Below are 144,179 nucleotides of genomic sequence, written 5' to 3' on the forward strand. Positions count from 1 at the left end.
AATACTTGTGTGTTCAAGTATTGAACTATCTCCTGTGCGGCCGTATATGTATGTATAATCTGAAAGATGGTAGTCTTTGGCTTCAGCCCCCACGCACATGGTGCGGGGGTGTTTGCCAAAAAGAAAAACGCTTTTTCACACTTAATCCAATGTCTTGGTCCTTTTAAGGAGGTGATAGCATAGCAAACTAGGCAACCAGACTATAATGCTTTATCACTTTCACTTAGCCATAGGAGCTCGAATGTGGGGCTACTATATAGCCCCTGATGGCACCGCGCTTCTCCGAACTTGGGGTGCGTATGTGCCTGACCGGGAAGCGGTCCTTCGTCAAAGCGGAGGAATTCTAAACATTCCAATGGTCGATCGAGTGGTTGACCAGTCTCTCGCTATATCATGACAGTCAGTTTTCGGCTTTCTCTACTGAGGTGCTCTCCCGGCCGAACCGGGGCACAATCGCAGTAGTTCTCCTGGTGCCGCGTTAGCCGATGATACAGAACGTAAGGTAGCAAAACACAGGAGCCGGGTAAACCCAACATTTGACCAAAGACATGATTCGGAGTTGATGCATATAAGGCCTAACTCGAGACGCCGAACACTCCCTCAGGTGTTCGGTCTTTATGATATCGTGCAGAATAAAGCCCTAAGCCCCTAGTGTCCAGGTACAGGCGGGAACTTCTGATGCGGCCAATTCCAAAATGCTAGCCTCCTCCTCGGCTCTGGTAGGGAACCGGGGGATGTGTATCAACAAGAGACAGTGAGAAAGGTTTACGCAGGGTCTTAATCTGAAAAGAATCCTTGCAACGGGTCCCCACTGCACGTCTGCGCCTGTGTCTCCGTTGTGCTGTGTCCTGGACGGGTGTAGCACGTGCTTCATCTGTAAAAGAGAAGGACTTAGTTTCTAAGAAATATCGTGCAAAAAGTGTATCAAAATAAAGTATAATTTGGAAGATGAAGAAAGTTGAGCTTTATTAGCTTTCATCATTTATGTGCGCGGCCCCCTAAAAAAAGGGGTATGCGGCTGGGAAGCCCCTTGTTGAGTTACGCCGGACTCGTCTAACCATGTCCGAGGTCTAAATGACCTGTTTTTGGGGCTTTGACCTGCAAGGTCGGAATAATGTGTGGCTGTCTAGGCAGCCGCACATTCTCCGTGGTCGAGAGACACCTGGAGTTTTAAGAATATGCCACGTGGACCGTGCATTTTTAAGCGTAAGAGACGCGTAATGTGGTATTGCATTAAAGCGGGCGAAAGCTGCACGCCCCAGTAGTGCTTAAGGGCTACTGCTAAATGGGGCGATGGAGGGTGAGCTTTTTGCGATGGAGGTTGTCGGATGAACCGAACACGACCTCTAGTGGTACACAGCCTGTAAAATTGGCTGAAAAGGCCTGGCGTCACTCCTTTGAAGGAAGTGCTTGCTATAGCGAATTTTGGTGGGTTCTATCCCCAGTCTGCGGACGGTGTCCTGGTATAGCAGGGGCCGCGCTGCGTGTTATCACGTGAAGTGAGTTCACTGTTTTGACTTCTAATGGGAAAGTATTTTCGTTTCCGGAGCGCTGCTTATGGGTTTCGTCACTTTCACTTGGTGTGTCAAGCCCTTTGTTTTCGGCGTTAAGTCGGCCGGACTGCTTGAAGACCCAACAATCTCTGTGGATATGGTTTGCACGCTTCCTGGAGGTACCGTGTATTTGACACAGTCTATCCAGGATCTTGTTGAGGTTGGATAGCTCGTCACTGTTATCCTTTAAGGGCAGTGTTTTGTTGTTTGGCCGAGAGCTTTTGAATCCGGCGTTGACCGCCGTACTATTTGGGCCATTCTCCTTATTCCGGCGCTGATCTTTTTTGCGTCGTGATTTCCCATTTCCATCCCTGATTTCGGATGTACTCGGGTCGCTGGTGCTGCATCTAGCCAACCAGCTGTCTTCCCCTGCGCAAAAGAGGGTCATGAGACTTGTTAGTGCGACCATTATTCTTGGTTTTTCCTGGCCGAGGTGTCTGGCGAGGCATTCGTCTCGGACGTTGTGTTTGAAGGCTGTTAAGGCTTCAGCGTCCGGACAGTCGACTATTGGCTTCTTTTTAGTGAGGAACCTGTTCTAGAATTTGCGTGTTGATTCTCCGGGCTGTTGAGTTATGTGACTTAAATCATCTGCATCCGGAGGCCGGAGATAAGTCCCCTGAAAATTTGCTCGAAACGCATCCTCAAGCTCTTCCCAAATCTCAATCGTATTTTCTGGGAGGCTTTTAAGCCAATGCCGTGTCGGCCCTTTGAGCTTGAGGGGAAGGTATTTTATGGCATGGAGATCGTCTCCTCTTGCCATGTGTATGTGTAGGATATAATCCTCAATCCAGACTCCGGGGTCTGTTGTTCCGTCGTATGCCTCTATGTTTATGGGTTTAAATCCCGCTGGAAATCCATGATCCAGTACCTCGTCGGTAAAACATAGTGGGTGTGCGGCGCCCCTGTATTTGGGTGTGCCGTTGTCTTCAAATGCTCGGTTCGTTGTGTTACTTCCTGGAGTCTTATTTTTTGGCCCATAGATAGACCTGGCCGGGTTATCCTTTTTCTGAAGATCTTTATGCTGATCATGTGCCGGCTTGTGTGTGGCGCCCCGTGTTGCTCTTTGCCGGTCATCTGGTCGTCTATCCGGCCAAGCGGCCCCTTTCTTTTTTGAGTGCGGGGGCTCGAAGGCCTCCTCATCAAATTCGGGCAATAGCTTGCGCTTCGGGTAGCTCTTTGTCTGGTGACTAGTGCCATATTTGTCTACGGTGTTGAGTACTTTGCTCCATCTCATTCTGAGTGTGTCTTCCGCTGTTTTGAGCTTCCGCTTTTGCTTCTTCAAACTTATTGCAGTGGCGACGAGCCTGTTATGGAGATTCATATGCTCTGCTGATGTGATATCATCTTCACCGGGGATGGGTTGCTTGTCCGGTTCATGTCCGGCTGGCTACATGTTGAGGTGTGCGTCGTCCACTACTTCGCCCTACTCTAGGGTCGGGTCCATATGGGTACCGTTTTTGTCGATGCCGGTCTTCGGGCGGCGCTTGCGTCGCTGCTTTGTTTGTCTGTTGGGGGAGTTGTCCTTCGCCACGTCCCATTTTTCCTTATTGTCGCTTCCTTTTGGTGTGTCCACCATGCATACATTGTGGGATGGGGTGGCTTTCCTGCGCCTGTTAGCCGCTGGTTCTTGGTCATCCCCGGCATCGTCGTCCATACCGTCGATGTCCTCGGAGTCGTAGTCTAGCCTGTCAGTTAAATCGTCGATAGCGGCTACCAAGTGGGTGGTGGGTGGGCCTTGAATTTCTTCGTCGTCCGCATCCCAGCCGTCCTGAGCACAATCTGGCCAGGTCTCTCCTGATAACGAGAGGTATTTTAGCGAACTCAAGATGTCGCCGAAAGGTGAGTGTTGAGAGACGTCCGCTGCGGTGAACTCCATGATCGGCGCCCAGTCGGATTCAATCGGGGCGGGCGCGGGAGGTTCGGAGTCCGGCGAGGAGTCCGGCACCTTGGAGTCAGGAGCTTTATGAGGGACGAAGTCAGTGTTCGGCTCTATCGCCGTAGAGGTTGCAGCCCCCGAGGCGGTGTCTAGGCATCCATCCTCGATCTGCGGAGCTGGCTCCGAATTGAAGATCGAAGTGGTTTCGAGTGCGGCCTCCATGGTACTGTCTGGCGGCAGAGCTAAATCATGCCCGACGTGACAACGCGGCACGCTCGGCTGTGGCTTGAATCCGTCGAAGATCAAGTCCCCGCGGATGTCAGCCGTGAAGTCCAAACTTCCAAATCTGACCTGACGGCCCGGGGCGTAACTTTTGATCTGCTCTAGATGGCCCAGCGAATTGGCCCGCAGTGCAAAGCCACCAAATACGAAGATCTGTTCGGGGAGGAAGGTCTCACCCTGAACGGCGTCATTGATGATGATCGAAGAAGCCATCGAGCCTATCGGTGACGACACAGAGGAACTCTCAATGAAAGCACCAATGTCGGTGTCAAAACCGGCGGATCTTGGGTAGGGGGTCCCGAACTGTGCGTCTAGGCGGATGGTAACAGGAGACGAGGGACACGATGTTTTTACCTAGGTTCGGGCCCTCTTGATGGAGGTAAAACCCTACATCCTGCTTGATTAATATTGATGATGTGGGTTACAAGAGTAGATCTACCACGAGATCAAGGAGGCTAAACCCTAGAAGCTAGCCTATGGTATGATTGTTGTTCGTCCTATGGACTAAAGCCATCCGGTTTATATAGACACCGGAGAGGGCTAGGGTTACAAGAGTTGGTTACAATGGTAGGAGATCTACATATCCATATCGCCAAGCTTGCCTTCCACGCCAAGGAAAGTCCCATCCGGACACGGGACGAAGTCTTCAATCTTGTATCTTCATAGTCTTGGAGTCCGGCCGATGATGATAGTTCGGCTATCCGGACACCCCCTAGTCCGGGACTCCCTCAGCCGTGGTGGGCGTAACTCCGTGAGAGGCATCGCGCTCCATCTGAGCGGCCTCCAGGCGGCGCTTGGTGGCGGCCAGCGTCTCGGACAGGTACATCATCTGCTGGCTCCGATCCTCGAGCTGGGTTCGGGCTTCGGCGACATTGGTGGAGTCGATGTCGGTGCCGATGGGGATGCGGAGGCTCTGCATCACAGTGCGCATCGGGTCGGACGGCTCGGTCCGTTCTACGGTGGTCCTGGCCTCCAAGCCCTTCTCATTTTGCTTGACGAGGAAGAGGCGCCATCGCCCGTGGTGTAAACCTCCACGTGAACGTCCATCCCCCCGATGGCAACGCTACCGCCGAGGGAAAGGGGAGAGTCGAAGTAGCTGAGCACCTCGCTGGGGTACTCGTCGGCCGCGAGCGCATCGGAGAAGTGGAGCGTGGCGAAGGAGGTGGCGAGCGCGCCAACGACGTCGTCCACCAGTGCGACGGACTCGTCGGTGTAGGAGAAGGGCCCTGTCTGAAGCATGCTCCCGGCCAGCTCCTCGAGCTGCCCCACGATGGGCGCCAACTGTTGTGGTGGGCGCACGGCAGATGCCAAGGGATGGCTAAAGAGAGGAGGAGGCTCGAGGGCGCTGGTGGGCTCCAGAGGCGAGGTTGGCATGTGCGGGCGCGGGACGCCGGACATACCCAGGTTCGGGGCTCTCCGGAGAGATAACTCTCCAACTCCTGCCGAGTTTGGTTAGATGATTGATAGTAAAATGTTGCTCCTGGAGCTGTATGGAGGAGGAAGGAAGCTGTCGAAGGCTTGGGCTGCTCCTTCTCTCCAGTACTGCTGTTGGGTGGCTAGTCATATGCTCCTGCTTCTTGCTTTTCATCTCTGTGTGTTGTATGGTGATGTCTATACGATGGTGCGATGCCCCTGTGGGCGTTGGTCCCTGGGGGGTTTTATAGATCAACCCACCCAGGGTTAGAATGGTAATATGCCGAGTCGGTGGGTCCGTATTGTCGGTGCCCGGGACTCCGAGCTGGGTCCCGCTTGCAGGCTTGTGGTTCGCCGGGTTCACCTAGGCGCGGGCCCCGCGTGCCTAGGGGACTTAGCGCCATCTTGTCGATCGTCAGGTCGTGGCCGAGTCGAGTCGTGTACAGTGCTCTCCGTCAGGCCGCCGCTTGCTGTCGTGAGCAGGGAGGGCGGGAGCACTGTAGCCATGCCAGCCTTGGTCAGCGGGTAGGTGAGTGGCACTGTTGCCACGCCCCGGCTAACCACAGGCATGGTGAGAACACTGTTGCCTTGGTCATCAGTGGCTTTGGTCTCGTCCCATCATACGTCCTGGATGGGACGGGAGCTGACCCACGGCTGGGTTGCCGTGGGCGCCACTGGTGGTGTTGGCTTGCCGTGGAAGCCTTGGTCGAGTTGCCTTGCACCAGTTGCTTTGGCCAGGTTGACATACCTTGCCGTGTCGGAGAGTTTGGCCAGGTTGCGGGCCCTGCCGGGTCGAGCGACCCGGCTAAGCGCATGCCGGCTTGCGGGGCGATGCGGGCCCCACTATTTTTTAAGAGGATCCAGGTTCCGTTGCCTGCCCGAGGTTCATCCCCCCGACAGGGAGCCACAGAGGGCTTCTCCCAATGCACCGCCCCCATCGACCACGCCGCCGCGAGGGGCGTCCCCACCAAGGGCACCAAGCACCGAGCCCATGCACACGGAGGAGGAGGAAGAGAACGCGGGCACCGGTGGTTTCGCCTCGACGCTGAACCTTGGCAGAGAGGGGACTTCTGCTTCTCAGCTTGGCACGGGTAAGCCACTCGCTTTTTGTTTCTGCTTGCATTCTTTCTTTCTTCTTTTTTTACTGGCTTTTGATCTTGGCCCCGACCTATCCCCTTCTTGGCATTTAGACCTCCCCACAATGGACCTAGAGGATGTTGATACCGTCATCGAGGATGTCGCTAAGGACGCCGCAGCGCAGGCCGAGAAGATCACTGCCTAGGAGAGCGCCAAGGGCGCTGCTGAGGATGCTATCAAGGGGCCCGCCGGGGAGCCCGGCAAGGGGCCTGCCAGGGAGGCCGGCAAGGCCGCTGCCCCGGAGGAGGTGGTTCATGACCATCCCTCCTCCTCCGCCGCCTCCGGCTTCGACAGGAACCTGAGGGTGGGTGACGACTTGTTCGTCCACCTCCTAGGCGCGTCGAGCACCGGGACACCCGTCGAGGGAGAGGTGCTTGACGATGAAGTGCTTGCCGCTGCCGGGCAGGAGGAGCGGCTGCTCCAGGCCATGGGCGCTAGCTTCCGAAAGCTCGAGGCGCTCCACCATGCTCGTTTGGACAAGGCCAAGTCCAGGATGGCGGTGGTGGAGAAGGCGGAGGCAGACTTCCAGGAGCGCGTCGCCGAGACACAGGACTGGTTCCGCCAGGCTCAAGACGAGCTGAAGGCGGCCCAGGGCAAGCTGGCCAAGCGTGACGTGGAGCTCACCATGAAGCTGGCCTACGTCGAGAAGGCCCAAGAGACGGCGAGGAACTTGGCCTCCATCGTTGAAGCCGCCCGACCCCAGCACAAAGCCGCACTAAACTCCCAGGAGGAGGACCTTGCCGCGCGCGAGGAGAAGCTCGCCGCCACGCTCCGCGGCAAGGATGAAGAGGTGGACAAGCTTGCCGCACAGCAGACCTGAGAGCTGGAGCAGAGGCACAGGGAGGCACTCGATGCCCAGGCTCTGGTTCACGCTGGGAAGGTGAAGGAGCTGGAGGTGGAGTGGGATGAGCTGAAGGAGCAAACTCTGAAGCTGTCCAAGGAGAAGGACACGCTCAACAGCGCCCTGGCGGAGGCGCATGGCGCAGCCGTCAATAGGGACGGAGAGCTCTCCGAGGCCAACAACTCCATCAAAGACCTCAGGCTGAAGCTGGAGGGTCTCGAGAAGATGCTGTCGGAGGCCAAGGCCCGAGAGGGGAGCCTAACCAAGGACTTGGACACTGAGAAGCAGCTGTGGAGGAACGAGGTCGCCAACCTTAACGACCACGTGGAGGGCGAGAAGCGTTGGCTCGGACGCCTCCCCGTCGTTGCAAACTCGGCCACCATGCAGCTGGCCACCATGGAGATGTCGGACGTGAGGTATGCCCCAGAGACGATCATGTGCCCCAACGCCAACCTCACCCTGTTCTTTGAGAGGGTTGCCGGCGCCCTGGAGTGGCTTTACTCCAACCGGGCGGCCTCCCTGGCCGGGGAGTCCCGGATGCTCTGCCGGGGTGCCATGACCAAGGTGCTTGCGAAGATAGCGCACTGGCATCCCGACCTCGACTTTGAATCTGCTGTGAAGAGCTTGCTGGAGGATGCAGACATCGCGGCGCTCAAGGAGCGTACCAAGCCCATCATCAACCGCATTGACAGAATCAAGAGGTTGGAGGGCCAGCGCCGGGACTAGGCACCCCGTTTCTTCTTGCCATTGCACGTCCATGACCAAGACAATTGCTATCTTTAGTTAGAACTACGGCGGCAATTTTGTAATATGACTCTGCAGTAGTTCTGACATTATGCATGCTATTTTCCTATTCGATTTTCCTTTGTATGTCCACCCTATGTTAACTGGGTAGGCTTGCCGGCGCGTAAACTCAGGGTGGCGTGTTGAGGACGGATCCCCATTGGCCTGCCAGGTGTGCTTGCTGCCTGGCGAACCACCTTACCGCCCTTAATGCGGCCGCTCGAACTGTCGAGCTTGACTCGAGTCAGAGTCGAGAGCGTTGCTAATTGCGGAAGGCTACCCTGCCGCTCTCGACGTGGCCGCTTGAGCTTTTGAGTGGACTCGAAACAGAGCAAGGGCGTTACCAATTGCAGGGGGGCCTCTTTGCGTACAAGTTTTCCATACATAGGCAGAATCTCCGAGGACGATAACCTTGTATTAAGGAGGAAAGTTTAAAGTTTGGCATGACTTAGCTTTTTCGTCGCCGCCCAGACATCCTTCGTGCTCGCAGGCAGCGCCGCTCTCTTGGTCACCTTCTCGTCCGGCGACCACAGCCACGAGAAACCACTAGGTCAGCTATTATACCAGATTCTCACAATTGTGTTCCCCTACCTGGCGCGCCAGAGATGTCTGTGGGAAACGACACATATGGGATCTCAAGGATCCCTTCTGCGGTTGTGGGGCGCGGGGTTGTGAGAAGAGAAGGATTAGCAATCAGCAGAAGGATTGTTTACCCAGGTTCGGGCTGTGAGGAATGCGTAAAACCCTAGTCCTACTTTGGTGGGTGTATTGAATGCTCCTTGAGCTCTCGAACTAGCTACGGTGGCTGCGTGGTTCAAAAGAGCTGAAACCCTCTCCAGTACGCCATGGGCCTCCTTTTATATTCGAAAGGGGCTGCCACAGTGGCACACAAGAGGTGGAAAGGCCAAGACGCATTTAATGCGTAGCTTAGGTGTCGTCTTGCTTTATCGGGGACGGGAGCGAGGCCCGTCCCGCCCGTCACCACTCCTCCTCGCTTCGATATGCGCCCTGGCCAGCGATGCATGTGGCGCCATGTAGGTAGGGAAGCAGCTGATGTGGTGCAGTGGTGGAGCCTTCACGAAGATCTGCATGCCGCCATGCAGGCGTGTGCTGAGCTGGCCTGGAAGCTGCATGCTGCCATGCAGGTGCCTGCCCAGCTGGTTGGGTTAGCAGCTGCAAGTGAACGGTGGTGGAGACTTGGTTGGTGTGGGCCTGACAGTGGCCCCGCTGACGCCCTTGGCAAGGGCCTTGCTAGGTGTCCCGGCAAGGGTCTTGCCGTTGCGTGCTGTCATCCCCGGCAAGGATCTTGCCGTGGGTCTTGTGGGTTTCCTCAGCAAGAATCTTTTCGAGGATCGTTGCCCTCCAATCCTCATCTGATCTTGAATATTCTTTGTCTTCACAAAGATCTGCATGCCACCATGGAGGTGCCTCCCGAGCCCTGGCCCAATCGTAGTAGATGGTGTTGGAGCCGCCCTGGCAAGGGGCTTGCCGGTGCTGCTGAGGCTGCCCCGGCAAGACCTGCTTCGTCCATCTGCTCTCTGTGGTCTCGGTCTCTGGCGTTGCGCTGATTGTTTCTGTGGCTTCGACTCCTCCCTTTTGCCCTGCTAAGTGTGGCTTCGGCCCGTGGCTCTGACTGCCGCGCACAAGTAAGGGGTACGAAGGAGTGCCCCTACATTAGTACACCGACAAGAAGCAACTGCGGAAGGACGATGCCGCCACCCACGAGGATTTCCTGAAGGCCGAGAACCTTTGGATCAGCTGCCTTGTCGACATCGCCAACAGGCCCACCGAGAAGCTGGTTGACATGGGGATGCCGGACGCGATGTATTGGATCCGAACGTCATCCCCAATGCCAGGCTGACCCTATTCTTCGAGGAGGTTCTTGGAGCCTTGGAGAGGTTTCGCTCTAACAGAGCGAGCTCGCTGGCCAATGAGGCCTGGCAGCTTTGCCGGGATGGCTTGACCAAGGTCCTCACCAAGCTGGTGTACTGGTACCCCAACCTGGACTTTGAAGCTACGCTGGAGAGCTATTTCGAAGGACATGGACCTCGTGCCGCTCAAGGAGCGTATCAAGACCGTCATCAGCCGCGTCGACAGAATCGAGAGGATCGAAGGCCAGCGCCAGGATTAGGCACCCCGTTCCTTGTTGCCACTGCAGGTTCACGACCAAGACAATTCATATCTTTAGTTATAACCGCAGCAACAACTGACGTAATATAACCCTGCAGTACTTTTGAAATGATGCATGTTATTTTCCAGTTTGATCTTTCTTTGTATGTTCACCCTACGTTAATTGGGTAGGCTTGCTGGTGCGTAAACCCATGTCGCGGCGCATCAAGGACGGATCCCCAACAGCCTGCCGGGTGTGCGTGCGGACAGGCAAACCACCTTGCCGCCCTCGGCGTGGCTGCTCGAGCTGTCGAGCAGACTCGAGACAAAACGAGAATGTTGCCAATAGTGGAAGGCTAGCCTACACTACTAGGGAAAAGCCTATACACAGAATCTTATCAGCAGCGTGCTTTAAAATAAGGCGCTGCTGCTAATTAGCAGTAGCGTGCTCAGGAGTAACTCACTACTGAAACAAATATAACAGTAGCGCGCCCGCTCAAAGACGCGCTACTGCTATAATTCTCACGAGGCTGCCGCGAGGCTAGTTATAGCAGCAACGCGTTATAGCGACGGGCGCTACTGCTACGTAGCATAGTAGCAGCGCATTTCTCCAATAAGCGCGACTGCTAAGTTTACTACAAAAATTTAGTCCCACCTCGCTCCGTGAAGAGAGTTTCTACCACCTTAAATATGTTACTTCTCAAACTTTGACAAGCACTTGGTCTTCATTGAACTCTATGTGTAGAATTTGTGGCGGCAATATGAGTCTTCACCTGTTCCTAAACCGGTGAGGACTCATATTCACAAATCAGATTGTACACAAAATGATCGTTGATGATCAATGTATTTTTGATATATTGAACAAAGTCTATTTTTACATGCTGACACATAGCAGTAGCGCTTTATTGTGAAAGGCGCTGCTGCTAGATAGCTTAGCACTAGCGTCTTTTCCTATAGCGCGCTACTGCTAAGCCATTCATCTCCCACCCCCATCTCCTCTATCCGATCCACTCACACAGTCACACACTCACTGGATCCCCTCTAAATCCCCCGCGCCGGTCCACCCCCATCGCCCCTCCTCCGTCTGCGCTGCCGTCACCTCCTCCTCCTTGCTGGACTCAGTACCCGCCTCCTCCTCCGTCCTCCCTCTCCACTCGCCGCTGGCCGACCCCTCCTCGCTCCGCCTTCCTCCTCCGTCCTCCCTCCACTGGCCGCGCCGGTCGGCCCCTCCTCGCTCCGCCTTCCCCCTCCATCCTACTCTCTTCTCCCTCCTCTAGTTGCCCCTCCTTCTCCCTCCTGCCCGCTACATTTTGATTTAGTAGGCTAGTTCATATGCAACATTTTGATTTAGTTCATATGATTTAGTTGATTTAGAAGGCTAGTTGATTTAGTTGACTTAGAACATTTTGATTTAGTTCATTTAGTAGGCTAGTTCATTTAGTTGATTTAGTTGACTTAGAACATTTTGATTTAGTTGATTTAGTAGGCTAGTTGATTTAGTTGATTTAGAACATTTTGATTTAGTTGATTTAGTAGGCTAGTTGATTTAGTTGACTTAGAACATATTGATTTAGTTGATTTAGTAGGTTAGTTCATATGCAACATTTTGATTTAGTTGATATGATTTAGTTGATTTAGTAGGCTAGTTGATTTAGTTGACTTAGAACATTTTGATTTAGTTGATTTAGTAGGCTAGCTAGTTGATTTAGTTGATTTAGAACATTTTGATTTAGTTGATTTAGTAGGCTAGTTGATTTAGTTGATCGTTAATCCTTTGCTCATATTGCTTTAGGAAAAATGGCGCCACCACCACCACCACTATGTCGACTGTACAAGTCAAGATGCGCCAGTAGCCTTGCAACTGGCAAGCTATTCGGCATCTACTTCCAGCCGAGTTTTAATCATGCGGCGGTAAGAAATTAGATGAAATGTAATAACTATTTTATTTTTAGTGTTGGCATTACTGCATTGTGTCATTTTGCTTATTTTACATAGATCGTCCCATGCAATGTGAGATTGAAATTCAACAAGCTGACAAGAGACACTGTGACATTTGAGGCTCCTGGGGGCGTACACTAAGGAGGTTGAGAAAGGACGCAATATGTCGCAGATTGGAGGAGATGGATGGGCCCGTTTCATCGCTCGCATGCGTCTTACTGGTGGTGAGTTGATCAGCTTCTCCTTCCCAGCAGAAAGACCCAAGCTAGCTGTCATTTATCTCAACCTGGTGGAAAATGATGAAGATGACGAAGATGATGAAGATGATGAAGATAATGAGGACCCACTCGATGAACACGATGAGGACCCACTTCATGAAGCCATCGTAGCTCAAAGAACAAGGCTTAGTGAGGAGGAGGTGTCCAACCTGTGGGACATAATTCTGCCACGTGCTGACTTTGTCGGGGTGCCATTCGTGACCCGCTTGACAAATACCATGGTTGATCAACATGATATGGTATGTTATACTTACAAATGCAAATTATCCGATGAATTACTTAGTGTACAGTCCAATGATATGGTATGTTGTGTGGAATCTAGTCGATGATATGTTTTAGTGTAGAGTTCGATCACTTGCTTATTAGTGTAGAATCTAAGGAGACTATTAATAGTGTAGATAATCGATATGTACTTATTTGCAAGGCTATTTATTAATTGATATGTTGTTCTTATTCAGAGATTGGCAAAGAGCATATCTATGAGTTATGGTATCGAGCCTGATGAAGAAGGCTCGGCTGGACTACGCCTTACTGCAAGGGGCTCTGTCACAACCTGTACTTACCGCGTGGACACAGACGGTCGCACACACTTAAACTCGGTTGGGTGAAAGAAATTCCTTGATGGCAAGAATCTTCATGTTGGATAGGCCATCCTAATTACTATCAGGAACACCAACCGCCCAGGCTTGAGGATCATGATTGTCTTCGATATCATCTAGAACTACATATGTGTGTGTGGCTATATCATCTAGAACTACATATGTGTGTGTGGCTATATCATCTAGAACTACATATGATGATCATCGTTGATATCATCTAGAACTACATATGATGATGGCCGTTGATATGACCTTGTACTGCTTGAGGATGCATGTTGACTATGCATGAAATTGTTATCTAGTACTCTCCCTTCGTTCCAAATTACTCGTCGTGGTTTGAACTAAAACCACGACGAGTAATTTGGAACGAAGGGAGTACTACCTAGTAATGGTTTATGAATTTGATATCTACTAGCAGTACCTAGTATCTAGTATCTAAAAGGGAAACTGAAACGGAAAGGGGTACTGGGAAAATGATGAAAAATATAGCAGTAGCGAGGGACGACTAAATCGCTACAGCTAGGTAATAGTAGCACGTTCTTAAAAAGCGTTGTTGGTATCGCCAAATAGTAGTAGTGCAGGTAAGGGCCGCGCTACTACTATGAGTTAGCTATAGCGCCTTATTAGTAGCGCGGCCACCCGCGCTGCTGCTAGCCTCAAAACCCGCGCTACTACTAGGGTTTTCCCTAGTAGTGCTATCATTCTCAGCGCAGCCGCTCGAACTGTTGTGCAGACTCGAAATAGGACGAGGGCGTTTCCGATAGTGGAAGGGCCCCATCACGTGCAGGTTTCGTATACAGAGGGGAAGATCTCCAGGGAGAATAACCTTATACAGAAAGAATTGTCCAAAGTTTTCGTGTGACTTAACTTCCCAGCAGCCACGCGAGCGTTTGCAGTATCCATGGATCATGCCGCCCGTTGGATCGCGTCCCTTCTTGTAAACCATGGCGACGAAGAGCCAGTGGACCAGCTGCTAAACCGGATTCGCACGACTGTGCCCCCTACCTAGCGCGCCAAAGATGTCGGTGGGAATGACACCTATGGGATCACAAGAATCCCTATTGTGCTCGACGGGCGCGGGGTCGCGTGAAGAGTGGGTTTAAGAGCTAGCACGAAGGTCGTTTACCCAGGTTTGGGCCACGGGGCTTGCGTCATACCCTAGTCCTGCTTTGGTGTATATATCAGTGTTCTTGAACTAGCTATCGAGCGTGATTTGCCCCAAAGAGTCGAATCCCTCTCCAGTATGCCTTGGGCCTCCTTTTATAGTCGAAGGAGGCACTACAGTGGCACACAGGAGGTGGAAAGGGGTACAGTGCACAAGCTTATCGCTAGCTATTAAGGGACAAAACGCATTAAAAGCGCCCCTGAGGTGTCCCTCTTGCTTTATCGCTGCCTCGCCCTGCTTCGACACGCGCCCGGGCCAGCGAGGTGGTCAGCACCATGTAGGCTAGCTGGCTGCTGAGGTGGCGTGGTGGCGACATCTTCACGAAGATCTGCATGCCACCATGCAGGTGCTTGCTGAGTTGGCCTCGGGATCGCGCGTCGCCACACAGGTGCCCGTCTGGCTGGCTAGGCTGGCAGCTGCATGGGAACGGCGGTGGGGTCTTGGCATGCGCGGGCCTTGCCGCGGCCTTGTTGATGTCCTCGGCAAGGGTCTTGCCAGGGGCCCCGGCAAGGGTCATGCCACGGCACCGTGGTCATCTCTGGCAAGGATGTTGCCAGAGGTCTCGTCTTCTGGTCCTCATCTGATATTCATGTGTGTTAATGATCTTCACAAAGATCTGCATGCCATCATGGAGGCGCCTCCCGAGCCTTGGTTCCAATGTGGTTGTTGGTATTGGAAGCCTTGGGCTCGAGGGTGGTGCGCTCCGTCGGGGTTGGGCAAGCTGCCCCGGCAAGGTCCTTGTCGGGGCCGTGGAGGCCTCCCCGGCAAGGGTCTTGTCGGGGGAGCCCACCTCGCCCCCTTGCTCTTTGTGTCTCTGTCTTAGCGTTGCTTTGACCGTCTTTTGGTCTCGGCTTCCCATACCTGCCTTGCTAAGTGTGGCCGTGGCCGTGGCCCTGACTGCCCGTGCACATGTAAAGGTGTACGAGGTAGAACCCCTACATCTGTACACCGGCAGTTTGGCCCACATGCAAAGAGGTGGTGGTTGTCCTCTCGCACCCACTTAAGAGGTTATCAGCGATATCGATGCTTTCCATCCGTGGGCCCGCTTGGTCCATCACTTCTTTTTGCCTGACAACAAGAGAGGTTAATTTGACTTAGGATGGGATTATTATTTTTGCTCTGGGATGACATGCATGATACACTTTGAGCACACACACATGCATGTGTACGCATGAATCCCTCCCATTGAGTCGAAGTGGCTAGTACAACGACAACATGATGAACTGATCTCGCTCTATGTGGGGAGCTAGTGTACTATTTTTGACACACGCGCCAGATCAATGTTGTCTATCACTACTAGGGAAAAGCCTATACACAGAATCTTACCAGCAGCGCTCCTCAAAATACCACGCTACTGCTATTTAGCAGCAGCGCGTTTAACCAAAATGCGCTGCTGACAGGAAAATAGCAGTAGCGCGTCCAGCACAAACCGCGCTACTGCTATAATTGCCATGACCTCGCCCCCCTGCTAGTTATAGCAGTAGCGCGCTGCATTGAACAGCGATGTTGCTATAGAAGTTAGCAGCAGCGCGCTTCTAGGAAAACTGCTACTGCTAAGATCAGCCAACAAGTTTAGTCCCACCTCGCTCCATGAACGGGGTGTTTACCACCTTAAATATGTTATTTCTGAAACTACCACAACCAGTTGTTCTTCACTGAACTCTATGTGTAAAATTTGTGGCCGCAATATGAGTCCTCTCCGGTTCCTACCGGAGGGGACTCATATTGACAATTCAGATTGTACACAAAAAGATCATTGATGGCCAATGTATTTTTGCATTCACGTATTTTTTGTATAGTTACACTTAGCGGTAGCGGTTTACATTCAAAGTGCTAAGCTATTCAGATTAGCTGTAGCGCGTTTTGGCAAACGCGCTACAACTATCCCTACCTTATCCCCACGCACACGACCGGCCCTCACTCACACTCTCACTCTCGCCCGCGTGCCGATAACCGTCGTCGTGCGTCGTCGTCGCCGCCGCCGCCTTCGTCCGTCCGCCGCCGAGGTACTCCCCTCCTTTCATCCCTCCACCCTCCTCCTCCCTCCTCCCTCCGCCTGCGGCCGCCCCTCCCTCCTCCGCCGCCGCCCTCCTCCCTCCGCCTGTGGCCGCCCCTCCTCCCTCCTCCGCCGGCAGCCCTCCTCCCACCGCCCTTGACCTCGCCGCCCCTAGCTACCTCACCATCGCCCGCCACCTCCTGCCACTAGTTAGTACTAGATTTAGTAGTAGTAGATGTTAATTTAGGGTTCATATCTAGTACTAGATGTTGCTTAGTTAGTACTAGATTTTTAGTAGTAGTAGTTGTAGTTGAACTACTTTAGTTGTAGTTGAACTAGTTTAGTAAGTAAATTAATAAACTAGTTGAACTAGTTGAATTAATAGAACTAATGTATTTTTAGTAAGATAATTAATATAACTAGTTGAACTACTTTATTTTTAGAAAGAACTAGTTTTTTTTCTATTTATAGTAAGTCTATATTTAGTAAGAACTAGTTGAATTAATAAAACTAGTTGAACATGTCATATTTGTTGTTATTTTTTAGTTTAAGCAATTATTCGGGATGTATTAGTGATAACTTATATGGTTTCAGGTGACCACCGTCGTCCCCGTCTCCGACCCCCTCCTACATCCCCGCCGTCGTCCCAGTCACTGACCCCCTCCGACATCGAGGTGAGACCAGCCAAATATCCTTGTATATCTTGTGTTGTTGCTCAAATAGGATATGTGGTTGCCCAACTGGTCGTTCATGTTCAGTTTACATCTCCGAGTGGCCTATGTTTTGCCGGAGTGTTGATTAATTTCCGTTCCGGCAAATTTCAGGCGCTCGATATGTCCTTTTTTAGCAAAGGTCATGCCGGATTTTTTCGTGAATTCTGGCATGACTTGTGCTAGAATATGTACAAGTTTAATCTTTGAATTATGAATGTAGGAAATGTCGTACTCGGACGACGACAGTCTCCCGGGGAGTGTAGCTGGTGCCACGACGATCGAGGTATGTGCGACAGGTTCGTTCGGCTGGACGAAGATCGGTGCTTCACCATTAAGCTCGAGGAGACCTTCGATTGTGAAACTGTACGCAACAACGACAAGTGTTTTTTCGTAATTAAGCATGACTTCAACTATTTCAACGTCTAATTTTCATATTTTATAATTCAACTAGCTTATCCCATGCCATGCAAGAAGCTGTGTCTTGGAGAGGATGGGTTTTGAAGACCATGAAAATTTCAAAACAAAGAAAATACACCTAAGGACCCATCATGATATGGATTTTGAAGTAAATCTGTGCAATGCTCAGAGCGTAACCCATTTTGGTTGCCAAAATTGGGAAGCACTTTGCAAAATGTATGGTTTTTATGAGGGTATGATTGTCACCATGGATCTTGGTGATCCTGACATCGAGCAAGACAATATGGACATTTGGGTCCTTGTTGATACGCTTCCGATTATACTGCTATGTGAGTTTCTCAAACATAGTTATTAACTAATTTATATTGTTTATTTCAAAATAGTTGATAGCTTATTTCCATTGACAACTTATTTTGATTCTTCAAAGACTGTGCGGAAGATGGTAGATAAAACCCACTACACCGATGGCACCGAATTAACGTATATGGAGAAAAATCATCTGATCGCATTTTGTACTCTTCTTGAGAATTACATTAACTATTATCGAACTCCTCCAAATTATGGTGAATACATGCCACTAGTGCATGCGTTGAACCATGGTAACTTCTCTGGAGATACCCTGGTAAGATTTTTTACTATTACGACATCCGTCCATCTTTTGCATACTTCTAAAACTAGTACATCATTGCTAACTACGAAGTTATTATTATGTTTTTCAACAGAAACTCCCGATGGATTGTGTGCCTCATCTGATGTCTCTGCATGGTCGCCTCTCAGTTCTGACCATACTGCCAGGTAAATCTACGGAGCTCACCTGTGCATATCGGATTTCTAAAACCCGTGAACACATGTTCATCAAAGAATGGAAGAAATGTATGGACATTCGCAAGGAGGTTCTTGGAAGTAACATTCAGCGAAAGGCAAGAATTGGAGACAGGCTAATCTCCATTCTCCATAATGGAGAGTCAGGGGCTATCTAGTTTTTTGCTATTTTACCTTAGAAAATGTAGTAGGTCTTAATCGAATGTAATAGGTCCTATGAGGTACAATATGTTTATTATGTGGTAATGTGTTAGAGTTGATAATGAGGAGTACTTGTGATTACGACTAGTGACCAATTTGCTATGTGATGTCATTGATGAAAACGATGATCTTGAGGAGGTGTTACTAATCCGCTTGAAACTAATCCGCGGTTCTTTCACGCAATGATATAATAATATCATCATCATATCATATCATTAACAACTTATCATCATAATACATCATTGTCATATAACACCTCCTCAAGATCATCGTTTTCATCAATGACATCACATAGCAAATTGGTCACTAGTCGTAATCACAAGTACTCCTCATTATCAACTCTAACACATTACCACATAATAAACATATTGTACCTCATAGGACCTATTACATTCGATTAAGACCTACTACATTTTCTAAGGTAAAATAGCAAAAAACAAGATAGCCCCTGACTCTCCACTATGGAGAATGGAGATTAGCCTGTCTCCAATTCTTGCCTTTTGCTGAATGTTACTTCCAAGAACCTCCTTGCGAATGTCCATACATTTCTTCCATTCTTTGATGAACATGTGTTCACGGGTTTTAGAAATCCGATATGCACAGGTGAGCTCCGTAGATTTACCTGGCAGTATGTTCAGAACTGAGAGGCGACCATGCAGAGACATCAGATGAGGCACACAATCCATCGGGAGTTTCAGTTGAAAAACATAATAATAACTTCGTAGTTAGCAATGATGTACTAGTTTTAGAAGTATGCAAAAGATGCACGGATGTCGTAATAGTAAAAAATCTTACCAGGGTATCTCCAGAGAAGTTACCATGGTTCAACACATGCACTAGTGGCATGTATTCACCATAATTTGGAGGAGTTCGATAATAGTTATTGTAATTCTCAAGAAGAGTACAAAATGCGATCAGATGATTTTCTCCATATACGTTAATTCGGTGCCATCGGTGTAGTGGGTTTTATCTACCATCTTCTGCATAGTCTTTGAAGAATCAAAATAAGCTGTCAATGGAAATAAGCTATCAACTATTTTGAAATAAACAATATAAATTAGTTAATAACTATGTTTGAGAAACTCACATAGCGGTACGATCGGAAGCGTATCAACAAGGACCCAAATGTCCATATTGTCTTGCTCGATGTCAGGATCACCAAGATCCATGGTGATAATCATACCCTCATAAAAACCATACATTTCACAAAGTGCTTCCCAATTTTGGCAACCAAAATGGGTTACGCTCTGAGCATTGCACAGATTTACTTCAAAATCCATATCATGATGGGTCCTTAGGTGTATTTTCTTTGTTTAGAAATTTTCATGGTCTTCAAAACCCATCCTCTCCAAGACACAGCTTCTTGCATGGCATGGGATAAGCTAGTCGAATTATAAAATATGAAAATTAGACGTTGAAATAGTTGAAGTCATGCTTAATTACGAAAAAAACACTTGTCGTTGTTGCGTACAGTTTCACAATCGAATGTCTCCTCGAGCTTAATGGTGAAGCACCGATCTTCGTCCAGCCGAACGAACCTGTCGCACATACCTCGATCGTTGTGGCACCAGCTACACTCCCCGGGAGACTGTCGTCGTCCGAGTACGACATTTCCTACATTCATAATTCAAAGATTAAACTTGTACATATTCTAGCACAAGTCATGCCAGAATTCACGAAAAAATCCGGCATGACCTTTGCTAAAAAGGACATATCGAGCGCCTGAAATTTTCCGGAACGGAAATTAATCAACACTCCGGCAAAACATAGGCCACTCGGAGATGTAAACTGAACATGAACGACCACTTGGGCAACCACATATCCTATTTGAGCAACAACACAAGATATACAAGGATATTTGGCTGGTCTCACCTCGATGTCGGAGGGGGTCGGTGACTGGGACGACGGCGGGGATGTCGGAGGGGGTCGGTGACGGGGACGACGGTGGTCACCTGAAACCATATAAGTTATCACTAATACATCCCGAATAATTGCTTAAACTAAAAAATAACAACAAATATGACATGTTCAACTAGTTTTATTAATTCAACTAGTTCTTACTAAATATAGACTTACTATAAATAGAAAAAAAACTAGTTCTTTCTAAAAATAAAGTAGTTCAACTAGTTATATTAATTATCTTACTAAAAATACATTAGTTCTATTAATTCAACTAGTTCAACTAGTTTATTAATTTACTTACTAAACTAGTTCAACTACAACTAAAGTAGTTCAACTACAACTACTACTACTAAAAATCTAGTACTAACTAAGCAACATCTAGTACTAGATATGAACCCTAAATTAACAACTACTACTACTAAATCTAGTACTAACTAGTGGTAGGAGTGGGGGGCGATGGAGAGGTAGCTAGGGGCGGCAAGGTCGAGGGCGGTGGGAGGAGGGCTGCCGGCGGAGGAGGGAGGAGGGGCGGCCACAGGCGGAGGGAGGAGGGCGGCGGCGGAGGAGGGAGGGGTGGCCGTAGGCCGAGGGAGGAGGGAGGAGGAGGGAGGAGGGACGAAAGGAGGGGAGTACCTCGGCGGCGGACGGACGAAGTCGGCGGCGGCGGCGATGACGCACGACGACGGTTATCGGCACGCGGGCGAGAGTGAGAGTGTGAGTGAGGGCCGGTCATGCGCGTGGGGATAAGGTAGGGATAGTTGTAGCGCGTTTGCCAAAACGTGCTACAGCTAATCTGAATAGCAGTAGCACTTTGAATGTAAACCGCTACTGCTAAGTGTAACTATATAAAAAATACGTGAATGCAAAAATACATTGGCCATCAATGATCTTTTTGTGTACAATCTGAATTGTCAATATGAGTCCCCTCCGGTAGGAACCGGAGAGGACTCATATTGCGGCCACAAATTTTACACATAGAGTTCAGTGAAGAACAACTGGTTGTGGTAGTTTCAGAAATAACATATTTAAGGTGGTAAACACCCTGTTCACGGAGCGAGGTGGGACTAAACTTGTTGGCTGATCTTAGCAGTAGCGGTTTTCCTAGAAGCGCGCTGGTGCTAACTTCTATAGCAGCAGCGCTGTTCAGTGCAGCGCGCTACTGCTATAACTAGCAGGGGGCGAGGTCATGGCAATTATAGCAGTAGCACGGTTTGTGGTGGACGCGCTAATGCTATTTTCCTGTCAGCAACGCATTTTGGTTAAACGCGTTGCTGCTAAATAGCAGTAGCGTGGTATTTTGAGGAGCGCTGCTGGTAAGATTCTGTGTATAGGCTTTTCCCTAGTAGTGTGTTAGGACCCCGACTCGATGTCACATCGATCTAGCCTGTAACACCTCATATCACTTTGCGGCCTCACGCACGGTATCCCCACGGGTGTCACCTTACCTTTGCCCGGGACCGTTTGCGCCTTTTGGCTCACGTATATGATAGTGTCTCTAGCATACGTATGATAAGGAGCCCGGGCTGACATGACTAGTCATAAACCCAAAGTGGCACAGACTTACAGGGACAGGCATCTATGACCCAGCTTCGAACGTGTCGGTCATCAGCAAGTGGGTCCGGGCTGTAGCACTGGGCTAACAGGACTCCGGTAAACCGGGCTGTAGCGGGCTAACAGGACTCCGGTACCCAATGCGTGACATTTCCCCGAAGGGACAGACACAGGAACGAAGAAGGACACATGCCGACCAGCCTAAGTGTTCCGGAGCAGTAGCAAGCTACCATGGCTCGGTGGAAACACTAGGAGACATTTCCCGGTAAGAGAGACTACTAAGGATAAACAACTAGATAGTCAGATCCCACACGTACCAAGCATTTCAATCATACACACAATATGCTCGATATGTGCAAATACAACAAGGCATCACAGCATGACTCTACGACACAAGCACTTTATTTAAGGCTCGGGGAGCCATACATAACATACACATAGGTACGGGTCACACGACCCAACTTTCAAGTCATACAATCATACAAACCAGCAGCATAAGTAACTTGTCTGAGTACAGACAACTAGTAAAATAAAGGAGGCTTGGAAAGCCTAGCTATACTACGTGGTCCTTCACAAGCTCAGGATCACCACCTGGGCCTTAGCCTACTCATTGATGTCAATGTCTACGAAGAACCCATCAGAAGGGGTTGCAGCGTCTTCTGTAAAAATGTAGATTATAGCAACATGAGTACAAAGGTACTCAGCAAGACTTACATCAGATCCTACATACATGCATATTATCAAGAAGGGTTGGTGGAGTTGTTGCAGCAAGCCAGCTTTGACTCTTGGCTAGGCTATCCTACGAGACTCCAACTTGAAATGGTTTTGCGCACACGAGTCCACTACTCACCACTTCAATACACTACCGAGGATCCACCTCCGTCTTCCTACGGAAGAGCCATCCTCGGCACTCACACTTATCTTGAGGCTTTTAGTAGTTTCCATTTACTTGTCTATGAACTGTATAGGCAACCAAGTAGTCCTTTACCGTGGATGCGGCTATTCGAATAGATCATGATAACCCTGCAGGGGTGTGCTTCTTCATACATGTTTCCACCACTTAGCGTCTGCACACGACATGTGCTCGGCAGACTTCAAGCGAAAGCCGACGTGGGTGTAGACCACGACCTACCTAAACACCTAAGTCTCTAGTCCAGGTTTATCGCCTATTCAGGTTCCATCCATGAGGAGATCCGGCCGAGGTTTCGCTCACAGCCCCAAACGATGTGAACAGGGTTCCCGAGATACCTAACGGGTATTCGGTACGCCGTGCCACGTACCTACCGCATCACAGCCCACCCCTACGGTCAGCGCTGTCCACGGCCTCCAGTAGGCTACAAACACCAGAAACTACTTGCAACTCCTGGACAGAGAACTAGGGTGAATAAGAAGTCGAGCGGGGTCATATTTCAGGGCCCAATGCATGGTAGTAGTTGTATCTTAAATCACACATACAGATCTCAGTGCTTAAGGTCGGCTTCAATGAAACAACCCACCATGTACTCCTACATGGCCTCTCATCGATACCTTTACCAAATCGTGTTCACCACACCACTCTCATTACCGACATAACCATTTCACTCTAGCCCATCACCCAGATGAACCAGACCTGACACGACTCTAAGCATAGCAGGCATAGCAAGGTAGGAACAACACATACATATGGCTCAATCAACTCCTACACATGCTAGTGGGTTTCATCTAGTTACTGTGGCAATGACAGGTCATGCAGAGGAAGTGGGTTCAACTACCGTAGCACACAGCAGTTTGAAACGCGTTGTCTTAATGCAGTAAAAGAGAGCAGGAGCGAGAACATGGGATTGTATCGATATGATCAAATGGTTGGTTGCTTGCCTGATGGTTCGATGCACTGATATGGTTCTTCGCTAGGGTAATCACGGTACTCCTCGGAGGCAGAACCTGCCGCAAAGAACACCGATACACAACCATCACCAAACAATGTGCGACAATATGATGCATGCATGAAACATGGCAATATGAGTGTGTTGGGCTAATGCAACTAAGACCAGAAGGGTTTGAACCAATTTGAACCAAAGATTCAAATTTCAAACTCATACATGGCCCTTTAAAGTGTTTTACCTTGTTCTGCATTAAACATCAAGTTAACTTGTTTAATCATGCATGAAAATAGTACAGATGGATAGATTGGATTTTTCTGATCATTTTTCATATATAATTTGTCTGATTTGGAGCTACAGATTAAAAGTTATGAATTTTTGAAGTTTAAACTATATTCTGGAATTTCCTATATTAGAATAAATCCAGAAAATCAATTACTGCGTCAGCCTGACGTCAGTGTGACATCAGCGGGTCAACGTGACACGGTCCGGTCAAACCTGACAGTGGGTCCCGCGTGTCAGTGTGATTAGTTTAGTTAAATTTTAATTAAAACTAAACCTATTTAATTAACAGGGCTGGGCCCCACCTGTCATTGACTCATCGGAGTCAACCAGGGCCCACCCGCGGTCAAACCCAGGTCGGCTGCGCCGGCGTTTAGCCGCCGGCGAGCCCGACGCGGCGGCGGAAGTGGTTTTGGCCGTTCCGGCAACCAAACGAGTCGCGGAGGCCATCGGAGTGGAGCTGGGGAGGAGCCGCAGCTCTTGGTGGAGTCCGTTGGGGTCGGGGTGGCCGGAGTTGGCGCCGGCGATGACTTTGGCGGCCACCGGAGTTCGGCCGAAGGCGAACTTGATGCTAGAGGGGTCGGTGAGGTGCGGGGAGTAGCTGGTTAGGTGCTACGTAACGTGGTGAGCATGATGGACACCAGTTTGTGGCCGGAGGGTGACCGGGAGCACGTCGGCGACGAGCTCCGCGGCGGTGGGTGCGGTTGTGCTCCGGGAGGTCACTAAACAGCTCGGGAGCAAGAAAAGAAGGGAGGGGAAGATGGCTGAGCTCACGGGGAGTTCGACGAAGCACTTGGTGCGGCCGGGGACGGGCCGGAGCGACGACGGCGTTGAAGGGGATCTCCAGAGACGGCGGTTCGGTCGAGGTCGATGCGGTGGGCTCGGGCCTTGTGAGCGCTCGGGGCTCGGCTTGCTCGAAGGAGAGGAGGGTGGCGGAGCTCCTGGACACGGCGGCACAGCGTGGGGTTGACGGAGGGCGTGGCTACGGCGAGGGGGTGGCGGCGATGGCGTCGGCCATGGCGGGGAAGCGCGAGAGAGAGGAGTTGGGGGAGAATGGAGGTGTCCCGGAGGTTCACGGCGCGGCGTGGAGTTCATCCATCCAGCCCCGAGGCGAGGAGGTGAAGCAGGGCGACGGCCAGCTGCGTGGCGTGCGCTGCGGTCGCCGTCGGGCACCTGCCTGCCTGCCTGGCCGGCAAGCAGCTCGCTGGAGCGGCGCTGGGCTGGGCCGGCAGGTGGGCCGGGTGCTGGGCGCCAGGTAAGTTTCCCTGTTACCCCCTGTTTTCTGTTTTTTTAATACTTCTGCAACTTTGTTGAATTATTAAAAATACTTAGGCAACTCCTAAAATCACCAAACTACTCCTGGTCCATAGTTGGATTATTTCCAACATGAAACATTTTAGTTTGGAGATATTTGAGCATCTGAATATTTTATATAATTTTAAATGCCCAAATTCAAATATTTATGATTTAATTCAAAGACCCTAAGATGACCTAGGAAAATGTGCATCACTTTTGGCAGAGGTTCTTAACCAAGACAAAAATGATGGGCATTTTAGAAGGGCATTTCAGGTTCATTGAAAAAGTTTTTAGTAAACCCTAGTTGGTTTCAGAGGGGGCTGGGGGTTCTGTCATCCCCATTTCAGGTTTCTGATGAAAGAATAGACTTGATGCAACACTCTAATGCATGAACTAGCTAGGGTGTGACATAGTGATAGACAACATTGATCTGGCGCGTGTGTCAAAAATAGTACACTAGCTCCCCACACAGAGCGAGATCAGTTCATGATGTTGTCGTTGTACTAGCCACTTCGACTCAATGGGAGGGATTCATGCGTACACATGCATGTGTGTGTGCTCAAAGTGTATCATGCATGTCATCCCAGAGCAAAAATAATAATCCCCTCCTAAGTCAAATTAACCTGTCTTGTTGTCAGGCAAAAAGAAGTGATGGACCAAGCGGGCCCACGGATGGAAAGCATGGATATCGCTGATAACCGCTTAAGTGGGTGCGAGAGGACAACCACCACCTCTTTGCATGTGGGCCAAACTGCCGGTGTATAGATGTAGGGGTTCTACCTCGTACCCCTTTACATGTGCACGGGCAGTCAGGGCCACGGCCACGGCCACACTTAGCAAGGCAGGTATGGGAAGCCGAGACCAAAAGACGGTCAGCAACGCTAAGACAGAGACACAAAGAGCAAGGGGGCGAGGTGGGCTCCCCCGACAAGACCCTTGCCGGGGAGGCCTCCACGGCCCCGACAAGGACCTTGCCGGGGCAGCTTGCCCAACCCCGACGGAGCGCACCACCCTCGAGCCCAAGGCTTCCAATACCAACAACCACATTGGAACCAAGGCTCGGGAGGCGCCTCCATGATGGCATGCAGATCTTTGTGAAGATCATTAACACACATGAATATCAGATGAGGACCAGAAGACGAGACCTCTGGCAACATCCTTGCTGGAGACGACCACGGTGCCGTGGCATGACCCTTGCCGGGGCCCCTGGCAAGACCCTTGCCGAGGACATCAACAAGGCCGCGGCAAGGCCCGCGCATGCCAAGACCCCACTGCCGTTCCCATGCAGCTACCAGCCTAGCCAGCCAGATGGGCACCTGTGTGGCGACGCGCGATCCCGAGGCCAACTCAGCAAGCACCTGCATGGTGGCATGCAGATCTTCGTGAAGATGTCGCCACCACGCCACCTCAGCAGCCAGCTAGCCTACATGGTGCTGACCACCTCGCTGGCCCGGGCGCGTGTCGAAGCAGGGCGAGGCAGCGATAAAGCAAGAGGGACACCTCAGGGGCGCTTTTAATGCGTTTTGTCCCTTAATAGCTAGCGATAAGCTTGTGCACTGTACCCCTTTCCACCTCCTGTGTGCCACTGTAGTGCCTCCTTCGACTATAAAAGGAGGCCCAAGGCATACTGGAGAGGGATTCGACTCTTTGGGGCAAATCACGCTCGATAGCTAGTTCAAGAACACTGATATATACACCAAAGAAGGACTAGGGTGTGACGCAATCCCCGTGGCCCAAACCTGGGTAAACGACCTTCGTGCTAGCTCTTAAACCCGCTCTTCACGCGACCCCGCGCCCACCGACCACAGTAGGGATTCTTGTGATCCCATAGGTGTCATTCCCACCGACATCTTTGGCGCGCTAGGTAGGGGGCGCAGTCATGCGAATCCGGTTTAGCAGCTGGTCCACTAGCTCTTCGTCGCCATGGTTTGCAAGAAGGGACGCGATCCAACGGGCGGCATCATCCATGGATACTGCAAACGCTCGCGTGGCTGCTGGGAAGTTAAGTCACACGAAAACTTTGGACAATTCTTTCTGTATAAGGTTATTCTCCCTGGAGATCTTCCCCTCTATATACGAAACCTGCACGTGATGGGGCCCTTCCACTATCGGAAACGCCCTCATCCTATTTCGAGTCTGCTCAACAGTTCGAGCGGCTGCGCTGAGAATGGTAGCACTACTAGGGAAAACCCTAGTAGTAGCGCGGGTTTTGAGGCTAGCAGCAGCGCGGGTGGCCGCGCTACTAATAAGGTGCTATACCTAACTCATAGTAGTAGCGCGGCCCTTACCCGCACTACTACTATTGACGATACCAACAACGCTTTTTAAGAACGTGCTACTATTACCTAGCTGTAGCGATTTCGTCGTCCCTCGCTACTGCTATATCTTTCATCATTTTCCCAGTACCCCTTTGCCTTTCAGTTTCCCTTTCAGATACTAGATACTAGGTACTGCTAGTAGATATCAAATTCATAAACCATTACTAGGTAGTACTCCCTTCGTTCCAAATTACTCGTCGTGGTTTTAGTTCAAACCACGACGAGTAATTTGGAATGAAGGGAGAGTACTAGATAACAATTTCATGCATAGTCAACATGCATCCTCAAGCAGTACAAGGTCATATCAACGGCCATCATCATATGTAGTTCTAGATGATATCGACGACGATCATCATATGTAGTTCTAGATGATATAGCCACACACACATATGTAGTTCTAGATGATATAGCCACACACACATATGTAGTTCTAGATGATATCGAAGACAATCATGATCCTCAAGCCTGGGCGGTTGGTGTTCCTGATAGTAATTAGGATGGCCTGTCCAACATGAAGATTCTTGCCATCGAGGAATTTCTTTCACCCAATCGAGTTTAAGTGTGTGCGACCGTCCGTGTCCACGCGGTAAGTACAGGTTGTGACAGAGCCCCTTGCAGTAAGGCGTAGTCCAGCCGAGCCTTCTTCATCAGGCTCGATACCATAACTCATAGATATGCTCTTTGCCAACATCTGAATAAGAACAACATATCAATTAATAAATAGCCTTGCAAATAAGTACATATCGATTATCTACACTATTAATATTCTCCTTAGATTCTACACTAATAAGCAAGTGATCGAACTCTACACTAAAACATATCATCGACTAGATTCCACACAACATACCATATCATTGGACTGTACACTAAGTAATTCATCGGATAATTTGCATTTGTAAGTATAACATACCATATCATGTCGATCAACCATGGTATTTGTCAAGCGGGTCATGAATGGCACCCCGACAAAGTCAGCACGTGGCGGAATTATGTCCCACAGGTTGGACACCTCCTCCTCACTCAGCCTTGTTCTTTGAGCTATGATGGCTTCATGAAGTGGGTCCTCATCGTCTTCATCGAGTGGGTCCTCATTATCTTCATCATCTTCATCATCTTCGTCATCTTCATCATCTTCCACCAGGTTGAGATAAATGACAGCTAGCTTGGGTCTTTCTGCTGGGAAGGAGAAGCTGATCAACTCACCACCAGTAAGACGCATGCGAGCGACGAAACGGGCCCATCCATCTCCTCCAATCTGCGACATATTGCGTCCTTTCTCGACCTCCATAGTGTACGCCCCCCAGGAGCCTCAAATGTCACAGTGTCTCCTGTCAGCTTGTTGAATTTCAACCTCGCATTGCATGGGACGATCTATGTAAAATAAGCAAAATGACACAATGCAGTAATGCCAACACTAAAAATAAAATAGTTATTACATTTCATCTAATTTCTTACCGCCGCATGACGAAAACTCAGATGGAAGTAGATGCCGAATAGCTTGCCAGTTGCAAGGCTGCTGCCGCATCTTGACTTGTACAGTCGACATAGTGGTGGTGGTGGTGGCGCCATTTTTCCTAAAGCAATATGAGCAAAGGATTAACGATCAACTAAATCAACTAGCCTACTGAATCAACTAAATCAAAATGTTCTAAATCAACTAAATCAACTAGCTAGCCTACTAAATCAACTAAATCAAAATGTTCTAAGTCAACTAAATCAACTAGCCTACTAAATCAACTAAATCATATCAACTAAATCAAAATGTTGCATATGAACTAACCTACTAAATCAACTAAATCAATATGTTCTAAGTCAACTAAATCAACTAGCCTACTAAATCAACTAAATCAAAATGTTCTAAATCAACTAAATCAACTAGCCTACTAAATCAACTAAATCAAAATGTTCTAAGTCAACTAAATCAACTAAATGAACTAGCCTACCAAATGAACTAAATCAAAATGTTCTAAGTCAACTAAATCAACTAGCCTACTAAATCAACTAAATCATATGAACTAAATCAAAATGTTGCATATGAACTAGCCTACTAAATCAAAATGTAGCGGGCAGGAGGGAGAAGGAGGGGCGACTAAAGGAGGGAGAAGAGAGTAGGATGGAGGAGGAAGGCGGAGCGAGGAGGGGCCGACCGGCGCGGCCAGTGGAGGGAGGACGGAGGAGGAGGCGGGTACTGAGTCCAGCAAGGAGGAGGAGGTGACGGCGGCGCAGACGGAGGAGGGGCGACGGGGGTGGACCGGCGCGGGGGATTTAGAGGGGATCCAGTGAGTGTGTGACTGTGTGAGTGGATCGGATAGAGGAGATGTGGGTGGGAGATGAATGGCTTAGCAGTAGCGCGCTATAGGAAAAGACGCTACTGCTAAGCTATCTAGCAGCAGCGCCTTTCACAATAAAGCGCTACTGCTATGTGTCAGCATGTAAAAAAAGACTTTGTTCAATATATCAAAAATACATTGATCATCAACGATCTTTTGGTGTACAATCTGATTTGTGAATATGAGTCCTCACGGGTTTAGGAACAGGTGAAGACTCATATTGCCGCCACAAATTCTACATATAGAGTTCAATTAAGACCAAGTGCTTGTCAAAGTTTGAGAAGTAACATATTTAAGGTGGTAGAAACTCTCTTCACGGAGCGAGGTGGGACTAAATTTTTGTAGTAAACTTAGCAGTCGCGCTTATTGGAGAAATGCGCTGCTACTATGCTACGTAGCAGTAGCGTCCGTCATTATAACGCGTTGCTGCTATAACTAGACTCGCGACAGCCTCGTGAGAATTATAGCAGTAGCGCGTCTTTGAGCGGGCGCGCTACTGTTATATTTGTTTCAGTAGCGAGTTACTCCTGAGCACGCTACTGCTAATTAGCAGCAGCGCCTAATTTTAAAGCGCGCTGCGGATAAGATTCTGTGATAGGCTTTTCCCTAGTAGTGTAGGGTAGCCTTCCACTATTGGCAACATTCTCGTTCTGTCTCGAGTCCACTCGACAGCTCGAGCGGCCACGCCGAGGGCGGCAAGGTGGTTTGCCTGTCCGCACGCACACCCGGCAGGCTGTTGGGGATCCGTCCTTGATGCGCCGCGACATGGGTTTACGCGCCGGCAAGCCTACCCGATTAACGTAGGGTGAACATACAAAGAAAGATCAAACTGGAAAATAACATGCATCATTTCAAAAGTACTGCAGGGTTATATTACATCAGTAGTTGCTGCGGTTCTAACTAAAGATATGAATTGTCTTGGTCGTGAACCTGCAGTGGCAACAAGGAACGGGGTGCCTAATCCCGGCACTGGCCTTCGATCCTCTCGATTCTGTCGACGCGGCTGATGACGGTCTTGATACGCTCCTTGAGCGGCGCGAGGTCCACTTCCTTCGAAAAGCTCTCCAGCGTAGTGTCAAAGTACAGGTTGGGGTACCAGTACACCAGCTTGGTGAGGACCTTGGTCAAGCCATCCCGGCAAAGCTGCCAGGCCTCATTGGCTAGCGAGCTCGCTCTGTTAGAGCGAAACCGCTCCAAGGCTCCAAGAACCTCCTCGAAGAACAGGGTCAGCCTGGCATTGGGGATGACGTTCGGATCCAATACATCGCGTCCGGCATCCCCATGTCAACTAGCTTCTCGGTGGGCCTGTTGGCGACGTCGACGAGGCGGTTGATCCAAAGGTTCTCGGCCTTCAGGAAATCCTCGTGGGTGGCGGCATCGTCCTTCCGCAGTTGCTTCTTGTCGGTGTACTAATGTAGGGGCACTCCTTCGTACCCCTTACTTGTGCGCGGCAGTCAGAGCCACGGGCCGAAGCCACACTTAGCAGGGCAAAAGGGAGGAGTCAAAGCCACAGAAACAATCAGCGCAACGCCAGAGACCGAAACCACAGAGAGCAGATGGACAAAGCAGGTCTTGCCGGGGCAGCCTCAGTAGCACCGGCAAGCCCCTTGCCAGGGCGGCTCGCCCACACCAGCGGAGTGAGCCACCCTCGAACCCACGATCTCCAACACCATCTACTACGATTGGGCCAGGGCTCGGGAGGCACCTCCATGGTGGCATGCAGATCTTTGTGAAGACAAAGAATATTCAAGATCAGATGAGGATTGGAGGCAACGATCCTCGACAAGATTCTTGCCGAGGAAACCCACAAGACCCACGGCAAGATCCTTGCCGGGGATGACAGCACGCAACGGCAAGATCCTTGCCGGGACACCTAGCAAGGCCCTTGCCAAGGGCGTCAGCGGGGCCACTGTCAGGCCCACACCAACCAAGTCTCCACCACCATTCACTTGCAGCTGCTAACCCAACCAGCTGGGCAGGCACCTGCGTGGCAACATGTAGCTTCCAGGCCAGCTCAGCACACGCCTGCATGGCGGCATGCAGATCTTCGTGAAGGCTCCACCACTACACCACATCAGCTGCTTCCCTACCTACATGGTGCCACATGAAATAAAAAAGAAATAAAATACTAAATAATAGTAGTAGAGCGGGAAAGGAGAAGCGCTACTACTAATTAACAGTAGCGCTGTTCTAAAGAAGCGCTACTACTAAGTCAATTTAGCAGTAGCGTGGGTCTAGGCGCGCTATTGCTAATCATTAGCTGTAGTGCCTTATCAGTAGCTCTCCTTCCCGCGCTACTGATAGGCCTAAAACCCGCGCTGCTGCTAGGCTTTTCCCTAGTAGTGTATTCAAACATACATGCACCCAACACCTCCATACATATGCACGTAGTGTTTGCCCTCAAACGATACACTCCCTCGTGTGGTTATCGGTGACAAGCCAATATATTCGTGGGCCCGCATGGACATCCATGATCACCTTGACCAACAACAAGATAGGTTACCATGGCGGATTCTTCATTTGGTTCGTGTTATCGTAGTATAGGTCATGGTGAGATTCAGACCTAATTAAATTCGAGCGCATATATTATGCACGCATGCACGCATATATGAATCCTATCATTGGCTTGAAGTGTGGTGTAACATACATGTCGGTGGAAACGACACCTATGGGATCACGGGAATCCCTACTACAGTTGCGTGGCGTGTGGTCGTGAGAAGAGCACTATAGGAAACTGGTAATTTGCCGTCTGTGAATCCCAGACGGCAAAGACCTTCATCCAGACGGCAAAGATTTTGCCGTCAGGAAGCAGACGGCAAACTCAGACGGCAAAGATAAGTCGGCAAAGAATACTTTGTCGTCAGCTTTTCATAGGGAAGACGGCAAAGACTTTGCCGTCAGCCAACTTTCTCTTTGCCATCTCGCCTAGTAGTAGCAGACAGCAAAAACATCATATTTGCCGTAAGCTAGACTATGCCTTTGTCGTCAGCCTCATACATCCCAGACGGCAAATAATTTTTTATTATTTAATAAAAAATATAGGTAACAATAGTACAGGTACAGTGGCCCTAAGGTACAGTGGCCCTAGATGGTCGAAGGCGTAGGATCTTTTTGCTCATTATAAAAACAGCTAATAACAAGGCGTAGGCAAAATCTACACTTGCGTTTTTGCGTTTTACTAGTAGCTTCACAATCAATCATTCAATAGTCTAACAATCATCTATGAAGACAAAAAAATCAGATTACACAGGGCTGCCAAGTTCACCCTGAAGCTTGCATGACCACCTTCCGAGTACGACGGGCAGAAGCCGATGCGGCCAGCGGTGGCCGCTGGAGCGAGGCGGTTAACACGTCCAGAGCATCTCGTCCAGAGCTCGCTGGAGCAGAGGTCGACCTCGCTGGAGCAGAGCTGCTGGCCACGCCCGACCTCGTCCTGAGAAAAGGATCTCGCGGGCCGCTGCTGGAGGGAGTTCACGCGATGGAGGGAGAGGAGGAGGCCACACCGGAGTTAGGTGGTGCCAGATGGAGGAGGCGCTGGAGGGAGGTGGCCGCACCGCCCGCGATGCTCGCCCGAGTGAGGAGGCGCCGAAGGGACGAGGCTGCGCTCCTCACCGGCACGTGCCGCGCCGCCCGCGCTGCTCGCCGGAGTGAGGAGGCGCCTAAGGGATGAGACCGCGCTGCTCACCGGCCCGTGTCGTGCCGCCCGTGCTGCTCGCCGGAGTAGGAGGCGCCGGAGGGCGGAGACATCAGAGGGAGGAGGCAGCGCCGCGCTGCTCACCGGCCCGTTCCGTGCCACCCGCGCTGCTTGCCGGAGTGGGGGAGGCTCCAGAAGGAGGAGGAGTCAGAGGGAGGAGGCCGCACCGCGCTGCTCGCCCGAGTGAGGAGGCGTCGGAGGGAGGAGTCCGCGTCGTGCTGCTCGCCGGAGTGACGAGGCGTCGAAGGGAGGAGGCGCCAGAGCTCACTGGCCGGTGCCGTGCCGCCCGCATCTCCTTCTCTCCTCGCCTGCACCGCTTGATCTTGACGCTGTAGTGTGCCTGTAAGAGAGAGAGATGGGTACGTGGGAGACCAAGTCACGTGGGAGAGAGAGATCGTGGGATAAGGGAGAGAGAGATCGGTGGGTTGGGCTGCCCATCGTGGGAGTGCACACTGGGTGGACCAGATCAGGCCATGTCATCGATCCGTGGGATCGATCCGCGTGGTGTGCTTCTTCTTTGCCGTCTGCGTTTTATATTACAGACGGCAAAGAGCTCTCTTTGCCGTCTGTAATAAAAAATGCAGACGGCAAAGATTTTTGCCCTCTGTGTTTTTTCCTACAGACAGCAAAGTGAGCTCTTTACCGTATGTAATAAATTACGCAGACGGCAAAGATCTTTTCCGTTTGTGTTTCTTTTTTTAATGGCAAAGTGAGTTCTTTGCCGTCTGTATTTTTTTCGCTGACGGCAAAGTATATTTTACCGTTAGTTTTTCTTTGTCGTCTGCAGATGATGGCAAACCCTTTCTTTGCCATCTGCCCGACGAAAAGCTGACGGCAAAGATGCCCCCTGACGGCAAATTAGTTGTTTCCCGTAGTGGAGCGGGATCAGCAATCAGCATAAGCACACGGGTTGTTTACCCAGGTGCGGGCCACGAGGATGTGTAATACCCTAGTCCTGCTTTTGTGCCTATTTGAGTGTTCTTGGAGTTCTTGAGCTAGCTACGATGAGTGTAACTTGTCCAAGGGTCTGAATCCTTCTCCTGGATGCCTCGGGCCTCCTTTTATAGTCAAGGGGATTGCCACAGTGGCACACAGGAGGTGGCATCGATGTACACTGGCTGAGCTTATCGCTTAGCCATTACGGGACAAGATGCATTTAATGCGCCCCTTAGGTGTCCCTCTCACTTTATCGGGGACGGAAACCAGCCCATGTCCCGTCCGCCGCCGCCCCACCTAGCTCCAACACGCGTCCAGGCCAGCGGTGCGCATGGTGCCATGTAGGCTGGCAAGCTGCTGAGGTGGCGCGGTGGTAGGGCCTTCACGAAGATTTGCTTGCCACCACGTAGACACGCGCTGAGTTGGCCTCAAAGCCTCATGTCGACACGCACGTGCCTGCCTAGCTAGTGGGCTGGTAGCTGCATGAGAGTGGCGGTGGAACCTTGGTGGGTGTGGGCCAGGCTGTGGCTCCGCCGATGTCCTATGCAAGGGCCTTGCCAGGGCCCCAGCAAGGGCCTTGCCGCGGCACCGTGGTTGTCCCCGGCAAGGATCCTGCCGGAGGTCTCGTGGATGCCCTCGACAAGGGTTTTGCCGACGCTCGTTGTCTTCTAATCCTTGTCCAACTCTATGGGCTTCTTGTCTTCACAAAGATCTGCATGCCAATGTGGAGGTGCCTCCCGAGCCTTGGTTCCAATGTGGTTGTCGGAAACCTTGGGCTCGACGGTGGCGTGCTCCGCTGGAATCGGTTAAGCTGCCCCGGCAAGGTTGTTGCGGGGGCAGTGCAGGCTGCCCTGGCAAGGGTCCTGCCGGGGGAGCCTGCCCTGCCCTCTTGGTCCTTGTGTATTCGGCCTTGGCGTTGCTTTGACCATCCTGCGGCCTTGACCCCTCCCTCTGCCCTGCTAAGTGTGGCCGCGGGCGCGGCTCTGACTGCCCGTGCACAAGTAAGGGCTACAAAGGATAGTACACCGACAGGAGCCCCCGGTCCTGGGCCACATATAAGCTAGGCCCAGAACGGTATGCGGGTAGGTAGGGCGGTTTTTACTGTAGTTACTTTTTCTGCCGCTGCGCTTCCCCATGACCCGAGTTGAATGCAGGACGTGGGGGTCGTGTGTGATGTGGGGCGCATGCGTGGGGCGGTCGCTGCAGGCATGCGTCATGTCATAATAAATGGAAAACAGGAAGCCCACACCTTCCCCATAAAAAGGAATAACCGTGGGCGCGCGGCTCATTTACCCTCTGCGCTTTCCCCAATCTTGGCATCGCTGTCTCCATCTTCTTCTTCCTCAAGCTTTCAATCCTGCTCGCTGCTGCTGCGCCCCCCACTGCTTTCGACCCCTCGTCCTCTTCCCAACCACCATGGCGCCTAAATCTGGCAAGGGCGAGGGCGTAGCCAAGGACACAAAGGAGAAGGAGATGCCGCAGAGCGAGGCGGTGGCGCGGCGGGCGCAGTTTGCCTACTTCATCCCATCGTCAATCGACGTTTTCGACATCAAGAACTACTTTAGGCCTTTGTAGGGGGCAGAGACGGCGGGACATCCTTCCACGCGCGTCATCCCCGCTGATTGCAATAAGGGCGGCACAAAACGGTATCCATTGTTTGTCGACTTCTTCTTCTGCGGGCTCTGCCCCACTTTCTCCGTTTTCTTCAATGATGTCATGCGCACGTTTGGCTTCCATCTGTTGGATCTCATGCCGAATGCCGTGGCGGGCTTGGCGGGCTTTGCCCACCTCTGTGAGGGCTTCGCCGGGGTGTTTCCCAGCATGACGCTTTTCCACAACTACTTCTCCCCTCACATCCAACCTGGGAGCGCCCTTACTGGGAGCGTCGCCTGGATCCCGAGGGCCCTGGGGAAAGGAGCATACCCAGAGGGTGCCGTAAAGGAGAGGTGGGAGGAGTGGCGGGGCCGATGGTGCTGGATCGTGGAGGAGAACCCACCGGAGTTCTGCCGGGGTGTTCGTCGGGAGCCGCTGACCCGTAGCGTGGACTGGAGCAACCTCGACTCCGATGACAAGAAGTTTTCGATCGCAAACACAAGGATTCGACACCTCACCGAGGCCGGGCTCACCCTCGAGATGATTGGGGCGGATTTCATCCGCCGCCGAATCGCTTCGCTGCACAACAAGGGGAGGCCGGCTGGGATTTCAGGAATGTGGCCGACATCATGAGGCTCCGCACCGGCCTGAAGCACAACCTCACGGTGATGGGGAACTCCTGGTATTGCTGGAGGCTCTTCCAGCTCAATGTGTTCGCTCACGGCAGGGTGGAGAGGACTGGCAAGGCCGCGAAATCCGGCAAGGCCATCAAGGGGCCCTTGTTCGGGCTGCCGCCGGGAGTGGTCCCACTGAGCAACAACTCCCGGCAGGCCGACATCCTCGCCATGATGCCGGTCTTCAATGCGCAAGGTGTTGACCCAGTCTGGGTCGATCCCTCGGCACGCAAGGTACAGGAGTTCTTCGACAACTTGGTCGAAGTTCTCGATCATGATGAGGCGCTTCTCATCCAGGGCACCACCCAGGAGGAGCTGAACAACATCACCGCCAGGGTGGCGGAGGCGGAGTTTGCCAGGGCGGCCGGCGACGCCGGCGGCTTGAAGAACGAGGCCGCCATGGCCGCAGAAGAGAAGGAGCTCACCCAGTGGGCGAAGTCTGCCAGGGAGGCTGGCATCAGCACCGAGGCCCCCCTTGTCAAGGACGTGGTCGACGAATCATCCGAGGAGGAGGCCGAGGCCGATGCCCCCACGGCTATGAAGAAAGGATGCATCCTACGTCGGGCCAGCTCTGGCGATCCGGTCCGGTCCGGCAGGGCCAAGTCGTGGCAAGGGGCTCACGGGGAAACCGCGTGCGTGACGAGGGCCGTGGTGGCGAAGAAGAAGGTCGTGGTGGCGAAGAAGGAGGCAACCCACTCTTCTTCATCCAAACGCTACCGGACTCCATCGCCTTCCCCTCCTCCCACAAACGGCGGCACGGGGGTCGCCTTCAACTTTTCGTCCCTCGGCCTGAGGGGAAGAGGAAGGTAGCAGAAAAGAGGAGGTGGAGGACGAGTAAGCATTCCGCCCCTCATCGTTCCCGTCCTCTCCAATCGTGCCGCCTTCCTTGATTAGTTTTTGTCTTCACAGGGAAATGGATACACTGGCCCAGCAGGCGGCGAAGAAGGCCAAGACCTCGACAGGTAGCCAGCCCCTGGCGGGTACCTCAAAGGCGCCATTGGTGGTGGTGAGCAGCCCGGATAGCAGCCCGCGGAGCAGCCCCCGGCTTAGCACCCAGCGTGCGTTCACCACCTACTTCCCGTCAACGTGCGCTGGGGTGTGACTTTTTGGTACTGACCTTAACGTGGCGGCCGGAGGAGGGCGGCAGCATAAGGAGCCACCAAGGGCCACCCCCACTACGCCACCTCTATCGACCACGCCGCCCCGATGGGTGTCCCCGGCAAGGGCGCCAGACATCAAGCTCATGCGCACAGAGGGGGAGGAGGTAGACTTGGGCACTAGTGGCCCTGTCCCGGCAACAGGTGTTGGCGGGGAGGGGGCCAGTTCTTCTCAGCCCGGCATTGGTGAGTCATTTGATTTTCCTTACTCTTCTTTTTTTTAACCTTGATCTTGGCCTTGCCTCATCCTCCCTTCTGGCATCTAGATCCTCCCTTGGCGGACAAAGGAGACATCGACACCATGATCACGGAGGTCTCCAAGGACGCCGAGGTTGAGGCCAACATGATCGCCGCCGAGGAGGCTGCCAAGACCACGGCCGAGGATGCTGCCAAGGGGCTTGCCGGAGAGACCAGCGAGGCCGCCGCCGAGGAGCCCGGCAAGGGCGCTGCCGACAAGGCCGGCAAGGGTGCTGCCGGGGAGGCCGGCAAGGCCGCTGCCGAGGAGGAGGTGGTTGATGACCAACCCTCCTCGTCCACTGCCTCTGGCTCAGGCAAGTATCTGAAGGTGGGCGGCGACTTGTTCGTCCACCTCCCAGGGACGGCGAGAACCAGGGCAACGGCCGAGGGGGAGGTGTTCGATGACAAAGCGCTCGCCGCCGCCAGGCTCAAGGTCGTCAAGGAATTGAGCATTGGTGGCGGTGGCACCCAGGAGGAGCAGCTCCTTTGGGCCAAGGGCGCCAGCTTCTGGAAGCTGCAGATGCTCCACCGCGCCCGCCTAGATACGGTAAAGTCCAGGGAGGCGGTGGCGGGCAAGGCGGAGGCAGACCTCGGGGAGCGCGTCGCCGAGGCGCAGGCCTGGTTCCACCAGACCCACAAGGAGCTGAAGGCCGCCCAAGGCCAGCTGACGGAGCACAAGCTGGAGCTTCTCCTGAAGCAGGCCGATGATACGTCTCCAATGTATCTATAATTTTTGATTGTTCCATGCTATTATATTACCCGTTTTGGATGCTTATGGGCTTTAGTTTGCACATTTATATCATTTTTGGGACTAACCTACTAACAGGAGGCCCAACCCGTATTGCTATTTTTTTTGCCTATTTCAGTGTTTCGAAGAAAAGGAATATCAAACAAAGTCCAAACAGGATGAAACCATCGGGAGTGTGATTTTTGGAACGAATGTGATCCAGAGGACTTGGAGTGCAAGTCAAGAAGAAACCGAGGCGGCCACGAGGGTGGAGGGCGTGCCCACCCCTACAGGGAGCGCCCCCCTATCTCGTGGGCCCCTCGGGCGGCCACTGACCTAGTTCTTCCTCCTATATATACCCACGTACCCCGAGAACATTAGAAGCACCCATGAAAACCTAATTCCACCGCCGCAACCTTCTGTATCCGCGAGATCCCATCTTGGAGCCCTTGTCGGCGCTCCGCCGGAGGGGGAATCGACCATGGAGGGCTTCTACATCAACACCATAGCCCCTCCGATGAGTTGTGAGTAGTTTACCACGGACCTTTGGGTCCATAGTTATTAGCTAGATTGCTTCTTCTCTCTTTTTGGATCTCAATACCATGTTCTCCTCGATCTTCTTGGAGATCTATTCGATGTAACTCTTTTTGCGGTGTGCTTGTCAAGATCCGATGAATTGTGGGTTCATGATCAAGTTTATCTATGAGAAATATTTGAATCTTCTCTAAATTCTTTTATGTATGATTGAGTTATCTTTGCAAGTCTCTTCAAATTATCAGTTTGGTTTGGCCTACTAGATTGATCTTTCTTGCAATGGGAGAAGTGCTTAGCTTTGGGTTCAATCTTGCGATGTCCTTTCCCAGTGATAATAGGGGCAGCAAGGCACGGATTGTATTGTTGCCACCGAGGATAAAAAGATGGGGTTTGTATCATATTGCATGAGTTTATCCCTCTACATCATGTCATCTTTCTTAATGCGTTACTCTGTTCTTTATGGACTTAATACTCTAGATGCATGCTGGATAGCTGTCAATGTGTGGAGTAATAGTAGTAGATGCAGGAAGGAGTCGGTCTACTTATCACGAACGTGATGCCTATATACATGATCATGCCTAGATAATCTCATAATTAATCGCTTTTCTATCAATTGCTCCACAGTAATTTGTTCACCCACCGTAATACTTATGCTATCTTGAGAGAAGCCACTAGTGAAACCTATGGCCCCCGGGTCTATCTTTTATCATATAAGCTTTCCATCTACTTTTATTTGCATCTTTACTTTTCCAATCTATATTATAAAATACCAAAAATATATTTATCTTATCATACTATCTCTATCAGATCTCACTTTTGCAAGTGGCCGTGAAGGGATTGACAACCCCTTTATTGCGTTGGTTGCGAGTTCTTAGTTTTTTTGTGTAGGTGCATGGGAGGTTTGAGGAGCCTCCTACTGGATTGATACCTTGGTTCTCAAAAAATGAGGGAAATACTTATGCTATACTATTGCTGCATCACCCATTCCTCTTCAAGGAAAACCAACGCAAGCTCAAGATGTAGCAAGCAGGATTTCTGGCGCCGTTGCCGGGGAGGTCTTCTCTCAAGTCAAGACATACCAAGTACCCATCACAAACTGATCTCCCTCGCATTTACATTATTTGCCATTTGCCTCTCGTTTTCCTCTCCCCCACTTCACCCTTGCCGTTTTATTTGCCCTCTCTTTCCCAATCTCCTCTCTCTTTTTGCTTGTCCTTTTTGCATGTCCACTTGCCCCTATGGCTTTGCCTAAGAACACCGACCTTCATCTTAGAAGGTTGGAAGAGATTGAATCAAACGTTAGAAGTTTTATGACTTTACAATTTGAGCATAATAATTTCTTCAGAAAAGAGCTTAAAAAACAAAAAGGTTTTTTGGGGTTTATGAACAAAGATCTTGATGATATGTCGAAAGAATTTTATGGTTTGAACACCCAAATTACTCGGCTTGAAAATTCTATAGCCCGAATTTCTGATAAGCAAGCTACCTTAGTCAATAAGATGGCTGCCAAACCACAAAAGTTAGGTGAAAATAATGATGAAGATCTTAAAGTTATTGATGTGTCCCCTATTAGATCTTTGTTTTGCAATATGAATCTTAATAATGATGGGACTGGAGATGAGTCAACTTTAGTTAAAAGGTGTCGCAATGATTCGGAGTTTTTAGATCTTGATGCTAAATTTGGTAAAAGTGGGATTGGAGAGGTCAAAACTTTAAATAGCATTGAACCCACTATCTTGGATTTCAAGGAATTTGATTATGATAATTTCTCTTTAGAAGGCTGTGTTTCCTTGTTGCAATCCGTTGTGATTCTCCTCATGCTTATAGTCAAAATAAAGCTTTTACCAAACATATTGTTGATGCCTTGATGCAATCTTTTGATGGAAAACTTAATTTGGAAGTTTCTATACCTAGAAAATTTTATGATGAGTGGGAACCTACTATAAAGATTAAAATTAAAGATCATGAGTGTTATGCTTTATGTGATTTGGGTGCTAGTGTTTCCACGACTCCGAAAACTTTATGTGATATTCTAGGTTTCCATGATCTTGATGATTGTTCTTTAAATTTGCACCTTTCGGATTCCACCATTAAAAAGCCAATGGGAAGGATCAATGATGTTCTCATTGTTGCAAATAGGAATTTGGTGCCCATAGATTTTATCGTTCTTGATATAGATTGCAATCTTTCTTGCCCTATTATTCTTGGTAGACCTTTGCTTAGAACAATTGGCGCGATAATTGATATGAAGGAAGGGAATATTAGATTCCAAATTCCATTAAGGAAAGTCATGGAGAACTTTCCAAGAAAGAAAATTAAATTACCTTATGAATCTATCATGCGAGCTACTTATGAATTGAGTGCCAAGATGGCAGTACTTAGATCTATCCTCGCTTTTATGCCTAGCTAGGGGCGTTAAACGATAGCGCTAGTTGGGAGGCAACCCAAATTTATTTGTGTTTTCTGTTTTTGTTTCTGTTTAGTAATATTTTTTGCTTCTACCTTCTGTTTAGATGTGTTTTTATGTTTTAATTAGTGTTTGTGCCAAGTAGAACCTATAGGATAACCTATGGTGGTAGTTAATTTGATTCTGCTGAAAAACAGAAACTTTGCGCGCACGAAATTAGTTTTGTTAAATCACAAAAACGTTTTGCATTGATTATTTTTCTATAGATCAATAGACACATTGCCCAGGACTTCCTATTTTCGTAGGATTTTTAGAGTTCCAGAAGTATTCGTGGGTTACAGATTTCTAGAGACTGTTCTGTTTTTGACAGATTCTGTTTTTTGTGTGTTGTTTGCTTATTTTGATGCATCTATGGCTAGTATTAAGTGGTATGAACCATAGAGAACTTGGAATATAGTAGGTTTAACACCAATATAAATAAAGAATGAGTTCATTACAGTACCTTATGTGGTGGTTCTGCTTTCTTTCACTAACGGAGCTTATGAGATTTCCTGTTGAGTTTTGTGTTGTGATGTTTTCAAGTTTTGGGTAAAGATTTGATGGACTATGGAATCAGGAGTGGCAAAATCCTAAGCTCGTGGATGCCCATGGCATCCCAAGATATTCAAGAATATCCAAAAGCCTAATCTTGGGGATGCCCCGGGAAGGCATCCCTTCTTTCGTCTTCGTTTATCAGTAACTTTACTTGGAGTTCTTATTCGCCACATGATATGTGTTTTGCTTGGAGCGTATTGTATGATATTAGTTTTTGCTTTTTAGTTCTTCACAGTCATCCTTTCTGTACACACCTTTTGGGAGAAGCCCACTTGATTAGAATTTATTAGAATACTCTATGTGCTTCACTTATATCTTTTGAGCTAGATAGTTTTTGCTCCAGTGCTTCACTTATATCTTTTGGAGCACGACAGTGGCTTAATTTTAAAGAAATTGTTGATCTCTAATGCTTCACTTATATTATTTTGAGATTCTCTTAGAACAACATGGTATTTGCTATGGTTACAAAATTGGTCCTAGAATGGTAGGCATCCAAGTAGGGTATAATAAAAACTATCATAGAAAGTGAATTGGATGCTATGATCAATTTGATACTTGATAATTGTTTTGAGATATGAAGGTAGTGATATTAAAGTCATGCTAGTTGGGTGATTATGAATTTAAAGAACGCTTGTGTTGAAGTTTGTGATTCCCGTAGCATGCACGTATGGTGAACCGCTTTGTGATGTAGTTGGAGCACAATTTTATTTATTGATTGTCTTCCTTATGAGTGGCGGTCGGGGACGAGCGATGGTCTTTTCCTACCAATCTATCCCCCTAGGAGCATGCGTGTAATACTTTGTTTTTGATAACTTGTACATTTTTGCAATAAGTATATGAGTTCCTTTGACTAATGTTGAGTCCATGGATTATACGCACTCTCACCCTTCCACCATTGCTAGCCTCTCTTGTACCGCGCAACTTTCGCCGGTACCATACACCCACCATATACCTTCCTCAAAACATCCACCATACCTACCTATTATGGCATTTCCATAGCCATGCCGAGATATATTGCCATGCAACTTTCCACCGTTCCGTTTATTATGACATGCATCATCATTGTCATATTGCTCTTTGCATGATCATGTAGTTGACATCGTATTTGTGGCAAGGCCACCTTCATAATTTTCATACATGTCACTCTTGATTCATTGCATATCCCGGTACACCACCGGAGGCATTCATATAGTCATATCTTGTTCTAAGTATTGAGTTGTAATTCTTGAGTTGTAAGTAAATAAACGTGTGATGATCTTCATTATTAGAGCATTGTCCCAGTGAGACTATGATTCCCCCACAAGTCGGGATGAGACTTCGGACCAAAGAAAAAAAAAGAAAGGACAAAAAGAAAAAAAAGGCCAAAGAAAAAAAGGGAAAAAAGAAGAAAAAAAAGAAATGAGAGAAAAAGAGAGAAGGGACAATGATACTATCCTTTTACCACACTTGTGCTTCAAAGTAGCACCATGATCTTCATGATAGAGAGTCTCCTATGTTGTCACTTTCATATACTAGTGGGAATTCTTCATTATAGAACTTGGCTTGTATATTCCAATGATGGGCTTCATCAAAATGCCCTAGGTCTTCGTGAGCAAGCGAGTTGGATGCACACCCACTTAGTTTCTTTTGTTGATCTTTCATACATTTATAGCTCTAGTGCATCCGTTGCATGGCAATCCCTACTCACTCACATTGATATCTATTAATGGGCATCTCCATAGCCCGTTGGTATGCCTAGTTGATGTGAGACTATCTTCTCCTTTTTGTCTTCTCCACAACCACCATTCTATTCCACATATAGTGCTATGTCCATGGCTCACGCTCATGTATTGCGTGAAAGTTCAAAAAGTTTGAGATTACTAAAGTATGAAACAATTGCTTGGCTTGTCATCGGGGTTGTGCATTATTAAATACTTTGTGTGATGAAGATAGAGCAACAGCCAGACTATATGATTTTGTAGGGATAACTTTCTTTAGCCATGTTATTTTGAGAAGACATGATTGCTTGATTAGTATGCTTGAAGTATTACTATTTCTTATGTCAATATGAACTTTTATTTTCAATCATTTGGATCTGAACATTCATGCCACAATGAAGAAAATTACATTGAGAAATATGCTAGGTAGCATTCCACATCAAAAATTCTGTTTTTATCATTTACCTACTCGAGGACGAGCAGGAATTAAGCTTGGGGATGCTTGAAACGTCTCCAACGTATCTATAATTTTTGAATGTTCCATGCTATTATATTACCCGTTTTGGATGTTCATGGGCTTTACTTTACACATTTATATCATTTTTGGTACTAACCTACTAACCGGAGGCCCAGCCCATATTGCTGTTTTTTTGCCTATTTCAGTGTTTCGAAGAAAAGGAATATCAAACGGAGTCCAAACGGAATGAAACCTTTGGGAGCGTGATTTTTGGAACGAACGTGATCCGGAGGACTTGGAGTGCAAGTCAAAAAGCAGGTGAGGCGGTCACGAGGATGGAGGGCGCACTCACCCCTACAGGGTGCGCCCCCCTCTCTCGTGGGCCCCTCGGGCGGCCACCGACCTAGTTCTTCCTCCTATATATACCCATGTACCCCGAGAACATTAGAAGAGCCCACGAAAACCTAATTCCACCATCGCAGCCTTCTGTATCCGCGAGATCCCATCTTTGATCCTTCATCGGTGCTCCGCCAGAGGGGGAATTGACCATGGAGGGCTTCTACATCAACACCATAGCCCCCCCGATGAGTTGTGAGTAGTTTACCACAGACCTTCGGGTCCATAGTTATTAGCTAGATGGCTTCTTCTCTCTTTTTGGATCTCAATACCATGTTCTCCTCGATCTTCTTGGAGATCTATTCGATGTAACTCTTTTTGCGGTGTGTTTGTCGAGATCCGAGTAATTGTGGGTTTATGATCAAGTTTATCTATGAGAAATATTTGAATCTCCTCTGAATTCTTTTATGTATGATTGAGTTATCTTTGCAAGTCTCTTCGAATTATCAATTTGGTTTGGCTTACTAGATTGATTTTTCTTGCAATGGGAGAAGTGCTTAGCTTTGGGTTCAATCTTGCAGTGTCCTTTCCCAGTGACAATAGTGGCAGCAAGGCGCATATTGTATTGTTGCCATCGAGGATAAAGAGATGGGGTTTATATCATATTGCATGAGTTTATCCCTCTACATCATGTCATCTTTCTTAAGGCGTTACTCTGTTCTTTATGAACTTAATACTCTAGATGCATGCTGGATAGCGGTCGATGTGTGGATTAATAATAGTAGATGCAGGCAGGAGTCGGTCTACTTATCACGGACGTGATGCCTATATACATGATCATGCCTAGATAATCTCATAATTATCCGCTTTTCCATCAATTGCTCGACAGTAATTTGTTCACCCACCGTAATGCTTATGCTATATTGAGAGAAGCCACTAGTGAAACCTATGGCCCCTGGGTCTATCTTTTATCATATAAGCTTTCCATCTACTTTTATTTGCATCTTTACTTTTCCAATCTATATTATAAAATACCAAAAATATATTTATCTTATCATACTATCTCTATCAGATCTCACTTTCGCAAGTGGCCGTGAAGGGATTGACAACCCCTTTATTGAGTTGGTTGCGAGTTCTTTGTTTGTTTTTGTAGGTGCGTGGGACTTTTGAGGAGACTCCTACTGGATTGATACCTTGGTTCTCAAAAACTGAGGGAAATACTTACGCTACTATTGCTGCATCACCCTTTCCTCTTCAAGGAAAACCAACGGAAGCTCAAGACGTAGCAGCCAACATCGAGAAAGCCCAGGAGGCGGCAAGGGAAGAGGCCACCAAGGCCGAGGCCGCCCGACCCTAGCGCGAGGCCGAGCTGGACTCTCAAGAGGAGGACCTCGTCGCCCGTGAGGCGGCGCTTGCCGCCACACTCCGCGGCAAGGACGAGGAGGTCGAGAAGCTTGTGTTGGAAATATGCCCTAGAGGCAATAATAAAAGCATTATTATTATATTTCCTTGTTCATGATAATTGTCTTTATTCATGCTATAATTGTGTTATCCGGAAATCGTAATACATGTGTGAATAATAGACACCAACATGTCCCTAGTGAGCCTCTAGTTGACTAGCTCGTTGATCAACAGATAGTCATGGTTTCCTGACTATGGACACTGGATGTCATTGATAACGAGATCACATCATTGGGAGAATGATGTGATGGACAAGACCCAATCCTAAACATAGCACAAGATCGTATAGTTCGTTTGCTAGAGTTTTCTAATGTCAAGTATCTATTCCTTTAGACCATGAGATCGTGTGACTCCCGGATACCGTAGGAGTGCTTTGGGTATGCCAAACGTCACAACGTAACTGGGTGACTATAAAGGTAGACTACGGGTATCTCCGAAAGTGTCTGTTGGGTGACATGGATCAAGACTGGGATTTGTCACTCCGTATGACGGAGAGGTATCACTGGGCCCACTCGGTAATGCATCATCATAATGAGCTCAGAGTGACCAAGTGTCTGGTCACGGGATCATGCATTACGGTACGAGTAAAGTGACTTGCCGGTAACGAGATTGAACGAGGTATTGGGATACCGACGATCGAATCTCGGGCAAGTAACATATCGATAGACAAAGGGAATAGCGTACGGGATTGATTAAATCCTCGACATCGTGGTTCATCCGATGAGATCATCGTGGAGCATGTGGGAGCCAACATGGGTATCCAGATCCCGCTGTTGGTTATTGACCGGAGAGTCGTCTCGGTCATGTCTGCTTGTCTCCCGAAACCCGTAGGGTCTACACACTTAAGGTTCGGTGACGCTAGGGTTATGAAGATATGTATATGCAGAAACCCGAATGTTGTTCGGAGTCCCGGATGAGATCCCGGATGTCACGAGGAGTTCTAGAATGGTCCGGAGGTAAAGAATTATATATAGGAAGTGCTATTTCGGGCATCGGGACAAGTTTCGGGGTTATCGGTATTGTACCGGGACCACCGGAAGGGTCCCGGGGGTCCACCGGGTGGGGCCACCTGTCCCGGGGGGCCACATGGGCTGTAGGGGGTGCGCCTTGGCCTAGATGGGCCAAGGGCACCAGCCCCTATAGGCCCATGCGCCTAGGGTTTCCACCATGGAAGAGTCCATGTGGTGGAAGGCACCCCTAGGTGCCTTGGGGGGGAGGGAAACCTCCCCTTGGCCGCCGCCCCCCCTAGTAGATGCCATCTACTAGGCCCGGCACCCCCCCTGGCACCCCTATATATAGTGGGGGGGGGGGAGAGGAGGGATTTCACACCAGCCTCTGGCGCCTCCATCTCCCCCCCGTTATGTCTCTCCCTCGTAGTCTCGGCGAAGCCCTGCTGCTGTGACGCCCTGCATCCACCACCACGCCGTCGTGCTGCTGGATCTTCATCAACCTCTCCTTTCCCCCTTGCTGGATCAAGAAGGAGGAGACGTCTCCCGTCCCGTACATGTGTTGAACGCGGAGGTGCCGTCCGTTCGGCGCTGGTCATCGGTGATTTGGATCACGTCGAGTACGACTACATCATCACCGTTCTTTTGAACGCTTCCGTGCGCGATCTACAAAGGTATGTAGATGCATCTAATCACTCGTTGCTAGATGAACTCCTAGATGATCTTGGTGAAACGAGTAGGAAATTTTTGTTTTCTGCAACGTTCCCCAACAGTGGCATCATGAGCTAGGTCTATGCGTAGTTCTTCTTGCGCGAGTAGAACACAATTTGTTGTGGGCGTAGATTTGTCAACTTTCTTGCCGTTACTAGTCCTTTCTTGCTTCAGCGGTATTGTGGGATGAAGCGGCCCGGACCAACCTTACACGTACGCTTACGTGAGACCGGTTCCACCGACTAACATGCACTAGTTGCATAAGGTGGCTGGCGGGTGTCTGTCTCTCCTACTTTAGTTGGAGCGGAATCGATGAACAGGGTCCTTATGAAGGGTAAATAGAAGTTGACAAATCACGTTGTGGCTTTAACGTAGGTAAGAAAACGTTCTTGCTAGAACCCTAATTCAGCCACGTAAAACTTGCAACAACAATTAGAGGACGTCTAACTTGTTTTTGCAGCAAGTGGTTTGTGATATGATATGGCCAAAGTTGTGATGAATGATGAATGATCTATATGTGATGTATGAGATGTTCATGCTATTGTAATAGGAATCACGACTTGCATGTCGATGAGTATGACAACCGGCAGGAGCCATAGGAGTTGTCTTTATTCTTTTATATGACCTGCGTGTCATCAAGAAACGCCATGTAAATTACTTTACTTTATTGCTAAACGCGTTAGCCATAGTAGTAGAAGTAATAGTTGGCGAGCAACTTCATGGAGACACGATGATGGAGATCATGATGATGGAGATCATGGTGTCAAGCCGGTGACAAGATGATCATGGAGCCCCAAGATGGAGATCAAAGGAGCTATGTGATATTGGCCATATCATGTCACGTTTATTATTTGATTGCATGTGATGTTTATCATGTTTTGCATCTTGTTTACTTAGAACGACGGTAGTAAATAAGGTGATCCCTCATACTAATTTCAAGAAGTGTTCCCCCTAACTGTGCACCGTTGCGACAGTTCGCTGTTTCAAAACACCACGTGATGATCGGGTGTTTTATTCAGACGTTCACATACAACGGGTGTAAGACAGATTTACACATGCAAACACTTAGGTTGACTTGACGAGCCTAGCATGTACAGACATGGCCTCGGAACACAGAAGACCGAAAGGTCGAGCATGAGTCGTATAGAAGATACGATCAACATGAAGATGTTCACCGATGTTGACTAGTCCGTCTCACGTGATGATCGGACACGGTCTAGTTAACTCGGATCATGTAATACTTAGATGACTGGAGGGATGTCTAATCTAAGTGGGAGTTCATTAATAATTTGATTAGTTGAACTTAATTATCATGAACTTAGTCTAAATATTTTACAATATGTCTTGTAGATTAAATGGCCAACGTAGTCCTCAACTTCAACGCGTTCCTAGAGAAAACCAAGCTGAAAGACGATGGCAGCAACTATACGGACTGGGTCCGGAACCTGAGGATCATCCTCATAGCTGCCAAGAAAGATTATGTCCTACAAGCACCGCTTGGTGACGCACCCGTTCTCCCTGCAGAACAAGATGTTATGAACGCTTGGCAGGCACGTTCCGATGACTACTCCCTCGTTCAGTGCGGCATGCTTTACAGCCTAGAGCCGGGGCTCCAAAAGCGTTTTGAGAGACATGGAGCATATGAGATGTTCGAAGAGCTGAAAATGGTTTTCCAAGCTCATGCCCGGTCGAGAGATATGAAGTCTCCGACAAATTCTTCAGCTGTAAGATGGAGGAAAACAGTTCTGTCAGTGAGCACATACTCACTATGTCTGGGTTGCATAACCGCTTGACTCAGCTGGGAGTTAATCTCCCGGATGATGCGGTCATTGACAGAATCCTCCAGTCGCTTCCACCAAGCTACAAGAGCTTTGTGATGAACTTCAATATGCAGGGGATGGAAAAGACCATTCCTGAAGTATTTGCTATGCTGAAATCAGCAGAGGTAGAAGTCAGGAAGGAACATCAAGTGTTGATGGTCAATAAAACCACTAAGTTCAAGAAAGGCAAGGGTAAAAAGAACTTCAAGAAGGACGGCAAGGAGGTTGCCGCGCCCGGCAAGCAAGCTGCCGGGAAGAAGCCAAAGAATGGACCCAAGCCCGAGACTGAGTGCTTTTATTGCAAGGGAAGCGGTCACTGGAAGCGGAACTGCCCTAAGTACTTAGCGGATAAGAAGGCCGGCAAAACAAAAGGTATATGTGATATACATGTAATTGATGTGTACCTTACTAGTGCCCGTAGTAGCTCCTGGGTATTTGATACCGGTGCAGTTGCTCACATTTGTAACTCAAAGCAGGGGCTGCGGAATAAGCGGAAACTGGCAAAGGACGAGGTGACGATGCGCGTCGGGAATGGTTCCAAGGTCAATGTGATCGCCGTCGGCACGCTACCTCTGCATCTCCCTTCGGGATTAGTTTTAAACCTTAATAATTGTTATTTAGTGCCAGCTTTGAGCATGAACATTGTATCGGGATCTCGTTTAATTCGAGATGGCTACTCTTTTAAATCTGAGAATAATGGTTGTTCCATTTTTATGAGAGATATGTTTTATGGTCATGCTCCTATGGTGAATGGTTTATTCTTTATGAATCTCGAACGTGATGCTACACATGTTCATAATGTGAGTACCAAAAGAAGTAAGGTTGATAATGATAGTCCCACATACTTGTGGCACTGCCGCCTTGGTCACATAGGTGTCAAACGCATGAAGAAGCTCCATGCTGATGGACTTTTAGAGTCTCTTGATTATGAATCATTTGACACGTGCGAACCATGCCTTATGGGTAAAATGACCAAGACTCCGTTCTCAGGAACAATGGAGCGAGCAACCGACTTATTGGAAATCATACATACTGATGTGTGCGGTCCGATGAGTGTTGAGGCTCGCGGTGGCTATCGTTATGTTCTCACCCTCACTGATGATTTAAGTAGGTATGGGTATATCTACTTAATGAAACACAAGTCTGAAACCTTTGAAAAGTTCAAGGAATTTCAGAGTGAGGTTGAAAATCAACGTGACAGGAAAATCAAGTTTCTACGATCAGATCGTGGAGGAGAATACTTGAGTCACGAGTTTGGGGCACACTTAAGAAAATGTGGAATAGTTTCACAACTCACGCCGCCTGGAACACCTCAGCGTAATGGTGTGTCCGAACGTCGTAATCGCACTCTGTTAGATATGGTGCGATCTATGATGTCTCTTACCGATTTACCGCTTTCCTTTTGGGGCTATGCTTTAGAGACTGCCGCATTCACTTTAAATAGGGCTCCGTCGAAATCCGTTGAGACGACACCGTATGAATTATGGTTTGGGAAGAAACCTAAGCTGTCGTTTCTAAAAGTTTGGGGATGCGATGCTTATGTCAAGAAACTTCAACCTGAAAAGCTCGAACCCAAGTCGGAAAAATGCGTCTTCATAGGATACCCAAAAGAAACTATTGGGTACACCTTCTACCTCAGATCCGAAGGCAAGATCTTTGTTGCCAAGAATGGGTCCTTTCTGGAGAAAGAGTTTCTCTCGAAAGAAGTAAGTGGGAGGAAAGTAGAGCTTGATGAAGTATTACCTCTTGAACCGGAAAATGGCGCAACTCAAGAAAATGTTCCTGAGGTGCCAGCACCGACTAGAGAGGAAGTTAATGATAATGATCAAGATACTTCTGATCAAGCCCCTACTGAAATTCGAAGGTCCACAAGGACACGTTCCGCACCAGAGTGGTACGGCAACCCTGTCTTGGAAATCATGTTGTTAGACAACGGTGAACCTTCGAACTATGAAGAAGCGATGGCGGGCCCGGATTCCGACAAATGGCTAGAAGCCATGAAATCCGAGATAGGATCCATGTATGAAAACGAAGTATGGACTTTGACTGACTTGCCCATTGAGCGGCGAGCCATAGAAAATAAATGGATCTTTAAGAGGAAGACAGACGCGGATGGTAATGTGACCATCTATAAAGCTCGGCTTGTCGCTAAGGGTTATCGACAAGTTCAAGGGGTTGACTACGATGAGACTTTCTCACCGGTAGCGAAGCTGAAGTCCGTCCGAATCATGTTAGCAATTGCCGCATTCTATGATTACGAAATATGGCAAATGGACGTCAAAACGGCATTCCTTAATGGTTTCCTTAAGGAAGAATTGTATATGATACAGCCGGAAGGTTTTGTCGATCCTAAGAATGCTGACAAAGTGTGCAAGCTCCAACGCTCGATTTATGGGCTGGTGCAAGCATCTCGGAGTTGGAACATTCGCTTTGATGAGATGATCAAAGCGTTTGGGTTTACACAGACTTATGGAGAAGCCTGCGTTTACAAGAAAGTGAGTGGGAGCTCTGTAGCATTTCTCATATTATATGTAGATGACATACTGTTGATGGGAAATGATATAGAACTCTTGGACAGCATCAAGGCCTACTTGAATAAAAGTTTTTCAATGAAGGACCTTGGAGAAGCTGCTTATATATTAGGCATCAAAATCTATAGAGATAGATCGAGACGCCTCATAGGTCTTTCACAAAGCACATACCTTGATAAGATATTGAAGAAGTTCAATATGGATCAATCCAAGAAGGGGTTCTTGCCTGTGTTACAAGGTATGAAATTGAGCTCAGCTCAATGTCCGACCACGGCAGAAGATATAGAAGAGATGAGCGTCATCCCCTATGCCTCAGCCATAGGTTCTATTATGTATGCCATGCTGTGTACCAGACCTGATGTTAACCTTGCCGTCAGTTTGGTAGGAAGGTACCAAAGTAATCCCGGCAAGGAACACTGGACAGCGGTCAAGAATATCCTGAAGTACCTGAAAAGGACTAAGGAAATGTTTCTCGTTTATGGAGGTGACGAAGAGCTCGTCGTAAAGGGTTACGTCGATGCTAGCTTCGACACAGATCTGGATGACTCTAAGTCACAAACCGGATACGTGTATATTTTGAATGGTGGGGCAGTAAGCTGGTGCAGTTGCAAGCAAAGCGTCGTGGCGGGATCTACATGTGAAGCGGAGTACATGGCAGCCTCGGAGGCAGCACATGAAGCAATATGGGTGAAGGAGTTCATCACCGACCTAGGAGTCATACCCAATGCGTCGGGGCCGATCAAGCTCTTCTGTGACAACACTGGAGCTATTGCACTTGCCAAGGAGCCCAGGTTTCACAAGAAGACAAGGCACATCAAGCGTCGCTTCAACTCCATTCGTGAAAATGTTCAAGATGGAGACATAGAGATTTGTAAAGTACATACGGACCTGAATGTAGCAGATCCGTTGACTAAACCTCTCCCTAGAGCAAAACATGATCAACACCAGAATTCCATGGGTGTTCGATTCATCACAATGTAACTAGATTATTGACTCTAGTGCAAGTGGGAGACTGTTGGAAATATGCCCTAGAGGCAATAATAAAAGCATTATTATTATATTTCCTTGTTCATGATAATTGTCTTTATTCATGCTATAATTGTGTTATCCGGAAATCGTAATACATGTGTGAATAACAGACACCAACATGTCCCTAGTGAGCCTCTAGTTGACTAGCTCGTTGATCAACAGATAGTCATGGTTTCCTGACTATGGACACTGGATGTCATTGATAACGAGATCACATCATTGGGAGAATGATGTGATGGACAAGACCCAATCCTAAACATAGCACAAGATCGTATAGTTCGTTTGCTAGAGTTTTCTAATGTCAAGTATCTATTCCTTTGACCATGAGATCGTGTGACTCCCGGATACCGTAGGAGTGCTTTGGGTATGCCAAACGTCACAACGTAACTGGGTGACTATAAAGGTAGACTACGGGTATCTCCGAAAGTGTCTGTTGGGTGACATGGATCAAGACTGGGATTTGTCACTCCGTATGACGGAGAGGTATCACTGGGCCCACTCGGTAATGCATCATCATAATGAGCTCAGAGTGACCAAGTGTCTGGTCACGGGATCATGCATTACGGTATGAGTAAAGTGACTTGCCGGTAACGAGATTGAACGAGGTATTGGGATACCGACGATCGAATCTCGGGCAAGTAACATATCGATAGACAAAGGGAATAGCGTACGGGATTGATTAAATCCTCGACATCGTGGTTCATCCGATGAGATCATCATGGAGCATGTGGGAGCCAACATGGGTATCCATATCCCTCTGTTGGTTATTGACCGGAGAGTCGTCTCGATCATGTCTGCTTGTCTCCCGAACCCGTAGGGTCTACACACTTAAGGTTCGGTGACGCTAGGGTTATGAAGATATGTATATGCAGAAACCCGAATGTTGTTCGGAGTCCCGGATGAGATCCCGGACGTCACGAGGAGTTCCGGAATGGTCCGGAGGTAAAGAATTATATATAGGAAGTGCTATTTCGGGCATCGGGACAAGTTTCGGGGTTATCGGTATTGTACCGGGACCACCGGAAGGGTCCCGGGGTCCACCGGGTGGGGCCACCTGTCCCGGGGGGCCACATGGGCTGTAGGGGGTGCGCCTTGGCCTAGATGGGCCAAGGGCACCAGCCCCTATAGGCCCATGCGCCTAGGGTTTCCACCATGGAAGAGTCCATGTGGTGGAAGGCACCCCTAGGTGCCTTGGGGGGGAGGGAAACCTCCCCTTGGCCGCCGCCCCCCTAGTAGATGCCATCTACTAGGGCCGGCGCCCCCCTGGCACCCCTATATATAGTGGGGGGGAGAGGAGGGATTTCACACCAGCCCCTGGCGCCTCCATCTCCCCCCCGTTACGTCTCTCCCTCGTAGTCTCGGCGAAGCCCTGCTGCTGTGACGCCCTGCATCCACCACCACGCCGTCGTGCTGCTGGATCTTCATCAACCTCTCCTTTCCCCTTGCTGGATCAAGAAGGAGGAGACGTCTCCCATCCCGTACGTGTGTTGAACGCGGAGGTGCCGTCCGTTCGGCGCTGGTCATCGGTGATTTGGATCACGTCGAGTACGACTACATCATCACCGTTCTTTTGAACGCTTCCGTGCGCGATCTACAAAGGTATGTAGATGCATCTAATCACTCATTGCTAGATGAACTCCTAGATGATCTTGGTGAAACGAGTAGGAAATTTTTTGTTTTCTGCAACGTTCCCCAACAGCTTGCCGCGGAGCGGACCCGGGAGTTGGAGCAGAAGCACAAGGAAGCGCTTGATGCACAAGCCCTAGCCCACATTGACAAGGTGAAGGAGCTGGAGGTGGAGCGGGATGGCTTGAAGACCAGGACCGAGGAGCTGGCGAAGGACAAGGCCGAGCAGCTCTCCCGCGCCAATGACTCCATCAAGGACCTGAAGCTGAAGCTGGAGGGTCTTGTGGGGATGCTGTCGGAGGTCAAGACCAGGGAGGGAACCCTGACCAAGAGCCTGGTGGAGGAGAGGCAGCTGCGGAAGACCGACGCCTCCAACCATGAGGATTTTGTGAAGGGCGAGAACCTCTGGATCAGCCGCCGCACCGACGTCGCCAACAGGATCACCAAGCAGCTAGCTGACATGGGGATGCCGGACGTGAGGTATGCCTCGGAGCCGAATGTGAGCCGAATGTGAGCCGAATGTGAGCCGAATGCCAAGCTGACCCTGATCTTCGAGAGCGTTCTTGGAGCCCTGGAACGATTCAACTTCGACTGGGCGAGCTCCCTGGCCAGCGAGGCCCAGATACTTTACCGGGGCGCCATGACCAAGGTCCTCACCAAGCTGGCATACTGGAACCCCAACCTTGACTTTGACGCCGTGCTGGATAGCTTGCCGGAGGATGTAGAGCTCACGGTGCTCGAGGAGCGTATCGAGCCCATCATTAGCCGCATTGGCAGAATTTAGAGGGTAGAGGGCCAGCACCGGGATTAGGCACCCCGTTTATTATCGCCGCTGCAGGTTCAGGACTAAGACAATATTTATCCTTAGTTAGAACCGCAGTAACAATTGATGTAATATAACTCTGCAGTGTTTTAAAATGATGCATGTTATCTCCCTGTTCAACCTCTCCTTGTATGTCCACCCTACGCCAATTGGGCAGGCTTGCCGGCGCGTAAACCCAAACCACAGCACTTTGAAGGATGGATCCTTTAGCGGGCGACAGGGTGTGCTTGCTGCCGTGCGAACCACCTTTTCGTTCTCAGCGCGGCCGCTCGAACTGTCGAGCGGATTCAAGACAGAGCGAGAGTGTTGCCAATAGTGGAAGGCCACCCTGTCGTTCTTGACTCAGCCGCTTGATCTGTTGAGCAGACTCGAAACAGACCAAGGGCGTCGCCAATAATGGAAGGGCAACACTGCGTGCAGGTTTCTCATACAAAGGAAAGATCTCCGAGGAGGATAACCTTATATAAAAAGGAATTACTCAGAGTTTTTGCATGACTTAGCTTTCCAGCCGCCATGCGAGCATTTGCAGTATTCGTGGATGAAGCCGCCCATTGGATCGCCTCCCTTCTTGCAAACCATGGCAACGAAGAGCTACTGGACTAGCTGCTAAACCGGATTCGCATGACTGCGCCCCCTACCTGGCGCGCGAAAGATGTCGGTGGAAATGACACCTATGAGATCACGGGAATCCCTACTACGGTTGCGGGGCGCGGGGTCGTGAGAAGAGCGGGATCAGCAATCAGCACAAGCACATGGGTCATTTACCCAGATTCAGGCCGCGAGGATGCGTAATACCCTAGTCCTGCTTTTGTGTCTATTTGAGTGTTCTTGGAGTTCTTGACCTAGCTACGATGAGTCTAACTTGTCCAAGGGTCCGAATCCTTCTCCTGGATGCCTCGGGCCTCCTTTTATAGTCACGGGGATTGCCACAGTGGCACACAGGAGGTAGCATCGGCGTACAGTGGCTGAGCTTATCGCTTAGCCATTACGGTACAAGACGCATTTAATGCGCCCCTTAGGTGTCCCTCTCACTTTATCAGGGACGGAAACCAGCCCCCGTGCCGTCCTCCAACGCCCCACCTCGCTCTGACACACGTCCAGGCCAGCGGTGTGCATGGTGCCATGTAGGCTGGCAAGCTGCTAAGGTGGCGCGGTGGTAGGGCCTTCACGTAGATTTGCATGCCACCACGTAGGCACGCGCTAAGTTGGCCTAGAAGCCTCATGTCGACACGCAGGTGCCTGCCTAGCTGGTTGGTTGGTAGCTTCATGGGAGTGGTGGTGGAACCTTGGCGGGTGTGGGCCTGGCTGTGGCTCCGCGGATGTCCTCGCCAAGGGCCTTGCCGGGGCCCCGGCAAGGCCTTGCCGCGGCACCGTGGTCGTCCCAGGCCAGGATCTTGTCGGAGGTCTCGTGGATGCCCTTGACAAGGGTTTTGCCGAGGCTTGTCGTCTTCTAATCCTTATCCAACTCTGTGTGCTTCTTGTCTTCACAAAGATCTGCATGCCATCGTGGAGGTGCCTCCCGAGCCTTGGTTCCAATGTGGTTGTCGAAAACCTTGGGCTCGAGGGTGGCACTCTCCACTGGCATCAGGCAAGCTTCCTCAGCGGCGGAGGCTGCCCCGGCAAGGGTCCTGCCAGGGGCACCTGCCCTTCCCTCTTGGTCCTTGTGTATTCGGCCTTGGTGTTGCTTTGACCATCCTATCACCTTAACCCCTCCCTCTGCCCTGCTAAGTGTGGCCGCGGGCGTGACTTTGACTGCCCGTGCACAAGTAAGGGGTACAAAGGAGTGCCCCTACTTTAGTACACTGACAATACATATGCATCGTCAAACCTAACCCTCACTTAGTGTGGGGATTTCTTGTTCGAAATCACTGTGCCACATCAAAGTTGTTCATTGTTACTCAAAAACACACATCTCCATACATATGTTTGGGCCACACACATGCAGTGGTTGTCTTCGGGGACTAGTTACTTGCGTGATTATTGGCGAGCTAGCCCATCTCCGGGGTCGCATGGACGGCCATCACTTTGACCAGCAACAAGAGAGAGGTTGTACGACCAAGGTGGATTATTCTTGGTCCGTTTTACGATCCATCTTGGTGAGATATATGCCTCTCTGGCCCGACGACTGAAAGTATGTGTGTGTGGGCGGGGTGCTACATCGCACTTTGCTAGGTGAACCTCGGTATTCATAGCTTAATTAGGATTCCCTTCGTGCCGACACGAGGGGGTGGGGGGCTGCTAGCTACTTCGCACTTTTCTAGGTGAACATAGGTTGGGGGGAGGGGGCATGCTCATAGCTTAGGATTCCCTTCGTGCCGACACGAGGGGGGGCTGCTAGCTACTTTCCACTTTTCTAGGTGAGCCTCGGTTGGGGGGGTGGGCATGTGCATTCATAGCTTAGGATTCCCTTCGTGCCGACACGAGGGAGGGGTGGCTGCTAGCTACTTCGCACTTTGCTAGGGTGAACCTCGGTTTGGGGGGGGGAGGGCATGCATTCATAGCTTAGCTAAGATTCCCTTCGTTCTGACATGAGGGAGGGGGGCTCCTAGCTACTTCGCACTTTGCTAGGTGAACCTTGGTTGGGGGGCATGCATTCATAGCTTTGGAATCCCTTCGTGTCGACACGAGGGAGGGGGGCTGCTAGCTCTACTTCACACTTTTCTAGGTGAACCTCGGTTGGGGGGCATGCATTCATAGCTTAGGATTCCCTTCGTGCCAACACGAGGGAGGGGGGCTGCTAGCTGCTTCGCACTTTGCTACAGTGAACCTCGGTTGGGGGGGCATGCATTCATATATAGCTTAGGATTCCCTTCGTGCTGACACGAGGGAGGAGGTGGGCTGCTAGCCGACACGAGGGGGGGGGTGCGGGCAAGCAATACCGTGTGCTTTGCGAGAGAGGTGTCACATCAAAGTTGCATTTGGTATTGAAAATCAAACCACCCTTTTGATACAAAACTTTGGTCCACATGCAAGTGTGTTCCTGTTCTGACCCTCTCCCGCGTCATTTTCCGCCAAATTTATTAACATTAGACAAGTCGGATGACGCAACAGACACGGTTCACTCAAACTAACCGTGTGCCACACCGGTGCACCTGTCACGCACACATCCGCACAGTACATTGGGCTCCACGAGGCTCCCCCTCTCAAAAATATATGTCGGCTTCGAGGGTTTTTCTGTTTCATAACGCACGGTTTTTATCTCCGGACCGTGTGTGATGTTTCTTGTTCCCAATCCCGCCTGCAAAAAAAATATCTGCCCGCCTCTAGGGTTTTTCTTTTTCATAACACACGGTTGTTATCTCTGGACCGTGTGCGATGCACTATCATCAAAATTTTCAATATCCCGGCATTTCACTCCCACGTTTGACTCTCGCATAGTAAAATTTTTAGTACCCGCGTCATTTCCTCAAACACCCCCCCCTCCACACACACACACACAAACACACACCAAAACCTCCTCGGGCGTGCATACACACACACACACACACACCCTCCCTCGCTCGAAACCCTAGCAAAGTCCCCGCCGCTGCAAGGCCTCCATTATCAACATCTATCGGTTTGCCCATGCAGCTTACCCACTGATCTCCATACCCAGGCCGCCCTGAGTTTCTTAGATGACACCTGCCAAACGCCCCCTTTCCCACAGATCCCCATCCCCATCCCCATCCCCCACTCCAGAGCGTCGCGGCCTAAGCCCGGCTACACTTTCCAGTGGAGTTCGAGGAGCGACTGGCCCAAAAGAGGTGTATAGCGGTCTCTTTGACCGACATTGCCGAGGAAGCTAACGACCATTACTGGCGGCAGACACTCAAGCAGCAGGCTAGAGTATGCGGGCATGTCTCGTCTCCCGGCTACAACATCGAGGTCATCGACAGCGACGCCTTGAAGCGGGCTGTGTCAGAGGTTAAGTGGCCCACCCCCAACCCCTCGGGTTCAACCGCTGTCGATCTCATCCATGGCCCCGCGCTGATCTCCTCTGGCTCCCTATCAACAATTTGCCATTCTACATCGCCATCGAGCCCCTTTTGTTATTTCTAAAGGACACGTTCTGCGACGCTGGCTTGGGATCCGCAGCTTCCAAGTCAGACCTCATCGATGGCGACCATGAGGAGGGCAGCCTCTCCGGCTCTTCGAAGGGGAAAGAGCCCATCTGCTCTTCCAAGGGGAAAGCGCCCGTTTGCGACATCAGGGAGGGCACCCCATAGCCATGCTCTTCCAAGGGGAAGGAGCCCATCTGTGATAACATGGAGCGCATCCAGGGTCCGTGCTCTTAGCATGGGAACGAGCCCATCTATGACAAGTGAGGAAACCCATTATTTGTTTATTTCAGTTGTTCACAATGTGATACTCTATATGTGTAATTATTTACTGTGCAGTAGATTTCATCAATCCAGTTTTAAATATACTGATAGGAATGCATATATTTGCTCATTGTTAGGCCTGTTATAGCTAGCATATGGCTCTTTTAAAGTTTTTTGAATGTTCAGTTGTTTGTAGTTAGCATATGTTTAGTTTCAAATGCTAACTTTGGTTGTTCGTAGTATGCCTTGTTTATTCCAGTTATTCACGACGTGATGTTCAATATGTGCAAGTATGAACTCTGCAGTTCAATTTCATCAGTACCAGTTTCAAGAATACCACTATGAATGACTACATTTGGTTGCTGCATCTTGTAGTTAACACGCCTTTCTATTTTTATTTAACCATAACCAGTGTACTTAGACCGACACAATACCAGTTTAAATGACCATGTTTGCTTGTTGTTAAATGTTAGGCCTGTTGCAGTTAGCACACCTTTCCACTTGTTTTGCTTTACTAGCTTGCTTAAACCTGCACACTGAAGCTATCTTTTGGAGATTATTGTGTGTGCCATGTGTAATTTTGGTTGATGTTTAGCCTGTGGTGCTTAACATGCTTATTCATGTACCTACACAGGAAAATTTTGGGAATGACTGTTGTTTTCCATCGAGGTTAGTTTCATCCCATGGCTTATATCTGCTCACTGTTCAGGATATCCGTAGCTAGTGCCATATAGGTCGGCAACTGATAAGGGACTAATCGGTGAATCAGACTTTTAATTGAATATATCTGCAACCCATTTTTCCTTAGGTTAACTAGGGCCATATGTAATATATCTAAGGCTACATAGAAACATGCACTGTACTTAATGTCTAAATATGCAATCCTAGGCTACATAGCAACAAGGAAGAGTGTTACATTAATTAATGTTCTAATGATGTCTAGGTATACATAGAAGAGCGGCAGCAACAACAACAACAACACAACCCTGTTTGGATACTCAACTTAGCTAGAGGTTAGAGTTAGTTTCTAGCTCATTACTAATCCTGAACTAACTCCATACAAAGAGTTGTTTGGACTGCAGGGTTAGATTGACAATTAATGCACTAGGAGAACTAGCTCCAATTAGCACCTCCTGGGTTGGATACTAGTTTTTTCGGGTGGGTTATAACTGCAACTAGCTCCAACTAGCCCTCATGTTAAGATATACTTTAGGGCTATTTGAGCCCGAACTAGCTCAAACTAACTGTAACCCGTGGATACAGCAGCAGATAATTTGTAAGAATGAACTAAACTCCTTCCGGCCCATCATATAAGATGTTGATTCATCTAATATATGAGTATATTGGATGTTATAATAAGATAGTCCCTCCGTTCGTAAATATTTGTCTTTCTAGAGATTTCAAATGGACTACATCATTGTGTAATTGTTGTTTAGCTTCTAATATTAACTTGGTGCTTTTAGGTACATATGTCATTGGTAAAGATCCGCGTTTTGACCCATTCTACGTATGGGGCAATGAGATATCGATGAACTGCATCAAGTGAGGAAGTTGATAAAGATTGTCAGTAAAATGGGTCCAAAGATGGCAATTAAACTTTTTTTACACTTTATCCAAGACAACAGCGAACTGCAGAATGGTAAGTAAGAACTCTACAGCCTTCTCTTTACTGCCCATAATGAGTTGTGTTAGATGACAATGTATGAAATCTTATTCCTTTGTAGTGGTTACCAAAGCAGTTTACTCAAGATTACCTCTCAAACTACATGATTGGTGGGCATGCAAAGGTTAAAGTATTTCTACCAGAACACGATGATTATCTAGATGTTTTCATGAAGACCGTGAAGGATGGGCGGTCGGCCATCACAAGGGGTTGGACTAGAGTCGTGCGTGACTTCTGCATGGAGGAGGGCACAATATTGGCATTCCGCTTCACCTTGTTTAGCAGCCAGAATATATTTCGCCTCTTTCTTTACTGTCTTTAATAGTGCAAGTATACAACCGTGGTTCATCATTCTTTATTTGGTTCTTATGTAATTCTTGAACATATGTACCTATGAATTGAATAATGCATTGGTTGTTTGAACCTGATGGATATGAATAATGTTGTAGCATACATTCAAATTCAAATCCAAAATTGGTACAATTTGGAAAAGTGACAATTAAATTACGGTGAAATTACGCTCTCCATTCTCTTATGGCACACATGGTTGGTAAAATACAAACGTTTGCGATATGCACCATAATCCGAGACGGTTCACAGAGAGGAAACGTGTGCAAGCATGCACATAGTTGCCATTTGCAAAGCGTTTGCGATGTCAGACAATATCACAACCAGTGCAGGCAAACTAAATGTTTGTGTTAGTTGCCTTATCGTACACGATTCGCAACCATGAACTGTTTCTGATGAAGTATGGATCGTAAATGTTGAACCACATAATAGCGCGTGCGATAGTTGTCGTGTACGACGATGTTACGACGGTCCGACATTTTGTAATCCTGTCCGACACTCGTATGATGATTAGCTAATCTTCTTAATGGTGAACCATTTGTGATGGGCCGCGCATCATACACGTTCTATAATAGTGAACCGTTTTGTGATGGGCCTTGCATCGTAAACGTAGCACCACATAATACCGACTGTGATGGCAATGCGAGCAAAAACGAGTAGGAGTACTGTAGGTGCCCTATCCCCGACGGTTTCTGGGTCGTGTGGGAAGGACCCCCCTATCGTCCACACTCACTTGGCGACGGTTCCAAATGTCATCGCGGAAAGGGGTTTTAAACCGTTTGTTTAGGACTGATGCGCACCATTGTACAAGCTGAAAGACGTCGATCAGCTGTGCTGCGACAAGAAGCGGAAGGACTGCGGAAGTCCCTGGAGCATTTAGACGCATACTTTCTGGTGCACCAACAAGTGTTGGAGGATTTTAGAGCCAAACAGGAAAATGCTAATAAGCTTGCTAAGCTTATTGCCGGCTTGGTGGATACCTAGGATAATGTTTCTTCAGCTCTTATGAAGTTGTTTCAGTTATCGACTTGTTTTGTTGCCGCGTTTATTTGCAATGGTGGCCAATTTTGACGGTCGGTGTATGTAATATGTTGCTTTGTTCCCTATATTTGCACTGGTGGAGAACTTTGATGCCCAGTGGATGTAATATCTGTAATAGCTATAATAGGCAAGCGTAAGTTGCTTGCTTATTTATTTCCTTATTGTCTTGTTTATTTGTTTGCTTGTATCAGTGCAGTACTTTTTCCGTGGTTTGCTAGTGGCTGCAATGACCTATTTTTTGAAACTAGGTACAATAACCATGGGCTACATATTTACTGTAGTTACTGTGGGCCTCCTACGGGTCGTAGAAATAATGGGCCTTCTAAGGGTCGTAGAAACAATGGGCCTTCTATGGGGCGTAGAAACAATGGGCCTTCTATGGGCCGTAGACACAATGGGCCTTCTACGGGCCGTATCATCAATGGGCCTTCTACGGGCCGTATGATCGATGGGCCAAACATGGGCCAATAACAGACCACATTATGGTCGTAAATGGGCTAGAGTTGGAATCGTCCGTTCATGGGCCGACCATAACGGGCCGTCGTTAATCGGCCATATTTGATGATGCTATGCAAACGGCCCAACGTATTAACGGGCCACGAACGGGCCTACTGTAACCACGAGCTGAATTTGGCCCACAAGTAGAAAATGACAGTAATGAGCCGTAAGTAAACGAATGCTGGAAATGAGCCCAAGAATAAATGGGCCATGAGAAGGCCGAAAGATAACATGGGGTGGAAATGGCCCAATGGAATAATGGGTCATTAATGGGTATAAAGTGGTACATTGTTCATTATGGTCCAGTTTCACCATGGGCCGTTAATGGGCCAAGAGTTACAAAGGGCCTCATATGGTCCAAAAGAATTCATGGGCTATACATTGGTTGGACGTTAAAATGGGTTGGAATCATATTGGACGGCCAAGATGACGCTACTGGGCCTAGTTTGGATAGGTCGTAACTGTCCCTGAGTTAGCGGGTTGTAAATGGGCTATATTCGAATAGGCCGTTAACAGGTTTCCATGGCCCGGCCCGCCACCTTTTGACCAAGTCAAACGGGCCGGCCTTTTCACAGGAATGGGCCTCTGTTGGGCCGTGCCACGTGTCGATGTATCATAGGCGCCTTCGATCCAATGAGTGGATGACATCTTTCCCAACAGTGAGCCGACACGTGTTTCCTCCAGCCAATGATGATTTTACATGTGGAAAATCCCCATTGGTCGGGGCTGTTAATGGGTTATCGGATCCAAAACCAGACCCAATAGCATAACGGTGAGCCGTTACGGTGGATGCCACATGTCGGTCACCCTTGACGAAAGCACTTCTATGATGCGCAATTTATTGTCATGGAAGTGGACACTTCCGTGATGATATTTTTGTTAATGTCATGGAACACATCTATGACAGCACAGGTATGACTATCTTAATTCTGTCATAAAATCGTCATGGATGTACATGCGTGACAAAAAACATGACCTACTGTGACAAACACGTATCATCACGGAAGTGTATTTTTTTGTAGTGGGAACAAGTGTTGTCACGTTACAAATCGGAAACACAAGTATTATTGAAACCGTGGGCGTTCTACTTACCAATTACGTGCTGCCACGTGTCCCCTTTTTTTATTGGCTATGAGGTGCCGTCCGGAGTAGCTATTTGAGTACGGGAGGCGTGCGATCAAACCCCTGTGCCTGCTCATCGGGAGGAGAGCCCTTTGACCGCTACCCGCCGCGCACCTCCCTCCCAACGTCCCCATTAATGATGGTCGAGCACCTGTTCTACGGTATGGCTATATGTCTCATCGGACTGAGATTTAAGAGAGAAAAATGATAATCTGAAAAGAAAGTTTTGCACGAATCTTGATGTAAGATCCGATGGACCTGTATAGCATCGACTGCGACTTATAGCAAGAATTATGAATATAAGGACGATGACAGTGGATAATAATTGTCTTACATATTTAGGAACATAATTAAAAAAAGCCACATGCGGCAATGCCCAAAATACACAAGGGCAAAAGAAGAAGGAAGGCAATGATCTGGCTCGCTAATCTCTACTTTGTTGATGCGTTGTTGCAGGCCACGAGAACTAGTCTCTGTGGCGAGCGGCGTTGAGCTCTTTCTTGTCCTCAAGATGCTGCTTGAGAGCATCCACGGATTCCTCCACCAGCCTTCTGCGCTCCATGCGCAGCATGTCATTCACGTCCATAAGTTTCTCGATGATGAAGCCGGTCCTCTTCAACATGGCAGTGGTCTACTGCTGCTGCTCCGCACTTCCGACGGTCTTCGGCCTCAGCAGGTCGCGCTCGGCCTGGAGCTTCTCATTACTCTAATTTAGTTGCCGGATGACGCCGCTAGACTATTCAAACAAGGCTTTCAGGTCATCCTGCAACCTCGCCCACCTGGAGATCTGATCCATCTGCCTAACGACGAGGGCACGCATGCTCCTGTAAGAGTCCTCACCTGACCGAGAGACATTTTCCCTGGCCGCCGTAGCGCGGGAGGACATCTTTGCTGCATTCGTGGTGCGGCGGGACATCTCTTCTACTTTTGCGGCGTGGCCGGACCAGTCTGCTGCATCGACAGCGTGTTGGGCCTCTGTGATACTTCGACGGTGCGGCGGAACCTCTCTGCTGCTACAGCCACGCGATGGGACATGTTGGTTGCTTTCGCGGCGAGGCGGGACATCTCTCGTGCTTCCACTTCCAGGCTCGCCTCTCCTTGGTGGCAATCTCTCGACCCAGAACTCACCCTAGCCATGGCAGACGCAAGGGAAGAATGATGAATGACTTGTTTCTTTTTGTGGATGAGGAGTTGAGGGAATGTGTAGTCATATTGGAGGAGTAGTATTTATAACTGAGTAGTAATACGCCCCTAAGTGGGAAACCGTTTAGGTTTTGATTGGTGTGAACAAGTTTGCAATTTCGAATGTGACGGGACGCGGCCTCCCTGTTCTTCTCAAAAAAATTGTGACGGGACGCATGCTCAAAATTTAATGTGATTATAAGTGCGGCACTATTCCCGGAAGGCATAACGTGGGCACGTACGCCTTCTCCGCCGCGTACGTGGTGTTTGCACCATAGGGTGCACCTCAATAGGCAATATCAGCACATGTCTTTTTCCAACAACCATGTGCGCTAAATATTACCATCACACATGCTCCTTTAATTAGAATGGGTGCCCGTCTAGCGCACACACGTTGATCTATCTAATTGTTTCAGTTTGTTGTGGCTAATCACAAACAGTTCATCCGTGTGAAGTGTATGGCATCAATCGCAGACACTTTGATCTGGCTAACCCATTTTTGTTCTGTTGCCTAATCACAAACAGTTCATCCTTCTGAAGCGTATGCCCTCAATCACACACACCTTGATCTGGCTGGCTGTTTCTTTTATGTTGCCTAATCACAAACAGTTCTTCCGAGTGAACCGTATGCTCTATATCGCACATGCCTTCATTAGGCTGCCCGTTTCTTTTGTTCCGCCTCATCGCAAACAGTTCATTGGACTGAACCGTATGCCCTGGATCGCAATGCAACTAAAATTTGAACTGTGTTTGATGGCTCCACCATCGCAAACGTTTTGCACCTTTTTTGATGGTTCTTTTACACCATCATTTGCGATTATTGCATCGCACACAGTTCCGTCGAAGGGTCTCTGATAGTAGTGTCGCGTCAGCAGCATCCTGCAGTAGTGATAAGTAGAAAATTTTATTAGAGATTGACAAACATAACATTGGTCAATGATGCAACTCATGAAAGAATTAATAAGCGAAGGGAAGATTCACATATAAATACACTATCCTGGAAATCTTTTGTGATTGTGAGCCCCCATCAAAATATTATATGCCAAAATTGTTGACGTTGGACAAGGAAGACAACGTGATGATTGATGTTTGTTCATATTCAGATAGAAGTTATATTGTCATAGATCCTTCAACATGTGGTGCTTGCCCCTATCTTTGCTAGCCAAAATTCTGCACCAAGTAGAGATACTACTTGTGCATCTAAAACCCTTAAACCCAAATCTTACCTTCAAGAGTCCACCATACCTACCTAGGGATTGAGCAAGATCCCTCAAGTAAGTTGTCATCGGTGCAATAAGGCAATAAAAATTGCTTCTAAAAGTGTAAGATCATTTAGTGTAAGAGAAAATTGAGCATTGTACGAACTTATGATAGCAAAGAATAAAAATGACAGACTCCATAATAAAGGTTGCTATCATAAGGGCAGTTGTCGTGGTGGGCGCACGACAGATGCCATGGGATGGCTAAAGAGAGGAGGAGGCTCGAGTGCACTGGTGGGCTCTAGAGGCAGGGTGGGCATGAGCGAGCGCGGGATGCAAGACATACCCAGGTTCAGGGCTCTCCGGAGAGATAACACCCCTAGTCCTGCCGAGTGTGGTTGATATGCAGTAGAACAAGGTTGATCCAGGAGATATATGGAGGAAGAAGGAAGACATGCCAAGGCGTAGGCTGTTCCTTCTCCCTAGGCGTGTTCTACTAATCGGTGGCTAGTTCCTGTGTGCTTACTGCTTCTCCATGCTTGCCTACTTGCCCGTATACGCGAGGGCTCCTTGGCGGTTTTATAGGCCAACCACCCAGGGGTATAATGGTAATGTTACAGGGTCGTAGGGTTGGGTCGTCAGTGTCTGGGTACCCGGGGCTGGGCCCCGCCAGGTGTCCGTGTTTCGCCGGGTTCCCCTAGGTGCGGGCCCCACGCCTAGGGGGACTGTGCGCCGTCTTGTCGATCGTCAGGGAGTGGCCGAGTCGAGTCGGGTATAGTGGCACTCCGTTAGGTCGCCGCTTGCTGTCGTCAGCGGTGATGACAAGGGCACTGCTTCCATGCCGGCATTGGTCACCGGGCAGGTGAGGGGCACTGTTGCCACACTCCGGCTGACCAGAGGCATGGGCAGGGCACTGTTGCCTCGGTCCTCAGTGGATGAAGACTCGTCCCATCATACGGCCTAGATGGGACGGGAGCCGACCCGTGGTTGGGTTGAGGAACACGCCAACAGTGGAGCTGGCTTGTTGGGGAAGCCTTGGTTGTGCCGGGTTCGGCTGTCCTTGCTCGTTGTCGAGGCCGAGTCGAGGTGCCTAGCCGGGTCGGAGAGTTTGACCGGGTCACGGGGCCTGGCCGGGTAGAGCGTCCCGGCCAAGAGCATGCTGGCTTGAGGGGCGACAACGTCCCCGTTGTTTTTGAAAAGGATTCGGGTTCCGTTGCCTGCCAGGGGTTCATCCCCCCGACAGTAGTCCCGAAGCTGTGAAGGTACGTCGTCTTCAAATGGGAGCGCCTTCTCAGTTTCCCGCTTTGAAAAGGTGAATCCTGCGAGCGCCGGGCCCGGCAACACCCATTGTGTGCCAGTTTTTGGAAACCGGATCGCGGCATCCCGGCCGTGGCGGGAACAGAGGAGTCCAATGAATCTTCGGGGCAATCCCTTCGGCTTCGCGCGGGCACCACATGGTGCCTTGAAGTTGGAGGGGCCTGAAAGGCCACGCGCGTAACGGAACTGGGCGATGTCTTGGGGCCCACCGTCGCGTGCCCTTGGCCCACGCGCATGGATTTATTGCAGCGTCCCGGGTTCAGTTGCTCTTCCTCGCGCAGTTATTGTGCGCGTATGTGCGCACTTATTGCGGGGTAGTGGGAATGGCGAGCGCAAACGATCCCACTTCCCCACGTTCAAACCGAGGCTTATAAATTGGGGTGAGGGGGGCGGCGAACATCATTCTCGCTCACGCTCCCCTGCCTCTTCATCCTTCCTCTGCTTCTTGCGACCGCCACGCTGCGACGCCCACCGCTTCGAGCAGAGTTCCTCCGTCATCCATCTTCCTTCCCTTCTTTCATCTCCGTTGATGGCGCTGCCGTCGGGCTCAAGGATGGGCTTGACTGTCACCGTCGAAGACATCTCCTACCTCCGCTCCTCCCGGCGCTTGCCGAGGGAAACAGAGGATGTCGTGCGCCTACCACAGGGCGAACAGAGGCCGCAGCCCCAGGGCACGGAGCGTGTGGTCTTCCTCCCGCACTTCGAGCGCGGGTTCGGGCTGTCGGCGAGCACCTTCTTCCGCACGTTCCTGGAGTTCTTCAGGCTCCAGCCACATCATCTTGGCACCGGCGCCATTGTCCAGCTATCGTGCCTCGTCACCCTCTGTGAGGGGTACCTGGGGGTCGAGCCCAGGATCGACCTCTGGGCACGCTTCTTTTCCCTGAAGCAGCAGGGACCGACGGCCGGGGAGTTCTCTGAATGCGGTGCCGCCGTTATCTCGAAGCGGTCGGGGGCTGACTTCCCTAAGATTCCGGAGGATTCTGCCAAGAAATGGCAGAACTCCTTCTAGTTCTGCAACCTTGGCGCGGACCTGCCGGCCTTCGCCATCGCGCCGCCATGGGAGAAGACGAACTGAGGATATTGCCCCAGAAACTCATCGCAGGAGATTCTCAATCTCCGCGAGCGGGTATCGATGATAAAGGCGCGAGAGGGGCTCAGCGGCACCGACCTCGTCACCGCATTCATCACGCGACGGGTCCTTCCGCTGCAGTGGCGCACCTGCCACATCGGTGATATGACCGGCCTCCAGGCCCCCAACCGCATGGGGGCGACGCGCTTGGCGGTGGACCAGATCGCGCGTCGGGTCAACGACATCTCCAAGGCCAACTTGAGGGACGACTGGCGGTTCGGCAAGCCGCCGTACAGCCACTCGAATATGCCGCCCCTGTAGGTGAGTATCTAGTCCTCGTATATCTCTACTGCACATCTTCTCATCCGCCCCGACGCGATGCAAGGAGGTGCTTCTGAATGCCATCCAGCACCCTTACGCCCGGGCTCCGTCGTAGGTGGTGCGGGCTGATACATCCCTAGCTTCTGGCAATTCACTAGGCTAGCTTCAATCGTGCATCATGTTTAACATTGAAAGAAACTTCAAATGGGGATTGCCCAAACCCTAGCATCAAAGGAATTCACTAGGTTCAACCAAATATTTCCAGTAAATCCAAATGGCTTTCAAAAATGTTCATCATTTTTGGAAGTGTTGGAAACAGTAACCAGAGGTGATGCACATTTTTGCATGACATATTTTGGCTCTGGATTAAATCATACTCTATTTGCATTTGGGCATTTAAATGCTATTAAATATTTTAAATGCTCAAATAATCATAAACTTAAATGTTTGCTGTTGGGTATTTTCCAAACAGTGGGCTTCAGCAAGTTTCATGATTTTTGGAAGTGTTTAAGTATTTTTAGAACAGCCACAAAGATTACAGAACTGAAACAAAAGAAGAGAGAGAGAGAGACAGAGAGAGACAGAGAGAGACAGAGAGAGAGAAAGGAAAACTTACCTGGGCTTACCTTCCTGTGCATCCCACCTCGCTGGCCTAGGAGCTGGCCCAGCCCACCACCGCAGCCCCTCTGTCCCCTTCCTCCTTGCACCAGTAGGCAGTGGCGCTTGCCCGGCGCGCGCAGCCTCACGCTGGCCACCTCCTCCCTGCCTGGTTGCCTCCTCCTCCCCCTGGACATCTCTCGCAGTGCCACGCCACCCCCTGGAACCCTCTCACTATCTCCCGACCTCTTACCCCTCCTTTGCTCTCTCTCCCTCTTGCGTACGAGCGCAATCGCAGTTGTGCCGCCGTAACGCAGCAGCCACCGCCTCCCCCTCGCCCCACCAACGTGTCCACAGCCATCCCCTCGTCGCCCACGGCCTCTCCGCCAAGTCAAGCAAGCCGGGACACACCGCAACGCCGCCCTGTTGCCGTCTTCAACCTTGGACCACCGAGATTGATCTCGCCGCCCTGACTGCTCCAGTCCCTCCCCGAGCTCACCAAGGCCACTGTAACAATCGCACTGAGCTCCCCTTACTCCTTCCCCTAACCTATTTGCTCTGCAAGTCCTCTAGCTAGCGTTGTTGCCATGGCCGAAGCTTCACCGCCGCCGGCCATGTCGCCATCGTGGATGCAGATGTCGTAGCTTGTGCGTCGGTCCGTCATGGTGCTCGGTTTGCTCCTAGGAGAAGACCCTGACCACCAGTTGGTCCTACCGTGCACCAGAACTTCGAACTCGCGCTTGTCCGAACTCCGGCCGCCGCCTCCATTATTGCTATCATTGCTGCGGGCCTCCCCTCGCCTAGCCACCTACCCTGTTGGACGCGGCACACTGCCAGCATTCCAACGAGCCAAACCCCGCCTCAAATTGTGGGTTGTAGTGAAATCCCGACGATCTCCTCCATGTTTTTGGTCATCGCCAGCAAAACTCCAGCGAAGTCAACATGGCTTAATTAGCGGCTAATCACCCCACTAAACAACCCCCTGAGGTAATGACACATGGTCTCCACGCCCTAATTAACAACAGTTTTATTTCTCCTTTGATTAGTGATAACCCAACGGGAACCACGTGTCAGCTTTGACCAAGCTGACGTGGCGGTTGACTGGGCCCACATGTCAGTGACACTAACCAGCCCCATCCACTGACCAGTGGACCCCACTGGTCAGGTTTGACCTGGACAGACCCTGTTGACTTGTTGACGTCAAAGTGACATCATGCTGACACAATAAGTCATTTTTTGGATTTGATATATTTCTAAATAACCAGGAAAATCTAGAAAATGATTTAAACTTCTAAAATTCATAGAATTTCAACCGTAACTCCAAATGAAATAATTTATACATGAAAAATGATCAGAAAAATCCAATATATCCATCTGTACCATTTTTTCATGCATGTTAGAACAAATTATGACTACTGTTTAGGGCAAATCAAATAAATGGCATTTGAATTTTAACATATGGAGTTTGAATTCGAACCTAGGGTTCAAACCAACTTCATTTAACATGTGGCTTGTTGCATTAGCTCAAATCGCAGCATATTGCCATGTCCCATTCATGCATCAAATTGTTGCATTGCATTGATTGAGTTTCCCCTCTGTTGCTGGTATTTGTCCCCCTTCCGTAGATGTGTTCCGACGATGAGTTCGATGACACCGATGAAGAACTATACTATCTTCAGAAGTGCCAGGCAAGCAAAACCCCCTTGTTCATTCTGATACAATCCCACTCTCTCGCTCCTGCTCTCTTTTAATACATTAGGACAACAACGTTGCAACTATTACATGATGCGGTAGTTGGACCCCTTTCCTTTGCATGACCTATCATTGCTGCAGTAAATAGATGAAACCCACTAGCATGAGTAGGAGTTGTTTGAGACCTGATGTGCCACCTCATTCATGCTTGTTTGTCATGCCTGCTATTCTTAGCGTTGTGTCAGGTCTGATTCATCGGGGATGAATTGGAATGTGGTGAACATGTCCTACTTTGTGTCAGCTAAGTGTGTGAACACGATTTGGTAAAGGTAGCGGTGAGAGGCCATGTAGGAGTACATGGTGGGTTGTCTCATTGAAGCCGTCCTCAGGAATTGAGTTATGTGTGTGTGATCCATGAACAGCTATTACCACTCATTGGGTTCCTTAATTGACCCTCTCGGCTTCTTAATCACCCTTGTCCTCTGTCCAAGAGCTGCATGTAGTTTCTGGTGTTTGTAGTATGCTGGAGGCCATGTGCAGCGCTGACCGGAGGGGTAGGCTGTGATGCGGTAGCCACGTGGTCGGATATGCCGGGCGCCCGTTTGGTGCCGCGGAACGATGTACACATCGTTCGGGGCCGTATGTGGAAACCTCGGCTAGACTCCCTGCGGATGGAACCTGAATAGGCGATAAACCTGGACAAGAGACTTGAGTGTTTAGGTAGGCCGTGGCCGACACCCTCATTGGCCTTCCACTTGAAAGTTGGCGAGTACATGTTGTGTAAACGACGGTTAGCAGTGAGAGCGTGTGTGAAGAAGTACACCCCTGCAAGGTTAACATCATCTATTCGAATAGACACGTCCGCGGTAAAGGACCTCTGGGTTGCCTATACAGTTCATAGACAAGTGAAAGTGGATACTATAAAATGCGCAAGATAAGCGTAAGTGCTATGGATGGCGTTCTCGTAGGGAGACGGGAGCGGATCCATAGTGGTGTATTGGTTGGTGAATATGTGGACTCGTGTGCGCCACCTCAAAAGAGTTACTTGCAGTCATAGTTCAGGATAGCCACCGAGTCAAAGCTGGCTTGCTGCAGTTAAACCTCACCATCCCCTTTGTTGATAATGATGCATATGTAGTTAGTTCTTATATGAAAAATCATCTACTCGAAAAGTTACATCCAAATTTAACCGGGGGAACCCCGTTAAACATTTTCAAAATCCTCAAAAACCTAACAGAAAAAAAGATACGGGGCTTTTAAGATCTAGAGAGGCAAAAAAAATCAAAAAAATTCAAACTTACTAATGGCGCACCTGCCCATGGTGCGCCATTAGTATCTTCCCTCCTTCAAAATTCAAAATAAGTCAAAAAAATAAAAAAAAATTACTAATGGCGCACCTGACCATGGTGCGCCATTAGTATCTTCCCGCCTTCAAAATTCAAAATAAAAAAAAATAAAAAAAAATTACTAATGGCGCACCTGCCCGCGGTGCGCCATTAGTATGCCGTATATATGGCTGGTCCTCTCCTCCTCTCTTCATTTCATCTTCCCTTCTCTCCTCCTCTGCGGCGACCTCCTCCTCCCTCCTCCCTCCTCCCTCCTCCCTCCTCCCCTCCCCTCCCCTCCCCTCCCCTCCCCTCCCCTCATGGTTTCTTCTCCCTCCTCTCCGGCGACCTCCTCCTCCCTCCTCCCTCCTCCCCTCCCCTCCCCTCCCCTCCCCTCCCCTCCCCTCCCCTCATGGTTTCTTCTCCCTCCTCTCCGGTGAGCTCCTCCTCCCTCCTCTCCGGTGAGCTCCTCCTCCCTCCTCTCCGGTGAGCTCCTCCTCCCTCCTCTCCGGTGAGCTCCTCCTCCCTCCTCTCCGGTGAGCTCCTCCTCCCTCCTCTCCGGTGAGCTCCTCCTCCCTCCTCTCCGGTGAGCTCCTCCTCCCTCCTCTCCGGTGAGCTCCTCCTCCTCCTCTCCGGCGAACTCCTCTCCGGCAAAAGACCATGGCAACAAGATCCAAAAACAACAGGAACAAAATTTGAGAATATTGTCGTGCCAAAAAACAAGCAAAAAAAACGAGCAAAAAAATGGGCAAAAAATCACGATCCAGATCTAGATTCAAAATGACGCATCACTAATGGCGCATCGCAGGAAAGTGCGCCATTAGTATGCCGCGGTTACTAATGGCGCATCCAGTTGTGGTGCGCCATTAGTATCCAAAGCACCTGGCCCCTGGGAGGCATACTAATGGCGCACCGTGGCCTATACTAATGGCGCACCAGTGGTGCGCCATTAGTATACCAGATACTAATGGCGCACCACTGGTGCGCCATTAGTAAAAATTACTAATGGCGTGCTGTTAGTGGCGCACCATAGATGCGCCATTAATGGCCATAATAGGTGCGCCATTAGTAGAGGTTTTTCTAGTAGTGTCAAAGCCTATTGAATAAAATACTTGAGTTATAGAGTCATGTTGTGATGCCATGTTGTATTTGCACATATCGAGCATATTGTGTGTATGTTATTGAAATGCTTGGTATGTGTGGGATCAGACTATCTAGCTGTTTATCCTTGGTAGCCTCTCTTACTGGTAAATGTCTCCTAGTGCTTCCACTGAGCCTTGGTAGCTTGCTACTGCTCCGGAACACTTAGGCTGGCCGGCATGTGTCCTTCTTCGTTCCTGTGTCTATCCCTTTGGGGAAATGTCACGCGGTGTCTATCGGAGTCCTGTTATCCTGCTACAGCCCGAATTCTCCGGAGTCCTGTTAGCCCTGCTACTACAGCCCGGATTCACTCGCTGATGACCGACACGTTCGTTGCTGGGTCATGTATGCATGTCCCTGTAAGTTAGTGCCACTTCGGGTTTATGACTAGCCATGTCAGCCCCGGGTTCTTTATCATATGGATGCTAGCGACACTATCATATAGATGAGCCAAAAGGCGCAAACGTTCCCGGGCCTGGTAAGGCGACACCCGTGGAAATACCGTGCATGAGGCCACAAAGTGATATGAGGTGTTACATGTCAGATCGGTGTGGCATAGGATCGTGGTCCTGACAGCTTTGATATGAGAGCCTGACTGCCTGTAGGATTACCAAGCCAAACTGGTCAAAGTTGAGTCTAGAAATTCTTTAGTTATATAAGGGAATTGATTGTGGATGGGAACATAAGGCTCTTTTTACTCCTTTACCTGATGCCCTTCTGATCCGAGTCATCGTATCTTTCCTACGGGGTTAAGGAACTAGGATTTCTCTTCTTTCTATCAGGATCACGTGTTACTAACCCGTACACTTATAGGATTGATGGATTTAAACCTCTGTTCAGTTCCTACTACTTCTGTATGTTAACAGTTGGTCTAGAAACCTCGATATTATGATGGTAAGCGGTTAAGCCACCTTCTTGTAGGATGTCTCAAATCTTTTCAACATTTACAGTCATTATGTTATCCGAGTCATCCCAGGTCTCTAAATAGTCTGATGCATTTGCAAATTCCTTCTTTCCATTCCTGATGTCCCCTTTGGCCAGATTAACCACACTAGCTAGTGTGTTGATGTACTTCATTACCTCGGTATATATGTTGGAGTTATTATTATGAACCTAGGTGTCTTAGGGGATCACCTAGTAATTTAGCCATGTTTGTGTCCCAGTGTGATGATTCTGGCCATCATTCAAAGCATCCCGTGATGCCATTTAGTTGGTAGGTATTCTATTCCTAGGCTCTTGAACCCGAGATTCACTCTACCTACTTCATGTTGTTAGTGTTGGTAGTTCCTTTAGGTTATTAGTAACCTTTGCATTAGTCCTCGAGGTTGTGGTATTTCCTTCTTCCAAATACTATGAACCACCTATGGCAGAAGTTATTTGAACGAAAGATCACAACCAAAGAACTCCTGACGAGTTCTCCATTCTATATTGTGACTCTACCAGCTCAACCTTTCTGAATGGGTTATCCGGAAAAAATATGTTGAACTCGTTCGACATGCTAGTCCATGCATCCACAACTCAGAAAATCATATGTTCTTTTGGGTTGTCCCTCTTTAGTTGTCTTATGACCTCGTCTATCAATTGATAGTCAAGAGTATGCGTGCATTCGTTCATCGATGCCTATTACTCATGTGGTCTGTCAAGCCATTTTATTCGTAATGACTAGGAGAAACAAACTCCTATACCTCTTCCTTATCCAGGATTGGGTCAAAAAAGTTGTAATCCGCAGATCAAAATGCCAATCCAGCTTTTGATTCTATTCTACCCTAAAGTATTATCGTCTTATGTCAAGATTTTCATGAGAATTGCACACCATCCTCTGAACTCTTGATACAGTACTACTCTCTCCATCATTATTCATTTCTCGGTTCTCGTGTTGTTGCAACCGGAATGCCGACAGGTGAACTATGATGTGTGAAATCAATACTCCTGGCAACTCTGTTGCTTCATAGTTAAAGGACAGTAATCTTATTCTTAGCGTGTTGGTTTGAATCACCATTCTAAGATTGATCGTGCTACCTAGTCCTTATTGGTGCACTTTTCGATCAATGAGTTAGGGCTATGCCAGTCCCTTGCTTATTTGATCATCTCATCTTGCCCTGAAAAGCAAGATTGTTCTCGAGCTTAATAGCATAACGGTGGTTCATGATTTTCCTAATATCTTCTCGGAAGTATCACCAGGCTGTCACCTGACCGTTGTGTTGTGCTCATGATCAAGTTGGTTTTCGAAACCACCCTTTCTCCAAGAATTTGTGTTGCATACCCTGGGCTAGTTGGTTAAGCTAAACAACAACTTGGAGAATTGGAATATAAAAGCTTGTCCGACTCAGTTAATTTCAAAGGGATATCCTTGTGTGTGTGTGTTGAAGAAAGATGATATCTTCATTGAGTGATCCTCGTGGTCAACTGTTGGGTCTATTGTCTTACCCAAACCTTTGATTTGCATATAGGCTATCGTCAAATCAAGTTTGAACCAACGATATTCATAATGTTTTCTTACTCATGGTTGTTTCCTTGAGCATACACCATTATATCTTCTGGGTCTGACCAATGCTATCACCTTGTTCACATAGTTGTGGAATTCCATCTCCATGGGAATCTCGATGACTTGTTGTTGTGCTCATCAGCAGCATTTTATCCTTTCCATGATTCATGTTGAACATCTAAGTTAGTATTGGAAACTTTTATAAGCATTATCTTCATGTTCTGTTCATGAAGCATATGCTTGGATGAAATAAGTGATTTCATCTAATGCATGTGCATTTGATGCAAGTTGCCATCGTGAACTCGAGAAAATCAATGTTGCTTCCTTTGGAATCATTCCAAATCAGTCATGCATACATGCAAAGTATTCTATGGTTTGGAGACTTGGAACCTTCATTCTATATGTATTCCTAGCACACCAAGCCACTAATTGATTTGTTCGAGAAGAAGTTCCTTCTTAAGAGCATGCCTTATGTAAGGGCTTCGATATCCTCGATGATGGTTCCCCCTTCTAAACTCGGTTGTGTTTTGTTGTAAGACTACTACATGGTCATGCTTGTCTTGGACAGCGTGTTCACATGTGTGTAGCAGAACCAGCTCATGTTTTGGAGCTTACTACCGTAGTCCATTTCCTGAGAATCTTGCAACGTCGTCTCATCGATTTGTGTTGCAAAACTTTCACTTTTCTCTCTAGACTTGACGAGTCTGGAATATTCTGACACCAACCAGATCCGAATTTTAGGCAGCTATGATGGTTGGAACGATTTCCAAGAACTATAATATTGGTCTCCCCGTAACCCAGTAAAGTGGATGTCATGGCCAACACACTCAGCCGGAAGACCTATTATTTTAATATCTTGATTGAGGAAGTTGGCCACCTTCCCATAAGGATCTCGCAGGATTTACTTCTGTAGTTATTCCTTATGGATTCTTGCGCTCCCGAAGTCCGACCTTTTAGTTGATGTTCTAGATACCAAACCATCTCAATAAATGGGTTATGCTAGCACATCAAGGAGAACATAGAAGCGGAGTGCTAAATGCTTCACGGTCGATTATCCAAATTTTGTTTCCTTGGCTTCGCAAAGGTGAAATCTGAGAAGGTGTTATCTTCTTTTGCATCTGCATCTTCCACCGGTATTCATCATGGTGGTATGTGGAGTTACCAAGATCCTTGTCACGGATGGTAAAACCTTGATGAATATGGAAATGCTCAAGTTCTTGAGAGCACGCACAAGCACCAGGTGTTATCTTCGGCACTAACTAGGATTGCTTCCAGTTTCCTCGGTTATGCTATAACCCTTTCAAACAGTGGAATCACTCTCTACTACTGAGCTCCTCCCCAGTTACTAGAATCATTCCCAGCATTAGCATTTTGTACCTAGCTTGCACCACCTTTGTGCCATTCTACCATGGACTACCCTTCTCGGTAATTTCTGATAAGGACCATCTTCAAAAGTGGTCCTACCATGGGCTCCATCCATTTCCGGTGATAAGCAAAATCACGCCTTGTGTTGTCTTCAACAAGGTAATCCACATCATTCATTTTAGTCTGGGTATGCCATTCTTTCATTCTACGGCAAACGATTGTTGGTGAATTTCCTTTGGCTGGTATAAAGAGTCTCAATGATCTATTTATCAAAAGTAACTCTTTTTCCACTTAGGGTAATAATTCTACAAGTCACCTCCTCTAAGATGTCTCATTATGGTATCATGGCAACTCAACTCCTTGCTATGTTGACAACTGTTCACCACCTTCTCAAGTGTGGAATTATTGTCTACCTAGTGAACCTCCGTCATCTATTTCACTCCATCCCTCTAGATGTATGCTTCGTGTCTCAGCTCGAGAGATGTTTCAATGACTCACCCTGTGAGTTGATCCTGAGTTGTTCGATCTTCGAGGAGATCCATCCTTCTAGAGTTTTCCTTTTCCTCTTGTTGCCATGTTGGTTGGAGTTCTCAGAACAAGACATCAAGACAAAGATGGTGATCGAATCGACGTTCCTACGAATTGCAACCTGGATCATGAAGATTGTGTTAGTTGCGTCCCCCTTCATCTTACCCTATGCTTGAATCTCGGGACGAGATTCTTGTTTAGTCGGGGTGAGTTGTCACATCCCTAGCTTCTGACAATTCACTAGGCTAGCTTCATGTGTGCATCATGTTTAACTTTGAAAGAAACTTGAAATGGGGATTGCCCAAACCCTAGCATCAAAGAAATTCACTAGGTTCAACCAAAATATTTCCAGTAAACCCAAATGGATTTCAAAAATGATCATCATTTTTGGAAGTGCTGGAAACAGTAACCAGAGGTGAGGCACATTTTTCCATGACATATTTGGGCTCTGGATTTAATCATCCTCTATTTGCATTTGGGCATTTAAATGCTATTAAATATTTTAAATGCTCAAATAATCATAAACTTAAATGTTTGATGTTGGGTAATTTCCAAATAGTGGGCTTCAGCAAGTTTCATGATTTTTGGAAGTGTTTAAGTATTTTTAGAAAAGCCACAAAGATTACTAAACTGAAACAAAAGAAGAGAGACAGAGAAAGGAAAACTTACCTGGGCTTACCTGTAACACCCACGATGCGGCTATATCTCCCACGTGTCGAAGCACGACTTAGAGGCATAACTGCATTGTGTTTTTGTCGCAAGAAGGGTCATCTTCACACAAACCCATGTATTGAACAAGAATGGGATAAAGAGTTGGCTTACAATCGCCACTTCACACAATGAACATATAATAAATCATACATCATTCAGAGTACACACATAGTCCGACTACGGACGAAGCCAAAAGAAAAGAAGATAACCCAACTGCTAGATCCCCGATCGTCCCAACTGGGCTCCACTACTGATCAACAAGAAACAAAACATAGCAACAACTAAGATCTTCGTTGAGCTCCCATCTGAGCTCGGTTGCATCACCTGTACTGGTATCATCGGCACCTGCAACTGTTGTGATAGTATCTGGTGAGTCACGAGGACTCAGCAATCTCAAAACCCGCAAGATCAAGACTATTTAAGCTTATGGGAAAGGAAGGGGTAAAGTGGTGAGGTTGCAGCAGCGACTAAGCATATATGGTGGCTAACATACGCAAATAAGAGCGAGAAGAGAAGCAAAGGAACGGTCGTGAAGCTAGCAATGATCAAGAAGTGATCCTGAACTCCTACTTACGTCAAACATAACCCAAAACCGTGTTCACTTCCCGGACTCCGCCGAGAAGAGACCATCACGGCTACACACGCGGTTGATGCGTTTTAATTCGGATCTGGTGTGAAGTTATCTACAACCGGACATTAACAAATTCCCATCTGCCACATAACCGCGGGCACGGCTTTCGAAAGTTTATACCCTACAGGGGTGTCCCAACTTAGCCCATGATAAGCTCTCGCGATCAACGAAGGTTATACCTTCTCCCAGGAAGACCCGATCAGACTCGGAATCCCGGTTTAGAAGACATTTCGACAATGGTAAAACAAGACCAGCAAAGCCGCCCGGATGTGCCGACAAATCCCGATAGGAGCTGCACATATCTCGTTCTCAGGGCACACTGGATGAGCAAGACGACGGGTTGGCATAGACCCTGGTTGCCCAGGGGTGCCGGACATCGCTCGGTTTGGACCAACACTTAGACAAGCATTGGCCCGGGGGGGGGTAAAATAAAGATGACCCTTGAGTCTGCAGAACCCAAGGGAAAAAGGCTTAGGTAGGAAAATGGTAAAACCAAGGTTGGGCCTTGCTGGAGGAGTTTTATTCAAAGCAAACTGTCAAGGGGGTCCCATAAATCACCCAACCGCGTAAGGAACGCAAAATCCGGGAACATAACACCGGTATGACGGAAACTAGGGCGGCAAGAGTGGAACAAAACACCAGGCAAAAGGCCGAGTCTTCCACCATTTACCAAGTATATAGATGCATTAATAATATAAGAGATATTGTGATATCCCAATCATAATCCTGTCCACCATGGAGTAATCTTCAACTTCATCTACAACTAGCAACGCTATAAGAGGGATGAGCAAAGCGGTAACATAGCCAAGCACTGGTTTGCTAGGAATGGTGAAAAGGTTAGAGGCTGACATGGCAATATGGGAGGCATGGTAAAAAAAGTGATAGGTAGCGCAGCATAGCGATAGAACGAAGCAACTAGCAAGCAAAGATAGAAGTCATATCGAGGGTAATGGTCATGTTGCCTGAAATCCCGATAGGAAGAAGAACGAGTCCATGAAGAAGACACATGCACGTAGTCGAACGAATCCTCACAACTCCGGAACGAAACCGAAGCTAACGAGAGAAGGAAACCGGAAAGAAGCAAACAACATGGTAAACACACAAGCATAAAAATGTCATGATGCACAAACAAGTATGATGCATGTCCGGTTTAATGAGGCATGACATGGCAAGGTGAAGCAAACAACACTACAATTTAAGTGGAGCTCAATATGCAACGAGTTGCATATTGACGGAACACCACATCAATTATTTAGTTCTCTCACGGTTATGCTACCAAACAATATGAAGTATTGTTAAACATGGCAAGAGGTGAAGCATAAATAAACTAACTATTTAGGCAAGTTTAAATGAGGCCGGAACAACAAACAACAATTCCGGAAAATCCCCATATGACATTTAGCAATTTAACGCAAACAACAATTTTAGGCATTTTAATGTTGTTATCATGATGCGGATGACATGTGCAAGTTTATGCAATTTTATGAAAATGTTGACATGAGCATGATACGAGGCATTTGGTCACCACGGTGGAACAAAATGGGTGCCACGGCAACGAAACGGAAATGGTGCCACGACAACATATCCGAAAATGATGCCACGGCAACATATCCGAAAATGATGCCACGGCAACGTATCAGTTCCGGTAGCTCATGGAGATACCGGTGCAAAAGGAAGTGAGCGTGAGCGAGTCATGCAAGATGGTGGGGTGATCCCGGTTACCGGGTTCCCATGGGTCGGCGGCATGGCAAACGAGGAGGAACGTGCAAAGACAAACGGGCACGGCTTTCAAATAAATGGAATATTTTTATTATAGCTCCCTAATAATATTGAGAGGCTTTAATATGTTATAAAGAGAAATCACAAGTGAATTCCCTCGATTTAAATGGATCGAAAATATCCATACAATTTATTTAGATGAGTTTTAAAAATTAAATGACATAATAACGTGATGCCATGCACATGATGCAATGAAGAATGCAACAAGCAAAAACAAATCACACAACGAATCTCGGAAACCCTGGAAGGCATCTGAAGCGTCAGTCTCGGGGTGTTACATTACCTTCCTGTGTAGCCCACCTGGCTCGCCCAGGAGCTGGCCCAGCCCACCACCATAGCCCCTCTGTCGCCTTCCTCCTTGCGCCAGTAGGCAGCGGCGCTTGCCCGGTGCGGGTAGCCACACGCCATTCACCTCCTCCCTGCCTGGCTGCTTCCTCCTCCCCATGGACGTCTCTCGCAGCGCCACACCACCCCCTAGAACCCTCTCACTCTCTCTCGACCTCTTCCCCCTCCTTTGCTCTCTCTCCCTCTCATGTCTGAGCGCAGCCGCAGCCGTGTCGCCGTAACGCTGCAGCCATCGCCTCCCCCTCGCCCCCCAACGTGTCCACGGCCATCGCCTCGTCGCCCACGGCCTCTTTGCCAAGTCAAGCAAGCCAGGACACACCGCAGCGCCGCCCATTCGCCGTCTTCAACCTCGGACCATCGATATTGGTCTCGCCGCCCCGACCGCTCCAGTCCCTCCCCGAGCTCGCCAAGGCCACCGTAGCAATCACAGTGAGCTCCTATTCCTCCTCCCCCTAACCTCGTTGCTCTGCTCGTCCTCTAGCTAGGGTTGTCGCCACGGCCGAAGCTTCACCACCGCCGGCCATATCACCGTCGTGGTTGCAGATGTCGTAGATTGTGCCTGGGTGCGTCATGGTGCTCGGTTTGCTCCCAGGAGACGACCCTGACAACCAGTTGGTCCTGCCGTGCACCAGAACTTCGAACCCGCGCTTGTCCGAACTCCGGCCGCCGCCTCCATCATTGCTGCCATCGCTGCGGGCCTCCCCTCGCGTAGCCACCTACCCTATTAGATGCGGCACACTCCCAGCATTCCAACGAGCCAAACCCCGCCTCAAACCGTGGGCTGTAGCGAAATCCTGATGACCTCTGCCGCGTTTTTGGTCATCGCCGGCAAAACTCCGGCGAAGTCGACGTGGCACTTTTAATTAGCGGCTAATCACCCCACGAAACAACCCCCTGAGACAATGACACATGCGCCCCACGCCCTAATTAACTCCAGTTTTATTTCTATTTAGATTAGTTATGACCCAACGGGACCGACGCGTCAGCTTTGACCAAGCTGACTAGCCGTTGTCTGGGCTCACATGTCAGCGACACTAACCAGCCCCATCCACTGACCAATGGACCCCACTAGTCAGGTTTGACCTAGACCGACCCTGTTGACTTGCTGACATCACAGTGACATCATGCTGACGCAATATGTCATTTTCATGATTTGATTTATTTCTAAATAACCAGGAAAATCTAGAAAATGATTTAAACTTCTAAAATTCATAGAATTTCAACCATAACTCCAAATGAAATAATTTATATATGAAAAATGATCAGAAAAATCCAATCTATCCATTTGTACCATTTTCAAGCATGTTAGAACAAATTATGACTACGGTTTAGGGCAAATCAAACAAATGGCATTTGAATATTAACATATGGAGTTTGAATGTGAACCTAGGGTTCAAACCAACTTCATTTAACCTGTGTCTAGTTGCATTAGCTCAAATCATAGCATATTGCCATGTCACATTCATGCATCATTTTGTTGCATTGCATTGATTGAGTTTCCCCTCTGTTGCCGGTATTTGTCCCCCTTCAGTAGACGTGTTCCGACAATGAGTTCGATGACACCGATGAAGAACTATACTATCTTCAGAAGTTCCAGGCAAGCAAAAATCCCTTGTTCATTCCGATACAATCCCACTCTCTCACTCCTGCTCTCTTTTACTACATTAGGACAACAACGTTGCAACTATTACATGTTGCGGTAGTTGAACCCCTTTCCTTCACATGACATGTCATTACCACAGTAAATAGATGAAACCCACTAGCATGAGTAGGAGTTGTTTGAGACCTGATGTGCCTACTCATTCATGCTTGTTTGTCATGTCTGCTATGCTTAGAGTTGTGTCAGGTCTAGTTCATCGGGGATGAATTAGAATGTTGTGAACATGTCCTACTGCGTGTGAGCTAAGTGTGTGAACACGATTTGGTAAAGGTAGCGGTGAGAGGCCATGTACGAGTACATTGTGGGTTGTCTCCTTGAAGCCGTCCTCAGGAACTGAGTTCTGTGCTTGTGATCCATGAAGAGCTACTCCCACTCATTGGGATCCTTAATTGAACCTCTCGGCTTCTTAATCACCCTTGTCCTCTGTCAAGGAGTTGCAAGTAGTTTCTGGTGTTTGTGGTATGCTGGAGGCCGTGCGCAGCGCTGACCAGAGGGGTGGGCTGTGATGTGGTAGGCATGTGGCCGAGTATGCCGGGCGCCAGTTTGGTGTCGCGGAACCCTGTACACATTGTTCGGGGCCGTATGTGGAAACCTCGGTCGGACTCCCTGCGGTGGAAACCTGGAATATAGACTTGAGTGTTTAGGTAGGCCGTGGCCGACACCCTCGTTGGGCTTCCACTTGAAGGTTGCCGAGTACATGTCGTGTAAGGTAAATGGTGAGAGCGTGTGTGAAGAAGTACACCCCTGCAGGGTTAATATCCTCTATTCAAATAGTTGTGTCCGCGGTAAAGGACCTATGGGTTGCCTATATAGTTCATAGACAAGTGAAAGTGGATACTCTAAAATGCGCAAGATAAGAGTGAGTGCTATGGATGGCGTTCTCGTAGGGAGATGGGAGCGGATCCATAATGGTGCATTGGTTGGTGAATATGTGGACTCGTGTGCGCCACCTCAAAAGAGTTACTTGCAGTCGTAGTTCAGGATAGCCACCGAGTCAAAGCTGGCTTGCTGCAGTTAAACCCCACCATCCCCTTTGTTGATAATGATGCATATTTAGTTAGTTCTTATGTAAGTCTTGTTGGGTACATTTGTACTCATGTTTGCTTAATTTATGTTTTTGCAGAGAGACTTCAGTCTCGATAGTAGTTCTGCGTGGACTTCAACGTTTAGCTTGTTACCTCAACTACGATCCTGTGCCCTCGGCAGGATCTGGTAGATAGTCAGGCTTCTCAGCCTTTTTCATTTGTAGATGTCTGTACTCAGGCATGTTAAGCTTCTGCATGTGCTTTAACTTGTATCCTCTAAATGTTGGGTCACGAGACCCATGTTTGTAATATCTCACTCCTCGGAGCCTATTCAATAAAATACTTGAGTTGTAGAGTCATGTTGTGATGCCATGTTGTATTTGCACATACCGAGCATATTGTGTGTATGTTATTGAAATGCTTGGTATGTGTGGCATCTGACTATCTAGCTCTTTATCCTTGGTATCCTCTCTTACCGGGAAATGTCTCCTAGTGCTTCCACTGAGCCTCGGTAGCTTGCTACTCCTCTGGAACACTTAGGCTGGCCGGCATTTGTCCTTCTTTGTTCCTGTGTCTTTCCCATCCGGGAAATGTCACGCTGTGTCTACCGGAGTCCAGTTCGCCTGCTACAGCCCGAATTCTTTGGAGTCCTGTTAGCCCAGCTGCTACAACCTGGACTCACTCGCTGATGACCGATTGATATGTCCATTTTGCATCATGCTTTTATATCGATATTTATTGCATTATGGGATGTTATTTCACGTTATGTGACAATACATATGGCTATTCTCTCTAATTTTACAAGGTTTAATATGAAGAGGGAGAATGTCGGCAGCAAGGATTCTGGGCTGGAAAAGGAGCAAATATTGGAAACCTATTCTGCACAGCTGTAAAAGTCCTGAAACTCCATGAAAGTCATTTTTGGAATTAATGAAAAATATCCAGTGGAACAAATACCTGAGGGGGGCCACCCACCGTCCACGAGGGTGGGGGGCGCGCCCACCCTTACAGGGCGCGCCCCCTGCCTCATGGGCCCCCTGTCAGCCCTCCGGTGCCCCTCTTCTTCTATATGAAGTCTTTTACCCTGGCAAAAATTATAAGCAAGCTTTCGGGACGAAACTCCACCACCACGAGGCGGAACCTTGGCAGAACCAATCTAGGGCTCCGGCGGAGCTATTCTGTCGGGGAAATTTCCCTCCGGGAGGGGGAAATCATCACCATCGTCATCACCATCGATCATCTCATCAGGAGGGGGTCAATCTCCATCAACATCTTCGCCAGCACCATCTCCTCTAAAACCCTAGTTCATCTCTTGTATCCAATCTTTGTACCAAAACCTCATGCTGGTACCTGTGGGTTGCTAGTAGTGTTGATTACTCCTTGTAGTTCATGCTAGTTGGTTTATCCGGCGGAAGATTATTCGTTCAGATCCTTAATGCATATTAATACTCCTCTGATCATGAACATGAATATGCTTTGTGAGTAGTTATGTTTGTTCCTGAGGACATGGGTGAAGTCTTGCTATTAGTATTCATGTGAATTTGGTATTCGTTCGATATTTTGATGAGATGTATGTTGTCCCTCCTCTAGTGGTGTTATGTGAGCGTTGACTACATGACACTTCACCATTATTTGGGCCTAGAGGAAGGCATTGGGAAGTAATAAGTACATGATGGGTTGGTAGAGTGACAGAAGCTTAAACCCTAGTTTATGTGTTGCTTCGTAAGGGGTTGATTTGGATCCATATGTTTCATGCTATGGTTAGGTTTACCTTAATACTTCTTTTGTAGTTGCGGATGCTTGCAATAGCAGCTAATCATAAGTGGGATGCTTGTCCAAGAAAGGGCAGCACCCAAGCACCGGTCCACCCACATATCAAATTATCAAAGTAATGAACGCGAATCATATGAGCATGATGAAAACTAGCTTAACGATAATTCCCATGTGTCCTCGGGAGCGCTTTTCTCATAAAAAGAACTTGTCCAGGCTTGTCCTTTGCTACAAAAAGGATTGGTCCACCTTTCTGCACCTTATTTACTTTCATTGCTTGTTACCCGTTACAAATTATCCTATCACAAAACTATCTGTTACCTACAATTTCAGTGCTTGCAGAGAATACCTTACTGAAAACTGCTTGTCATTTCCTTCAGCTCCTCGTTGGGTTCGACACTCTTACTTATCGAAAGGACTATGATAGATCCCCTATACTTGTGGGTCATCACCGACACGTTCGTTGTTGGGACATGTATGCCTGTCCCTGTAAGTTAGTGCCACTTTAGGTTTACGACTAGCCATGTCAGCCCGGGTTCTTTGTCATATGGATGGTAGCGACACTCTCATATACGTGAGCCAAAAGGCGCAAACAGTCCCTGGCCTGGTAAGGCGACACCCGTGGGAATACCGTGCATGAGGCTGCAAAGTGATATGAGGTGTTACATGCTAGATCGGTGTGGCATAGGATCGGGGTCCTGACACGCGCGGCGTCAAAGGAGCCCGCGGCCCACGACGGAGAGGAGGAGGACGACGGCGACGTTGGTGTAGGGCGCCGCGCGGGTAAGTCCTGCCTTTTCGCTTTCTTCTTCATGCTTCTTGAGTTGTTGGGCGCGACGCGGCGCGGGTCATGCTGACGTAGACCATTGACGCAATGGCGTTGGGTGGAGGAGGCGGCGACGCGGGCGGAGTCGGGTCATCGCGGGGTGCTACGCCGAGTAGGCCTCACAGGAAGGATAGCGTTGCACCACAGCCTCAGGCCACGAAGTGCGCGGCGGACCCAGCCTGGAGTGTGAAGCTGGCCAAGAGGAGGCGCAGTGCTGCGCAGGAGAGGCCGACAAGGGTCGCCGTCCCGGTCTTGTCGGGGTAAAAGTTTTCCTTTTGTCTGCGTCCGTGTAGCCGAGTCAGCCTTGCTTTTTGTTCATTTTGTCTTTTCTTCAGATCGCCGATCGCGCTGGCGAGGGCAGCGGCCAATGTTGCGTCCGCTGAGGAGGCCGCGTTCTGGAGGAGGTGGTCCGGCCCCGTTGATCAAGACGAGGAGGAGGAGCCGGCAGATCTGGACCTCGGCCTGGACCCGACCGACGACGGCGGCCTGGCTTGGCGGGACAAGAACCGGGCCGAGGTGGAGCTGGAGGCGGCATCGTTCCGGGCCTGGATCGATGCTGCGGCGGCGTGGGCGCGAGCCAGCGAGAAGCCGGTGTGGCATGAGATGAAGGAGGGCACGGCGGTGGCGGCGAGGGTCTTTGAGCCGTCGTCGATGAGGGAGCGCGGCCGAGGAGGCCGGGCTGATGTGGTGGACCTCCACCTGGAGGTCGTGGAGGTGGAGGATGACACCCTGCCGTGGGTCGATGTTGTCGAGTGGATGGGGGTTTACGGAGGAGGCGACAGCGCCGTCTTGCAGGAGGCGCCGTGGGTGGCAGCGCAGGGGACACCCTGGGCATCGGAGGAGGCGCCGCAGGTGGTGGCGAAGTCGTCCCGACGGGCGGGTCATCGGTGGTGTCGCAAGCCGTCCCGACGGCCCGGTCGTTGGCGGTGCTGGAGAGGGCATCGGAGGAGACGCCGAGCGGAGGGACCGGCCGGCGAGGAGCATGCCCTGGCGCCCCAGCTCGGGGGACGTCGGGCCGTCATGTCGCAGCAGGCACGGGGCGGGGGCGCCGTAGTCTTCGGGACCCAGACCCAGGAGGAGTCGGTGATGGACGCCGTCAGCCGCCGTCTGCGCTGGCGGGAGGACCGGATCGAGGCCTTTGCCCAGGCCGAGGTGGAGCGGATGCAGGATCTGGAGCGCGCCATGCTGAAGTTTCGTTGCAACTTCTTCTTTGTGGGGGGGCGCTAGCGCACCCACTGGGTGTAGCCCCCGAGGTTCGTCCCAACTACAAATTAGTTGGGTCGAATCTTTAGAATGTTGTCTTTATTTTTATTGCTGCCTTCTTCAGCAACTGGACGCCTACCGGGTCAGCGCCTTCAACCGCCTCCTAGGCAAGTACCGGGAGCTCAAGGAGCAGCTCGCCGCCAAGGATGAGGAGCTCTGCGTCGCCGCAAGTATCTTCATGCTCTTTTCTAGTGGGGGCGTGCTAGCGCACCCACTGGGTGTAACCCCCGAGATTCGGGCAAATGTGTAACACTTGGGCCAAATCTTAAGTCTTGCTGTTCTTTTCTGAATCTTCTTTTTTTGCAGCTGAGGTGTTGTCCCAGCAGACCCGGCAGCTCTGGGCCGGCCACCACTACGACCGGCTTGTCGCCGATACCGTCCGTCTTGGGGCCGAGGTGGCGTAGGCGAAGGCGAAGGCGGCCCGACGGTCACTCGATGAAGCCAACCAGCTGCGGGAGCAGTTGGCGGGACACAAGAGCCGCCTCGAGGCCGAGGTGGAGCTCCTTAAGGCAGAGGCCGCCAAGGTGGTGGAGGCGGAGTGGGCCCTAGCCAAGGCAGACCAGCAATGCGGCAGGTTGGCCGACGACAAGGGCCAGCTTTAGGCCGAGGTGGAGCGCCTGAAGGGGCAGGTGACCGTGGCGGAAGGGGCCCGTTAGGACGAGGCCTACCATCATGAGGCATCTGAGAAGGCGGGCGAGGACAAGGATGCCGAGTTGAAGGCGGCCCTTGCGAAGGTGGCCAACTTGGAGAAGGCGCTCCAGGAGCGCGACCGCACCATTGATCGGGAGCGGCGTGGTATGTTGCTTGAAGCGCAGCACTTGGAAGAATCCTTCTCCAGTAAGTGCTTTTCTTGAGTTCTGTCGGGTTGGGATCTGGCTTTTTGTTCTTTGTGTCCTTTTCTAACTTGCTTTGTTTTCTGATAGGGGCCTTCCCGGAGACGCATCGGCTGGCGGAGGAGGCCGTCCGCTTCTAGCGCGACCCGCTGGGGGTTGTTGGCTCCAGGACCAACCCGCAGGTGGCATGGACCTTCCCGGAGATCATGACCGCCGCCGAGGCTTGCTTGGGTATTCGGCGACCAGATGGGGCGGCTGTCCCAGGCCGGCTCGGCGATGACGACAGCTCTCTGGCCGGGCTCCGTTGCACCAAGCAGCTTCACACGGCTGGCGTGCTGGCAGGAGATAGGGTCTGACCGGCTCCACGAGTGGCGTGTCTCTGCCGCTTGTGCCGGCACTGAGATGGCGCTCCGGTTTGCGCTGTCTTGGCACCCGGACCTACAGCTGGACATGCTAATGGGCCAGCGGGCCGGCTCAGAACAGCAGGTGCTGGAGCAGGCCAGCTGGATTGCTTCCCAGGCCAGTAACATCACCGGGTTCGCCTTCCATGATGAGTTCCACCCGGGGCGAGCAGAAGATGGCGGAGTTATGTCTGGCGACGACTACCGCCTGCTTCTTCATGACCCGTAGGGCAGCTCCGAGGAGACGGGAGTCTATCGCGACGGGGGTGTCGAGGAGGACATCGGTACTTCGCCAGACCCGAAGGCCGCCGTGGGAGGGCCGTCGACTTCACGACCCGGGGCTGGAGACGCCTGAGGCTGTCATGTTCATAACTTAGTAGAATTTACCGTTAGGTAGCAGGTCCACCCACCCACTGGGCGTTTCTGGGTGTAATGAACTCTGGCATGGGCCCTTAAGTATTTCTGTGATGTGTATATCTTGTGAATGTCTTTGCTCTTGCCTTACGTTTTTTGAACCGATTTCTTGCGTTTTTCCTTTCTCGAACCTCCCTCCCGCGAGTCTGGCGGCCGAGACTCCGGTCCGTGACAAGGAGTTCGGCTTTTTGAGAGGAGCGCGCAGTACTTAGGTTTCCAAAACGTTGAGCGTGAGCGAAACACCCACTGGGCAGCTGGCGGCAACCTGGTGGAGCCGGTTGGCGAGCAGCCGGTCGTGCAGCTATCTATTAGAGTGACGGGCCAGGTTGGTCGTCCCAGTGACCTTTGACTTAGCGTGTGAAACGTGCAGTAGCTCTGACCCGTTGTGCTTGCCAGCCGACAGTCGTAGACGGATCTGTGGCTTAGGGCGAAGTGGGGGGCCGCAGCGTCCTTAGCGCATTAGGAATCACCAAGGAAGGTGGCGGGTGGTGACCAAGGCGGCCAGCCCCCGGGTCGAGCAAGTCGAACTGGTGGCCGGGTTCAGGAGCATAGTGATGCATAAAAGTAGGGGACACAATAACTTGGTCGGCAAAAGGCATCCCCCGAGCGTCGTTCGGGGACCCCATTGTTTCATACGTTTACAAAAGGCAGCAATACATACATTTGTATGGCTAACTGTAAACCGGGCGGAGGAGTTCCGCATTCCATGCCCGGGTCGTTTCTTTAATGGCGGTGTCTCGCTTGTGCTTGTTTGACTTGCGTGCGTCGATGAGGTAGTAGGCGTTGCGATCGCACAAGGCCCTACTGACGATGAACGGGCCCTCCCATGGAGGGGATAGCTTGTGCTAGCCGGCTTGCTCTTGGACGAGTCGGAGGACGAGGTCGCCCTCGTGGAACGCGAGATGCTTGATCCTCTTGTTGTGGTAGTGTCTCGGGCCTTGCTGGTAGATGGCCGAACGGCTGAGTGCCACGAGGTGGGATTCTTCGAGTAGGTCGACGTCGTCTCCGCGGGCTTCTTTGTCATCAGCTTCGATGTACATCCCGACACGCGTCGAGTCGAACTTGACATCGTTCGGGATGACGGCTTCGGCTCCATAGACGAGGAAGAACGAGGTGAACCCGATCAACCGGTTCGGCGTAGTTCAGAGACTCCAGAGGACGGCCGGCAACTCATCAATCCAGCTGCCAGATGAGCAGATGAGCGGCTCGGCGAGTCGCGGCTTGATGCGGATAGGATGAGGCCGTTGGCCCGCTCGACCTGCCTGTTGGACTACGGGTGTGCAACGGAGGCCAGGTCAAGGCAGATGCCAGAGACAGAGAAGTATTGTGCAAGCGCGCCCTTTGCGAAGTTGCTGCCGTTGTCCATGATGATGAAGTTCGGCATGCCGTAGCAAACTGCGATGTCTTTGATGAACCGGACGGCTGTTAGCCCATCCAGTTTCTTGATTGGCCGTGCTTCGATCCACTTTTTGAACTTGTCCACTGCCACCAGCAGATGAGTCATCCCGCCTCGGGCGGTTTTGAAGGGTCCCACCATGTCGAGGACCCAAACCGCAAAGGGCCAAGCGATCGGGATGGTGCGGAGTGTTGACGCCGGCTGGTGGCTGTGCTTGCTGAAGCGCTGGCATCCCTCGCACTTGAGGACGAGTGACTCGGCGTCTTGGAGGGGCGTAGGCCAGTAGAAACCATGGCGGAAAGCCTTGGCCACCAGGGATCGTGATGCGGCGTGGTGCCCGCATTCGCCCTGGTGTATGTCGAGGAGGATGTCGATGCCTTGGTCCTGCTCGACGCAGTGCTGGAACACGCTGGTGGAGCTGCGCTTGACAAGATCGTTGTTGATGATGTTGTAGGCGAACGCCCGGCATTGCACCTGTCGGGCCTCAGTCTCGTCCATGGGAAGAACCCCTTTCTCCAGGAACTCTGAGATGGGAAGGGCCCAAGACGGAGCCGTCACCACGGCGAAGACGGCCACTAGGGTGGGTTCCGGGTCGGCATCCCCCGAGCCGGGTTGAGCAGCCCGCGGGTCGGGGATGGCGACGGCCAGGTTGAGGGCGATGGTGGCCGTCTTGGCGTCTTCGGTCTCCGGGTCGAGTTGAGCAGCCCCCGGGCCGGGTTGAGCAGCCCCCGGGCCGGATTCGGCAGTCCTTGGGCCCGGTTCAGCAGTCCCCGGGCCGGGTTTAGCAGTCCTTGGGCCGGGTTGAGGTGGGGCCGGGTCATCTGGGACGTGGATGGACTCAGAGTCCGGAGACGGCATGACGGACAGCTTGTGCAGGTGATCGAGGGAGACGCCGGATGGGATGGGCTGCTGGGACAAGGCGATCATGGCGAGCATGTCGGCCGCCTCGTTCTCCGCGCGCGGGACATGGAGGAACTCACAGCCCTCGAAGGACCCGGGCAGCTTCTGGATGAGGAAGTGGTAGCTTGCCATGTTGGAGTTGCGCGCGTCCCACTCGCTAGAGCACTGTTGCACCAGCAGATCCGAGTCACCATAGCACGGGATGCGGTGGATGCCGAGTTCCTTGGCAAGCCGGAGGCCATGCACAAGTGCTTCGTACTCGGTGATGTTGTTGGAGGCGGCGAAGTGGATCTAGAGTGCGTAGCGGAGTCGGTCACCCTTTGGGGACGATAGCACAATGCCGGCCCCTAGGTCGAGTCACATCTTGGAGCCGTCGAAATGTATGCGCCAGTGTGTCGAGTCCGAAGGCGGCGGCAGGTACTAGGTCTCGGTCCAGTCGACGAGGAATTCGGCCAAGGCCTGAGAGTTGATCATGGTACGGGGCTCGTAGAGGATGGTGTGGCCGGCTAGGTCGAGCACCCACTTGGCGACCCGGCCAGAGGCATCTCGGCACCCGATGATCTCGCCGAGGGGGGCCGTGCTGACCACGGTGATGACATGCTCTTCGAAGTACTGCTTCAGCTTCTTGGTGGTGAAGTACACGCCGTAACACATCTTCTGGTAGTGCGGGTAGTTCTGCTTGGAGTTGGAGAGCACATCGCTTAGGTAGTAGACCGGACGTTGGATGGATTGGACCTTGCCCTTCTTTGGTCGCTCGACCACCAGCATCGTGCTGGCAGACTGTGAGGTCGCGGCTATGTATAGCAACAGCGGCTCCTTGTCGGCCGGTGCGACCAGGACTGGTGCGGTGGAGAGCATGCGCTTGAGGTCTCGGAAGGCCTTGTCCGCCTGGTCATTCCATTCGAACGGTGTCGTCTTCTTCATCAGCTGGTACAGGGTAGGGCCCTCTCGCGCAGCCGGCTGAGAAATCGGCTGACCGAGGCCAAGCAGCCGGTGAATTTCTGGACATCGCGTAGCCGATCCGGCTTGCGCATGCGCTCGATGGCCTTGATATTCTCCGGGTTCGCCTCAATGCCGTGCTCCAAGGCGAGGAAGCCGAGTAGCTTTTCGGCCGGGATGCCGAAACGAATTTCTCCGGGTTGTGCTTGACCTTGTATTCGTGGAGGTTGGCGAATGGCTCCTTCAGGTCGTCGAGGAGCATGAGGTGCTGCTTGGTCTTCACCACGAGTTCGTCCATGTAGACGTGGATATTGCGGCCCTGTTGCAGCAGCAAGCATTTCTGCATGCAGCATTGGAAGGTGGTGCCGGCGTTCTTCAAGCTGAACGACATGGTGATGTAGCAATATGCCCCAAAGGGCGTGATGAAGGATGTCTTCAGGGTGTCGGCCAGGTCCAGCTTGATCTGGTGGTAGCCGGTGTAAGCGTCTAGGAAGGACAGGAGCTCGTACCCGGTGGTCGAGTCGATGACTTGGTCGATCCACGGGAGGGCGAACGGATCCTTGGGTTGGGCCTTGATAAGGCTAGTGTAGTCGATGCACATGTGCCAGGTTTTGTTCTTTTTCAGGACGAGGACTGGGTTGGCTAGCCATTCGGGGTGGAACACTTCCATGATGAAGTCGGCTGCCAAAAGCTTGGCGACCTCTTCACCGATGGTTCTTTTCTTCTCTTCGGAGAAACGTCGCAGGGGTTGACGGACAGGCTTGGCATCCTTGTGGACATGGAGTTTGTGCTCGGCGTACTTCATCGGGATACTCGGCATGTCCCTGGGGGTCCATGCAAAAATATCCCAATTCTCACCGAGGAAGTCGACGAGCTCGCCTTCCTATTTGTTGTCGAGGCAGGTGCCCCCGAGAACGTACTTGCTGTAGCTGGGGTCTTCCGGGTTCAGCTTCACTTTCTTGGTCTCCTTGGAGGGCTTGAAGGCGGCCTCGTCAGCCGGCTCCTCGACCGGGATCGATGCGGCTGACGCCTCGCCAGCCAGGGCGACGATCCGGTCGATCTGGCGCCGCTCCTCAGCAATGACCAGCGACTCAGCCAGCTTGGCACCGTCTCGGGCGCACTCTAGGGACTTGCCGTAGTCACCGGTGATGGTGATGAGGCCCTTCGGACACGACATCTTCATCTTCAGGTACACGTAGTGGGGGACCGCCATGAATTTGGCGAGGGCGGGTCGGCCCAGCAATGTGTGGTACGCGCTGGACAGGTCCATCACCTTTAACAAGATCGGTTCGCGCCGGAAATGGTTGCTGTCGCCGAACAGGACGTCGAGCCCGACCCGGCCAATGGGAGAGCAGGAGAGGCTGGGGACGATGCCGTGGAAGATCGTCCGGGTCGGCTCCAGGTCCTTGGCCTCGAGGCCGAGCTTGTTCATCATGTCGCGGTAAAGGATGTCGATGCTGCTGCCACCGTCGATGAGGACTCAGGGAACCTTGCACGTGTGCCGTGTGACAATGGTGGGGTTGAGGACGAGGGCATAACCACCCGTATTCGGCATGACGGTCGGGTGGTCCTCCCAGGTCCAGGTGACCGGGTGGTCCGACCAGTGCATGTACTCCGGCTAGGCCGGGACGATGGTGTTCACCTCCTGCCGATGGAGACGCTCGCTGCGTTTGTCATTGCTGAGGCTGGTGAAGACGACATAGGCCGCATTCTGGTCCGGGTACGCGTCGTCACGCATCGCGCCGCCGGTTGGGGACAACGGTGGAGGCGGAGGCGGCTGCCCGCGCCCGGAGTCAGAGCCGGAGGAGGCGGGACGTCGCCCCTCATGATGCGCTTGGTGATGCCGCACTGCCAAAGCATGTGCGTGGACGGCCTTGTGCCGCTGTGGTGCTTGCAGGGGGGCGTCGAGCATCTCTTCGAAGCTCATGGCGGGTTGCCACGCCATCTTGCCGGTCTGCTGGCGTTTGGCTGCCGGGTCCGCCGCGGGCTCGGTGGCCGCGACGAGCCGGTTGTCGTAGCGCTGAGCCGTTTGGTCGGCCTTTCGCTTGTTGTTCTGCTGGTGCTGCTACCGGCTACTCTCGCCGGCCGGCTTCGAAGGGGGAACCGGCTTTGCCTTGCCAGCTTCATCCAGTGCCACCTGGATCTTCATGGCGGAGTCGGCGTTGGTGTACTTGCCCGCCGTCACCATGAGCGCGGCCATGGTGGCCGGCTCGGATTGCAAGAGCTTGTGCTTGAGGAGGATGTCGTCTCGGCACCCATTGACAAAGTACTAGATTGCTTGAACCTCGTGGATGCCCTCGCAGCAGTTCCAGAGCTCGGTCCAGCGTGCGAGGTACTCGCGGCCAGTCTCTGTTCGCCCCTGCACGCACCTGGCGAGCAGGCTGGGGAGGCCGGGCCGCTTGTAGGTCCCCGTGAAGTTGCAGATGAAGGCGTGCTCAAAATCGACCCAAGTGGTGACTCTGCCCACCGGCAGACTATTCAACCAGGTGCGGGCCGACGGTTGGAGCATGAGCGGTGCGTAGCGCACGACGAGTCGGTGGTTACCGCCGGTGATGCCAATGGCGGTGTTGTGGTCGGTAAGCCAGTCTTCCGGCTTCACAGTTCCGTTGTCCTTGGGGGTGTCGCGGGGGAGCATGAACCCTTTCATACAGGGCTCCTCCTGGATGCGTGGGACGAAGCACGTCGGCCCAATGGCGCCGCCTTTCTCCACCTCCAGGGAGTGAGCGAGCCGGTCGAGGCGGTGGCGAGCGTCCGTGTCGTCGATGGCGCATGCGCCGAGTCGACTGGCGACCGGGCCACGGGAGGGCGGGTCGGTTGGAGCCGGACGCCGACCAGGCTGGCCGGGTCCGTGTCCGTTCTCTAGGGCGGGCTCGTCGGCTAGGCCGCCGACGGCCGTCAGGGCCGGGTCGCGCCGAGTCCGGGTTCTGTCGGAGTGCGCCTCACCGGGTGGAGAGGACAACGTGTGCTGAAGGTCCAGGTCCGACGACGCGGGTGGAGCCGGATCCCGCCAGCTTGACGAGCTAGTTGAGGCGGTCTTGCTGCGGATTGGCCCCGTTGAGGAGGTCGTGCATCCGCTTGATGCGCTTCTTCAGCTCCTCTCCAGTGAGTTGATCCAAACCGACCGCGGCCGCCTGGGTAGCACGCATGTTCTTCATTGGGGTCTCGTAGACGGTCGAGATGGTGCCGAGGGCGCGGCCAATCGCTCCTCCTTGGGATCGCATGTCGGCGACCCGGCTCGGCTCGGCCGCGGCAGGCTTGAAGCCGTAAGCGGCGTTGCACTCCAGCTGGGAGGAGTCCAGGCAACGCTGCATGGCGGCGAGCGTCTCAGTCAGGTCCAGCATCTGCTCGGGCCACGGCGATGTTGGAGGCGTCGATGTCGGTGCCGATGGGGACGCGGAGGCTCTGCATCACGGCGCGCAACGGGTTGGACGGTTCGGCCTGTTCCGCTACAGCCTTGGCATCAGCGGCCTTCCTCGTCTTCTCGATGAAGAGGAGGTGTCGGTGCCGGTGACAAAAACCTCCACGTGGACCTCCATTGCCCCAACGGAAATGCCGCCGCCCAGGGAGAGAGGAGAGTCGGAGTAGCTAAGTACCTCGTCGGGTACTCATCGGCCGCGGGCGCATCGGAGATGTGCAGTGCGGCGAAGGAGGCGGCGAGTGCGTCGACGATGTCGTCCGCCAGCATGACGGGCTCGTCGGAATCAGAGAGGAGCCCCATCAGAAGCATGCTCCCGGCCAGCTCCTCGAGCTTCCCCATGGTGGGTGCCAACTGTCATGGTGGGTGCTCGACAGATGCCATGGGAAGACTAAAGAGAGGAGGAGTCTCGAGGGCACTGGTGGGCTCCAGAGGCGGGGTTGGCATGAGCGAGCGCGGGACGCAAGACATACCCAAGTTTGGGGCTCTCCAGAGAGATAACACCCCTAATCCTGCCAAGAATGGTTGATATGCAGTAGTACAAGGTTGCTCCTGGAGCTGTATGGAGGAAGAAGGAAGACATGCCAAGGCGTAGGCTGTTCCTTCTCCCTAGGCGTGTTCTACTGATCGGTGGCTAGTTCCTGTGTGCTTACTGCTTCTCTATTCTTGCTTACTTTCCCATATACGCGAGGGCTCCTGGGGGGTTTTATAGGCCAACCCCCAGGGGTACAATGGTAATGTTACAGGGCCGTAGGGTCGGGTTGTCAGCGTCTGGGGACCCGGGGCTGGGCCCTGCCGGGTGTCTGTGGTTCGCCGGGTTCCCCTAGGTGTGGGCCCTGCACCTAGGGGGACTGTGCGCCGTCTTGTCGATCGTCACGGAGTGGCCGAGTTGAGTCGGGTGCAGTGGCGCTCCGTCAGGTCGCCTCTTGCTATCGTCAGCAGTGATGATAGGGGCATTGTTGCCATGCCGTCCCTGGTCAGCGGGCAGGTGAGGGGCATTGTTGCCACGCTCCGGCTGACTAGAGGCATGGGTAGGGCACTGTTGCCTCGGTCATCAGTGGATGAAGACTCGTCCCATCGTACGGCCTAGATGGGACGGGAGCTGACCCATGGCTGGGTTGAGGAACACGCCAAGGGTGGAGCTGGCTTGTTGGGGAAGCCTTGGTTGTGCCGGGTTCGGCTGTCTTGTGCTGGTTGTCGAGGTCGAGTCCGGGTGTTTGACCGGGTCGGAGAGTTCGGCTGGGTCATGGGGCCTGGTCGGGTCGAGCGACCTGGCCAAGTGTGTGTCGGCTTGAGGGGTGACGCCAGCCCTGTTGTTTTTGAAAAGGATCCGGGTTCTGTTGCCTGCCCGGGGTTCATCCCCCCAACAGCAGTATAACGTGACTTCCTTTTGCATTAAGGGATTGAGCATACAAAGAAATAAGCGCATGGCAACTTCTACTTCCCTCTGCGAAGGTCCTATCTTTTACTTTTATGTTTTTACCTTTTTGCAAGAGTCTAAATTTTTCTCTCTATTCCCTTTTAATTTTTCTCCTTTGGCAAGCATCATGTGGTGAGGAAAGATCAAGGCACAGATGTCCGGTTGAATATGGGTAGCATGAGTTATTATTGTTGACATCACCTCAAGGTGAATACGTTGGGGGCGAAACTTAAGCCCCTATCTTTCTTTGTGTCCGGTTGAAACGTTTTGCTCATGTGTATGCGATGAGTGTTAATAATCATAGAAGACTATAGGATGGTTGAGTATGTGGACTTGCCTAAACGCTCCGATACGTGACCCTTCCTGAAAAGATGATGAATTGTAGTTGCAAAGTTGACTGAGAACATAGTTAGTTAGTTTCCAATAGAGTTTATGCTTCATACTTCGATGTTGTGATGAATTGTTACTTATTCATGAGAAGTATATGATAAAAGTCCTATGATAAAATTGTAATGTTTAAGTTTGTTGTTCTTATAATAATATATGCATGATGCTTCTATGTCCGTATTTTGTTTTTATTGACACCTCTCTCTCTCTCTAAGCATGTGGACATGTTTTTTGATTTCGGTTTTCGCTTGAGGACAAGCGAGATCTAAGCTTGGGGGAGTTGATACGTCCATTTTGCATCATGTTTACATATTGATATTTATGATGTTTTTATGCATAATAATGCTTTTTGGAGTAGTTCTAATGCCTTTTCTCTCATAATATGCATGGTTCACACAAAGAGGAAGAATTCCAGTAGCTGGAAATCTGGACCTGGAAAAGCTATGTTAGGCCACCTATTCTGCATAACTCCAAACAAGCTGAAACTTCACGAGCATTTTTATGCAATAAATAAGAAATATTGGAGCAAATAACTACCGGAGGGGGGCCAGCTGGTGAGCACAAGACAGTAGGGCGCCAGGCCCCCCATGTTGGGGAACGTAGCAGAAATTCAAAATTTTCTACGCATCACCAAGATCAATCTACGAAGATACAAGCAACAAGAGAGAGGGGAATGCATCTTCATAGCCTTGAAGATCGCGATGCGGAAGCGTTACAAGAACGCGGTCGGTGGAGTCGTTCACGAAGCGATTCAGATCACGGTCGAATCCGATCTAAGCACCGAACAATTAGTGTAGTGACTTCATCTGAAGTTTCATGATCACTATCATTAGCTTCCACTTCAATTGGTGTAGGTGCCATAGGAACAACTTCCTGTGCCCTGCTACACACTAGTTGACGTGATGGTTCAATAACCTCATCAAGTCTCCACCATCCTCCCACTCAATTCTTTCAAGAGAAACTTTTCCTCGAGAAAGGACCCGATTCTAGAAACAATCCCTTTTGCTTCCGGAACTGAGACAGGAGGTATACCCAACTATTTTTGGGTGTCCTATGAGATGCATTTATCCGCTTTGGGTTCGAGCTTATCAGGCTAACACCTTTCACATAAGCGTCACAGCCCCAAACTTTTAAGAAACGACAGCTTAGGTTTCTCTAAACCATAGTTCATACGGTGTCATTTCAACGGAATTACGTGGTGCCCTATTTAAAGTGAATGTGGTTGTCTCTAATGCCTAACCCATAAATTATAGTGGTAATTCGATAAGAGACATCATGGTATGCACCATATCCAATAGGGTGCAGTTATGATGTTCAGACACACCATCACACTATGGTGTTCCAGGCGGTATTGGTTGTGAAACAATTTCCACAATGTCTCAATTGTGTACCAAACTCGCAACTCAGATATTCATCTCTATGATCATATCATAGACATTTTATCCTCTTGTCACGACGATCTTCAACTTCACTCTGAAATTACTCTGATATTCATCTCTATGATCATATCAATAATTCAAACTTGTGTTTCATCAACTAACTATACTCAGTATCTACTCAAATCATATGTGAAGTAAGAACATAACGATATCCACTGCGTGCCTTAGCACTCATTGGACTGCACACATCAAAATGTATTACTTCCAACAAGTTGCTTTCTTGTTCCATTTTACTGAAAACGAGGCTTTCAGTATTCTTCCCCATGTGGTATGATTTGCATGTCTCAAGTGATTCAAAATCAAGTGAGTCCAAACAGTCCATCTGCATGGAGTTTCTTCATGCGTATATACCAATAGACATGGTTCACATGTCTCAATCTTTTCAAAAACGAGTGAGTCCAAAGATCCATCAACATGGAGCTTCTTCATGCGTTTTATACCAAGATGACTCAAATGGCAGTGCCACAAGTAGGTGGCACTATATCATTACTATCTTATATCTTTTGGCATGAACATGTGTATCACTACGATCGAGATTCAATAAACCATTCATTTTAGGTGCAAGACCATTGAAGGTATTATTCAAATAAACAGAGTAACATTATTCTCCTTAAATGAATAACCGTATTGTGATAAACATAATCCAATCATGTCTGTGCTCAACGCAAACACCAAATAACAATTATTTAGGTTTAACACCAATCTCGATGGTAGAGGGAGTATGCGATGCTTGATCACATCAACCTTGGAAACACTTCCAAACCATATCATCATCTCACCTTTAGCTAGTCTCCGTTTATTCCGTAGCCTTTCATTTCGAGTTACTAACACTTAGCAACTGAACCGGTATCTATTACCATGGTGCTACTAGGAGTACTAGTAAAGTACACATCAATATAATGTATATCCAATATACTTCTGTCGACCTTGCCAGCCTTCTCATCTACCAAGTATCTAGGGTAGTTCTGCTTCAATGACTGTTCCCCTCATTATAGAAGCACTTAGTCTCGAGTGGGTTCAAACTTTGGGTTTCTTCACTAGAGCAGCAACTGATTTGCCGTTTCATGAAGTATCCCTTCTTGCCCTTGCCCTTCTTGAAACTAGTGGTTTCACTAACCATCAACAATTGATGCTCCGTCTTGATTTCTACTTTCGCGGTGTCAAACATCGCGAATATTTCAAGGATCATCATATCTATCCCTGATATGTTATAGTTCATCACGAAGCTCTAGCAGCTTGGTGGCAATGACTTTGGAGAAACATCACTATCTCATCTGGAAGATTAACTCCCACTCGATTCAAGTGATTGTGGTACTCAGACAATCTGAGCACAAGCTCAACGATTGAGCTTTTCTCCCTTAGATTGCAGGCTAAGAAACTCGTCGGAGGTCTTATACCTCTTGACGTGGACACGAGCCTGAAATCCCAATTTCAACCCTCGAAACATCTCATATGTTCCGCGATGTTTCGAAATCGTCTTCGGTGCCTCAACTCTAAACCGTTTAACATTACTGAACTATCATGTAGTTATCAAAACATGTATGTTAGATGTTCACAACATCCACAGATGACGTTCGAGGTTCAGCACACCGAGCGGTGCATTAAGGACATAAGCCTTCTGCGGAGCAACGAGGACAATCCTCAGTTTACGGACCTAGTCCGCATAATTGCTACTATAAACTTTCAACTGAATTTTCTCTAGGAACATATCTAAAACAGTAGACCTAAAGCGCGAGCTACGACATAATTTGCAAAAACCTTTTTGACTATGTTCAGGATAATTAAATTCATCTTATGAACTCCCACTCAGATAGACATCCCTCTAGTCATCTAAGTGATACATGATCCAAGTCAACTAGGCCGTGTCCGATCATCACGTGAGACGGACTAGTCATCGTCGGTGAACATCTTCATGTTGATCGTATCCACTATACGACTCATGTTCGACCTTTCGGTCTCTTGTGTTCCGAGGCCATGTCTGTACATGCTAGGCTCGTCAAGTCAACCTAAGTGTTTCGCGTGTGTAAAACTGGCTTACACCCGTTGTATGTGAACATTAGAATCTATCACACCCGATCATCACGTGGTGCTTCGAAACAACAAACTTTCGCAACGGTGCACAGTTAGGGGGAACACTTTCTTGAAATTATTATGAGGGATCATCTTATTTACTACCGTCGTTCTAAGCAAATAAGATGCACAAACATGATAAACATCACATGCAATCAAATAGTGACATGATATGGCCAATATCATTTTGCTCCTTTTGATCTCCATCTTCGGGGCTCCATGATCATCATCGTCACCGACATGGCACCATGATCTCCATCATCGTGTCTTCATGAAGTTGTCTCGCCAACTATTACTTCTACTACTATGGCTAATGGTTAGCAATAAAGTAAAGTAATTACATGGCGTTATCATTGACACGCATGTCATACAATAAATAAGACAACTCCTATGGCTCCTGCCGGTTGTCATACTCATCGACATGCAAGTCGTGATTCCTATTACAAGAACATGATCAATCTCATACATCACATATATCATTCATCACATTCTTTTGGCCATATCACATCACATAGCATACCCTGCAAAAACAAGTTAGACGTCCTCTAATTGTTGTTGCATGTTTTACGTGGCTGCTATGGGTTTCTAGCAAGAACGTTTCTTACCTATGCAAAGACACTACGGTGATATGCCAATTGCTATTTACCCTTCATAAGGACCCTTTTCATCGAATCCGATCCGACTAAAGTGGGAGAGACTGGCACCCGCTAGCCACCTTATGCAACAAGTGCATGTCAGTCGGTGGAACCTGTGTCACGTAAGCGTATGTGTAAGGTCGGTCCGGGCCGCTTCATCCCATAATGCCGCCAAATCAAGATAGGACTAGTAACGGTAAGCAAATTGTACAAACCATCACCCACAACTACTTGTGTTCTACTCGTGCAAAGAATCTACGCAATAGACCTAGCTCATGACGCCACTGTTGGGGAACGTAGCAGAAATTCAAAATTTTCTACACATCACCAAGATCAATCTACGGAGACACAAGCAACGAGAGAGAGGGGAGTGCATCTTCATACCCTTGAAGATCGCGATGCGGAAGCGTTACAAGAACGCGGTCGGTGGAGTCATTCACGAAGCGATTTAGATCGCGGCCGAATCTGATCTAAGCACCGAACAACGGTGCCTCCGCGTTCAACACACGTATAGCCCGGTGACGTCTCCCATGGCTTGATCCAGCAAGGAGAGAGGGAGAGGTTGGGGAAGACTCCATCCAGCAGCAGCACGACGGCGTGGTGGTGATGGAGGAGCATGGCACTCCAGCAGGGCTTCGCCAAGCACTGCGAGAGATGAGGAGGGAGAGGGGTAGGGCTGCGCCAAGAGGGAGGAAAACTCATGTCTTTAGCAGCCCCAAAACCACCACTATATATAGGGGAAGGGGAGAGGGGGCCGGCCCCTTCCAGATCCCATCTAGAGGGGAGGGGCGGCGGCCAGGAGGGGGAGACTTGCCCCCCAAGCAAGGTGGAGGCACCCCCTCCCTAGGGTTTTTCAACCCTAGGCGCCTTGGGCCCTTGGGGGACGCACTAGCCCATCTGGGGCTGGTCCCCTCCCACACTTGTCCCACGCAGCCCTCTGGGGCCGGTGGCCCCACCAGGTGGACCCCCGGGACCCTCCCGGTGGTCCCGGTACATTACCGATAGCACCCAAAACTTTTCTGGTGACCAAAATAGGACTTCCCTTATATAAATCTTTACCTCCGGACCATTCTGGAACTCCTCGTGGCATCCGGGATCTTATCCGGGACTCCGAACAACATTCGGTAACCACATACAAACTTCCTTTATAACCCTAGTGTCATCGAACCTTAAGTGTGTAGACCCTACGGGTTCGGGAATCATGCAGACATGACCGAGACAGCTCTCTGGCCAATAACCAACAGCGGGATCTGGATACCCATGTTGGCTCTCACATGTTCCACGATGATCTCATCGGATGAACCATGATGTCAAGGATTTAATCAATCATGTATACAATTCCCTTTGTCTACCGGTATAGTACTTGCCCGAGATTCAATCGTCGGTATCCCGATACCTTGTCCAATATCGTTACCGGCAAGTCTCTTTACTCGTTCCGTAACACATCATCCTGTGATCAACTCCTTGTTCACATTGTGCACATTATGATGATGTCCTACCGAGTGGACCCAGAGATACCTCTCCATCACATAGAGTGACAAATCCTAGTCTTGATTCGTGCCAACCCGACAGACACTTTCGGAGATACCCGTAGTGCACCTTTATAGCCACCCGGTTACGTTGTGACGTTTGGCACACCCAAAGCACTCCTACGGTATCCGGGAGTTACACAATCTCGTGGTCTAAGGAAATGATACTTGAGATTAGAAAAGCTTTAGCAAACGAACTACACGATCTTGTGCTATGCTTAGGATTGGGTCTTGTCCATCACATCATTCTCCTAATGATGTGATCCCATTATCAATGACATCCTATGTCCATGGTCAGGAAACCACAACCATCTATTGATCAACGAGCTAGTCAACTAGAGGCTCACTAGGGACATGTTGTGGTCTATGTATTCACACATGTATTATGGTTTCCAGTTAATACAATTATAGCATGAATAATAGACAATTATCATGAACAAGGAAATATAATAATAACCATCTTATTATTGCCTCTAGGGCATATTTCCAACACCCCGGGCCTGCCCTGGTGGGTTGTGGTCAGCCCAGCCCACCTCCGGTGCCCCTCTTCTGGTATATAAGTCATTTTGACCTAGAAAAATACTGAGAGGACTTTCGGGACGGAACGCCGCCATCTCGAGGAGGAACTTGGGCAGGAGCACTTTTACCCTCCGGCGAAGCGATTCCGCCGGGGGAACTTCCCTCACGGAGTGGGAAATCATCGTCATCATCATCACCAACAACTCCATCTTGGGGAGGGCAATCTTCATCAACATCTTCACCAGCACCATCTCCTCTCAAACCCTAGTTCATCTCTTGTGTTCAATCTTTGTACCAGAACCTCAGAGTGGTACCTATGGGTGACTAGTAGTGTTTATTACATCTTGTAGTTGACTACTATATGGTTTATTTGGTGGAAGATTATATGTTCAGATCCAAGATGCTATTTAATACCCCTCTGATCTTCAGAATGATTATTATTTGTGAGTAGTTACTTTTGTTCTTGAGGTCGCGGGAGAAATCATGTCGCAAGTAATCATGTGAACTTGATATGTGTTTGATATTTTTATAGTATGTATGTTGTGATTCCCTTAGTGGTGTCACTTGAACTCAACTACATGACACTTCACCATATTTGGGGCTAAGGGAATGCATTGTGGAGTAGTTATTAGATGATGGGTTGCGAGAGTGACAGAAGTTTAAACCCTAGTTTATGCGCTATTCCGTAAGGGACCTATTGGATCCAAAAGTTTAATGCTATGGTTAGAATTTATTCTTAAAACTTTTCTCGTAGTTGTGAATGCTTGCGAGGGGGTTAATCATAAGTAGGAGGTTGGTTCAAGTAAGAACAACACCTAAGCACCGGTCCACCCACATACCAAATTATCAAAGTAGCGAACACGAATCGAATCAACATGATGAAAGTGACTAGATGAAATTCCCGTGTACCCTCAAGAACGCTTTGCTTATAATAAAAGACAGTTTTGGAATGTCCTTTGCCTCAAAAGGATTAAGCTACCTTGCTGCACTTTTGTTACTACTATCGTTACTTGCTCGTTACAAATTACCTTGCTATCAAACCACTTTGTTACTTACAATTTCGACACTTGCAGACATTACCTTGCTGAAAACCACTTATCATTTCCTTCTGCTCCTCGTTGGGTTCGACACTCTTACTAATCGAAAAGATTACAATTGATCCCATATACTTGTGGGTCATCATGGCTACACATGGAAGTTTCTAGCCCCAAACAATCCACCCAGATGTGTATTAAGGTTGCCACCTTATGTTGCCCCAAAATTATTATCTCTCGCAACTTGCATGGATCACACATACCCATCCCCGTCAGGGATGGCAATGTGTCGGGTTTGGGGCGGGTGGAGCTGGTACAAATCCAGTACATGACCCATCTTCCTACCTTTTGCCCATCCACCAAAGTATCCATGGGCACAACTTGTGCCCATGCCCAAACCCATTGGATACCCAAATACCTGTGGAGCTCCATGGGCGTAGAAAAATCAGCATAAAGCCTTCCCAAAGATCAAATTAACTCATCATCGTTCAATCACAGATGACAACATAAGGTATAAGAATAAGTAGGCAACAAGTACACTGTTCAAACATTGTCCACACACATAATGACAACACAGATAGTCTGGTAGTAAAAAACTTGTCTTAAATCTTATTTCATCAAAAAACTAAAGTAGAGCGCACGATGATAAGTTGACAACTCAAGAAGTATCATAGTAGAATTATGGTCTTAAAATCTTATTACATCAGAACCAAAGTTCTAAGATCTTATAATCACAACTGAAGTTGCATAAATAAAGGATGTAACATATTTGGAAATTCAAATGCACTTCCAACAGCATGTGCACTAGTAATTGGAGACCCAGCCACATGTCCACATGAGCACACTTGGCTCCAAATTAGTCTTCAATAATGATGGGCTCATTTTCATCCTGAAATAAAAAGGAAAGCATTAATAAACAAGTTACTTTGACTACACATGCATGAAGGATGAAAACATGGCATCTAATCTAAGTCCAACCATCAACACATTCACAAGTATATATCTTAAAATAAATAGTGCACTGCCCACACATCACTTGTTATTTAAACATATAAACCATAGCCAACAGAATAAATTGAGATGAGAACAAGGAGTTACCATCACTTCTTCTTCATCCTCCAGAACGGATTGAACCGCTTTTGCAAAGCGAAGGTGATATCACCTAATGCAAAGGTGAAGCAAAAAAATAATTTATGCATAGCACAAAGAAGACGAATAAAAATTGATAATTAACAAGATTACCTGTTGGGAATATAGCTATTTGTGTAAGCCGCCCAGGAGGGGCCGGGTTACGCAAAGAGCTTCAACCAAGAGAAGCCTAAGGCCAAGCATGAAGATAGCAGTTTAAGATGGGCTTAAGGCCCGCTGGCGACTCTTGGTCCGTTGTAGTAAACCTTTGTAATGATATTACCTGTATCACAAGATAGACTTAACTAGTCACCGAGCCGGACATTGTTTCTGAGCCGGCCGGGACACTGTAAGCCGCAGGGCGTCCACCTGTGTATATAAGGGGACGACCCGCTGGCGGCTTAGGGCAAGAAACAACTCATCGAGAACCAGGCATAGCGTGTCTCGCTCCCTGGTCATCGAAACATCAATACCAACCCAACTAGACGTAGGCCTTACCTTCATCGTAAGGGGCCGAACTAGTATAAACCCTCTCGTGTCCTTTGTCCCGATTTAACCCCTTCAAGCTTCCTAGTTGCGATGGCTCCACAACTAAGTCCTTTCACGAGGACATCTGACGTGACAATTCCACGACAGTTGGCACCCACCATGGGGCCAGCGCACGGTGGATTTGAGTTCTTGAAGGGCAACTTCTAAGGGCTCAAGGGATATGTGGTGGGCCGGATGACCAAGAGTCGTCGCGGAAAGATCTACATCAATGATGAAGGCTGGGGCCCCGACGCCGGCCCAATTGAGTACGGATACCGGGTCCCCTTCGGCGGAATCCATGTCTTCATCGGCCAGATCGGTGAGCCGGGCCCTGAGCCGGACAACTGCACCGACCTCATCGAGATGGCTCAGCGTGCAAGGAAGACCCGGGCTCAACCTGTCTTAAGGCGTGCCTTCATGGGCTGCATCCACGGAGAGGAATTTCCTGAAGGACCTGAAGATGGGGGTGAGACGGCCGTTCCCTCAGACGGTGACTTGTCCACCGGCTCAACAGATTCGTTCTATCGGGTGCAAGACGGCGTGCTCAGGGGCTGTTCCGATGGCAGCAGTATTCCGGACCTGTTGGGGATATTACCACTAGGCGTGAACCGGCCTGCTTGGGCCGGGATAACTTCATTAGTGGTATAAACAGATGAAGGCCCAAGGCCTGTAGCCGGTTTAGAACCTGTAGCCGTAAACCGGCCTGATGTGTAACTTGTATTGTAAGTTAGGAACAGAGAGATACCAACCGGGATACGAGTATGGACCGGTTGGGACTCTAAGGACCGACGGGTGTCACCCGAGTATATAAGGGGACGACCCGGCAGCGGTTCAGGGGGGAACAACAACTCGAGTCTAGGCGAAGCTTGTTTGCTCCCTAGCCATCGAGACCACATCAATTCCATCGCAACTAGACGTAGGCTTTTACCTTCATCGAAGGGGCCGAACTAGTATAAAACCCTCGTGTCTTTGTGTCCGCTTTAACCCCTTCAAGTAAACCCGTGGCGATGGCTCCACGACTAAGTCCTTTCGCTAGGACATCTGCCGTGACAAATCCACGACAGTTGGCACCCACCGTGGGGCTATCGCACGATGGTTTGACGATCTTGGAGGGCAAGCTCAAAGGACTCGAAGGCTATGCTGTGGGCCAGATGACCAAGAGTCGTCGTGGCAAGATCTACATCAACGACGCAGGATGGGGTCCCGAGGCCGATTCGATTGAGTATGGGTACCGGGTCCCCTTTGGTGGCATACACGTTTTCATCGGCAAGATCGGTGAGCTGGGGCCTGAGCCGGACATCTGCATCGACCTCGTCGAGACGGCTCAGCGTGCGAGATCTACCCAGGCTAAACCGGCCAGGAAGCGTGCCTTCGTTGGAGTCATCCACGGAGGAGAGCGTAAGGACGAGTCAGAACACGGTAGCGAGACCGCCGTCTATTCCGGCGACGAGTCCTCGACCGGAGAGACCGAATCACTATACCAGTTACAAGACGACCAGGTTAGGGGCTGTTCCGATGGCGACAGTATTCCGGACCCCCCAGGCCAGCTCAACCGGGTTGCAATATTCATGGCCGGCACACAGGCGGCGAATCACTCTTCGACCGCCGCAGCGATGTTCTCTGGATCAGCATCGGCGGCAGCGGCAGGGGAAGGAGGCCTCGTGCGCCCGCCGGTTAAAGTTCTATCTGATCTGTTTGATGCACTAGCCGCGCTTATGGCAGAGGACAATCCGGCGGATCAGGAGGCCCATAATGCAGAAATTGCAAAGGTGAGAGAGCAGATCGTGCAAGCCAAAGCGGATCTGGCAGCAGAAAAAGACAGGATGGCCGCAGAGCGGGCCGCTTTGGACGCCCAGGCTTATAAGCTCATGCTTGACCAGAACGCATCACAGGAGGTCTTAAAGCGGAAGCACAGATCACGCCTGCCGTTAGGGTTTGATCCCCAGAATCTCTTTCACACTCCAGGAGCTGGACCCAGTAATCCGCCGCAGCACCAGGAGACAAACCGGATTGAGGCACCAGGACCAGGGGGGACGGTCCAACCTCGCCTGATGGAACCTCCTCAGCAGAACATTGTGATTCCTCCGCTGGTCCAGACGCCCCCAGGTCATTATTCTAATCCTATGGACAACCTTGTTGCAGTTGCCGCGCGATTAGAGGCTATCCCAGTTGAAGGGGACTCTCCGCAAGCGATAGAGACGCGCCAGGTTAAGGAGCTTCTCCGGACCACGCTGATTCAGTAGGAAGCATATTCATACAGCCGTGATCGGATTCACCCTACGCCTCGTCCAAGCCGGAACTATAGCAGGCGCATGGATGAACCGGCCATATCGAGCAATGCGCGAGGCCGTGAAGCAGCCCGTGGCAATAACCCGGCAGGTGGTGTTCGCGATGCTCAGGATGTGGTGGACCGGGCCCGGGCACGAAGGGAGGCCGAGTTAGCAGCACAGGATGATGTGGGTCAACTTACACCGGTTCGCCCTACCACCTTCGCCGGACCAGGAGTCGCATCCGCTTTGGGAGTGCCTTGTTTAATCCCCGCTTTACGCAATGTGCGTCTGCCCAAAGATTTCAAGGGTCCACGCAAGGTGCCAAATTACACCGCTGATTTATCCCCTGAAGCGTGGATAGAGAGTTATGAGATGGCCATGGAGATGTTAGACGTGGATGAGGCCGCGTGTGCAAAATACTTCACCATGATGCTTGAAGGCACAGCTCGTACCTGGTTGAAGAGCCTACCACCCAATTCTGTCGGCTCATGGGCCCAGTTGAGGGCCCGGTTTATCCAGAATTTCAAGGATACGTGTAAGCAGCCCAAGTCCATAGTAGACCTGGCGGCTTGTGTCAAGGGGAAGGAGAATCAACGACCCATTGGGTGCGCCGCGTTTCGGAAATTTTGCACTCGTCTGACAGGATTAATGCTGACTCTGCGATCTTAACCCTGGAAGGCAACTGCCGGTTTGAGCCTTTAAAATTGAAATTGGGACGCATGAAGCGGTTCTATAATGACATGGGAACCCTCATGGCCGCTCTAGTGAAGTATGCTGATTCAGACAGTACCAAGGATCCCGAGACTGATGATGATGAAGCAGGGAAGGGAAGGAAGAATAGCAACTCCAAACAGCAGCAGTACAAACCGGCGGGTCATGGAAACGGAGGCAAGCGCAAGGCGGATGGCAGCATGGACTTTGTGGCCAACACTAATGCACAAGTTATCCCCACCTTGGGAGGGACCTTTCGTGGTCAGCAAGAATCTGCATAACGGGTCGTACTATCTGATTGATATTCGAGAGCATAAAGACTCACGTACATCAGAGGAGGAGACCAACAGGCCGTGGAATATAGCTCATCTTCGGCTTTACTACACTTGAGCCATCGGCTCTATCCATGTACATATCATGACAGTGTATATATTATCTTGATATAATAAAACCGGAGCCTCAGCTAAGCGGGGTCTCTGTCTTTCTTATCATGCGTGGTTACATGGAGTGGCTCTGTTTTTAAAGCGGACTCCGGTTTACCCCTTGACATTTGCTTTTTATATATCACTGGGGGCCTTGGTCGTGTCCGAACCAACGCGACACCTTTTGATAGGCGACAGCCACCAGATCACTTGGGGACATGGTCAAGTCTGAACCAGTCACGCCTCTTGGTCGGCCTAAGGCCACAAAATCACTTGGGGGCTTGGTCGAACCCGAACCATTGCCACGCCTATTGATCTGGCATATATGCCACGAATCATTTGGGGACCTGGCTGACTTGAATCATTGTCACTCCTATTGGGGGCTTGGTCCTGTCCGACCATGGTAATACCATCTGATCAGCTCAGTATAGCATATTTTTGCAAACGGTTTTTATCATTGCCTTGGTTTCCATGGTATTTTCATGGCTTGTTTGTTCTTAGTTTTTTGTTGGATTCCTTTTATGTCAACAAACCCTTTCCGGTTCATCCTATGGATTCGATTCCCCTTTAATCCGGAGAAATGTGCCCGGTTTATTTTTTTTTCCTGTTAACATCATGGAGTAACAAGGGGGTTTATATTGACCCAGTACGGTCTATACGGGAGCTGTTTTCTCCCCCCTTGTTGACGGTAGTGGTTTATAAAACCTCCGCTTCAAAGCTTGGCTAAACCAGCTTCATGCCAAGACATGGCAGGTATTTTGTATCACCTATTTGTTACATTACTGATACACATATCAAGATCATAAATCGGCTGGCGGTATAACCGCCACCGAAGTTCAAATTTTTCTGATTGCAGGAAATATGAATGGAGGTTTTTTCGCACAAAAGCTTCAGTACTTATGCACGAAGGCATATTCATGATAGAAGTATTAACTATCCTGTTACAAGGCAACACAGTGCCCGAATAAAGATCATTTGTTATTTTGGAAAGATTCCAAGGACAACTATACAAACCGGCTCCCGGTTTAGGCCTGCTCCTCGTCATCATCCGCTTCAGCTTCTTCGTCCCTACCCATTGGCTGGAAATCAATAGTGGTCCAATCGATTCCCATTAAAGCTTGGAAAACAGCCTCTTCATGTATCAGGGAAGACGGTTCAATATCAGGAGCGTAAGTGTGCTTACAGATTGGAGGGATCAGATTCTCCGCTTCAAGAGTTGGGGCAGGCACTCGCTTGTTCTGGTCATCGTATTGTGCTTGATAATGCGTCAAGTCTGCCTCTTCAGCTAGCTGACAAGCCAGAGGGCGCACTGCACGGTTTATTGCCCTTAAATCCTCTTCGTTGAATTCAGAGCCATCTTCCTTCAGGCTGGGATAGCCTTGAGATGCTTCCACAGGGTCGAAATCTAGCACCCATGCCTTTGCTCGGATCAAGGCGTTGATAGCTCCGGTTCGAGAAGCAGATTTCTTCAGCTAATCCATCCGGGCCGGAAGCATCCACAACCTGTTAAGAGTGTCCTGGATTAAAGAAGGTGCCGGGTTGTTATGAGAGGCTGTGGTGATGATCCGCTGGGCTCCGGTATATAATTGTTCCACTAAGGTGTAGGCAGCCTTCAGTTTCTTCCGCACATCGTTTCCTAAGTGCCCGATGCGTGTGCCTACAACAATATAGGGACGGTTTCAAACCGGATTTACGCTGCAGCAGGTTCAAATTATCACAAAAGTTAAAAGGAGCTTACCAAAGATCGCAGCGGTCATGGAGTGTATTTGCCGCTTTACGGACGTCAGTTCATCCGCCACCGGTTTAAGGGCAGCTTCAGCATTTTCCGCTCTTTTGGTTAAAGCGGCCTTCTCAGTGGCCCAATCAGCCCGCTCTTTCTTGAAGCCTTCCTTCAGCTGTTCAGCGGTGCTCAAGGCGCTGGTTAATTCTTCCTTTGCCTTGTCTGTTTCAGCTTGTTGAGTTTTCAAGGCCTCCTGCAAATCAGCAATCCGGTCCTCCTTGATTCTCACCTCAGCCTGCATACAGACAGCATTTAGCTTTAAACAAGCGGTCCAAGAAATTGAAGTATCAACCACATAACAAAGTTATACGCCTGATACTTGGGGGCTAATGAACCTTCAGTTTTCAAAAGTTACTAGATTGCAAAGTCCCAAGCTCAATACAGGTATTCAACTTGGCACTTGGGGGCTAATGGCTATTTGCTCAAATTATGTTCTAAGGGTAGTTTTCTGTTGGAGCCCCGGTCTAATTCTGCTAAGTTAAACCGGCCCTTGGGGGCTATATTAATGGATTTCAAAAGTGTTGAGGATCATATTCAAGTCCCGGTTTGACAAAGGCTACAAACCGACCCTTGGGGGCTAGGAGGATTGATGCAAAGGCAGTCAGTAAAGAAGTAAGTTACCTCAAATTTACCCCTCATCATTTTTACCAGACCAGCTTCACAGTCATGGCTAGTATAAAGCCGGTTTAGATAGCCGGAACGAAGATCTTGGGCACTCAGAGCAGCATATGTCTCCAGTTCAACATCCCATTTTTCTTTATTCAGAGCGGAAAAATCCTCTTTTATGGTATGCTTGGTTAAGGTGACAGGTTTCCCGGGTTCAAAGCGGCCTACACCGGTAATCACAACATCATCATCTTTGGACTCGCCGGTTTGGGTTGGTGCGATCGGTTTGTCAGCAGGACTGTGGGATTTCTCAAGCCGGACGGAGCTGACAGGCGGGTCAGCAGAGACTGAAGTATTAATAGGCCTCTCTTCGGGAATAGCATCGTCTTGTAAAGGAGGATCATTGGGAATATCTTCAGGAGCAAATGCTTCAAGATCTGGCGTTTTGTCATGTTCTGGGGCTACATCTTCTTCAGCCGCTTTATCCAGGCGGGCTTTCTTGCTCGGTTTAGGTTTGGCCCTGAAAGAAAATCAAAGAGTCAAGGAAAAGCATAAGCCATTGCATAGTGTACTGGAAGCATATGTTCAGCTTAACTTACCCAAGAACCGTTTTTAACGGTGGCAGCTGAGTGGCCGACGATTCACCAGAAGATGAATGAGAAGTAACCTGATAATCGGAGTCGGATGGGTTAAGAGGTTGACGGAAGAAACCCGCTTTAGGATTTAAATCAATAAAAAGGTCAGAGACCTCGGAGCGGCATTTTCGAACCGGACTGTTTGGTAAACCGGTGGAGGTAACTACCTGGCCACTGTGCCGGGTTGTGCGGCGAGCTTCATGTTGTTGAGTCTTCATAAGAAATTTAGGATCCAAATAAGCAAGAGGATGAGAAAATTTAACTTTCCGGTTCGCCTGTCGAAATTTTGGCAAAGGCAAGATTTCTGAATCGGAAGAGAGAATAGTTACCTCAACGAATTCCGCATTGCTGGCTTCAGCGTCGTCCTGACAAGCATCATCATCAATAAGGCGTGTAAAAAATAAGCCAAGCGAGTCAAGTTCTACCTCAAGGTCCGGGTTACCCACATCGTCATGAATAGCTGGATCAGATGAAGCGGTGGTTTTTCTCTTGTGAGCTGGCTTCTTGATAACATTGGTCTTGGGCCGGATTGGCCGCCCTGCCTTCTCCGGTTTGTCTTGCGAAAGCTTCTTGCTCCAAAACGAATTATCGCCCTGGATCAGCAGTAATTAAATGTCAAACAGATAAAGCAGTAACCGGTTCAACAATAGAGCAATTAAAATCTTACCGCTGGCGGTTTGTTGGTGGTGCAGTAAGGAGGTAGACCGGTTTGAGCACAGAGGTGCTCCGGTTCATTCAGCATCTTTTTTACAAATTTTGTGACTTCATCATCGGGGAGTTGGATTTTAGTGTGTCGGAGTGGGTCATCGACACCACCAGTATACTTGCACATCAAACTGGAGCGCCGGCTCAGAGGCAGTATGCTCCATGATATCCAACAGCGTGCAAGATCTATTCCCGTTAAGCCGTTGGCCATAAAAGCTCGGAGCTTGGACAGTTGCGGAGCGTATTTAATTCTTTCCTTGGCGCTTAGTCTTTGTGGAAAAGGGTGCGTGTTGCTGAGCCGTTCCGGACGGAAGCCAGGCAAGGGATTTTCATTGTCAGGAGAGGTATCCTTGCAATAAAACCAAGTTGCATTCCACTCCTTGGGGTGACTATGGAGTTTGACGTGGGGATAAGTGATCTCCTTCCTCTTTTGAATGGCCATACCGCCCAATTCAGTGTTGGGGCCATCGGTGAATTCAGTGCGACGGTTTAAATGGAAGAGGTCTCTAAACAACTCAACTGAAGGCTCCTCTTGAAGGTATACCTCAGAGAGCACTTGAAAGTGGCATAGATTGGTAACAGAGTTGGGGCCAATATCCTGTGGACGGAGCTGAAAATTGGCTAACACATCCCGGTAAAATTTAGAGCCGGGCGGTTTGAAGCCCCGGGCCAAGTGATCTGCGAAGACCACAACCTCTCCTTCATGGGGGGCGGGAGGACATTCATTTCCAGGAACCCTCCAGTGGATCATATCTTTACTGTTTAAAGCACCGATCAAGACTAGATCGTCCAACTGTGATTCCATCACGCGAGAAGGAACCCAATTGCACTCATACACTTGTTTGGCCATGGCGAGATCTACAAGAAATAGGTGATCCGGTTCAAGAACACGCTGGTTAATAGAAGGTGTTGATCTAAACTACGATTAACCGGAGGCAGTACCTATAAACCGGTCTTCCACAATGCGGCATCATGTGGATTCTGGCGGTTCAACCAGGGGACTAATGGTATATACCGGTTTAGTAACTTTTTTCTATGATAAGTTAAACCGCCTGACCTAAGCATCGGAAGAAATTGAAGCTATGGATAACTAGGTATGAAGAAACAAGTTTCACATGATCTTATCACAGCCGCGGATCTACAGCGAGCTCACAAAAACAGAAAATATTCCGAAGAGTAAGGCAGAAACAGAAGTGAACCATTGAGCGGGTATGTGCGAGAGATATATGGACTTAGATGGGAAACTACAGGTGGATGCTTAAAGACTACTACTAAACGCAGCAGGGATTCACAGATTCATTCAAGGTCAGAAAACAGGTATGAGCATGCGACGAACACAGCACGAACATGGAACCCTAAGAACAGATCTAGGTCAAGAAGAGGAGAAAGCTTACCGGGAACGGAGAAGATGCGGAAAGATGCCGCAATGCTCTGGTACGTTCAGGTTGATGCAGCGGCCCAGGACGAGGCAGAGGTCGACGGCGGTGGCGGAGCTCCAAGGCTGGCGACGCGAGGAAGACGAAGAAGAAGGGACAAAGGGAAAGGGAAAGAAATGACCCTTCGGTCTTATTTATAAGACAACAGAGCTAGGTCAAGCGCGCGGATCCAGGAACTATTGTTAAAAGAGGGCATTATAAATGATAAAATTTCATGATGACGTCATGCCGGCTTACAGCAACCAGAAATGATGACGACACGGCGGTTTACCAATTACCCGAAGATGTCCAAGACACCAGATTTTGTGAGGGATTGACATGAACCAGTTCAAATCAATCTGGGGCCTAATGTTGGGGATATTACCACTAGGCGTGAACCGGCCTGCTTGGGCCGGGATAACTTCATTAGTGGTATAAACAGATGAAGGCCCAAGGCCTGTAGCCGGTTTAGAACCTGTAGCCGTAAATCGGCCTGATGTGTAACTTGTATTGTAAGTTAGGAACAGAGAGATACCAACCGGGATACGAGTATGGACCGGTTGGGACTCTAAGGACCGACGGGTGTCACCCGAGTATATAAGGGGACGACCCGGCGGCGGTTCAGGGGGGAACAACAACTCGAGTCTAGGCGAAGCTTGTTTGCTCCCTAGCCATCGAGACCACATCAATTCCATCGCAACTAGACGTAGGCTTTTACCTTCATCGAAGGGGCCGAACTAGTATAAAACCCTCGTGTCTTTGTGTCCGCTTTAACCCCTTCAAGTAAACCCGTGGCGATGGCTCCACGACTAAGTCCTTTCGCTAGGACATCTGCCGTGACAAATCCACGACAGGACCCCTGTGAGCCGCCAAGATGGGCAGGGATCTTCATGGCTGGAACTCAGCCTGGTGCAAACTCTACAACTGCGGCAGCAATCACATCCGGGTTAGGAGCAGCCGGGGCAGGCGGCCCCGTGCGCCCACCGGCTCAGGTACTGATGGATCTCATGGACAAGCTTACAACCCTGTTAACCGCCACGGTTATTCCTGCAGAAAAAGATGAGCATGACGCAGCGGTAGCACATGTGCGTGAAGAGATAGCTCAGGCCAAGGAGGCCTTGGTAGCTGAGGATACTAGACTGGCTACAGAGCGGGCGGCTCTCGACGCCCGTGCACAGCGCTTGCAGTGAGAGGCTTATCAGCTCATGATGAGCTTAAACGCATCCAATGACGTAATGAGGAGGAGACTTCAGAAGACTCAGTCTCGATTACCTCTGAGTTATGACACTTGGGTTCTTTTTGCTACACCCGGAGCCGGCCCAAGTAACCCGGAGGCCAATCAGTTTATGACAGCTGGAACAGGAGGGCCGACTCAACCGCGAGAGATGGCATCACCTCACGTGAGCATGCCACCGCCGCGGTATGTACCGGTCCCACCGGGTCACTTTTCCAACCCCATGGAGAACTTAATTGCAGCTTCAGCACATTGGCGGCTCTTCCTATGGAGGGTGATGACCCGGCGGCGGTAGAGACCCTAAGAGTCAGAGAGCTCCTCCAAACGGCTTTGGCTCAGCAGGAGACCTATTCTTATAGCCGGGACAGGATTCATTCAACTCCCCCACCCTGGTTAGCACCACCTTGCCAGAACCAGAGCCCGAGTTACAGCAGGCACATGGAATTGGAGGCTTTGTCAAGCAACGCCCAACGCCGTAACCAGCTCGGTGGCTATAACCCGGTGCAAGATCGAATACGTCAGGAGGACGAGCGGGCGGCTCAGGCGGCGGCTCAAGATTTTCTAGAGTATCCCACAACCTCTGTTGAGGCGGGTGTCGCCACTAGGACCGGTGGTGTTCCTTGTCTAGTTCCGGCTTTATGTAATGTGTGGTTGCCCAAAGACTTCAAGGGACCTCGAAAGGTGCCGAATTACACGGCCGACTTGCAGCCCGGAGCATGGATTGAGAGTTATGAGATGGCCATGGAGCTGTTGGAAGTTAGTGATGCGGTGATGGCTAAGTATTTCACCATGATGCTAGATGGAACGGCTCGGTCTTGGTTAAAGGGCCTGTCACCCAATTCCATTGGTTCATGGGGTGAGTTAAAGGCCCGGTTCATCCAGAACTTCAAGGACACGTGTAAGCAATCAATGTCGATTGTGGACCTGACGGATTGCAAGCAGGAGGAAGGTGAGTCCACCACCCACTGGGTACGCCGGGTCAAGGAGATCATTCATTCCTCCGACAAGATGGATGCCAGCTCTGCAGTCCTTATGTTGGAGAAAAAATGCCATTTTGAGCCGCTGAGGCAAAAGCTGGGGCGCCTTAAACATGACCTCACGGATATGGGTACGATGATGGAGGCTTTAGTCAAATATGCCGATTCTAATAGTACCAAGGATCCCATGTCTGACGATGAGAAGACAGGGAAGGGAAAAAGGAACGGCAATGGAAAGGGCCAGCAGCATAACCCGGGGAATCAAGGCGGCAACAAGCGTAAGGCGGATGGCAACCCGGAGTTTGTGGCCAATGCCAACGCACGAGGTAACAACAAGAGATATAAGGGTAAGCCGCCTCGGTCCGGCGGGTCAGGCCCATCTCTTGAGCAGCTACTCAATGAGCCCTGCCCGAAGCAAGGCACCCGGGAGCACCCCGCCACCCACCTATAGAAGGATTGTGCGATCATGAAGGCATTTAAAAATTCCAACACCTTCGATGGCAGTCACGGATCTGGCGGCGGGTCAGGGGCTGGCGGCTTTCATGGCCCGGGTGGTGGCTCAAATTCCGGTTTTCAGGGGAATTAAGGTGGTAATAATCAGCAGCAGTCTGGTCAAGGAGGGCAGTAGCAGCAGCAGTCGGGTTACCAAAGCCATCCAAAGCAGTTGAGTGGTGGACAGTATCACGTGTTTACCACTAGCTTGTGCAAAGGGTGACCAAAAGATTCATAAGAGGGCCGTGAATTCTGTTGAGCTGGCAATTCCTCGTTATTTGAGGTGGTCAGAGCAGCCGATTATATGGAGTAGAGAAGATCACCCTCCGCGGGTCGATAATCCGGGTCAGTTAGCCTTGGTGGTGGCACCCCAGGTTGGTGGGTATAAGTTCACTAAGGTACTCATGGATGGCGGTAGCAGTATCAATATCCTCTACTATGAGACCTTTCAGCGCATGGGATTGACTGAGAAGAATTTGAGAACATCCAACACTGTCTTCCATGGGGTGGTTCCGGGTAAATCAGCTAACCCAGTTGGCAAGATTGAGCTGGAGGTAGCCTTCGGAGACGAACATGATTCCAGGGCTGAGAAGTTAACGTTTGAGGTGGTCAAAATCAAGAGCCCATATCATGCTCTGTTCGGGCGACCGGCTTATGCCAAGTTCATGGCCCGTCCGTGTTATGTTTATTTGTAGCTCAAGATGCCGGGTCACAAGGGCACCATCATTGTGCATGGAAGCCGGAAGGTGGCCCTGGAATGTGAGGAAGGTGATGCGGCTTATGCTGAGTCGGCCTGTGTGGCCGAAGAGCTCAAATTTTATCAAGACAATGTTGACCCAGCGGACATGACCTCCCTCAAGAAACCAACTACTGAGCATGACCCGACGTTGAAGTTTAAATCAGCCGTTGAGACAAATCTTGTTGACTTTACCCCAGGAGATGCCTCTAAACAGTTCAGTATCAGTGCCAATTTGGATCCCAAATAGGAAAGCGCGCTCATCGAGTTCATCCATGAGAACCGGGACATCTTTGCATGGAAACCTTCTGACATGCCGGGTGTACCGAGGGAACTCGCTGGGCACACACTCAATATTGATCCGAAGTATAAGCCGGTCAGGCAGTTTCTCTGACGGTTCAATGAGGAGAGACGGAAGGCTATTGGGGAAGAGGTGGCCCGGCTCTTAGCGGCCGGGTTTATTGTGGAAGTTTTTCACCCAGAGTGGTTGGCTAACCCGGTGCTTGTCCTCAAGAAGAACGGCACTTGGCGGATGTGTGTGGATTACACGGATTTAAACAAAGCTTGTCCGGCTGATCCCTTTGCCCTCCCCCGTATTGATCAGATTATTGATGCTACGGCGGGTTATGAACGTTTGAGTTTTTGGATGCTTACTCAGGTTATCATCAGATCAAGATGGCAGTTAAGGACCAGGAGAAGACGGCTTTCATCACTCCATTTGGAGCCTTCTGCTATGTATCTATGCCATTTGGACTCAAAAGTGCCCAGGCGACTTATCAACGGTGTGTGCAGAATTGTTTGCACGATCAATTGGGCGTAATGTTCATGCTTATGTAGATGACATTGTGGTAAAGTCTAGAGAAAAGGAAACCTTGATATCAGATTTGAAAGAGACCTTTGATAATCTCCGGGTCTACAAGATGATGCTTAACCCGGCCAAGTGTGTATTCGGTGTACCTGCAGGCAAGCTTTTGGGTTTCCTGGTATCAAACAGAGGCATTGAAGCTAACCTGGAGAAGATTCAGGCAATTACCTCTCTGGCTAAACCGGCGTGCATCAATGATGTTCAGCGATTGGCGGGTCGTGTTGCCGCTCTAAGCCGGTTCATAAGCCGGTTAGGTGAGAAAGCCCTACCGCTGTATCAAATGATGAAGAAGGCAGACACTTTTGTCTGGAGTGATGCCGCTGATGCTGCTTTTGAGGACTGGAAAAGACAATTGTCTGAACCACCGGTTCTCGCGGCTCCAATTGATAAAGAGCCTTTGTTGTTATATGTGGCTGCCAATTCACGAGCCGTCAGCGTTGCCATTGTGGTGGAGCGTAAGGAGGCTGGCAAGGAGTATCCGGTTCAGCGGCCGGTTTATTATGTCAGTGAGGTACTCATTGAGTCTAAGCAAAGGTATCCACATTGGCAGAAGCTCGTTTATGGAGTGTTTATGGCCAACCGGAAGTTGAAGCAGTACTTTCAAATCATCCTATAACCGTGGTAAGTTCTGCCCCTTTGGGAGACATCATCCAGAATAGGGAGGCCACAGGACGAGTCGCCAAGTGGGCTATTGAGCTTGGGCCTCATGGTTTGAAGTACATGCCTCGAACTGCTATTAAGTCTCAGGCCTTGGTGGACTTCATCAATGATTGGACCGAGTTGCAGGCACCTGAGGAGAAGCCGAGATAACACATATTGGACTATCCACTTTGACGGGTCCAGGCAGCTAGAAGGCTCGGGGGCTGGAGTGGTCTTAACTTCCCCTCGAGGTGACAAATTTCGCTATGTACTCCGGCTTATGTTCCCATGTACTAACAATGCAGCTGAGTACGAGGCCTTACTTCATGGTCTTCGGATGGCCAAGGAAATGAGCTTAAGCCGGGTAAGATGCCTGGGCGACTCAGATCTCGTCTCTCAGCAGGTGTCAGGCAAGTGGGATTCCAAGGATCCTCTCATGGCGGCTTATCGACGGGAAGTAGATGTTGTGTATGGAAATTTCAAAGGTTATCAAGTGGAGCACATTGATCGAAGGAAGAACGAGGCGGCTGATGCTTTAAGCGGGCTCGGATCTCAACGTAAGCCGGTGTTACCTAACACCTTTCTTGATGTTTTGCATAACCCTTCTGTCAAGGTGCCTACCGAGGAAGAACTAGCGGTGCCAGACCCGGAGGCACAACTGGTGGCGGCTCTTCATGTCATCCCGGATTTGACAGTGCCTTATTTGGCTTACATGGCCCGGGGTGAGTTACCTGAGGATGAGACCCTGGCAAGGCAAATTGTCCGACGTTCCAAGTCCATGACGATTGTTAACGGCGAGTTACACCATCTAAGTGTCACTGGAGCGTTTCAACGTTGTGTATCGCCTGCAGAAGGCCAAGAAATACTCCGTGAGATCCATGAAGGGGATTGTGGCCATCATGCCGGGTCAAAATCTCTCATAGCCAAAGCTTTCCGTCATGATTTCTATTGGCTGACGGCTCATGCTGATGCGGAGGATTTGGTCAGCAAATGTGATGGTTGTCAAAAGTTCTCGCGACGAGATCATGTGTCGGCTCAAGAGTTGCGGATGATCCCAATCACTTGGCCATTTGCGGTCTGGGGGCTTGACATGGTTGGACCTTTCAAAAGGTCTAAGGATAAAAAGACAAATCTACTAGTGGCGGTAGACAAGTTTACCAAGTGGGTTGAGGCAGAGCCGGTCAGTAAGTGTGACGCGGCCACGGCAGTTCAGTTCATCAAGAAGGTGATCTTTCGTTTTGGCTTTCCACATAGCATCATCACTGACAATGGCACTAATCTATCTAAAGGTGCCATGGAAGAGTTCTGTCAAAGAGAACATATCCGGCTTGATGTTTCGGCTGTTGCTCATCCCCAGTCCAATGGTCAGGCAGAACGAGCTAATCAAGAGATCCTTAGAGGCATCAAGCCCCGGCTTTTAGTCCCTTTACAACGGACTCTGGGTTGCTGGGTAGAAGATTTGCCCTCCGTGTTATGGAGCATAAACACTACGCCTAACAGATCTACGGGATACACACCTTTCTTCATGGTCTATGGAGCAGAGGCAGTCCTGCCAAGTGACATACGACATGACTCGCCCCGTGTGGCGGCTTACATTGAGGCGGATAACGAAAAGGCTCGACAGGAGGCACTTGACTTATTGGATGAAGAGCGAGACTTGGCAATAGCCCGCTCGGCGATCTACCAGCAGGACCTGCGCCGCTATCACAGCCGCCGGGTTAGGAGCAGAGCTTTTTCAGGAAGGCGACTTGGTGCTCCGGCTCATTCAGGATCAATCTGACATGCACAAGCTATCTCCGCCTTGGGAAGGACCCTTTGTGGTCAGCAAGAATCTAAACAACGGGTCATACTACCTCATTGATGTTCGAGAGCACAAGGACTCACGTAAATCGGAGGAGGAGACTCGCCGGCCGTGGAATATTGCTCATCTGCGGCCTTACTATACTTAAGGCCTTCGGCTCTTAAGATGTATATACGTTTTCCGATGTACATATTATATAAAGTAATAAAGCAGGACCTCTGTCCTTTTTTCCCATAAAGATTGTGCTTATGTCTTCTTTATCAGGTGATGGGCACTGCCAACAGGGACCGGATCATATTTGAATCCGGCTTTCCCTTTGGTCCGGCTTATGATCATATCTGAATCTAGCTGTGGTCACTTGGGGGCTTCCTGTTCAAACATAGGTCGTATTCGAACCAAAGAGAACATAGCTGTCGATACCCACTTGATCGGCATACTGCCAAACCTACTTGGGGGCTTCTTGATCATATTTGAATCACAGCTTAACCCCTTTGGGTCTGACATGGATCGTATTCGAATCAGCGTCATTAAACAAATTTTATGGTCACTTGGGGGCTTCCTGTTCAAACATAGGTCGTATTCGAACCAAAGAGAACATAGCTGTCGATACCCACTTGATCGGCATCGCCAAAGCCACTGGGGGCTATATGATTGTATCTGAATCTTAGCTTAACCCCTTTGGAACAGTTCTCTGATCGTATTCGAATCAGGAGCCTGAGATCATTACTTTAACTATACTTGAACCTTCTTGAGGAGATGAGACTTGGTCCTTCCGGTTCAGTATTGACTACCCCAAGTCTTACAAGTGTCAGGTACATATGAACCGGGAAGGTTACCAAAGGGTTCACAGGTATGCTATCACAAGTATAAGTATTCATAAATCGGTCTGTGCATGATATTTTTTGTACTATGTTCCGGGTTGTCAATACTTTATAAGCCCCTGGAGCAGTAAGCCGCCCAAGAAAGTTTTGTTTGCTTTATGTGCAGAGTAAGGCAGGAAAATTTAACGTCAAGGGGGCAAACAATCAACATAAGCTAGGAAATATAGGCTAATGACGGCGTACGAAATCGTTCAGCCATAAACATGCACGAAGGCATGACAAACATTGAGAAGTTTTTACAAGACTCCCCGAGTCTGAATAAGTGAAGCATCATTTGGGCAAAAGGTAAGACGCCTGGCAGCTCACTCCTTTGGCAGGCTTGATGGCTCCGGGTTATCCTTCTCCGCCTCTCCGTCAGTTTCTTTGTCCTGGAAGGTGGATTAGGCCCAGTCAATGCCGCTTAAGGATTCAAATTCAGCCTCGTCATCTATTAAACCGGCCGGGTCCACTTCAGGGGCAAAGGTATGCTTACGCGTTGGAGGGATCAGGCTGACTTGATCATATGGAGAGTTTGGGATTCTCCGGTTTTCACTGTCATAAGTCGGTGCATATTTGCTAAGATCTGTGTCGTTTCTAATAAGGGTCGCCACGGGACGTATGGCTTTCACACAGGCGTTGAAGTCATGGTCGGCAAAGGCAGTACCATCCTCCTTCAGACTTGGGTATCCAAGGGCAAGGTCGTCCGGGTCTAGTTTTAGGAGCCATGCTTTAGCCCGACTCAATGCGGCCACGGCTCCGGCTCTTGAGAACGCCCGCCTTAAATCTTGGATCCGCTGAGGAAGAAAAGTGAGGCTCTTCAATACATCTTTCAGAAGGCGTGGATGTGGAGTTGATAAAGCTACAACGGCTAAGGCACGTTGTGACCCGGAGTATAGCTGCTCCACAAGGGTATAAACCGCCTTGAGCTTGGTCAGCATGTTTTGCTTGAGGTTGGTACTCCTCGGGCCTGTACGGTCACAAGTATAACAATAAGCCGGAGATAATCATCACAATGAATCTTGGAAGATTACAATGTTTAAAAGCTTAGAGTGACTTACCGAAGATGGCTGAGACCATTTGGGATATCTGCCGCTTTAAGTTGGACAGTTCGGTTGTTGCCTCTGCAAGCGATGCTTCTGCCATCTCGGCCCGAGTCACTAATGAAGCCCTTTCATCAGCCCAAGCTTTTTTCTCCGACTCAAAATTTTTCTTCAATTTCTCTTGTTCAGAGATGATGAATTGAAACTTGGAGTTTGCTTTTTGGGTTTCAAGCTCTTGAAGCTTCAGTTGGATCTTCAGGTCAGCAATCTCCGATTCAAATTGACTTATGGTGACCTGTATTGGCACAAGGTTATGGTAAGGATTATAGTAAGGTAACATTCAAGTCCCGAGCACTTTACAGGTAAAGATACTTGGCACTTGGGGGCTAATGTATGCTCAAAGAATTTTTTTTAATTTATCTGCCAAACCATATATACTAAAGTCTCAAGCATTTTACAAGTAAAGATACTTGACACTTGGGGACTAATGTGTCAATTCAAAGTTTCATGCTATCACCGGGTTACATGTATTTACTTTAAGCCGGACTTACTAACAGTAAGTAGATTTCTAAGTCTATAGCATATTCATTCATAAGCAATAGACTTGGGGGCTGGTACAGTAAGTAAGGTTCAGGAAAAGCTAAAGTAATACCTCAGATTTATGATGTATTTGCTTTACCATGTCAATTTCCAGGTCACGGCTATTGTGTACTTGGTTCAGATAGCCCGAGACTATATCACCAATGCTTAGGTGAGTATAATCAGTGATGTCCTATTTGGCTTTCCGTTGTTGAGCAAACTCCTCCTTGGTAGTGCATTGAGTAAGAGCAGTAGGCTGGCCCGGTGCAACATATTGGCTTTTCAGAAACTCAACTTCCGGATCAGTCATCTTGACCAGACTAGGAATTTCCGGGTTATCAGAATTGTGGACAACGTCTTCTGCAGGCGGGTCAGAGGTTGACACTGGAATATCAAGAGCCGGTTCAGGCGGTGGTTGATGAGTGGAGCCGTCAGGAACAGATGAGTCAATTGCCGGTTCAGGAACCACCGGGTCTTGGGACGGCTTATTTTTCTTTGCCCTCTTGCTAGGTTTCACTTGCAGGTTGTCAATCAAAGCGGAAACATGAGTATCAATGAATAAGTATGGAAAGACTTAAAGTAAGAAAGGCTGCATTACCCGGGAGTTGTTTTAAAAACCGGCATGTTTGATTGCATCGACTCGTCGGAAGACGGAGAAGCATCCTGATAATTGGAGTCAGATGAATTGAGAGGTTGGCGAATTAGACCCGCCAAAGGAAAAGCAGAATGTAAATCGGAGGTAACCTCGGTTCGACGCTTCCTGGTTACATCAGGTAAGCCGGAGGAGAGTTCGGCGTCTTGAGTGGCCCGAGTTTGCCTCCGGTTCTCAAGTTGTTGTTGCTTCAAAAGAAATTGAGGATCTTGGTAAGCTAGAGGATGTGAAAATCTTACTTTCCGGGTCACCCTTCGGAGTTTTTGTGTTGGCAAAGGCTCTGAGTCGGAGGAGATTATAGTTACCTCTTCTTCAACTGCTTGACTGTTCCCCGTATCCTCCTGAAAGGATAGAATATCAGTAAAATAGCAACAAGGGAGTTAAGAAATTAAAGAATTACCTCTTCATCATCCGAAGAAGTATCATCCAATTTGAGCAACTCGGAAGCGCTGGGTTTCTTCTTCCTTGAGGTTCCCGTCTTGGCAGTTTTTCTTTCAGTTTTCTTGGCGTCCCTGGCTTGCTTGGCGGCCTCGTGGTCATACTTGACCTTCCAGAAATTGTCATCGGCCTGTGGAAAAACATAAGGAATCATAAATACAAGAAGACATAACATGTTAAAGAGTATTTTTGAAGATTGATAACTTACCGCAGGGGTCGGGTTCTTCTTGCAGAAGGGCAGTAAGCCGAAGGCATTACTGGTCACAGTACCCTCCTTCAACAGAGATTGGACTGTAGCATCTATGACATCATCCTGGAGATCATCCGGACTTTGACGCATTGGGTCATCCTTTTCGCCTGTGTAGGTGCACATTAAGCCGGGGCGGCGGCTTAATGGTAGTATCCGCCAGGTGACCCAGACTCGAACCAGATCGATACCGTTTAACCCATTCCCCAGAAGAGCTTTGGTCTTCCTGATGGTAGGGTTGAGGGGTAGGCGTTCAACAGTGGATAATTTATCTGCCAATGGATGATTAGATTCAAGGCGTAGGGCGCGAAAGCCGGGCAAGGGCTTCTCATCAGCCGGTGAGGTATCTTGACAATAGAACCAAGTTTGGTTCCAAGATTTTGGGTGACTCGGCAGCTCAGCATAAGGAAAAAGGCAATCTCTCCGTCGCTGGATTGAGATGCCGCCAAGCTCAAGACTCAGCCCATTGGCACGTTCATTTTGCCGGTTCATGTAGAAAAATTCCCTGAACAATAGCAGACTTGGCTCTTCTCCCAGGTACACCTCGCAGAAGACTTGGAAATTGCAAATATTTGACACGGAACTGGGTCCGATGTCTTGAGGTCTAAGATCAAAGAAATTCAAAACCTCCCTGAAGAATTTTGAACCGGGAGGAGCAAATCCCCGGCTCATGTGATCCGTAAAAACTACTACCTCCCCGTCTTTGGGTTGAGGTATTTCTTCAAATGGATTAGGGGCACGATAAGACATGATCTCCCTCTTTGGCAGATGGCCGGACTTCACAAACTCGGCAAGTTAGCTTTTTGTCACTGTGGATGGAACCCAATTACAAGTCACAGGGGGTTTTGGCCGCCTTAGGAGCCATGATGACAGTGGCCTACGACACAATAGAAAGCTCCGGTTCAACTTTAACCCGGGAGAAAATTATTCAAGGTGGTGGCTTAAGAAAGGGGCCTAATGATATAAGGGTGATTGTGCAATAAATATTAAGCCACTATAGGTGTCAAAGAGCAGTTTTTACTTCCGGGTGACACAAACAGGTTTTACAAGTTGTTGTTATTACTTTGGATCAAACAGTTGTTCTAAAAAGAAAATCTTCTAGACCTAGAACTGGAGCAAATGAAGTTCAAAGGCTCGAATAAGGCTTCTGTGCGGCAGCAAGGGATCTACTTGCACTTAAAATGGGTGCGAAACAGCTACCGCATCAGTTTTCTACCATTTGTGAGATCAAAAACACGGTGGTGAGCAAATCTATGAGGGGTTCCTAATGAGCAACGAAGAACACTGAAGAACTTCGAAGGTCCTAATGCAGATCTGAGGAACAAGGAAGAAGAACTCGCAGATGAGGAGACGCTGCGGAGGTTGCTGTCGAGCTCTGGTCAAAGTCAGGTCGATGCAGCGGCCTGAGTCGATGAAGTCGAGGGAGTCGGCGGCGACAGCGGCGGAGCTCAAGTGGCAGAGAGGAGAGGAAGATGAGTATTGGGGAAGACCTAGGTCGCCCTATTTATAAGAGAAGACCGACTGAGAGGGCGCAAAAAACGAGGAGATAACATTTATTATCCAGCGGCTCTGGCGCCTCAATTCTCGGGATGGTCAGTAAAGACAGAGATCTGTTGAAAGATTCGACGGAATAAAAATGAAATAAAGAAAGGATGACGTCACGCCGGGTTAAAACTGATCCAGAAGATGACGTCATGGCGGGTTAAAAAAAACCTCTGAATAGCCACAAGATTGAAGATTTATTCTTTAATATTTTTAGATTGACATGAACAGGTTCAAATCAATCTGGGGCCTAATGTTGGGAATATAGCTATTTGTGTAAGCCGCCCAGGAGGGGCCGGGTTACGCAAAGAGCTTCAACCGAAAGAAGCCCAAGGCCAAGCATGAAGATAGCGGTTTAAGATGGGCTTAAGGCCCGCTGGCGACTCTTAGTCCGTTGTAGTAAACCGCTGTAATGATATTACTTGTATCATAAGATAGACTTAACTAGTCACCGAGCCGGACATTGTTTATGAGCTGGCCGGGACTCTGTAAGCCGCAGGGCGTGCACCTGTGCATATAAGGGGATGACCCGCTGGCGGCTTAGGGCAAGAAACAACTCATCGAGAACCAGGCATAGCGTGTCTCGCTCCCTGGTCATCAAAACATCAATACCAACCCAACTAGACGTAGGCCTTACCTTCATCGTAAGGGGCCGAACTAGTATAAACCCTCTCGTGTCCTTTGTCCCGATTTAACCCCTTCAAGCTTCCTAGTTGCAATGGCTCCACAACTAAGTCCTTTCACGAGGACATCTAACGTGACAATTCCACGACATTACCTAACATGTCCGCTCGTGACCAAGCTTGCATACACATAAGAGCTTCGGCTATGCTTGGTGTAAGCCGACTGCGATGTGCACTAAGTAACCTCCCACTAGTACTAAAGACTGACTTCGATGCCACATATGTAACAGGGATGGGTAATATATCACGAGCAATCTTCTGCAAAGTAGGGTACTTGGCACCTCCAATTTTCCACCAATTAACAATGTCAACATCTGATGTTCTACGAATAAGGGGCTCGCCCAAGTACATGTCCAATTCAGTGTGAACTTGAGAAGGAGTAACAGGTTGTTCAGACAAGTATTACTCAAACGCACCCAAAATTTCATCCACACCACCATTATGAACAGCTGGGGTGCTTCCAACAGTAGATGTTTCAACACACTGAGGTACATCTTGATATTCAGCCAGCAAATCTAGCATTAACTTCTTTATTTTGTCAACTTCTATGGATGCATGTTCAGTTCCATACAATGAGCCAAATGAAGCCTTCAACATATGCATCTTATAATGTGGATCAAGGACAGTGGCAATAGCCATAAGACCATGGATATCTGTCCAATAATTCTTGAACTTGTCTTTCATTTGCTAGGACATAGCTTTTATGACACTATGTTTGCTAGTTTCCCATTTACGAATTGCCAACCGAATGCCACATATTTGCGGAAAGAAAATACTAGTTGTAACATATGAAGTGCCTGACAACAACTCTGTGACATCAAAGAACACTTTCAGCCTATCACAAACCTCCTCAGCAAAGACCCAATCTTCTCCAGTTGGACAAGTAAATTTCTTTTCATGTATTGAAAGTCTTTCAAAAACATCTTTGTATTTCAATGCACCTTTTAACATTATGTAGGAGAATTCCACCTAGTTTTGCAATCAAGAGACAATCTACACGTGTATTCGTTGTTCAAAACGCGTGCCATCTTTTCAAACTTCTCATGTCTTTTAGGTGTGGCTGACCAAAATGCAACACTATCTCGTACCCTTTCAATCCCTTTCTCCATGACATCCAATCCATCTTTTACAATTAGATTTAATATATGAGCAGCACAACGCATATGCAACAAAGATCCTTGCAACATAAGAGAAGAGGTGTCCAACTTATCTGGCAGAATTTCCATAGACTTGTCATTTGATGTACAATTGTCCAAGGTCACCCAAGATATCTTCTTCTCAAGGTGCCACTCAACAAGACATGCATGTAGTTCTTCGCGTATAACCTCAGCATTGTGTGGACATGGAACATAAACAAACCAATACAATAAAAAAAGTAAGGAAATATTTAGGTTCGGAGTAACAATAATCAATACATCTGTTTCAGAATAACACAATGATTTAGATAGAGACATGGTTAATTGGTTACCTCATTAGGAAGCTCTTTAGGTTCCAAGAAGTGTCAATATAATGTGCAGTTACAGCCATATAGCCCCTCTTTTGATGGCCAGCCGTCCACAAATCTGTTGTGATAGCTACTCGGTTCTCAAACTTTGCAAAGTACTTCACCATGCTATTCTTTTGGACACCAAACATATTTATGATGTCCTGCCTAATGGTATTTCTAGACACCACCTTGAACATTGGTTGCAATGTACCACAAAATTTTCGGAATCCAGCATGATCAACAATAGACAAAGGGTACTCATGCACACATATCATCAATTCAAGTTCCTTTCTAGCAAGTTCTGGATGAAAAACATAGGACTCCAAATTTACTTTCCCATCCCCACTTTTTGACAACTTTAATTTGCTTTCTTGTGGACCCACTGGTGCATGCTGAGCTGGACAATTATTATGATGAGTCCTTAAGTGTGATGTACCAGAGGTTGATTCTCCAGCATATGGCTTATGACACCAGTTGCATATTGCCTGCCATTTCCCATAATAGTAGAAGTTATCTAGAGCAAAAATTCATTATAGATAAAGCTCCTTCATGATAATAAAGCTAGATAATGAATCTTTTAATAAGAAATGAAAATTATGCATAGTAATGGTCAGTAGATGGTTTCCAATTATAGCAAAGATGCTAATAATAAAGCTACTCTATGAATTTTTTTAATAAGAACCTTAAATTGTACAAAGGTGATGTCAGTGAATTGTTTCTAGTTCTAGAAGAAATACTATTAATAAAGCTACTTTATGACAAGATTTGATAAGAAAGTAATTTCTAGAAATGCAACAGAACACAGTTTATGCTAGTTTATATAAAATCTCTCATAGATCATAAGCAAGGAGAGCACTGAGTTGAAACAACTATAGCAATAACCATTTTCAGTGCTGATGGTGTTGCGGTCGACACCCTGTTGCTCGCCGGTGCATGTAACCTCCACTTCTGGTTGCCAACCACGCAAACTTCTCCGTGGGACACTAACACTCCCGTCCCTGCCCTTCCCATGGTTTCCCTTGCCCCGTTCCATTGAAGATTTACTCCTTCTCAGAGAAACATAGCACACAGCGGCAGCTTGGTCAGGAAGAGATCGATCGCCGGTTGGGGAAGGAGACAAGGAGTGGGATGGGGGTCACGGACCTTGGGTATGTTGCGGTCTGCTGATCGCCGATGTGTTGCCGTGCTGGTAGCCGAGGCCTGTCGCCGTCTAGCCGATGATGGCCGCCGTCTCGCCGAGGCCGATCGCGCTGGGGAGGGAGCTGGAGTGCTGGACTCGGGATGCTGGTCACAGAGGTCAGTCGCGCTGGGATGGACGGCCAGGGAGAGGCGGGGGCGGGAGGCGGCGGGGGGCGACGACCAGGGAGATGAGGCGCAGAGCGCCGCCACGCTGAGGCGGGAGGTGGACTCAGGGTGAGTGGGGATTGACAGAGAGATTAGATTAGGATTAATAATTATTAGGTTAGTGGGGTTGTGGGGGATTAGGGGACATGGGGCGGGCTTTGACTTTTGTGACTGCGAGCGACTTGAGGTTGGACGCATGCTTAGTCTTGTGTCACTGCCATATGGCCCCACCTGTCATACGGGTGGCCATTGGATATCCATGGAGCAGAAATTATACCCATGCCCAATCCGGCTGTTCGCGGGTATCTAGATCCACGGATCCATGGGCAGAAATGCGCTGCATACCCTTGCCCATTCGGGTCGGGTATCCGGATCCATTGATAAAATTACCATCCCTAATTCCCGTCTATGAGCATGGCTAAGCAATATATAACATAACGAATATTCCCTGGGTGATTCAAGGTCATAAGTGCCTACCATATGAACTATAAAGCATACCCACATGTTCCCAATCATACTCATGTAATCTTTGAGGGTGAAACTAATGCATAGTAAAAACTGGATATTGAAAAGTATGATCAAAGTGTGAACTTGCCTTGTTGACGTTCGTTGAACTCTAAAGATTTGTAGTAGCAATTTTCGCACTCCGGATGATCTAGCGTAAGCAAGCAATAACATACATAAGCATACAAGCAAAGATCCAAAAAGAAAACAAATAAAAGACTTCAGAAAACTTCAAAAAAATCAAATAAAGTTTCTGTACAAAATGTAATTTTTTATAGCAACAAAAATAAATAGTTTTTGTTTTAACAGAAAATACATGTCACAAGCTTCGATTTGCAAAAAAAAATCACCCAAAACGGAGTTACGAAACTGAAGTTATGTCCTAACGAAGTTTGAATTCAAATCTGTTTGAATTCAAATTTTAAAACTTTTAAAAATATTTTTCGTTTGGTTCTCTGTATAGAGGATATTTTTATGAAACAGTAGGAAAAAGAATCAACTAAATCGGATTTATAGGTTAAAAGATATACTAGAAAGAAGATTGGTAAGAATCTAAATTTGGAAAAATTCCTAGAAAAAAATTCGGCCAGAGACAACTGGTGCTCTCTGGTTGGTTGGACAGGTGTTTGTTGTGTGTGTACGGGCAGATGACTTATCCGAAAAAACGAATCGTGGCAACTAAAAGGAATTAAAAACGTAGGCCTGTTCGAACTAAACCAAAAAAAAAACAAAAGGGATTTTTTTTTCAACTGAACAAACAGGTGCTCGTTCAGGTACACAGAAGATGCACGTACATTGGGGTGGCGGCTCCGACGGTCGTGGGCGGCGGCGGAGGTGTCTAGGCGATACGGTGGAGAGTGGATCGTCTGGTGGTTTAGTCGGACGTAGTCGGTGACGACGAACGGCGTCAAAACGAAGTGGTGAAACTCGGTGCTCCAGGTGCTCCGGTGAAGACTACGAGGTTGGTGCGGTGGCTGTAGATGAAGAGGGATCACAAAACCATGTCAAACAGAGTCTAGAGATCGAGAGGAGTCGGAACACAAAAGGACAAGACTCGGGATGGCTCACCGGCATCGAAATCTGACGATGAACTGCGGCTTCTGAGGCAAGATTGGAACGTCGAGTGCGTCGTCTAGAGGAGGTTTGGCGAGGTATTTTCGACTGAATGGTCGAGGAGAGTTGTGACTATTTATAGAACATCTTCCTTGGACGTGAAGCGGGCTGGAGTTAAGATTTCCAAGAATTTGAAACGAAGGGGCGTGGGGAGCCATGTACGCGTATGTTTGTGTGTTAGTGGGGACGAAGAAGAAGAGGTGGGGCGGGGCCAGGCGCCAGGGGAGAGAGAGCGTTAGGTGGGGGAGAGTAAGAGGGAGAGCAAGCGAGGGGATCGGCCGCTGGCCACGCTGGGGCTGGGAACAAGTATTTGTTAGGGATTTTTGAACAAGTATTTGTCAGGGATTTTTGAAATAAATTTCGAATGCCAAATTGAATTCAAAGTCAGAGAAAACTCAAATGCCTCTGAAATTTCCAAATACCACACAATTCAAACAAAATGCATAGATGCTTAGATAATAATTGTAAAACATTTTCAAATTAAAAATTTGGGATATTACACATTAGTATATTAACATAAATATTTTTGTAATTAAAAATTGCAGCTTATTCCTTTGAATGATCTGAGAAATATATTTGGATCAGGGAAGCATGAAGCACAAGCAATCATCTTAGATATCGAATCTCAAGCATATAAGGCTTGCAAAACTCTTTAGTACTGATTTGGCGTTCTTCCTAACAAAGCCTCCAAAATCTCTGCGAAGAGTTGCAGTTTGATCCTGAACTTGCGAGGAAGATGCATAAAGGTACCACCCTGACACCTGTGTTTTATTCCATCATTAGTTTTACAGCATAGTTTTATATTAGCTAGAAATTTGGTCCTGCTCCTGCTAGCAAGATGTGTACCGTATTAGCTACAGTTTGGAGGTTATAATCCTTTTGTTTCCAGACTGAAGGTTATACATTCCTCCAGTGTGAAAGCTATTATTATCTATCCAAATTTCTATTATGAAGATGTTTTATACATGGCGTTCAGATCCTAGCACTCTGAAATCAACTATTGGCAATGCATATCAAATGGTGCTACCGCATCCGTCCTACTCTATTTCTTTTAGTGGGTGCAAACCTTTGTTTATGTTTTAACTATATATATTTGTGCAGTTTTCATGTACTGGAAAGCTCTAAATCTCTACTCCCTAATGGAGCAGTTGGTCTCCGTTTCGGGGTTTTTTCATCCCACCTCCCACCTTCGCTGGTCTTTTTTATAGGTTTTATTATATCCCCTCCCCCACTTCACCAGTTTATTTTCACGTCACCCTCTCACACAACAAAAAAAATCTAAACGGATCAAAACTTTCCATGCTAGGCAAGTTATTTAGTAATGTATAATCAATCACGATAAATCTTTAAAGATGAAATCTCTACTCGTAATGGAGCAGTTGGTAGTCTCCGTTCCGGGTTATTTCGTCCTACCTCCCACCTTCGCTGGTTTTTTTGTTGGTTTCTTTCGCCCCCTCCCCCACATCACCGGTTTATTTTCACGTCACCCTCTCACACAACAAAAAAAATTTGAATGGATCAAAACTTTCCTTGTTGGGCAAGTCATTTAGTAATGTAGAATCAATCACGATAAACCTTTAAAGATCAAAACTAAATTATTAATTGATTTTAAGAAAAATCGCTCAATCACATTAATTAGGAAAAAAATAACCGATTTTAAGAAAATCTCTACTCCTAACGAAGGAGTTGGTAGTCTCCGTTCCACGGTCTTTTTTGTTAGGCTTTTTTTGTCTGGTTTTTTTGTCTTAACTCCCACTACCACCACCACCCCTCCACACCTCCCCACACACATAACACATAAAACCGGTGGACAGAAAACCAAAAAGACCCACGCTGAAACCTGAGCACATCCTCCCCCTCCGCACCCCAATCCTCGCCTCTTTACTTCCCTGCCTGCAGGAAACCAGATCCTCTAACATTAAGAAAGAAAGTTAGAGAAGCTACAATACCCTAACTTTCCTTCTTTCTATCCATATGATTATGGCTAAAACGAATTAAATTAATTTGTAAATTGATGGTCTACCGTGTACATTTATAGTAATTACATACAAACAAATGGATGGTGAAATAAAATTAATTTTAAATTATTAATATCTACAGTAAATACCAACAGTAAATAACCTGCTAACTACGTACTAATCGTTCCTCACTTCCCTTCTTTATTTTACCCTAGGCTAACACTGTAGCACTATAACTTTCCTTAATATTAGAGTATCCGGTTCCTCTGCCTCCTGCCCTCCCTACGGCCGCTCCTCTGCTTCGGCCCGGCCCTCCATGTGCTGCCGCGCCCCCACTCACCCCCGTCGCCGCGGCCACAGGCCTCGCCCCGCCCCGCCCCGCCCAACGCCGACGTTGATTCCGACACCACGCGCGCACGGCAGGACACCACGCCTCGCTCGCCTTCGTCGAGGTCGTCAGATGCAGTCTAAGCACGGTGTGCCTCGGGATTGGCCAACACGTTGTGCCTCGGGACCGCCCATATGCCCCTGCGATGCTACCGCCGCTTGGCCAACACGGTGTGCCTCAGGCTTGGCCATGGTGACGTACATGTCTAATCTCTTGTCATTGATCTGCTCAGACCTGTCCTATATGGCTGAGCAAGATCGAGGCCGGCCGCCAATAATGTTCTCCTCGTGTGCAAGCATCCAACACATGGTGAGATATGTTTTGAGCATTTAAAAAATGTGCACTGTCCTCTCTCATCCAACAAATTTTCACCGCTGATTTGTGACCTCCTAATGAACATGAAGATTCATATGCTACCTTGAACACAATCTATATTTGAAAGCTATATTTTCTGATATTCATAGTTTTGATGACTCTTGATTCATGTCATTAGTAGTTATTTTGACAGAACAAAGATGGTTTTCAGCACTTTTCAGATAGGCAATATTCCTACCGGAAGATTTGGGGCAATATACAACATGTTCTGTGGGCTTGAAGAATAGTTGCGGACGCCATCCAATTTGTTACATAGATTTCTATTTATTTTTGTAGTGTGATGATATGAAGAAGAAGGAATGTACATTTTAGGGGGTTTGCTACATGTTACATTTATCTTACTCGCTAGCAGTTAGTCAGCATATATTCCCACGATGGCAGAGACGATGGGGTGTGACCCACTCGTGCTAGCTGTTGTCGCTGAGCTAACTTTGCTGTTAGTGTTACAGAGTGGCTACTGATTGGCGATGGTTCTGTTGTTGGTAGAAATGAGAGAGGAGGGAGAGATGAGGGTTGCGGCTACTAAGCAGGCTGCTGATTCAGTTGGATTGAGAGTAACTTTGAGACTGAGAATGAAAAGAGAATGGGAGAGACATGGATGGGGAGAGATTGAGAGAGTGAATTGTGCTCTTGCGCTTCCTGCTTTTGAGGGGAGATGGTATGAAGGAGATACAGCTAAAAAATACCTCCGTCATATCACTGTGTCATCCATCATATCCGTATTGACCCTTACAATTCAGATGATTATCGATTGTATGATATATAATGATAAAAAGCAAACGTCCGTATACACAATTTATCCATTCAAGGACAGGTTTAAGACATGAAGACTGCTTGTTTACAAACATAATAAAATTCAGATGGACCTGCAGTTCATGTTTAAATTGAATGAGTAAGTGAAGATTAGTGACATTTTCTTACGAGCACCTGCATTGTTTGCATAAAATGTTTTCTTAGGGCTGGTCGATTCTTTTGATTGTTGCTACCATAGAGCAGATGTCTATCACCACAAATTGCCATATGTTTTTCAACGGTCATGAGTTGTGAGTTGCCCTATTATTTTAAGAGTTCATAAGATGGGTTGATTGTGAGACTCTAAATACATGATGCATTGTCTTCCAAAATTTATATTACTATCCATCGAAGTTTTTTTATACGTTAGTATCTTAACATAAATATTTTTGTGATTAAAAATTGCAGCTTATTCCTTTGAATGATCTGAGAAATATATTTGGATCAGGGAAGCATGAAGCACAAGCAATCATCTCAGATATCGAATCTCAAGCATACAAAAAATAGGCTTGCAAAATTCTTTAGTACTCCCTCTATTCCTCTTTATAGTGCGCATTGTTTCCAGCTCCAATACCAAGGAGTGAGGTGGAGCAGCAGTTTTTACTCAAATAGCCTCGCATGCATGAGGTCTGTCCCACCCACGTGGGTACTGCTGCATGTCCAGTGAATCAAACAAAGGGTTACTTTTGTCCAAATGAGCTCAATGCAGCAAATGCGCACTACATTGCGGAATTTTACAGAAAAAATTACACGCACTACAAAAGGGAATGGAGGGAGTACTGATTTGGCATTGCTCCTAACAAAGCCTCCAAAATCTCTGTGAAGAGTTACAGTTTGATCCTGAACTTGCGAGGAAGATGCATAAAGGTACCACCCTGACACCTGTTTTTTATTCCATCATTAGTTTTACAGCATAGTTTTATATTAGCTAGAAATTTGGTCCTGCTCCTGCTAGCAAGATGTGTACCGTATTAGCTACAGTTTGACGGTTATAATCCTTTTGTTTCCAGACTGAAGGTTATACATTCCTCCAGTGTGAAAGCTATTATTATCTATCCAAATTTCTTTTATGAAGATGTTTTATACATGGCGTTCAGATCCTAGCACTCTGAAATCAACTATTGGCAATGCATATCAAATGGTGCTACCGCATCCGTCCTACTCTGTTTCCTTTAGTGGGTGCAAACCTTTGAGTTTTCATGTTAACAGGAAAGTACTAAAGTACCAATGTTATCTATCCTAGCGGCACCAAACTACAATTTTCTTGTTTTATTAATATGAGATATAAGAAAATGCAGCAGGCATGGCTTGTACTCATGCTTGAGGATATTTTGTTTAGGCTCCTGGACTGCCTTGTGGTCACGGTGAAGATGTGACACTTGTGGTTATCTTCATGTGGCATTGGTGGTCAGAGAAACAAAACAAAGCTTGAGTAAATGGTAATAGCCAGGGACATGTACGCGACTGTGATGTCACCCTGGCCATGCCCTTCTTTGTGAACTATTATGTATAAAATATCCAGAAAAAGCTTATAGAGAGTATTGATAGTGCTTCTCTAATGCTCGAGTAATGTAGTAAATGGTGAGATGAACGCCGCCAATGTTGTCGTCACAGCCATGTACGCCACTCTCAACTGAATATCAAGTTTGAAAGATCAAAAAAGTATTGAGGTATTGATATCGCTTCTCTACACTACAAGAAATATGTCAACTTGTGACCTTGACTATTGGTCACTGAAAGGTCATTGTTTTTCATTTGCGACCTTTTTGTGACAAAAAACAGAAGGTCAAAAGCTGATGGTCGTAAACTGAAATTAACGACCTTATCTGTGAGAAGGTTGTAGACGATTACGACCAAAACATAAGGTCGTTGAACCCATGCCCTTTGTTTTGGTCACTGGTTGTCTGCCCAGGCCACGTCGGATCCGACATGGCAATCTGACGTGGCAAAATTTTGACCAATTGAAAATGTCGTTACTTAGAATCAGCCCGGTTCATTTCGGTGATTTAGATGGGCCGAGCCCATTAATTCAGCCTTTTTAATATATATTTTTCTGTTAATTTTCGCTTGCTACATGGGCCTAGCCCAATAATTCGGCCTTTTTAGTTTTTGGGATTCATGCATTTTTTTGGGCCCTCGGCCTTTTTGCAGTCCATTTCTTTTTTTGTAAGACTTTTGATTTCATTTTTGAAATTGTTCGATGCTTGTTGGGATGCCGCTTTTTTTGGCCCAATTATTTGCCCAATTTGGCCCAAGCAGACTTTAGCCCAATTACACACATACACCCAACATTATTTCATTCAAATTAGGAAAACTCCAGGTCAAATTCAAGTCAACCATCATATCACAACACATAACACATCTCCCAGGTTTAAATAACATAAAAAAATCATCTCAGAAATACATTTCCTTACACAGGATTATAGCAGAAACGAAGGGAATATACAATAAGAAATGACGAAACATCTACTACTATCATAACAGTACAATGTACTTTTCTTTTGACGGAACAATACAATGGATTTCATTGCTCTCTCTTATGAGACATGCTCCAGCTGCCACAATTTGCCATCCTACAATGAGAGGTATATAACAATGGACTTCATGAACATTAGAGGAGCAAACGCTCAATCAACACCAAGGGCTTAATAAAGCCTCGAAATTACAGAAAGTAAATTAGGACCAGAAACTAAAATAACAAAATATGTTTTTGAATATAATGATAAAACACAATAATATTAATTAGCAGGAAAAAGAATCACTCAAAAATCTATTTTTATAGTAAAGCTATTCAAAAACTAGTGATTCACACAAATTTCCAAAAATTCAAATTTAAACTATTCAAGTTAGAAAACAAATGGCACTAACAGAAAGTTTATAATTTTTATTACCTAAAAGCAAAAAGAATCACTGAAAAAGTAGTAAGTATTTTGCTGTAAGTAGAAACAAAATAAAATAAACAAAGCAAAAAATAAAAAATAAAAATAAAAAGTGCCACCTAAAGGGTCACCACGGTCTGAATACGACTAGAAACCCAACAATGGGCCAGGATTCAGGCCCGCCGTAGGCCCAGTAGGCCCACAGGCACATACAGTGTGTTTAGGCCCGTAAGCCTGCATTTGAGAGGAGCTCGAGAGGGCAGCGGGACTGGGGCTTATAAACCACTCTCGAGCTCCCTCAACTAGCGAGGTGGGAATAAACTTTCGTGCCGCGACGCGGGCAGCACAAGGCCTTTAGTCCCGGTTGGTGGCACCAACCGGGACTAAAGGTGTGCATTGGTCCCGGTTCATGCCAACAACCGGGACCAATGCCGCCCTTTAGTCCGGGTTGGTGCCACCAACCGGGACCAAAGGTCTCTGCTTCCCGCCCTTTGGGTTGCTGAAAAGAGACCTTTGGTCCCGGTTGGTAGAACAACCCGGGAATAAAGGGTTGCATTTGTCCCGGTTGGTGGCACCTACCGGGACCAATGTTCTGTCTATATAATCAACACTTGTGAAAATTTTCGCTCAGTTCTTCGATCCCGCCCCGACGACACCGGCAGGCTGCCCCTGTGCCTCGCCGTCGCCGTCGTCGCCCCTGCCTCCGACGCCATCCCGTTCCGCCCCGACACCGTCGCTTCCCCGCACCACCCCTGCCCCGACGTGGCCACCCTCTGCCCCGACCTCGCCGTCGCCGCCCTCTGCCCCGACCTCGTCGTCGCCGCCCAGTGAGCCCTCCTTTCCCCACGCCGCCTCCCCTGCCTGCTCTGCTTGCCGCCCGCCGCTGCCACCGCCCCTGCCTGCTATGCTTTGCCGCGCGCTGCCGCCGCTGCCCCGGCCGACCTGCTCTCTGGTGCTTTTTTTATACACTTTTTTGTTCATTGATGTATGTATATATGAATGTTGTATGTATATGTATATATATGCAAACGTATGTATGATCCATGGATATGTATGCATTGATGTATGATTTTTTTGTTCATAATTTTTTTTATCAATTTATGTATATGTTCATATATATATATATATATATATATATATATATATATGTGTGTGTGTGTGTGTGTGTGTGTGTGTGTGTGTGTGTGTGTGTGTGTGTGTGCATATTTAGAAAAAAATTGTGTTGCAAAAGTTACATTTAAGGTTAGTTGATTTAGTGCATTTTAGGTTATTAGTAAGTGTTTAGTAGTTGAACTAGTTGATTTAATAAAAATACTTTATTTTAATATAGAAGTAGTTTATTTTTAGTAAGTACTACTCTATTTTATTTATAGTAAGTGCTTAGTAGTTGAACTATTTGATTTAATAAAACTACTTTATTTTATTATAGAAGTAGTTTATTTTTAGTAAGTACTACTTTATTTTATTTATAGTAAGTACTTAGTAGTTGAACTAGTTGATTTAATAAAACTACTTTATTTTTCTATAGAAGTAGTTTATTCTTAGCAAAGAAAATTAATAGAACTAGTTTATTTTTTTAGTTCTTATTCTCGCATCGGCGTCGACGATGCCTATCCCGCATCCTCGTCGTCGACTTGGCGGAGGAGGTCTGCTTGATCAGAGGGGCCATGTCCGAGATTGGCTCCGCCCTGTTGGTATTGGGAGGTGCCATCTTCCGGGGGGTGTAGGTTGGTGAGGAGCCAGTCCGTCGTTGACCCGATCCTTGTTTGGTGGCGGTCGCGTGGGCCAGTGACGGTGTCGAGGCTTCCGGACACAGCAGAGGCGGTACGTCACCGAGTCAGCAAGGAGGACGAGCACGTCCGTCGCTACATGGTTGTGTTGGAGGGCAGGTTCGACAATACCTGGCAGGTTCTTCAGGGATCTCACTGGAGCTATGATCCTGTGATGGTTCCTTCTCTTTGGGTGTCCACCGCCCGTGTCGATACCCGTCGGGCGCTACCGTTCTAGCTGTATTAGCGATGCTATATGTATGATAGTATTCGAGATGTATTAGTGATAATATTCGACGATGTACGGACGCAAGAGATGATGTAGTTTTGCTTATAATTGAATGCATGCTAATTTGAATACTGCTTTATTTTACGATATGTTTTTGCTAAAATTGGAGAGCACTATGCAAGGCGTATGCATTTGATTAGTAACTGGTAGCTTATAGGGTTTTTGTTTTTGCAGAAATTTAGGAGCCCCCTCCATCATCCCCGCCGTCGTCCCCGTCACCGACCCCCCCTCCGACCTCGAGGTGAGACTAGTCAAATCTCCATGTCAATATGAGTCCTATAAGATATTTTGAAATGTTTTTTCTCATATTTTCAACCATTGAAATGTAATGGCCTCATGTTTGAATGCTCATATGAAGTAGATAAAAACATGTATATTTCCGTTCCGGCAAATTTCAGGCGCTCGATATGTCCTTTTTTAGAAAGATAATTAGAAGATATTTCGGGTTGACTTTAAGTCTGTCGAGTCTCCACCATATATGAGAGGATGAAGAATTCTGACTGTTGTCGTGGGGATAGCTTCTCCTTCGTTCCCGTGTTCTAGACAATTTGGTGTAATGCACTCGGCAACGAAAGGAGGACCTACCATCACCGACGGTCGCAAATCTCAGAGAGGAATCAGTGAGGGAGAGTCTCCAGCATATATATATGAGAGGACGAAGAATCCTGACTGTTGTCATGGGGGTAGCTTCTCCTTCATTCCCATGTGCTAGACAATTTGGTGTAATGCACTCGGGAATGAAAAGAGGAGCTACCATCACCGACGATCGAATATGTACACCACGTGAGCTGAGAGTTTTCAAGAAAAGACTCGACAGACCGATTATCAACCAGTAATGAATAATAATGATCTAATTTATGTTTTTAGTACATATATTTAATTGTATAAGTTTAATATTTGAATTATGAACATAAGAAATGTCGTACTCGGACGACGAAAACCGCCCGGGGGAGTACGACTGGTGCCACGACGACCGAGGTATGTGCGACAGGTTTCTTCAGCTGGACGAAGATCGGCGCTTCAGCATTAAGCTAGAGGAGACCTTCGATGTTGAAACGGTATGCAACGACGACAAGTGTTTTTTTCGTAATTAAGCACGACTTCAACTATTTCAACGTGTACTTTTCATCTTTTACAATCCGACTAGCTTATCCCATGCTGTGCAAGACGCTATGTCTTGGAGAGGATGGGTTTTGAAGACCATGAAAGTATGGAAACAAAGAAAATTCACCTAAGGACCCATCATGATATGGATTTTGAAGTAAATCTGTACAATTCTAAGAGCGTAACCCATTTTGGTTGCAAGAATTGGGAAGCACTTTGCGAGATGTATTATTTTTATGAGGGTATGCTTGTCACCATGGATCTTGGTGATCCTGACACCGCCGAAGATAATTTGGACATTTGGATCCTTGTTAATACGCTTCCAATTCTTCTCCTATGTGAGCTTCTCAAACTTAGTTATTAAGTAATTTATATTGTTTATTTCGAAATAGTTGACAGCTTTTTTCCATTGACAACTTATTTTCATTCTTCAAAGAATGTGCGGAAGATGGTATACAAAACCCACTACAACGATGGCTCCGAATTAATTTATCAGGAAAAAAAAATCATCTGATCGCATTTTGTACTAATCTTGTGAATTACAATATCTACAACCGAACTCCTCAACATTATGGTCAATACGTGCCATTAGTGCACGTGTTGAACTACAGTAACTACCATGGAGATACCCTGGTAAGATTTTTTACTATTACATCCGTGCATCTTTTTCATACTTCTAAAACTAGTACATCATCGCTAACTACGAAGTTATTACTATGTTTTTCAACAGATAATCCCGAATGATTGTGTGCCTCATCTGATGTATCAGCATGGTCGCCTTGATGTTTTGAACATACAGTCAGGTCATCCTACGAATCTCAACTGTCCATACCGGATTTCTAAAAGAAGTGGAGACATGACAATCAAAGAATGGAAAAATGTATGGACAGTCGTAAGAAGGTTCTTGGAAGCAAAAGGAAGCGAAGCACAAGAATTGGAGACAGGATGATCTCAATTCTCCATAATGGAGAGTTGGGGTCTATATTGTTTTATGCTATTTTACCTTA

This window comes from Triticum aestivum, chromosome 3B (genome assembly GCF_018294505.1).
Source record: "Triticum aestivum cultivar Chinese Spring chromosome 3B, IWGSC CS RefSeq v2.1, whole genome shotgun sequence".
Taxonomy (NCBI): domain Eukaryota; kingdom Viridiplantae; phylum Streptophyta; class Magnoliopsida; order Poales; family Poaceae; genus Triticum; species Triticum aestivum.